The 144,179-nt window shown below is 41.9% G+C and overlaps 2 protein-coding genes across 2 annotated transcripts; one reads left to right on the forward strand and one right to left on the reverse strand.

The window, feature by feature from the left end:
* The first annotated feature begins 1,921 nt into the window (after positions 1-1,921).
* On the forward strand, positions 1,922-62,110 carry LOC132873317 (neuronal acetylcholine receptor subunit alpha-7). Its single transcript, XM_060908731.1, has 10 exons — positions 1,922-1,982; positions 6,075-6,214; positions 27,937-27,981; positions 39,437-39,546; positions 40,715-40,794; positions 46,780-46,947; positions 49,592-49,786; positions 58,701-58,787; positions 59,352-59,461; positions 61,293-62,110. Exons 1-10 carry the CDS (start codon positions 1,922-1,924, stop codon positions 61,863-61,865), a joined length of 1,569 nt encoding a protein of 522 aa, XP_060764714.1. The 3' UTR covers positions 61,866-62,110.
* A 21,137-nt stretch (positions 62,111-83,247) lies between these two features.
* Positions 83,248-106,136, reverse strand: si:ch211-284k5.2 (sperm axonemal maintenance protein CFAP97D1). The gene is made up of 5 exons (XM_060903019.1): positions 106,044-106,136; positions 105,175-105,255; positions 99,188-99,306; positions 89,061-89,244; positions 83,248-83,358 (listed from the first exon to the last, which is right to left on the reverse strand). Exons 1-5 carry the CDS (start codon positions 106,134-106,136, stop codon positions 83,248-83,250), a joined length of 588 nt encoding a protein of 195 aa, XP_060759002.1.
* Positions 106,137-144,179: the final 38,043 nt, after the last annotated feature.

Below are 144,179 nucleotides of genomic sequence, written 5' to 3' on the forward strand. Positions count from 1 at the left end.
GCCGGCCCCGGGGCTCGAACCCAGGACCTTCTTGCTGTGAGGCGACAGCGCTAACCACTACACCACCGTGCCGCCCGTGCTACAGTATTCTGACTGATAAGTAAAGCTTTGCTGATCTTCTTGTAGCCTTCACCTTTGTGGTGTAAAGAAATTATTTTCTTTGGGGAATTCTGAAGAGACAAGCATCACTCTCCATCCAGCATCCAGTCACTAAAAGAGGTCATTGTTGAAGAATGGAAAAAGATTGATGTTGCAAAATGTCGCCAACTTGTTCATTCCATGCCGAGAAGACTTGATGCTGTCATTAAAAATCATGGAGGCCATACAAAGTACGAGATGTAGGGGCTGTTTTACAATCAGGGTACAAAGTTTGTGTCACAGGGGTCCAAAATTCAAATTGATTCAGACTGGTTCTTGTACCAGTTTTTAATTGAAGGACAAGTTAAAGAACAGATAGGCATGTGTAATAGTTTGTATTATAACAAGATTAAGTGTCGCTTTAAGCAGGGCTGGGAGAAACAAATGAAGTGATTCTCGGAGAGGACGTTTTTTTTGACAATTCAGAATCCACTACTTCCATAGTGCTTTTAAATATAAGGCTGTAAGCTTTGTGTTAGTTGTCTCTAATATTTATGTCCCAATATCTTGACCACAATTTAGGATGAAAATAATCATTTTAGATATGTTATTTTATATTGAAAAATTAGCTGTCTCGGAGAGGACATTTTTTTGACACAATTACATACTAATTTGATCAAAATAGTCTGAAAACTTACTGGCATTCAACATTAAAACTTAACTATGTTTCCAATGATATGGAACCGAATGTTTGTTTTATGGTATAAAGAATGATTTAAGTGCATCCCTTTTGGAGCTACCTGTGGTCAAAAAAGCACTTTTTCTAAATGACACGAGTAATTTTGCTAAATATGACATATATTGCCATACATTCACCAAAAATAACGTTATCACCAAATATTTTTTGCATGGTAAATAGAGCTATCACAGGGCTACAATAAACAACCAAGTTTATTTAGTCAAGCCTTTTGATATTGAAGATCTCATCTCATTCATCTCATCTCATTATCTCTAGCCGCTTTATCCTGTTCTACAGGGTCGCAGGCAAGCTGGAGCCTATCCCAGCTGACTACGGGCGAAAGGCGGGCTACACCCTGGACAAGTCGCCAGGTCATCACAGGGCTGACACATAGACACAGACAACCATTCACACTCACATTCACACCTACGGTCAATTTAGAGTCACCACTTAACCTAACCTGCATGTCTTTGGACTGTGGGGGAAACCGGAGCACCCGGAGGAAACCCACGCGGACACGGGGAGAACATGCAAACTCCACACAGAAAGGCCCTTGCCGGCCCCGGGGCTCAAACCCAGGACCTTCTTGCTGTGAGGCGACAGCGCTAACACCACTGTGCCGCCGATATTGAAGATAATAAGTGTTAAATGTGATTTTTAGCTTGCGTACCCTGATTGTAGTAGTTTTTGTTGTGGGGTGTACTCATTTTTGCACCACCCTAATTTGAGTAAAACTGAAAAAATGTTACATTATTAACCTTACTTTCATGTTATAAGTTAAACAGATGTTATATTAAACTTTGTCTTGTCAACATTTTGGAAATTGTTTGTGTTCATTGAGATACTGTTTAAAATGTTACTTTTCAAAGGGGGTGCACTCATTTACGCTCAGCACTGTATCTTCATGGCCCTGTTTATCTGAGTTTTCTTCCCTCTTCTTTCGTGCTGCGAATCGTTTGGAGAGAATCGTTTAAGAGAGTCGTTCAAAAAGAACCGATTCATTCATGAATCTCCCGTCACTGTTTCCCAGCAGGGTCTGAGCTGCACGGTTTTCCTCGGAGTTTCCCTTCCTGCAGACTAACCTGTACGGTATAGTCTCTCAGTATGAGGATGGACACAAATAATTTCACAGTATATTTGGTGACTGTTGCCTTCCTGATTCACGGTAAGCTTTTAATACGCGCTCTTGTAGCCTTGGATACTCTAGAGTAGAATACAGATTTGAGAGAAATGATGTACTGTAAATGTTATTCACTTGCCCTGGGATATATTTGAAGTATTGCAGCATAGATAGTTTTCTATTATGTCATCTGTTTTTGTTTTTTAAACGCCACTTTTAAATGTATTTTTGATCACTCTGATCTTGTGCTACTCAGATTTCAAAGAGCTTGTGATGCTCAGAAGTTGTTTTTGGCAACAGTTCTGTCATTAATTCAGTCATTGTTTCTGGGAAGCAGCACCAACAGTGATTAACTCTGTCACCTCACAGCAAGAAGAAGAAACCTTTATTTGTCACATGCACACTTCAAGCACAGTGCGAAAGTGCCATCCTCTGCATTTAACCCATCTGAAGCAGTGAACACACACACACACACAGCAGTGCGCAGCCATGCTAACAGCACCCGGGAGCAGTTGGGAATTGGGCACCTTGCTCAAGGGCACCTCAGCCACCTAACCTGCATGTCTTTGGACTGTGGGGGAAACCGGAGCACCCGGAGGAAACCCACGCAGACACGGGGAGAACATGCAAACTCCACACAGAAAGGCCCTCGCCGGCCTCTGGGTTCGAACCCGGAACCTTCTTGCTGTGAGGCGACCGTGCTAACCATTCCACCACCGTGCCGCCCAAACCCTTGCCGAGGCCCTGGGCAGACACCCCCCCGAGGCCCCACCCCCGCCTGTTGTCAACTGCGCTCAGCAAATTCACCCCCTCAGACGTGCCTGTCTAACTAGACACAGAAACTTAAATAATGACAGTGGTACAATTATAAATACTATTGAACGATAAAACTTCATATCCATCAACACCTATTTAATCGAGAAAAAGCAATGGTGAAATAGGCAATTGCATGGTGAAAAAATCCATCAGACATCACGGTTAACAAGTCTGGTTAACTAAAGTTTAGCCTCAAGAAGCCTGTGAATGAGTGAGTCAATGAACAACATGTCAAGAACATAACCTAGGCCTACAACAGTTTCTTTAGTATTCAGAACAAGAACATTCATTTGGTATATAACCGTTCGTTTTCATTTTGGAATCCAGGCGACTTTTAACTTGTGAAAACAAAGAGCGATAACAAAGAAAGAAAAATATCTTGCTTCTCAGAAATAAATCTCAAAATGTTAGGCTGTGTGAAACATTTCATCCTTTCACACACGTAAAAGCTGGCGTAACGTGTGAAGACATGGTGGACAGTGATCATATTGACAATGACGGGTGATTTATGCGACGGGACAAGGTGGGCTTCCTTACGGGTGGCAAAATGCATCAAAAATGTTATCAATATGATCAAAACTTCTGAAAATATCGTTTCATATTTTCCGATCTCGCTACCTCCAAGGCCTCCTAGTGGCTGAGGCCCTGGGCAGCTGCCCATGAAGCCCATTAGGATAACGCGTCCTTGCGCCCAATGCCCGGGGAGTACCTTGCTCAAGGACGCTTCAGCCCAGGGCCGCTCCATGTTAACCTTACTGCATGTCTTTGGACTGTGGGGGAAACCGGAGCACCCGGAGGAAACCCACGCTTACACAGGGAGAACATGCAAACTGCAGACAGAAAGGCCCCCGCCCGCTGCTGGGCTCAGACCTTCTTGCTTTGAGGCGACAGTGCTAACCATTACATCACCGTGGTGAAGGTTTTGGGTTCTAACCTTGCCCCTGACTGGGGCCTTCTTGCTGTGAGGCGACAGTGCTAACCACTACGCCACCGTGGTGAAGGTTTCGGTTTCTAACCTTGCCCCTGACTGGGGCCTTTCTGTGTGGAGTTTGCATGTTCTCCTCGTGGGTTTCCTCCGGATGCTCCAGTTTCCTCCTACAGTCCAAAGACATGTGGATTAAGTCAACTGGCTACTCTACATTGCTCATGAGTGTAAATGATTGTTTGTCTCTGTATTACCCCAGGCTGAACCCTGACTCTCACCCGAAGTCAGCTGGGATTAGCTCCAGCTTCTTCTGTTATAGATAATGGATGGATGGATGTTATCTACAATTCAAGCCTGTGTTTTAAAAAATATATATTTTCTTCTTCACTTGCTACCGGGCCTGCTGGACTGAAGCAAATTACTGTAACAACCCTGAAGTACTGAGGTTTCAGCATTAAATAAGGATGTTGGCCTTTTAATCTTGTAAAAGACATCATCTCTTCGTATGTGGACATATTAGGATTTAGTTTGATGGGCCCCTGGGTCTCTAGAGATTAGTTCCTTTGGATTGTCTTGTAAGGTATTTACATCATTACATTACATTAATAGCATTTGGCAGGCGTTCTTATCCAGAGCGATGTACAACATACCCGGAGCAGCCTGGGGAGCAGTTGGGGGTTAGGTGCCTTGCTTATTAGCACTTCAGCCATTCCTGTTCGTCTAGGGAATTGAATTGGCAACCTATATAACTATACATATATAACTTATAGGGAGGAGAAGTGAGGGGTGAACCCAGTTTACACAATCTTAATAATTTTTTACCATTTGAGCTCTTTGTAGTTACAAATGCAGTTTGAAACAACGAACTGAAAGACAAAAGAGAAAGTGTACAGAGAGTGTGTGTGTACACACACTCTGTGCACTATGGTATACCTAGTATATAGTGTTAGATGAGGGTAATTGTAACGGTAAGTAATCTATATTTCTGAATGTACACCTTTCCATGCATTTATGACAATTCTGAGGTTTGAGTTATGTTGTCTGTTAGAGACAACTGTATATATTGTATATGTGGCCAAGTGTACAGATGGGAGATGCTTGATGAAATTCCCTAATCAATATGTTGCCATCTGGGCTGACTGCAGGTGATGTGCATTGTCTGATTTGTATGCACTTCGGTCCCTTGCATTCAGGAAATTTACTCGTGGTCAATACCTTGCTCATAATAATTGCTAACAGTGTTATTGGTTTGCCAGTTGAGCCATTCCACTGAATCGGTGCCATTTCCGTCCCTAGAAAATTATATGTATAAATGCACATAAAAATGTACTTTAAAATACATTTCCTTATTACGCAGAATGTCCTGCACATTATCTGATTTCAAATTTAAGATATATAATTGTAAGGATTAATAAAAACTACCTAAAACACTGAAAAATAGCATGTGTTACCTGTCCCCGTACTCTAACTTTATACTTAACTATGAAATTATGATTAAAATCCTTCAGAAACAGTATTTCTTTTGCACTGTTGTGTGACTCCATATCCTATCCATGGTTTAAATATATTTTTTTCATAAGAAATCCACAATATCTTAGTTAAAATACACATTTTAGTCATGTCCCTGGGTTTTCACTCAGTCCTGTTACCCAAACATATTACCCCATCTGACAAATTTGGAACATTCCATAAATCACATGCTCAACAGGAAGTTACATCAGTTATGTCTTCTGAAGGCCACGGGAAGACCAAAAGTTAGTTCTCTCATTTACTTTTCTGTATATTTGATGATTTTTTAACTTTGACTGATAAGGTCAATGTCAACATACTGTCCTGGTACTTAAATTATTTCTTAGATGATTTGTTTATTTTAAAAATACAGATTTTTGGTAAATCACTAGAATGTGCTAAGTGTGGTCATGCTCTTAGCGATGACGCCATGTGGCTTAATTCCATGTATTAGCTAATCCTAGGCTAAAAACTCAGTCCTGTTACTTTCAGAGTTTTGGTAACAGGACTGAAAAAAAATGCAGCCATCTTTGGCTTCCAAACCTTGTAACGTAGCCTGAGGTTGACCAATACACATTTTGAATAGTTAAATATGTGTGGTGTTATAATCAGTGTTGAAAAGATGCAACAAATTAAGTTTAATTTGGGAGTGGTACAACAAGCAAATGGCACCCATTCGGTGGAATGTCCCAGTTATAGAAATGTTGGCGCGGTGTGGGTATTGTACATGTCTATAAAGGTATTCTTGCTGTAATATTCTATAAAGGATTTAGTGGTGTGGTTTTTTTTTTGTCACTTTATTTCGAAATGTAATCTAATGCAAACCAAGAATGATGTCTGGATTTCATTCTCATCTTCCTATGTCTGCTGTGGGTGTGTGACCTCAGTGACCTTGCAAGGAGAACACCAGCGGCGTCTTTATAAGGACCTCATGCAGAACTATAACCCTTTAGAGAGACCTGTGTACAACGACTCTCAGTCGCTGACTGTCCACTTTAGTTTCAGCCTTATGCAGATCATGGATGTGGTGAGTAGCAGTACACGCATACTTAACCATTTGTTTGCGTTTCACTGCTTGATACGGATCAGAGCTGCAGCACGTAGAAAACATATATGTATAACATGATGAAGCACATACCGTCAGAGGCTGTGAAAAATGTATAACTGAACTCAGTTGAAGGCCATCAGAAATCTCAGGCATATAAAAGTGCCATTCAGATATACTGTAGTATCTGGTGGGTGAAGAGTTCTACACAGACATGAGGAGCATGTCACATGGAAACTTGTTTAATCTTTAGAAAAAAATAAAGCCATTTCTTATGAGGTACATAGACCTACAGTCAAATCATTACAAGTCTACAGTTCAAAAATACAAAAGGGAAATTCTCAACATACTGTATGAGCATAGAGGTATTTAATTTAATTAAAACTAGTCAAAATTGGGCTCCAGAGTCTCCAGTACAATTCTGAGCTCAAGTTCTTGTCTGTGTGGAGTTTTACATGTTCTCCCCATGTCTGTCTACATTTCCTCACAACTCCTGAGATATGCCGGTCGATGGATTGGCTATATGCTAAAATTGCAATAGGTGTGAATGAGTGTGCAATTATGCATGTGCATGGTATCTTGTGTTAGATGGCATATGCCATTCATGATGTATACACACCTCACACAAAGTGTTCAAGGGACAGGATTCAGATTTACTGCAAACCTAACCTGGATATAGTACCACACTTCTACCATGTAAATAAATGTTTAATATAATGTACTGAATATTAAATTTCCAATTACTAAACAAACAGGAATGACTTGTATGAAATGAGTAAATGGAGGCTTTGCACCGTCACGTGACCCCATAGCATGGTGCCATGACAGGGGGCGGGCATGCTTGTAGTGCTTCATTCAGCCGAGTTAGTTGTTATTGATTGGTATGGGAAGGTTTTGCTGCATTTTTGGATATGCAGATCATTTTGAATAAAACAAAGACATCAGATTTTTTTTTTTAATTTACCGAAAGTAATTCTTCATCATCAAGGGAAAAAAAACTAGAGAAATTTCTGAACGAAGAAGGGGAAAAAAACATTCAGTGGAACTCAGTGTCGAAAGGAGAGGTCAAAAACCCTATGGTATGCTCACTTCATTTCCATGAAGGTAAGAATAAAAACAAATTAATTTCACAACTGCAGCATGGCGCTCATTCTTGTACAATGAAGTGAACATGAGCAACAACACAGTGGCTTGCCATCGCCTCACCTTCACCAGGACTTAAAGTGCATTTACATTCAGGGATCCTTTGCAGCATGTTGTGCATGCACTTGGGAGCCAGTCATTATGGGAAACACCTGATGCTGATTTGAGCGCAATCAATATGCATATGTTTTCACAGAAACTTTGTGAAGTATTCCGTCAGGTATGTGGCGGTAGATGGGTCTAAGTGCAGGAAGAGTGTTTTATTAGCAGGCGTGATATTTACAAAAACAAAACATAAACAGTTTTATGTTGCCCAGACTTGGAGCTGCTAGCCATTAGCCTGCAGCCATATTATCTGCCGAGGGAGTTCAGTCATGCGATCACATCTGTGTTTGTTTACATCCCTCCGAGGGCAGATGCAGCCGCTGCATGTGAGAGGATTCACTCTGTCACAGCAAGGCTGCAGACACAGCACCCTGAGGCGTTTATGATCATTTCTGGGGACTTTAATCATGCTACTTTGGACTCTACTTTGTCTGCTTTTTACCAGGCTGTGGATTGTCCAACAAGGAACAACAGGACAATTGACTTGCTGTATGCTAATGTGAGGGATGCATACAGAGCCACATCCCTCCCCCCAATAGGGAAGTCTGACCACAACCTGGTTCATCTACAGCCGAAGTACACCCCCCTGGTTCAAAGGCAGCCTGCAACAACTAGCTCCATCAGGAGGTGGTCCCCTGAAATGGAAGATGCCCTCAGGGACTGTTATGACATCACGGACTGGGATGTGCTGCTTAGCCCACACTGTGAGGACATAGAGGGGCTGACACACTGTCTGATGGATTACCTTAACTTCTGTGCAGATGTGGTCTCCTCCGCTAAAACTGTACGGTGTTACCCTAATAACAAGCCGTGGGTAACACAGGAAGTCAAAGCTGTCCTCAACAGAAAGAAGGCCGCCTTCAGGAGCAGGGATAGGGAGGCGATGAAAGCAGCACAGCAGGAGGTAAAACGCTGCATGAGGGAAGCTAAGGACAGCTACAGGAGGAAGGTGGAGCAGAAGCTGAAGAACAGCATGAGGGAGGTCTGGGAAGGTGTGAAAACAATCACAGGCCACAATACAAAGACCAGAGTCATTGAGGGGACAGTGGAGAGGGCGAATGAGTTGAATGACTTTTTCAATCGGTTCAACCAGCCCACGTCCCCCCCATCCTCTCCCTCACTGCAGCCATCTCTTCTTCTTCCCTCAATGCACCTCCCCCCAGTCATCACAGCAGCCCCCTCCTCCCCCACCTCAACACAGACTCCTCCATGCATTACTGCAGACCAGGTCAGAGGTCAACTGAGGAAGCTTCACCCCAGGAAAGCAGCAGGCCCGGACAAGGTGTGTCCCCGACTACCTGTGCTGCTGAACTGGGTGAAGCACTCCAACGCATCTTCAACCTTAGCCTGCAGCTGGGGAGAGTGCCCACCCTCTGGAAGACATCATGTATCATTCCAGTTCCCAAAAAGAATCGGCCCAGCAAGCTGAACGACTTCCGACCGGTGGCACTCACTTCACATCTGATGAAGACGTTGGAGCAGCTCTTCCTCAGCCTCCTCAGACCCCAGGTGCAACATGCCCAGGACTGTCTGCAGTTTGCATACCGGGCAGGTGTCGGTGTGGAAGACGCCATCCTCTACCTGCTACACCAAGCCCACTCGCATCTGGATAAGGGAAATAGCACAGTGAGGATCCTCTTCATGGACTTCTCGAGTGTCTTCAACACCATCCAGCCCCTATTGCTTCAGGACAAACTGAACAGGATGCGAGTGGACCCCTGCCTGGTCACCTGAATGTCCAGCTACCTCACTGACAGGCCGCAGTACGTCAGGCTGCAGGACATCATGTCTGACACTGTGATTAGTGGCACAAGAGCACCCTAGTGCACAGTGATGGCCCCTCTTCTCTTCACCCTGTACACCACGGACTTCTGCTACAACTCGGAGCTGTGTCACATTCAGAAGTTTGCCGATGACACAGCCATCGTTGGGTGTATCAGTGACAACAGAGAGGAGGAGTATAAGAGCCTGGTGAGGGACTTTGCTGTGTGGTGCAACAGGAACCATCTGCAGCTCAACACCTCGAAGACCAAGGAGCTGGTCATTGACTTTGGGAGGTCCAGACCAAGGTCACGACCAGTTCTGATCGAGGGAGTCGAGGTGGAAGCTGTGGATTCCTACAAGTACCTCGGGCTGTGGCTGGACAGCAAGCTGGACTGGACTTGCAACACCAAACACTTGTACAGGAAGGGACAGAGCAGGCTATACTTCCTTAGGAGGCTGCGGTCCTTTAACATCTGCAGGAAACTCCTGTGGATGTTCTATCAGTCTGTGGTCGCCAGTGTCCTGTTTTACACCGTGGTGTGCTGGGGGGGCAGCACATCCAAGAAGGACACATCCAGGCTGGACAAACTGATCAGGCGGGCCGGCTCTGTGGTCAGCATGAAGCTGGACTCTCTGGTGACGATGGCAGAGAAGAGGTCTTTGGACAAACTATTGAACATCATGAACGATGCCAGTCACCCTCTGCACACCATCATCAGCAACCAGAGGAGCCTGTTCAGTGACACAATGCTCCTTCCCAAGTGCAGGACAAACAGACTCAAAAACTCCTTTGTCCCTCACGCCATCATCAGACTGTACAACTCCTCTCTGGGGGGGAGGAGGGGTAACAGGAGGACAGAGGACGGGAAGCAGCAGTAGCCTAGCCTAACAATAAGCAATACCGGACAATGTGCAATATAAAGTGCAATATCTCTCCTACCGCCCCCCCACCTTTTTCCCCCCTCCTAACCCCCTTCCTCTCTTCCCCATATCTTATTCTTTTTATACAACCCCGATTCCAAAAAAGTTGGGACAAAGTATAAATTGTAAATAAAAACGAAATGCAATGATGTGGAAGTTTCAAAATTCCATATTTTATTCAGAATAGAACATAGATGACATATCAAATGTTTAAACTGAGAAAATGTATCATTGAAAGAGAAAAATTAGGTGATTTTAAATTTCATGACAACAACACATCTCAAAAAAGTTGGGACAAGGCCATGTTTGCCACTGTGAGACATCCCCTTTTCTCTTTACAACAGTCTGTAAACGTCTGGGGACTGAGGAGACAAGTTGCTCAAGTTTAGGGATAGGAATGTTAACCCATTCTTGTCTAATGTAGGATTCTAGTTGCTCAACTGTCTTAGGTCTTTTTTGTCGTATCTTCCGTTTTATGATGCGCCAAATGTTTTCTATGGGTGAAAGATCTGGCCTGCAGGCTGGCCAGTTCAGTACCCGGACCCTTCTTCTACGCAGCCATGATGCTGTAATTGATGCAGTATGTGGTTTGGCATTGTCATGTTGGAAAATGCAAGGTCTTCCCTGAAAGAGACGTCGTCTGGATGGGAGCATATGTTGCTCTAGAACCTGGATATGCCTTTCAGCATTGATGGTATCTTTCCAGATGTGTAAGCTGTCCGTGCCATACGCGCTAATGCAACCCCACACCATCAGAGATGCAGGCTTCTGAACTGAGCGCTGATAACAACTCGGGTCGTCCTTCTCCTCTTTAGTCCAAATGACATGGCGTCCCTGATTTCTATAAAGAACTTCAAATTTTGATTCGTCTGACCACAGAACAGTTTTCCACTTTGCCACAGTCCATTTTAAATGAGCCTTGGCCCAGAGAAGACGTCTGCGCTTCTGGATCATTGTTTAGATACGGCTTCTTCTTTGAACTATAGAGTTTTAGCTGGCAACGGCGGATGGCACGGTGAATTGTGTTCAGAGATAACGTTCTCTGGAAATATTCCTGAGCCCATTTTGTGATTTCCAATACAGAAGCATGCCTGTATGTGATGCAGTGCCGTCTAAGAGCCCGAAGATCACAGGCACCCAGTATGGTTTTCCGGCCTTGACCCTTACGCACAGAGAGTCTTTTGATGATATTATGCACTGTAGATGATGATATGTTCAAACTCTTTGCAATTTTACACTGTCGAACTCCTTTCTGATATTGCTCCACTATTTGTCGGTGCAGAATTAAGGGGATTGGTGATCCTCTTCCCATCTTGACTTCTGAGAGCCACTGCCACTCCAAGATGCTCTTTTTATACCCAGTCATGTTAACGACCTATTGCCAATTGACCTAATGAGTTGCAATTTGGTCCTCCAGCTGTTCCTTTTTTGTACCTTTAACTTTTCCAGCCTCTTATTGCCCCTGTCCCAACTTTTTTGAGATGTGTTGCTGTCATGAAATTTCAAAATGTCTCACTTTCGACATTTGATATGTTGTCTATGTTCTATTGTGAATACAACATCAGTTTTTGAGATTTGTAAATTATTGCATTCCGTTTTTATTTACAATTTGTACTTTGTCCCAACTTTTTTGGAATCGGGGTTGTATTATGGTGCTCTGTGTTCTCATTTATGTATTTAACAACAGTATCAAAATACTCAGATCTTGAAATAAATGTACATTAGTCATGACTAATGGTAACTACTCTCTTTTGTGTTATTTTTGACAGAAGTAAAATTCATACATGAACAAATTTTGGCTAGTTGATTTTCTGTTTGGCTGGTTACTTTGGAAGGTAACTAGTCCGGCTGGCTGGTGAAAAAATATATGAATTTCTCGGCCTGCTTTATGAAGATGAAGTGAGCACCATCGGGTTTTTGACCTCTCCTTTCAACACAGAGTCCTCCTGAATAATTCCCCCCCCCCCCATTTTTCCCTTCTACGTTAAGAAATTCCTCTAGTTTTTCCCCCTGATGATGAATTACTTTTGGCTAAATTAAAAAAATCTGATGTCTTTGTTTCGTTCAAAACAATTTGCATATCCAAAACCGCAGCAAAACCTTCCCATACTGATCAATAATAACTAACTCTGCTGAATGAAGCACTGTAGCGTGCCCCCTGTCATGGCAGCGTAGTTACTGTTGCTACGAGGGGTCACGTGACTGTGCAAAGCCTCAACAGAGTGAGTGAGTCATGGTTGTATGTCTTGCTCAAAACTTGCCAATGATGCATTACACTGAAAGCATGTTCATGAAGACTGATTTTCACCCACAAGTGGTTTATGAGTTGCTGTCAGGAGAAGAACAGAACATCTGTTTTGAATGTTGGGGACACAATTGATTTCAGAAAACCCAAAGAAAATTAAAACTTGTGCACCAAATTGTAGTGTGTTTGTTTTTTATGTCTCCGCCACCTTAAGGTGCAGGAGGCATTATGTTTTTGGGTTGTCCGTTCGTCTGTCCGTCCGTGCGTGTGTCCGTCCCGAAACCTTGTGAACGCGATATCTCAAAGGCCAATGAAAGGAATTTCACCAACCTTTCACCATTTGTGCGCTTTGGGACAAACATGAACTGATTAGATTTTGAGGTTAAAAGGTCACAGGTCAAGCTTACTGTGAGGTCAAATGTCCATCCCCAAACTTTGTGAACACCATCTCTCAAAGACTAATGAAAGGAATTTCACCAAACTTTCAGCATTTGTGCACTTTGGGACAGATGAAATGATTTAGATTTTGAGATCAAAAGGTCTAAGGTCAAGGTCACTGTGAGGTCAAATGTCTGTCCGAAAACTTTGTGAACACAATATCTCCAAGGCAAATGAAAGGAATTTCACCAAACTTTCACCATTTGTGTGCTTTGGGACAAACATGAACTGATTAGATTTTGAGGTTAAAAGGTCACAGGTCAAGCTTACTGTGAGGTCAAATGTCCATCCCCAAATCACAACTTAATAAGGCGTGTAGTCTACCAGGCGGAGGCATCCCCATCGACGCCGTTGGTGTCTAGTTCTATCTAGTTTTTTTTTTTTTAAATTAAATATGTCTCATTCTCATTATCTCTAGCCGCTTTATCCTGTTCTACAGGGTCGCAGGCAAGCTGGAGCCTATTCCAGCTGACTACGGGCGAAAGGCGGGGTACACCCTGGACAAGTCACCAGGTCATCACAGGGCTGACACATAGACACAGACAACCATTCACACTCACGGTCAATTTAGAGTCACCAGTTAACCTAACCTGCATGTCTTTTGGACTGTGGGGGAAACCGGAGCACCCGGAGGAAACCCACGCGGACACGGGGAGAACATGCAAACTCCTCACAGAAAGGCCCTCGCCGGCCACGGGGCTCGAACCTGGACCTTCTTGCTGTGAAGTGACAGCGCTAACCACTACACCACCATGCCGCCCAATTAAAGATGTATGCTGTACATTCTGCCACAGAAAAAGAACAGTTCAAAGAAATTACTAAAAGCCCAAATATTGCCATGACCTTCATATCCAAGATGACATTCATGCCACTGTATGTAAACTTCTGACCACAACTGTATGAATTTTATCATAGGGGACACATTTTATAACAGATTCCAGCCTCACCTGTAAACAGGGCTACAGTGAAATTTTTGGAAAGTGGATCAGGTGTATTAGGGCCACTGCAGGGGGAAAAAGAAAAGAAAAAAGTGCGGAGCTGCAGGAGGGGGTAATATTCTGAGAAAAAAAACTCAATTTACAAGATTAAAGTTATAGATTTATGAGAATAAACTCAATTTCCAAGATTAAAAAAAGTCACAAATTTAAGGGAAAAATATTTAATTTGAACTACACTTCTCAGAATGCACTGCAGCCAGGAAGCATGTGATAATTGTCTCAGAGAATATCCGAGTTTGTTTGTTTTTTCCTTGTAAATTTGTGACTTTTTAATCTTGGAATTTCTGAGGGTTTTTTTCTGTCAAATTTATGGCTTTATAATCTCAGAGAATGTACAAACTTTTTTTTTCTAAATTTATGACTTTAATCTTGGAAATTCTAAGGTTGGGTTTTTTTGGGGGCGGGTGGGGGGGACATGGTGCTTCCCAGCATCCCCAGTGTAAGTTATGTTTACGTTTGTTTCCTTTTTTTTTTTTCAGTTTTTCTTAAACTGCTGGGCTCTTGGATTCAGTAATTAATAATTCACAAATGAGTCATAATTCATAAACATCCACTAGGAAAATGTAGCTGTGATGGTCTGCTATATTCATGTAAGAATTTAATAAATATACATGTTGTTCCTTATAAAATTGATCAAAGCATTGGTCATTGGCATAAATTTGTGCTCTCAAAGCCAAAAAAATCATGTTTGTTTCCTCAATAATCCATCACTATGTGAACTTGCTATACAGCCCATCAGTGTCAAAAATCAATTGGCTCATTATCGTAAATTATACAGCAGTTAGTTCTGGTGCACTAATTTGATGAGGCAAGTGGTGTTTCATGAGTGCTGATATTTCTCAATAACAGCACTGGGTTGTTTCAATGTGTGTATCATCCTATTCCTCCTACTGCTCATCCTACTTTGAAATGGTTACTACAGTAGTGTTAGTAGCCAGGCTTGCAGTACTCGAGTCCGACTCGTGCCCTAATTTTAAAGACTCGTGACTTGACTTGGACTCAAGCACTGATGACTCGGACTCGTGCATTAACTGCATTCGGACTCGTAAATTGGAGACGAGGACTCGGATTTCTTCTTTATTTTTTGTAACATGCCATAATAATTTGGCATAAGTTATTTATATCTGCATTAATTTTTATGCTAATTTTGTGCAAGAGAATGCACATTCACTTGTTCATGCATCATGTTCAGGAACAAACTCACAATGGCGCTGAAATACCTGGAGAGAAGCCCCTAGGATTGTCCGCTTTGCTTATACAGACCTCTTGTGCAGTGGGGAAAAAATGCACTGCTGTGTGTTCCATATGTAGAAAAACTATCGAGGAGACGATGGGGACAACCTCGAACTTCAATCGTCATGTGGCAAGACTCCACCCAGAGAAGTGAGTGACACGCTATATTCATTGCTCTGTTGATAATGGGGCTTGCTTGCTGACTGATGAACTAGCGAGTGTTAACCCTCTCTCATGTTATTTGCCCTGTTGATAGTGGGCGGGGCTTGCTGAGCAAGGAACAAGCTTTTTATCTGTAGCCTATTAACTAAAATGGGGCAGTCGAGCAGTAACATTAGTCCAACACAGTAGCAGAGACGGTATCACACAAAGGCAGTAGCAGCCACCATCAGATGGTGCAGTTGGAGTCTTGTTCTCGGACTCTGCTCGGATCAATAGTGGACTCAACTCAGACTTGACTCGAAATTTTCTTTAATGACTGACTTGACCCAGACTTGAACACTGGGGACTCGAGGTTTAGTGACTCGACTACAACACTGTTAGCAGCATAAACAGCGGACATGGCAATCAATAATTTTCAGGAATATACCTTCTGACTTAAAATATGAAAGCTTGTCAGATGAAATGGAGGAATAAGCGATGCTAATTTTCCCAGAAGGACCTTGAACAGGAATGTACAAATCAACATGAGCTAACTAGCTGACATGCTATATGGCGAGTATGACTTCTTTGGGATCTGTGTACATCCACTCATGGAGCAAAAATAAATGGAACATTTGGCCATACTGTGTCCAACATGTCACTCAATATTAATTTCTTGTTAATAGAACTGTTGTATAAAAGCAATATCACACTCAAGGTTGTGCTGCTGTACTGCGGCTGTGACCAAATCACAGTCCGGCTGATATTCAAGTACAACACTCCCTCTTTGTGTGATATGTGTAGGAAAGAACAATGTGATTTTATTGATATATTTATTTTTTAAAATATGAGGTGCAATAAAATAAAAGTACACATGAATCCTGATGAGGAAAGTGAATACAGGTATATATCTCCATCATACTTCTGAACATCTGCATTCACACATCTCTCCAGCTTATCTATGTACTTTTGCACCTCTGCACCAGGGCTTTACATTAGCACCCACCCACCCGCCAAATGGGGTAAAATTCGGCTTTGGCGGGTAATAACTTTAGTCTCACTAGCCACTTTGGCGGGTGGTTGATTCTGTGGTATGACAATATATTTTAATTGTAGTTTTCTCTGAAGGCAGCTGATATAATAAACACATTGCAATGTAATATTACGCGCCTACAACTCCCATGAGCACCTGCATAAACGTTCTGACAACATATTAGAATTGTTTAGAACGTTTGTTAACGGCTCAGATAAAATCACTGATATGGTAACCTGCGGTTAATGAACGAAGCAACAAAGTTGCTGACGACTGACAAGCGCACTATGTGGCGGCATATAGCTAGAGTTTCAAACCCTGCTGCTCAGGAAAAAAGGGGCAGAGATGAGCAGGGTCGGAGCAGCATTTTCAAATCACCGAGGTCCGTGATGCACAAAGCGCGTGCCGAAACATTTTCGACATATTTAAATGACTGCACTGCGTTCCTCCGCTGAGTCGCGCGCTCATTCGCTTTTGTGTTCTTGGTCTCAGAGCCGCGCGCACGAAACAGACACGGAAGACAGAATCAGCATTTAACATCATTAACAATGCACTTTTTACGGAGACGTTTTAATGTTATTCTTTTTTTTTGTATCCAGTTGAATACTGTATTTAGCGTACAAATGTATTTTCAGCTCTTAAAAATGACCGAGGTCCGGACCTCGGGGGCCTCATAGCTGGCTACGGCCATGGAGATGAACAAGACGCTAATAGGAAGATAAGACAGTTCAATGACAAATGGAAGTTCGGGCGAGATTGGCTAGTTCATAGCAAAATCGAAAATACCATGTACTGCGAAGACTGTAGAAAATATGGCAAAGTATGACAGGCACCAGTAATGTTAAACTCGAAACTATAAAGGACCATGAAAAGTCAAATGCACACATTGGTGCAATAACATCAAAACAGGTGAAGACGGCTGGTTCACTACAGGACAGCATTGCTTTCAAGTCCCTGGCTGTCAGGAAGTCGGCTGAGCTGGAGAGGATGGAGCTGCTGTTTAGAAACGTTCACACGATTGGAAAGAAGTTGATCCCACCCCAGCTATCAACTTATGGCCTGCTGGAAGCCTCAGGTCATGAAGACCATTTTTCATGGACCATTCAGACTCATCTGATGATGAATGTAATGAGGACATTTAATGTCTCTCTCTACACATGTTCACACACACACTTAATAGATAATACATAATATACATAATAATACTTGATAATACACAATACTTGCATATCAAAACATTGAATGTTTTTCAATCATAAATGTTTTGAATTGGACTTTTAATATTAGAATCAGTTCAGTTGTACTGAATGTTATTTTTCATATTATACGATATTTCATATTGTAAGGGGCTTGAATTTGAGTTCAATAAACAGAATACTCTGTTTATATTTTTGTCTGAATTGGTTGCATGTTTTCATATAGGGAGCTACCTTAACAGCACTGAATACTTGAGTGCTACTGTAGAGATACATTATACGCTGCCATTCATAATTAAATCTACAGTGGGGCAAAAAAGTATTTAGTCAGCCACCAATTGTGCAAGTTCTCCCACTTAAAAAGATGAGAGAGGCCTGTAATTTTCATCATAGGTACACTTCAACTATGAGAGACAGAACGGGGGGAAAGAATCCAGGATATCACATTGTAGGATTTTTAATGAATTAATTGGTAAATTCCTCGGTAAAATAAGTATTTGGTCACCTACAAACAAACAAGATTTCTGGCTCTCACAGACCTGTAACAACTTCTTTAAGAGGCTCCTCTGTCCTCCACTCGTTACCTGTATTAATGGCACCTGTTTGAACTCGTTATCAGTATAAAAGACACCTGTCCACAACCTCAAATAGTCACAATCCAAACTCCACTATGGCCAAGACCAAAGAGCTGTCAAAGGACACCAGAAACAAAATTGTAGCCCTGCACCAGGCTGGGAAGACTGAATCTGCAATAGGTAAGCAGCTTGGTGTGAAGAAATCAACTGTGGGAGCAATTATTAGAAAATGGGAGACATGCAAGACCACTGATAATCTCCCTCGATCTGGGGCTCCACGCAAGATCTCACCCCATGGGGTCAAAATGATCACAAGAACGGTGAGCAAAAATCCCAGAACCACATGGGGGGACCTAGTGAATGACCTGCAGAGAGCTGGGACCAAAGTAACAAAGGCTACCATCAGTCACACACTACGCCGCCAGGGACTCAAATCCTGCAGTGCCAGACGTGTCCCCCTGCTTAAGCCAGTACATGTCCAGGCCCGTCTGAAGTTTGCTAGAGAGCATTTGGATGATCCAGAAGAGGATTGGGAGAATGTCATATGGTCAGATGAAACCAAAGTAGAACTTTTTGGTAAAAACTCAACTTGTCGTGTTTGGAGGAGAAAGAATGCTGAGTTGCATCCAAGGAACACCATACCTACTGTGAAGCATGGGGGTGGAAACATCATGCTTTGGGGCTGTTTTTCTGCAAAGGGACAGGACGACTGATCCGTGTAAAGGAAAGAATGAATGGGGCCATGTATCATGAGATTTTGAGTGAAAACCTCCTTCCATCAGCAAGGGCATTGAAGATGAAATGTGGCTGGGTCTTTCAGCATGACAATGATCCCAAACACACCACCCAGGCAATGAAGGAGTGGCTTCGTAAGAAGCATTTCAAGATCCTGGAGTGGCCTAGCCAGTCTCCAGATCTCAACCCCATAGAAAATCTTTGGAGGGAGTTGAAAGTCTGTGTTGCCCAGCGACAGCCCCAAAACATCACTGCTCTAGAGGAGATCTGCATGGAGGAATGGGCTAAAATACCAGCAACAGTGTGTGAAAACCTTGTGAAGACTTACAGAAAACGTTTGACCTCTGTCATTGCCAACAAAGGGTATATAACAAAGTATTGAGATGAACTTTTGTTATTGACCAAATACTTATTTTCCACCATAATTTGCAAATAAATTATTTAAAAATCAGACAATGTCATTTTCTGGATTTTTTTTCTCATTTTGTCACTTATAGTTGAGGTATACCTATGATGAAAATAACAGGTCTCTCTCATCTTTTTAAGTGGGAGAACTTGCACAATTGTTGACTGACTAAATACTTTTTTGCCCCACTGTAGATCTTCTGAACTTTAACGTATCATGGTGAAGAAAAAACTGTGATTTCCTGGCAACAAAATTGTGGCTAGTGAAAAGGCTGAATGGCTAGTGACTCGGGAAAACCACTAGCCACAGTGGCCGGTGAGCAAAAAAGTTAATGTAAAGCCCTGCTCTGCACATAAGTATCTTGCTTATTCTACAAACAGTACTGATGACTGATCTCTGTGAATCTCTCATATGCCTCATTAAGATACAACCCCGATTCCAAAAAAGTTGGGACAAAGTACAAATTGCAAATAAAAACGGAATGCAATGATGTGGAAGTTTCAAAATTCCATATTTTATTCAGAATAGAACATAGATGACATACACTACCATTCAAAAGTTTGGGGTCACCAAGACAATTTATAGCTTCTCTAAAGAGCTCAACTGTTTTCAGCTGTGCTAACATGATTGTACAAGGGTTTTCTAATCATCCATTAGCCTTCTGAGGCAATGAGCAAACACATTGTACCATTAGAACACTGGAGTGAGAGTTGCTGGAAATGGGCCTCTATACACCTATGGAGATATTGCACCAAAAACCAGCAGCTAGAATAGTCATTTACCACATTAGCAATGTATAGAGTGGATTTCTGATTAGTTTAAAGTGATCTTCATTGAAAAGAACAGTGCTTTTCTTTCAAAAATAAGGACATTTCAAAGTGACCCCAAACTTTTGAACGGTAGTGTATCAAATGTTTAAACTGAGAAAATGTATCATTTAAAGAGAAAAATTAGGTGATTTTAAATTTCATGACAACAACACATCTCAAAAAAGTTGGGACAAGGCCATGTTTACCACTGTGAGACATCCCCTTTTCTCTTTACAACAGTCTGTAAACGTCTGGGGACTGAGGAGACAAATTGCTCAAGTTTAGGGATAGGAATGTTAACCCATTCTTGTCTAATGTAGGATTCTAGTTGCTCAACTGTCTTAGGTCTTTTTTGTCGTATCTTCCGTTTTATGATGCGCCAAATGTTTTCTATGGGTGAAAGATCTGGACTGCAGGCTGGCCAGTTCAGTACCTGGACCCTTCTTCTACGCAGCCGTGATGCTGTAATTGATGCAGTATGTGGTTTGGCATTGTCATGTTGGAAAATGCAAGGTCTTCCCTGAAAGAGACGTCATCTGGATGGGAGCATATGTTGCTCTAGAACCTGGATATACCTTTCAGCATTGATGGTGTCTTTCCAGATGTGTAAGCTGCCCATGCCACACGCACTAATGCAACCCCATACCATCAGAGATGCAGGCTTCTGAACTGAGCGCTGATAACAACTTGGGTCATCCTTCTCCTCTTTAGTCCGAATGACACGGCGTCCCTGATTTCCATAAAGAACTTCAAATTTTGATTCGCCTGACCACAGAACAATTTTCCACTTTGCCACAGTACATTTTAAATGAGCCTTGGCCCAGAGAAGACGTCTGTGCTTCTGGATCATGTTTAGATACGGCTTCTTCTTTGAACTATAGAGTTTTAGCTGGCAACGGCGGATGGCATGGTGAATTGTGTTCACAGATAATGTTCTCTGGAAATATTCCTGAGCCCATTTTGTGATTTCCAATACAGAAGCATGCCTGTATGTGATGCAGTGCCATCTAAAGTCCCGAAGATCATGGGCACCCAGTATGGTTTTCCGGCCTTGACCCTTACGCACAGAGATTCTTCCAGATTCTCTGAATCTTTTGATGATATTATGCACTGTAGATGATGATATGTTCAAACTCTTTGCAATTTTACACTGTCGAACTCCTTTCTGATATTGCTCCACTATTTGTCGGGGCAGAATTAGGGGGATTGGTCATCCTCTTCCCATCTTTGCTTCTGAGAGCCGCTGCCACTCCAAGATGCTCTTTTTATACCCAGTCATGTTAATGACCTATTGCCAATTGACCTAATGAGTTGCAATTTGGTCCTCCAGCTGTTCCTTTTTTGTACCTTTAACTTTTCCGGCCTCTTATTGCCCCTGTCCCAACTTTTTTGAGATGTGTTGCTGTCATGAAGTTTCAAATGAGCCAATATTTGGCATGAAATTTCAAAATGTCTCACTTTCGACATTTGATATGTTTTCTATGTTTTATTGTGAATACAACATCAGTTTTTGAGATTTGTAAATTATTGCATTCAGTTTTTATTTACAATTTGTACTTTGTCCCAACTTTTTTGGAGTCGGGTTTGTATTTTGATAATATACTGGATGACGTTCACTGGAATTTGAGAGACAGCATTTTTATTTTTTGTAAATTCGATAAATTAAAACTTTTATACACAACATTTGACAATCATTTCTGCTTAGAATGTAAAAAAAAAAAACAGCGAAATGACGGTAGCAATTTGTGAAAACTGCTATAATAATAATTCTTGAAAAATAAAAAAAGATGCGTTCTTTCCATCACATACTTTTATTCCATATTTTGTTGCTTTTTTTGTATTTTGGGGGTTTTGTCTTCAAGTGGAGTTTTTATTTCATCCTCAGTTGGTTCAGCAACACACTCCAGCATTTTGTTTTTCTCTACTCATGGTATATGAGCTGACAGCCTAGTAGTAGAGTAGCCAATCAGAGCATGCAATTGCTCATATTCAGTGAATGTGGAGAGTATATTAGCAGATATACAGGTCATTTCACTGTAGGCAGAAGTAACACAGCTCTTATGCTGCGAAAACGCACAAAAAAGCAGATCTAAAATGGGAAAGAGCTGTTGTGTGATTGACTGTACAAATAGATTTAACAAAAAATCAGAACTCTTTCTACAGACTGCTGAAAGCCATCAGAAAGATTTATTAAGAAAAAAAACATTATTAACTTTTTAATTTTTCATAAAAGAAATATTTTAGAATAAAAATGAATATAACCATACAAACAAATTAACCAGTCTCGGAATATCACATCTGATATTTGTCTTTAGATGCATGTGTACAGTGCCTTGAAAAAGTATTCATACCCCTTGAACTTTTTCACATTTTTCCACCTTACAACCACGAACTTAAAAGTTTTTTATTGAGATTTTATGTGATAGACCAACACAGAGTAGCACATAATTGTGAAGTGAAACGAAAATGATAAATGGTCTTCAAAATTTTAAACAAATAAAAATCTGAAAAATGTGGTGTGCATTAGTATTCAGCCCCTCTACGTGAATACTTTGTAGAGCCACCTTTTGCTGCAATTACAGCTGCAAGTCTTTTGTGGTATGTCTCTACCAGCTTTGCACATCTAGACACTGAAATTTTTGCCCATTCTTCTTTGCAAAATAGCTCAAGCTCAGCCAGATTGGATGGAGAGCGTCTGTGAACAGCAATTTTCAAGTCTTGCCACAGATGCTCAATGGGATTTAGGTCTGGACTTTGACTGGGCCATTCTAACACATGAATATTCTTTGATCTAAACCATTCCATTGTAGTTCTGGCTGTATATTTAGGGTCATTGTCTTGCTGGAAGGTGAATCTCCTTCCCAGTCTCAAGTCTTTTGCAGCCTCCAACAGGTTTTCTTCCAGGATTGCCCTGTATTTAGCTCCATCCATCTTCCCATCAACTCTGACCAGCTTCCCTGTCCCTGCTGAAGAAAAGCATCCCCATAGCATGATGCTGCCACCACCATGTTTCACAGTGGGGATGGTGCGTGCAGGGTGATGAGCAGTGTTAGTTTTCCGCCACGCATAGTGCTTTGCATTTAGGCCAAAAAGTTCAACTTTGGTCTCATCTGACCAAAGCACCTTCTTCCACATGTTTGCTGTGTTCCCTACATGGCTTCTTATGCCTGTCTTTCAACAATGGCTTTCTTCTTGCCACTCTTCCAAAAAGGCCAGATTTGTGGAGCGTACGACTTATAGTTGTCTTGTGCACAGATTCTCCCACCTGAGCTGTGGATTTCTGCAGCCCCTCCAGAGTGATCATGGGCCTCTTGGCTGCTTCTCTGACCCATGCTGTCCTTGCTCGCTCTGTCAGTTTAGTTGGACGGCCATGTCTTGGTAGGTTTGCAGTTGTGCCATACTTTTTCCATTTTTGAATGATGGATTGAACAGTGCTTCTTGAGATGTTCAGAGCTTGGGATATATATTTTTTTTATAACCTAACCCTGAGCGGCACGGTGGTGTAGTGGTTAGCGCTGTCGCCTCACAGCAAGAAGGTCCGGGTTCGAGCCCCGTGGCCGGCGAGGGCCTTTCTGTGCGGAGTTTGCATGTTCTCCCCGTGTCCGCGTGGGTTTCCTCCGGGTGCTCCGGTTTCCCCCACAGTCCAAAGACATGCAGGTTAGGTTAACTGGTGACTCTAAATTGAGCGTAGGTGTGAATGTGAGTGTGAATGGTTGTCTGTGTCTATGTGTCAGCCCTGTGATGACCTGGCGACTTGTCCAGGGTGTACCCCGCCTCTCGCCCGTAGCCAGCTGGGATAGGCTCCAGCTTGCCTGTGACCCTGTAGAACAGGATAAAGCGGCTAGAGATAATGAGATGAGATGAGAACCTAACCCTGCTTTAAACTTCTCCAGTACTTTATCCCTGACCTGTCTGGTGAGTTCTTTGGTCTTCATGATGCTGTTTGTTCTTCAGTGTTCTCTAACAAACCACTGAGGTCTTCACAGAACAAGTGTATTTACGCTGAGAGTAAATTACACACAGTAGGACTCTATTAACTAATTAGATGACTTCTGAAGGCAATTGATTGCACTGGATTGTATTTAGAGGAATCAGAGGACAGGGGGCTGAATACTAATGCACACCACATTTTTCAGATTTTTATTTGTTTAAAATTTTGAAGACCATTTATCATTTTCGTTTCACTTCACAATTATGTGCTACTCTGTGTTGGTCTATCACATAAAATCTCAATAAAAAACTTTTAAGTTTGTGGTTGTAAGGTGGAAAAATGTGAAAAAGTTCAAGGGGTATGCATACTTTTTCAAGGCACTGTATGTTCAGGTGTGTTGTGGTTGAAATGAGCTGCTGCTGTAGCTGTCACACGAGAACAAAACAAAGTGCAAAGTCTAACTGAATCAGATGTGATTAGACACAACTAACCCATCATAAAACACATCTCTTTCAGCTGCTCCCAGTCTTATATGATGTAAATGACGCTAACATCACTGTTTTGTTTCTATAATGGCTCATTCTGTAATATTTTCTAAATTATTCTGTAGAAAAATGCAAAAATCATGATTTTTTTTTTCACTGAAGTGAAAGAACATCACCCAGTTTCATTCACTGCCTGTGTTCACTATAACAGTTCCTTTTTGGAGGCAATTGCATGGCCATTACTGCAGTATTGTTACCTGGTAGCTTTATGAATGAAACCTCAAAAAGCACACAAGTTTCTGCCACCTTCATCTCCATGCTGATCAGACTAGACCAGTGTCATGCCATGCTGACCAAGTGATTCAAGGGAAGGTTGTATTAAGAGAAATTAATGCCAACATTACTGTCATAGGCAAACGGGCAGGTGGTCAGCCAACAAACATAAGATAGGCAAGATAGTAAGGTGGTCAGCCAACAAACATAAGATAGGCAAGATAGTATGGTGTCAAATCAAGGTAAAAAAATCATATGCATAAGTGCAAAATCACACAATTGGGGGGAAAGAAACCACCCTTGTGCACAAATCACTTTTTTGCGTGAAGTTATTTTTTTTTTTTATTGAACACAAAAGGGTGATTGGTAACATGGTGGTGCAGTGGTTACCCTTCTGTGTCTTCGATCAAGGCTTTCTGTGTGGAGTTTGCATGAGGGTTTCCTCCAGGTTCTTCAGTTTCCTCCCACAGTCCAAAGACATGTGGATTAGGTTAACTGGCTACTCTAAATTGCCCATAAGAGTGAGTGCGAGTGGCTGTCTGTCTCTCTGTGTTAGTCCCATGATAGATTGGCAACCTGTCCAAGGTGTACCCCGCCTCTCACCCAAAGTTAGCTGAATTAACGCCAGCTTACCTGTGACCCTCAGTGGATAAGTGATATATAGAAAATGAACAAATGAAAAGAGCTGTTTTAAGCAATTGTGTTTTGCTTTAATTATGGTGTAAAAAGGGCATTATAACAGTAACTACTACCAAGAAGAAGAAGAATTGTGCAAGTCAAGTTCGCCATACCTTGTGTCTGAAAGTGTGCATAGTAAGTCAAGTTTTTGTATTGCGCTTTTAACAATAGACATTGTCACAAAGAAGCTTAACAGATAATTAAAGACTTTATACATGAGCTAATTTTATCCCTAATTTATCCCCAGTGAGCAAACCTGTGGCGACGGTGGCAAGGAAAAATTCCCTCAGACGACATGAGGAAAAAACCTCGAGAGGAACCAGACTCAAAAGGGAACCCATCCTCATTTGGGTGATAACAGACAACGTGATTTATAAATAACCCATTTCAAAAACAGTGTTCTATATAGTCACAAAGTATAACTGTGAAACCAGGAAATTCATTATAGTTTTAGCATGAAGTCTGTTTTGGTGACGTTATAAACTTCATTGATGGAAACTTGAGTGCAAAACTGTTCATGACAACTGCAGTCGGAAAGTTAGCAAGTCAACTGTCATCCTCAGCCATAAAAGCATGACTGTAAGTGTCCAGAGCATCTTCCAAGTGCAACTTTCGACTGTCCATATGGGGCCGTCCTCCACAGGAGCGATGTGATGAGACTCCAGCCAGATGTAGGGCATCAGGATGGATCAGGCAGGTCTGAGGAGCAGGTCTGTACTTTTTGAAATTAATTTCTAAAAAGTACACAAAAATGCTGATGAATCAGTTTCCAACAACTACAATCATGTAAAAAAATGCAATACCCAATGTGCTAGGCTATATATGAAATGTTTGTTTTTAAATAAATACATAATGGTAAAACATTAGCACAATATGTCGTTTGATGCATGAGTGTCCTCTGCAGCCATGTTTACTGAAACAATACTTACCTCCCCTTTTTCTCATCTCATATTTAATGTTCAATATTTTCCACCTCAACCAAACATAAAGACTTTTTTGGGGGGTGATTTATACACTGTAGACTTTCAGATCTCAACTTTTATATGCATTTTTAAATTTTTCATAAAAGAGCTGGATGGAAAACATAATATGCATGAAGGTCCTGGTTATTCAAGGACGTGTGCTTATTCAGCGAAGGTATGTGCAATCAGAAATCCAGGCACTATGAATGAGAATATTTTGCTTATAAGTCTCTTGACTGGGTGTGGAGTCAATCAGCTGTCATTGTGTTGGCTAGGAATCATGGGTATTGTTCTCTCAACTGCATGTTGAGCCATGAGCAAGCATCCATACAGGTGTAAGAATCGGCAACAATATAATATTTTACATGACTATATAATGAAAAATGCAGCCGTCTAGATAAACATCACTGGTACAAAGGCTGTGGTTTCGGATTCATGTCGGATCATCAATAATCATCAACTAGCAATAATATTATTGCTGTAATGTTTGAAGTAAACTAGCCCCAGATTGTTGCTGCTAATACTCTTTTGCTATAATCAGTAACCTCACTTTGATTTATTTCATTTGGATTCACTTGGCATCATTGTTTTCCTTTAGGACTAGCAAAACTGTTTAAATGTAAGTCCAATGGCTCTTACTTGACACTGACATTTTAAATTACAGCTCTAAATCAAGTCAAGCATTTATTCCATGAATATCAGGCAGGAATATTAGCTGGGTTTTAGAATCACAGACAAGCTATATAATATGTAATAAATGTCTGAGTCAAAGCCATTTAAATTCCAATCTAAAGCTAAATCATCAGAATGTAATTCAGTGTCGCTAATATTTCCAACACTGAAAAGCATCAGGTTAGTATGAATTTATATTGTTATATGGCATTAGCTACTTCTAGTAAAAATTGTGTGCTCTGATTGGTTCCTTGGCAGGCAGAATTTTATCGTAATGCCCGTGGGCAATTATGGACTTTCTTTCCAAAGCAACAGCTTTCAATGTTGCAAAAAAGAAAAAGAAAGATTGGAAATCAAAACAGAATTTAAAAAAAAAACACCGAAAGACAAACGAGTCACTGAGTTATTCAAGAAATAAGCAACGAAGAGCTTTCAGAAACCACTAACCGCTAACAGAAATTCAGTTTTGAAACCACTAGTTGTTTATTCTGCACACGTGACTCAACTACGTTACAAATATGACGTGACCAAAAGCAGCATCATGCCTTGTTATAAAGATCATCTATTTTAATCGTAGAAATTTTAAAAAGCCATATAATAAACTCCTTATTAACCTTGCTTGCTCGGTCTTTATGGGAAAATATCAGACCGAGGTCTTGACAGTACAAAAAGACCTCGCACTCAGTTAATAAGTAGTTAGTACTGAACATCACCTTGGCGAAGCCTGGATAAACCCACTTTTGAAGTTTGTTGAAGAACGAACATGAAAGCAGCTGAAATGACAAGCATGTGTTTCAGAGAAAGAGGTTTTATTATTATTCCAGTTCTCCAGCTTCAGGCTTTTATTCACTTAACTTCACTGAAACGAGATTGTATGGCATTGAACGATTCTAAAATGACGGCACATTTTATTCAGCATGTATATTGCAGAGACCTTATTATGTATGATTGTGTTTTGCAGGATGAGAAGAATCAGGTTTTAACAACCAACATCTGGTTACAGCTGGTAAGCCTACTTACACAAACATCATGTGAAAAATGTGATTTCAGTAACTTTGACAGTGACATGGTTCTTGGTGCCAGACAGACTGTTTTGAATATTTCAGAAACTGCTGATCTCTCGGGGCTTTTCATCCAAAAACAGTCTCGAGATGAAGACTGGAAAAAGAGCAAACAATGTTTTCCCAATCTTTAATTGCCTAATTTGGGTGAGCCTGTGCCCAATGTAGCCTCATATTCCTGTGAGGCTAGAGAACACCCTGTGTTCACTACTGTATTCTGGTGTTGTAGCCCATGCACCACAAGGTGTGGCATGTTTGTGCCATCTGAGATGCTTTTCTCTTCAACATGTTAGTAAACGATTGGCTGATTGGATAACTGCATAAATAAGCAGCTGCACAGGTGTTCCTATGAAAGTTCTTGGTGAGTGAGCGTAAATAGGAATAGCAGCCTTGAACCTAAACAGTTGTAGTTTCAGTAAGTTCTATCTTTAAGGGCTGTGCAACTCAGAATCATCCATACATACATACGGAACATGCATACTAGCGAGTGGCCTAGTGGTTAGCGTGTCTGCCTCTCGATCAGGAGTTCTACTCATGGGCGGGTCATACCAAAGACCATCATAAAAATGGTGCCTACTGCCACCTGGCAAGGCACATGTACAGATGCGAGTGGGGAGTCAAACTCTGTTACCAGAGGACTAGCCCCCCACTGTAACCCTAGTTATGTAATATAGGTGAGAGGCCAAGGGCTATGAAACTGAGATTGGTGCTGCCAAATGTGCCATGAATGGTGCGGGAAGGACTTTTGATAGATATACATGTCCCCTCCTTGAATCGCCACCTTAACGTGGTGGAGGGGTTTGAGTGCCTCAGGGACTCTAGGAGTTATGTTGTCAGGGGCATTTGCCCCTGGTAGGGTCTCCCAAGGCAAACAGGTCCTAGATGAGAGGTCAGACAAAGAGCGGTTCAGAATGACCCTTATGAGAGGAAAAGCAGGTATTCAAGTGCCCTTGCCCAGACCAGGGATATTGGGGCCCCACCCTGGTACAAGTACTAGATGTAGTAGTTTTTGTTGTGGGGTATACTCATTTTTGCACCACCCTAATTTGAGTAAAACTGAAAAAAATGTGTAATCTAGGTTATATTATTAACCTTACTTTCACGTTATAAGTTAAACAGATGTTATTTTAAACTTTGTCTTGTCAACATTTTGGAAATTGTTTGTGTTCATTGAGATATTGTTTAAAATGTTACTTTTCAAAGGGGGTGTACTCATTTACGCTGAGCACTGTACGTACATCCGTACATACATGTGTGTGTGTGTGTGTGTGTTTATGAGAGAGAGATGCATGTTTTGACTTGCATGTTTTTATTTATTGTAGCATGAAATATTACGTAGTAGACTAGATAAGAAATTTATTGATTTCGACAGGTCCTCTTTGTTCAAGTCTTAACGGCCATGTATGAGTCTGAGATCATTACTGATTACTTCAGGTGGGGTTTACATTAGACCGTATCAGCGGATCATCAGATTAACGTTTTTAAAACGATTAGTGTGCACACAGCAACACCAATACACGATACGCGTGCACACAGCAACGCCAATACACGGATACGCTCGGCTCCGCAGGCATCCTGCGCTCCAAATCACTCCGCCCTGAACAGCGAGTGCCCTCTGGAGGGTGCGCACTCCGGCCCTGCGCAGCTCACAGAGCGCGCGAGTGAAGCGCACGAGCAATGATTCGGGACTGAGACGCTGTGTGTGTGATCCCAGCGCATATCACTTACCACTTGCAAGTGGAAGGATGGCAAGCCTAAAGACCATCATAACTACACAATGGGCAGTATTTGCATCAGTATTTGCAGTATTTTCATACTTTTATACTCTTTAATGAAAGGTGATACAAGGCGGAAGTCCGCGCCATTTTTCAGCAGTCGCGTCACATGACCAACGCCAGCAAATCAGGAAGGTGGATGTCACAGTGACGTTGTCCAATGACGATGCCAGCTAGAGCTCAGCACAGCGTATCCACGTATTCTCAATGTTTACACAGCACTGGACCAGACACGATCTGGATTGAATACGTGGACCCTGGCGGATTCCCGTTTCCCGGCGTTTCCAGGCGTTTTAATGTAAACGGACAGTACATCCGTGAAGAAAACGAGACAGATACGGTCTAATGTAAACTTGGCCTCAGTCTTGAGGAATTGCATGCAAAAGGCTAAATTAAATTTCCTAATAACTGAATGGCCTCTCTTTGGGGACAGTTTGGCTCGATAATGCTGCCTTCTTTGTGTTTGACCCAGATAAGGTGCCAGTTGTTTACAATTACTTAACATAGATACTTGATGTTCAACCTGAGAATTTTTTTTTTTGCAAATATACACTCACCTGGCGACTTGTCCAGGGTGTACCCCGCCTCTCGCCCGTAGTCAGCTGGGATAGGCTCCAGCTTGCCTGCGACCCTGTAGAACAGGATAAAGCAGCTAGAGATAATGAGATGAGATGAGATATACACTCATTCTGAATTTGATGCCAACAACACATTCCAAAAAAAGTTGGGATGGGGCAACAAAAAAACTGGGAAAGTTGTAGAATGCTCAAAAAACATCTTTTTGGAACATTTTTCAGGCAAGGCAAGGCAAGTTTATTTATATAGCACATTTCATACACAGTGGCAGTTCAATGTGCTTTACAGAAGTAAAAGCAAAACAGTAAACAATAGAAAATAAAATTACATAAAATAAATGGGGAAGAAAATTAATAAGAATTAAAGAATAGTAGAAATAAAATAATAAAATGAGATAAAAGTTCAATTAAAAAAAACAGCAGAATAAAATAGAATAAAAGTTAAGTAAAATTTAAAACATGGAGAGACTGTAAAAGTAAAGAGTTTAAAACATGTAGAGATGACAATATTAATTTAGCAGAAAGCATCTGAAAACAGCTACTTTAAAGAAGTTAATTGGAAAGGCTCATTTGTTCACAAGCAAGGATGGGGCAAGGTTCACTACTGTGAACAAATACAGCCTTAAATCAGGAAAAAAAAAGTCGGGATAGTATGTTGAAGTTGAAATTAAAACTGAGAACAATGAAATGTAAATCATCTTTGACCTGTATTGTTTTGCATACAACACAGTAGCACAGTACGGGGTCGTCGTTGTCATATTTTTTCTTCCAAAATTTGCCACACATTCTCTATTGGGAACAGAGGGGACAGGCACCCACTTCTTCCGCAGCCATGCCTTTGTAATGCGTTGTTGTTGTTGTAGTTTTCAGAATGTGGTTTTGCATCATCTTCTTGAAATACCCCTGGAAAAGATGTCATCTTGAAGGCAGCATATGTTGCTCCAAAATCTCAATGTACTCTTCCGCATTAATGCTGCCATCACAGAAGTGTAAGTTACCTTTGCCAAGGGCATTGACACAACCCATACCATGAAAGACTCTTGCTTTTGGACTTGTTGCTGGTAAAAGTCTGGATGGTCCTTTTTGTCTTTGGTCCACAGTACACAGCATCCATTTCTTCCAAAAAATACCTGGAATACTGATTTGTCTGACCACAATACATGTTTCCACTGTATGATAGTCCATCCTAGGCCTTTCCTGGATACTGATTTTGTACCAATTCATCATTGCAGTCACCTGCTGACATCACCTGTTTCAAATCACATCATTATTTAATTGTTTTACTAGCCCTAACTTGCCCCGTCCCAACTTTTTTGGAATTTGTTGCAGGCCTGAAATGCAGGAATGGATGTATATTTACAAATGAAATGAAGATGACCAGACAGAACATGAAAGATCTTGGGTTCATACTGTCTGCAATGAAATACAAGTCAAAGTAAATTTAGAAATCTGTGCTTTCTTTTTTTTCATTTGCATTTTCTATACCATCCCAACATTTTCTGATTTGGGGTTGTAGTTCAACAGTTTAAGAACAATGTTTCTAAGTGTACAACTGCAAGGTATTTAGGGATTGTATTGTACAGCATAATGTAAGGACATTACTAAATGGGTTCAGGAACACTTCAAAAAAAACATTGTCAGTCAACAGTTTGTCGCTGTATCTACCATGCAAAGTGAATGTCATAAATCAACAACATTCAGAAACAGTGATGCCTTCTGTGGGCCCAAGCTCATCGGAGATGGACTGATGCAAAGTGGGAAAGTGTACTGTGGTCTGACGAGTCTACATTTCAAATTGTTTTTGGAAATCATGGATATTGTGTCCTCCAGGATAAAGAGGAAAAGGACCATCCAGACTGTTACCAGCACAAAGTTCAAAAGCCAGGATTTGTGATAGTATGGGGGGGTGTATTGGTGCCCATGGCATGGGCAACTTCCACATCTGTGAAGGCCCCATTAATGCTGAAAGGTACTGTACATCCAGGTTTTGAAGCAACATATGCTGCCATTCAGACATCATCTTTTTCAAGGACATCCCTGCTTATTCCAGCAAGAAAATGCCAAGTCACATTCCGCACATTACAACAGCGTAGCTTTGTAGTAAAAGAGCGTGGGTGCTAAACTGGCCGGCCTGCCTCCCACTGAAAATGTATGGTGCGTTATGAAGCACAAAATACGTTGACGGGGACCCTGGACTGTTGAGCAACTGAAGTCATATATCAAGCAAGAACAGGAAAGAATTTCGTGTTCAAAAGTAAGCAATTAGTGTCCTCAGTTCCCAAATGCTTACTGAATGTTGTTAAAAGAAAAGGTGCTGTAACACAGAGGTAAACATCCCCCTGTCCTAATGTTTTTGGAATGTGTTGCAGGCATCAAATTCAGAATGAGTGCATATTTACAAAAAACAAGACAGTTTATTAGTTTGAACATTAAATATCTTGTCCTTGTGTTCAAATGAATATAGGTTGAAAAGGATTTGCAAATCATTACATTTTGTTTTTGAATGCATCCCAATTTTTTTGGGAATTGGGGTTGTATTAATAATAATAATAAATAAGGGCGGCACGGTCGTGTAGTGGTTAGCACGGTTGTGTAGTGGTTAGCACGGTCGCCTCACAGCAAGCGAGGCGTTCGAACCCAGCGGCCGGCGAGGGCCTTTCTGTGTGAAGTTTGCATGTTCTCCCCGTGTCTGCGTGGGTTTCCTCCGGGTGCTCCGGTTTCCCCCACAGTCCAAAGACGTGCAGTTAGGTTGACGTGGGGCAGCCTTGGGCTGAGGTGCCCTTGAGCGAGGTACCTGACCCCTGACTGCTCCCTGGGTGCTTTGGTGTGGCTGCCCACTGCTCTGTCTGTGTGTGTGTGTGTGTGTGTGTGTGTGTGTGTGTGTGTGTGTGTGTGTGTGTGTGTGTGTGTGTTTTCACTGCTTCAGATGGGTTAAATGCAGAGGATGAATTTCACTGTGCTTCTATCAAACGTATTGTTGTGCATGTGGGAGCAAATGATGTTTTCAGAGAACAGCTGTTTGTCCAAGATGATTTCAGAAAACTTTTTTCTGATCTCTATAAGATTGGAATACAATCTTTTATCAGTGGCCCACTCCCTGCAAGGGGAAGCTTTGCATTTACTCGACTCTTCAGTCTTAACACCTGGCTTGGAAAAACTTGTTTTTCATCTGGTATGAACTTCATAGACAATTTTAACCTTTTCTGGAATCGCAGAGAATTCTTCAAGCCAAATAGCACTGAACTCAGCTGGATTGGGACCAAAGTCTTAGCGGATCATTATGGACTTGCTCTACAACATGCAGTTTTCTCTCAGCCAACATTGAGGAAAACAGTTGATAAGATGTCGCAGACTGACCTAGTAAAGACAAAACAATAATCTATGCAAGTCTTCACCAAGGACACACAGCCATCTGGGGCAGACTGCCAAGAACCATCTGGGGCAGACTGCCAAGGACATCAACAATCACACGGAGAATGTGAGCATGCGATTCCATCATGCGATTCCATCCAGATTGAGGACCTGACCAAAGATAATCATGTCAAGGCTGCATCATCCACATCTCGACCCCATGCAAGTATCACAGAGACTATCAGGGAGACAGTCACCACAGAGACAGTCATAGAGACACTTACAAAGACCTCACCAAAGTCTCGCTGTTCTGATTTTATTGTACCATCTCCGTCTCCCCCCTGCATGGATTTCCCTAATAGTATGCAGAGACTGCTGCCAATGGCTACACTCTCTTTTTCCAGCCCAAATCTGTCGCGACAAGCAGTGTACCCAGTTCATCAAAAATCAACCAACAGACTGAACTGTGTTCGCCCAGGACTTTCAGCTGGCTACCAATCTTTTTCACCATCTAAAAGATACATGACATCTCCAATCCTTCCACCCTCAAACCAAATGGAACATACAGAGAGTCTTGTATGATGTGCTGTGGGTCCCTGCATTGGGTGTAGTTTTGAAAACAAGCTGGGACCCAGAATGCCTATGCCATTCTCTATTCCTGTGTTGATAAGAAATACAAAACATAGAGCATATTTAACCCAGGGGGTAAACCAGTCTAGTCTCCTTCCTGTTTCAAAACAACATCGGAGTGCCCAAGCGGATATTACTTCTAGACTTTCTGTAAAGCTAGCTCTTCTGAACGTTAGATCACTTTCAAACAAGTCATTTTTAATTAATGATCTTATTTGCAAACACAATCTTGATTTTTTGCTTCTAACTGAAACATGGCTGGATCAAGCAAATAGTGCTACCACCCTTATTGAAGCAGCTCCCCCAAATTTTAATTTTATGAATGTTACCCGACAGGGGAAAGGTGGAGGGATCGCAAATATATTCAAAGTCTCTTTTCAATGTAAACAGTCCTCACTTGGTGATTTTACATCCTTTGAACACTTATGTGCACTTGTTACATGCTCTCCTAACATATTGTTATTAACTATTTACAGGCCTCCGAGACATTCAGCCAAAGTTTTTCTGGAAGAGTTTGGTGAACTGTTGTCAGTCATTTGCTTAGAGTTTGACTGTCTTATTATATAGGGGGATTTTAACTTGCATGTAGATAATCCTGAAAACACTTATGCCAGAGAACTACTTGCACTTATTGACAACTTCAACCTAGTACAACATGTACAAGGGCCGACCCACTCTCGTGGTCATACCCTTGACCTCGTCATCACAAAGGGTCTTACTGTTTCTACTACTGTTGTTGACCTGGCCTTATCTGATCATTTTTGTGTTTTCTCTGATGTTTCTATGTCGCCTCACATTCAAAACCGCTCAACGACTATGGGTAGGAGAGTCATAAACAACAACATGTGTTCTCTTTGAGCAAGCTCTCTCTCGGATCTCAACCAAAATGTCAGACTCTGTAGATGATTTACTGGAAATTTTTAATTTAAATATGACCCAAATTATGGATGATATTGCTCCATTCAAAATCAAAAGAGTCAATGATGAGCAGAAAGCACCATGGAAGCAATACCCAGCTGTTAAACTGCTAAAGAGAGAATGTAGAAAGACTGAAAGAAAATGGCGCAAATCTAAACTTCACATCCATTATCAAATCCATAAAGAGATGCTTTGTAAATATAATTATGAAATTCGTAAAGCAAGACAGTCTTTCTTCTCAAACATCATAAACAGGAATATGAACAATGCCCGTGTGCTATTTTCAACAGTAGAGAAGCTAACTAATCCCCCACCACAATTAGCACCTGAACTTCCCTCAGTTAATAAATGCAATGAGTTTGCATCCTTCTTCAAAGGTAAAATTGATAAAATATGGCAGAATATTGCTCATAATATATCTCAGTTGCAAATAATTGAAAAACTGCAATCACCAGTGACACAGACAGATAACTTCAACACAATGTCAGAATTTTGTTTAATTGATTATGAGACTCTTGAAAAAACTGTACAAAATCTCAGTTCCTCAACATCTGAATTGGACATTCTGCCCACCAACTTTTTTAAGTCTGTTCTTCATCTTATAATTACAGATGTGCTTCAAATCATAAATACATCCCTAGAGACTGGCATTGTTCCTATGTCCCTGAAAAAAGCCGTTGTAAAGCCCCTACTTAAAAAGAATAATCTGGATGCTTCAGTATTAAACAACTACAGGCCAATATCAAATCTACCATTCATCGGGAAAATCCTTGAAAAAATTGTCTTCAATCAATTAACTGCCTTCTTGATGTCAAACAGCTGTTTTGATAACTTTCAGTCAGGATTTCGTGCCAATCATAGCACTGAAACAGCGCTGATTAAAGTTATAAATGACATACGTCTTAATACTGATGCAGGCAAAACATCGGTCCTGGTGTTACTGGACCTCAGTGCAGCTTTTGATACTGTTGATCACAACATACTGCTATATCGACTTGAACACTGGGTTAGGTTGACTGGTAAAGTTATCAATTGGTTAAAATCATACTTAAAAGATAGAAGCTTCTTTGTTACCATGGGAAATTGTACCTCAACATCAATGTCCTTGACCTGTGGTGTCCCCCAGGGGTCGATTCTTGGACCATTACTATTCAACCTTTATATGCTCCCACTTGGGCAAATTATCAAGAACAACTCAATTTTGTATCACTGCTATGCAGATGACACCCAAATTTATTTTGCTGTATCACTTAATGATTATACCCCCCTTGAATGTCTCTACCAGTGTATCGACCAAATCAACAACTGGATGTCACAAAATTTTCTTCAGCTGAACACAGATAAAACAGAAGTAATTCTATTTGGGGAAAAAAGATGAAAGACTCAGGATTACCACTATTCTTGACACAAAGGGGATTAAAACAAAAGAAATGGTTAAAAATCTTGGTGTTTTCATTGATAGCGAGCTAAATTTTGACAGTCACATGAAACAATCACTAAAACGGCATTTTATCACCTAAAAAACATTTCCAAACTAAGAGGACTTATGTCAAAAAATGATCTGGAAAAACTTATGCATGCCTTCATCTCTAGTCGGATTGATTACTGCAATGGCCTTTTCACAGGCCTGCCAAAAAAGGCCATCAAACGACTTCAGCTGGTTCAAAATGCAGCGGCTAGGGTTCTCACACGAACAAAAAGAACAGAGCACATTAATCCAATTCTAAGGTCCCTTCATTGGCTTCCAGTAAGCTACAGAATTGACTTTAAAGCATTGCTGCTGGTGTACAAATCTTTAAATGGTACAGGGCCCAATTACCTCTCTGATATGTTACAGCGGCCTAACCCAATCAGATCTACCAGATCGCAGCAGCAAAATTTACTGGTAAAACCTGTTGTTAAAACAAAGTGTGGTGAAGCAGCTTTTAGCTACTATGCAGTACAACTATGGAACCAACTGCCAGAGGACATCAAAAATGCTCCTGCTGTTGGCAGCTTCAAATCTAGATTAAAGACCAAGCTGTTTTCAGATGCTTTCTGCTAAATTATTAATATTGTCATCTCTACATGTTTTAAACTCTTAACTTTTACAGTCTCTGCATGCTTTAAATTTTACTTAACTTTTATTCTATTTTATTCTGCTGTTTTTTTTCTTTTCCTGAACTTTTACTTCATTTTATTATTTTATTTCTACTATTGTTTAATTCTTATTTTTCTTCCCCATTTATTTTATGTAATTTTATTTTCTATTGTTTACTGTTTTGCTTTTACCTCTGTAAAGCACATTGAACTGCCACTGTGTATGAAATGTGCTATATAAATAAACTTGCCTTGCCTTGTGCTTGAAGTGTGCATGTGACAAATAAAGGTTTCTTCTTCTTCTTAAAAAAATAAGCCATTTGAGCTTGACAGGATAATCCATTAATAAAAATGCAGCAACTCATTGCAAATTATAAGACTCAAAGCAAATCAGTTGAGTTTTACATTAGTTAGTCTTCTTATTTGTAAAGTTACACACTCGGGAGCAAGATTACCATACAAAAGCTTTTCAGAATTTATGGGATTTTCATGAATACCTGTTCGTATCCAGCTTGATAAATGAGGCCCGATGTTACCGGTATTTCATTCGTACAGCCTCCCTCTCCATCAGCCCTTTCAATGAATTTGTGCAGAGATTATTTCTTGAGGAAGCCAATGAATTTGATTGCCTATGAATATTTGTGGTTTGAGAAACAGCCCTTCTCCTAATTTGTGAATATGGCTTATTTAAACTTAAGGGTTTATATTTTTTCCTGAAATCCAGTTGTTGCTGCAGAGTGCTGGGTTAATTATCCTGCTACCACTGCTACTTCCTTTTCTCACACCGCTGCTCTAATATCCAGGTATAATGGCTGTGCTGGTGTGCCACAGACTGGATCCCAGTTTCAAGCAGTGTGGTACTGCAAACACTAAAACCATTTACTTAAGAGAATCATCATCATCATCTTTTGGCTGCTCCCGATTAGGGGTCACCACAGTGGATCTTTCGTCTCCATTGCTCCCTGTCTTCCGCATCCTTCTCTACCACACCTGCCACTTTCATGTCCTCTCTCATCACATCCATGTATCTCCTCTTTGGCCTTCCTTGTTTTCGTGTGCCTGGCAGCTCCATCCTCAACATTCTCCTTCCAACATGCTCTGCATCTCTTCTCAGGATGTGCCCATACCATCTCAGTCTCATCTCTCTTAGCTTAATTCCCAAGCTCTCTACATGTGCTGTCCCTCTGATGTGCTCGTTCCTTATCCTGTCCAACCTTATCACTCCTATCGCAAACCTTAACATCCTCAACTACGCCACCTCCAACTTTGCCTCCTGTCTAAATCCAGCCATTGGGGGTGCATAAGCGTACTCTTGGCACCGGTCCCAAGCCCGGATAAATCGAAGAGGGTTGCGTCAGGAAGGGCATCCGGCGTAAAACTGCGCCAAATCTAACATGCAGATTGAAAAGAGAAATACCATTTACTTATTAAGAGAATACGGTAGCAAAACATAAAACACAGATGTGAGTTCTAATGTCTATCTTTGCCTTGCATGATCAGATTTAGGCAGCTCTCTTGCTTCTAAAAAGTAAGCTGTTCCACATACTTGAACTTCTCCAGACCCTTTTTTCCCAGCAAAGCAACAGATGCACATTATGAAATTAGACACAGTATTAAAGAAATTGACTTGGACCAGAGCACTGTAAAGACTGATCCCTCAGCCTGATTGCAGTTGATGAGGGTGGAGGGAGTTCATGTTTGAGGTCATGCTGCACATGATTTGGAGGTTTAATATGAGAAACATCAGACCAGTTGCTGATGCAATGTTGCACTAACCTACACCAGCTTCAGTAAAGCTGCTCAGTCCCCCATACAGAGATTGTGATTTCTGTAAAATAAACAGCATATGTTTAACTTAGACTTTCAGAGAACCGAATGTCCCCAAATCATTTACTCCTCCTGTGAAAAAAAAAAAATCCTCACTATACAAGGTAACAAATGAAATAAGGATGTAATGTTGTATAGTGATGTCTGCAGAATTGTTCCTGTTTTATATTGATACTAATCATGAATTTACTGATTGATTGCTTTTTAAAAATTGCAATTATACCCCCCTCTGTTTGCCCTTTCAGTACTGGGTGGACTATTATCTGCGATGGAACATGAGCGAGTACCCTGGAGTGTCCAGTGTAAGGTTTCCTGCTGATCAGATCTGGACTCCTGACATTCTCCTCTATAACAGGTAGAAGTGTTTAGCATAGCATTTAAGAAAAATGAGTAAATCTGGGAAGGAAACAAAACATTTCTAAACACATAACCGAACGAATATTAATAGTGTAAAACTTTACAGAGAAATTGGCCATAGCAACAAATGAGTAATTGTGCACCTAGTGAGTAGAGTAGATAAGGCATCATGGTTGCAGTGACCATTTCATAGCTGTGTGTGAGTTTTGTGGAACTTTTTGTTCAATAATGATTTAAACCAGCAGTAGGTTAAAAAACCTTTTTGATGCTTTGTTACAGAAAATCTGAAAGTTTTTAGTACCTACCAAAAGTTTGGGCAAACCTTCTAATTCAATTGTTTTCTTTATTTCTATTAATTAAAAGATACTTTTTCATGTCTTAAAGTAATGATGGATGTCTCATCTCATCTCATTATCTCTAGCCGCTTTATCCTGTTCTACAGGGTCGCAGGCAAGCTGGAGCCTATCCCAGCTGACTATGGGCGAGAGGCGGGGTACACCCTGGACAAGTCGCCAGGTCATCACAGGGCTGACACATAGACACAGACAACCATTCACACTCACATTCACACCTACGCTCAATTTAGAGTCACCAGTTAACCTAACCTGCATGTCTTTGGACTGTGGGGGAAACCGGAGCACCCGGAGGAAACCCACGCGGACACGGGGAGAACATGCAAACTCCGCACAGAAAGGCCCTCGCCGGCCCCGGGGCTCGAACCCAGGACCTTCTTGCTGTGAGGCGACAGCGCTAACCACTACACCACCGTGCTGCCCATGATGGATGTCATTTCTCTTTACTTAGTTGAGCGGTTCTTGACATAATATGGATTACTACAGTTGTGGAATAGGGCTATTGACTTTATTTTTATTATTTAATGTTTACTGTTTGATCTCAAACGCATTAAAAAGGCAAGAAATTGCACTAATTAACTTTTGACTGGTTAAGATAATGCCAATAGTGTGTAAAGCGTCATCAAGGGAAACGGTGGCAAATTTGAACAATCTAAAATATGAAACACAGCTGTGATATCTTCAGTATTGTTCCACAATATAGGAAATAGTCAAAATACAAAAAAAAACTATGAATGAGTAGGTGTGTCCAAACTTTTGACTGGCAGTGTATGTTAAGCATTTACTAACGTGATATTTCGTGTGTGTATGTAGTGCTGATGAGAGGTTTGATGCTACTTTTCATACCAGTGTGCTGGTCAACTCATCTGGCTACTGCGGATATCTACCCCCAGGTAAGCCATAGTAGATGACTTCTCATGCACATCTCTTCAATAAGCCTTCTTTTTTCTTTTATGTTGTTTATGAGCCGCTCTGTGGATTCCATCTAGGAGAAGTTGATGGCTTTGCAGAGAGAAATGTTTTTTAGGGACTAGAATGGACAAGCGGGGTAGTCTGCCACGTCTACCCGTTTCAAGCCTAAACAAATTCCAATCTTATCTTCGGCTCTCTCAGCCAGCACTGCCTTGGTCAAGGTCGTTGCTGTAGGAACAATCTTCCCCTGAAGATCACTGCAGTTAGACTCTCTCTCTGTATTCCCTATTATTCCTGACTATTACCATTCCTTTGTTTGTTTGTTTGTTTGTTTGTTTGTTTTGTGTATACGCTTTTATCTGTGTTGTACTATGAAAGCTGTGGGTGGTAGAAATGGGCAACTGGACTTGCTTGAAGATTCTTGAAAACGTTTCACCTCTCGTCCGAAAGGCTTCCTCAGTTCTGTCTGACTAATAGGGAGTATCAGATATTTATCCTTTCCTGGCTCAGAATCAGAATCAGAATTCTGATGACCAGCTCATCTAAGGTGTCATTGAGGCATCATGTTGGTGTGGGTCACTGGAGGCTGGGTGTGAACGGCGAGTCATTAGGGTGATCAAAGGATTGCCCGTTAGGGTGATCAATGGCAAGCTGACTCTTTCTGTCCTCCTGTGAGTCACCGAAAACAGCTGGGTCCTGGCGTACACCCAGCCGTCTGGGAAGAGTGTCCAAGACCACATTGTAGATGGTTGATAAATAATGTCTTAGACCCCCACCTCTGTTCAGTGATGGCCGTTTCAGGTTGACAAAAATGGCTTCTTTAACTCCTCGCTCATACCAACGATCCTCTCTGGCTAAAATGCGTACGTTACAATCCTGAAATGAGTGTCCTTTGTTGTTAAGATGAATGTAGACAGCCGAGTCCTGGCCTGAGGAGCTGGCTCTCCTGTGTTGAGCCAAGCGCCTGTTTAGCGGTTGTTTTGTTTCCCCAATATACGAGTCCGTGCAATCCTCACTGCACTGAATTGCAATTGCATACATAGTGTATGCAATTCAGTGGAGTGAGGATTCTGATTCTGATCCAGGAGAGGATAAATATCTGATACTCCCTATTAGTCAGACAGAACTGAGGAAGCCTTTCGGACGAGAGGTGAAACATTTTCAAGAATCTTCAAGCAAGTCCAGTTGCCCATTTCTACCACCCACAGTTTACTATGACCTAGATGATTGAGAATCTTCACAGACATACTATGAAAGCTAAGTGGTACCGGAGTCAAATTCCTCGTGTGTTCGCATACCTGGCAATAAAAGTGTTTCTGATTCTGATGGATCTGTCTATCCTATAGACAATCTTCAGGGGTATCCTGCGTCCAGTTCATACTGTGAGGGGGGAAATAAGTATTCAAATACTTTTGCTTTTAGTTTTTTTTTTTTAACAGACCTCCAGTGTATATATTCTCTTCAAATTTAGATACATAAACATGAGTAGAAATATGTATTTATAGGTATACAAAAGATGCAGTGCATTTAAGGAATAAAATTGATAGATAGGTAGGTAGATGGGTAGTAAGTAGCAATCACGGTAAAGGTGAAGGGAGAGCAAACCTACAGAGCCATAGGAAAGATTTTTAACATCCCTGTCAGTAGAATTGGTTTGATAACGTGCATATGGCAAGTATGTGGAAAAGTATCTAATTATTACCAGACGTGCATCATATAATTATAAAGAAGGTAAAACTCCTCTACTAAAAAAAGAAAAAGAAGCACAGTAATGTGTGTCTAAATGCATTTAGACAAATCTAAATACCTTTTGGAGCAATATATTCCAAAAGACAATGTAAACAAACATTGTCCAAAGACAGACAAAACAAAAACAGACCTCAGCCCGTGATGTTCGGAGAAATACAGGTTGTACAGAGGATCCCAAGGACACCACACCCACAATGAAGTATGGTGGTGGGAGCATCATGATATGGGTCTGCTTCTGTTTAAATGGTACTAGGGTATTACATGCTATCAGAGGAAGCAATGCACAGAGACATACAGTATTGGAGGAGAATGTAATCTCACGGGCCAAGAAATAATATGGAGAAAAGATGGATGTTTGTACAAGACAGTGACCTCAAACATACAGTAGTGCTTGAAAGTTTGTGAATCCATTAGAGTTTTCTCTATTTCTGCATAAATATGACCCAAAACATCATCAGGTTTTCACACAAGTCCTGAAAGTAGATAAAGAGAACCCAGTTAAACAAATGAGACAAAAATATTATACTTGGTCATTTATTTATTGAGGAAAATGATCCAATATTACATATCTGTGAGTGGCAAAAGTATGTGAACCTTTGCTTTCAGTAACTGGTTTGACCTCCTTGTGCAGCAATAACTGCAACTAAACGTTTCCGGTAACTGTTGATCAGTCCTGCACACCGGCTTGGAGGAATTTTAACCCATTCCTCTGTACAGAACAGCTTCAACTCTGGGATGTTGGTGGGTTTCCTCACATGAACTGCTCGCTTCAGGTCCTTCCACAACATTTTGATTGGATTAAGATCAGGACTTTGACTTGGCCATTCCAAAACATTCACTTTATTCTTCTTTAACCATTCTTTGGTAGAACGACTTGTGTGCTTAGGGTCATTGTCTTGCTGCATAACCCACCTTCTCTTGAGATTCAGTTTATGGACAGATGTCCTGACATTTTCCTTTAGAATTCGCTGGTATCATTCAGAATTCATTGTTCCATCAATGATGGCAAGCCATCCTGGCCCAGATGCAGCAAAACAGGCCCAAACCATGATACTACCACCACCATGTTTCACAGATGGGATAAGGTTCTTGTGCTGGAATGCAGTATTTTCCTTTCTCCAAACATAACGGTTCTCATTGAAACCAAAAAGTTCTATTTTGGTCTCATCTGTCTACAAAACATTTTTCCAATAGCCTTCTGACTTGTCCACGTGACCTTTAGCAAACTGCAGATGAGCAACAATGTTCTTTTTGGAGAGCAGTGGCTTTCTCCTTGCAGCCCTGCCATGCACACCATTTGTTGTCCAGTGTTCTCCTGATGGTGGATTCATGAACATTAGCCAATGTGAGAGAGGCCTTCAGTTGCTTAGAAGTTATCCTGGGGTCCTTTGTGACCTCGCTGACTACTGTGTGCCTTGCTCTTAGAGTGATCTTTGTTGGTCGACCACTCCTGGGGAGGGTAACAATGGTCTTGAATTTCTTCCATTTGTACACAATCTGTCTGACTGTGGATTGGTGGAGTCCAAACTCTTTAGAGATGGTTTTGTAACCTTTTCCAGCCTGATGAGCATCAACAATGCTTTTTTTTTTAGGTCCTCAGAAATCTCCTTTGTTCGTGCCATGATACACTTCCACAAACGTGTGTTGTGAAGATCAGACTTTGATAGATCCCTGTTCTTTAAATAAAACAGGGTGCCCACTCACACCTGATTTCAATCAATGGGATGACAAACACCTGACTCTAATTTCACCTTCAAATGAACTGCTAATCCTAGAGGTTCACATATCTGTGAGTGGCAAAAGTATGTAATATTGGATAATTTTCCTCAATAAATAAATGACCAAGTATAATGTTTTTTCTCATTTGTTTAACTGGGTTCACTTTATCTACTTTTAGGACTTGTGTGAAAATCTGATGATGTTTTAGGTCATATTTATGCAGAAATATAGAAAACTTTCAAGCACCACTGTACAGGCAAAAATAACTAATGCTGCTTTTCCACTACCAACGCGGCTGAGTTGGGCTGAGCCGTGCCGTGCTGAGTTGGGCTGAGTCGAGCTGAGCGGGGCTGTTGGGGTTGCATTTCGACTACAACCGCGCTGAACCGTGCTGGCTGGAAGTGGGTGGACACATTGGGTGGAGTTAGCAAAAGTGGGTGGACGTCACGTGATGTCGTTAGGCGGCGCAAACAGTGACATCAGTGATCTTTTAAGCGGTAGTCTCACGACCCGGATAGTAAACAATAAACATGGAGGACATGGAATCGTTAATGTTGCTGGTCTTGGTGCTGTGGCTTGTTGTCACCAACAACGCCAACAGATGCTGGCAAGAGCGTATAGATGAGGCGAGGCGCATAAGGCTTCAGAAATTCAAGTAATTCGTAATTCTTCTTCTTCCGGGTTTACGGTGTTTACAGATCCCAGCTTGCTCGCGGGGCGTGTGTGGGCATGTGAGGACACTCCTCCTCACCAATCAGTGCACAGGGGAGTGTCTCCTCACGCCCCTAGCCCCACTCGGCTCGGTTTGGCTCGCTTCAGCCCCACTCCAAAACCGTGCGAGTTTTGGGTGCTAAGCAGGGCTGAAGCGAGCTGAGTTGTGCTGCTCTGAGGTAGTCGAAACGCGAGCCGTGTCGGGCTGAAGTGAGCTGAAGTGAGCTGAAAAAGGGTAGTGGAAAAGGGCCATAAGAAGGTCTTGCATGGCTTAGCCAGTATCATGACTTGAATCCCATTCAACATTTTATGGAGGAAGTTCATCAGAGGGACCCTCACATCCTTGGGAAATTGAAGATGATTTGGCAAGAGGAATGGGCAAAGATTGAACCACAAATTGTTGCATAAATGTAATTATTTCTTCGTATAAATCCCTCAAAGCTGTACTTCCCGACAACAGCTTTACCTACAAAGTATTAGTGCTGGTAATTTGTGGTGTCTGAAAACCTTTTTCCCTTATCAATTTCATTTTTAAAATGGACTATCTTTTTTTGTACTTATGAAAATGTACTTTTTTTTGTTCGTATTTATAAGTCAAACAACAATGTGTGTAAATTTGAAGTGGATATGTGAAATAACAAAAGCAAAAGTGTCTGAATACTTGTTTCCCTTCACCATAAGTGCAGGTTTGCCATATTGTAGCCATGTCCAAAGATGTAGTGGAGGATATGCAGTTCCCTCATGAGATCCCACAATACACTGTAACAGTTTACTGCCCAAAATAAAGTACTAAAGGATAGAGAATACGTACCATAATGCACTTAGAGGGAATAGGGAGTATAGTACCAATTTGGGATACAGCTCATCTTATCTCTCCTAATTCCTGTCTAAGAACACTACAGTCTGTAGATGTGGAATGCCCAGAGAGTTTGGAAACTGTTATGGTTTTGGGAAAGCACTGTAGAAGAGCACGAATGGCTCAGAGAATAAGGAAATGAGAAGCCCACAACACTGTGCAGCTGTTTGGTGTCTGGGAATAAATTAGATTCATAAGCATTTGTCTTCTAAAGGTGTTGATTGAGTGAGACAGTTGGATGTTGTAGTTCTTGACCGCCATAATTGTAGGCCATGGAGTTTGACGCTGATTCCGGTGTTGATGTAACATTCAAATTTGACTTGACAAACAAACAAAACTTGCGATTTGTGTTCCCTCCCCTTCATTGCCATCCTTCTCAGTGTGCATGGTAGGCAGCATGTTCATGGATCTAATTGCTGGCAAATTACCATGGTTTTAGATGATAGTTTAACTGTCTGAAAAATATTCATTAATACATAGTTTGTGTGGAAAATGAAATTATTGTATGTAATTAATTTTGGTCATGAAGGGTGCCAATCATTCTGAAGGACATTATATCGGTTTCTAACTCCTTTTATCCTGTATTTATTACCTCTCCCGCAACAGAGTAAGCAGGGAGAGGTTTTGTAATCAGTGCGGTTTGTTTGTGTGTCTGTCTGTCTGTTAACAATCTAGCGTCTAGACGGTTGCACCAATTGACTTAAAATTTTCAGGGTAGGTGGGCAATGGTCCGTAGATTACCTGATTAAATTTAGGGAGTAATCAGGTTAAGGTCAAGGTCACCGGAAAGGCCGGGCGAGGTTTGTTTTGCCTGGCAACACTTGTTTTCCTTATTTTGGTCGTGTTGTACTATCCTCCAAATAGCCAGTTTGTTCTTTGCAATATGTAAATTTGTTAAGCTGCCTTTTTTTTTTTTTTTTTTTAATTCCAGGAATTTTTAAGAGCACCTGCTACATTGATGTGCGCTGGTTCCCCTTTGATGTTCAACGGTGTGCTCTGAAGTTTGGATCTTGGACATATGGAGGCTGGTCTCTGGATCTGCAGATGCTGGAAGCCGATATCACAGGTTACATCGCCAATGGAGAGTGGGATCTAGTGGGTAGGTAGAAACAGACTGATAAAGTATATAAAGGACTGTTAGGATCCCTAGAAAATGCTTTTTATGAGGGGAAACCTGGCCAAAGCTAGAATTAGTACCCGAGGAGCTGGTCCCCTAACCAATCATTTTCCAAACATGTAATTAAGGGAAAATTCCCTGAGGCAGCCAATACATTTTCTTCTCTCTCTGAAGATCAGAGATAAAAAAAAAAATTGTGCACTGTTTGGAAATAAGCATGCGGAATGTCTTGTGATGATAACAGCAATCATCAGCTGTGGATGCTGTCTCTGGAGAGTGATTTGAAAATAATGAAACATTCTTACTAGCAGACAGAACTATCAGTGGACCTGGAGAAGAATAGGTTCTTTAGTCATTTGAATTTGGCAGCATTATTTGCAAATCATCATTTGTGCAACAGTTGCCAAAAGGGAAAAAAAATCTTGTCACTTTTATTTGTACCATGATCACTAAAATCCATCCCTTACAATAAGTAGTACTTATTGTTCAAGAAAAATCAAAGGCAAGCTATTCTTAACCACTGATTTTATAAATTAATTTTTTCACTTTCTTGTGGTCATGACCACAGTTAGGAGATTTGGAGAAAGCTAATGGCAGGGTAATGAGGATTGGAAATCTGCCTCATGGTCAGTTAAGAGATAAAGTACCCCTATTTCTTCAGGGAAATCAAGGAGCATATGAGGGAGGAAGCAAGAACAAGTGCCCTGAGTCAATGGGCCTGAGAACACCCCTATAATTGGAAATCATATCAAGAGACAAGCATCCACTGAAGGAAACTGGATAATTCCTCTTTTATATTGTTTTTGTGTTGGTTCAAGTGGTGCTTTGATGAGTTTTGCTGAGAGTATACAGTGGCGCTTGAAAGTTTGTGAACCCTTTAGAATCTTCAATATTTCTGCATAAATATGACCTAAAACATCGTCAGATTTTCACACAAGTCCTAAAAGTAGATAAAGAGAACCCGGTTAAACAAATGAGACAAAAATATTATACTTGCTCATTTATTTATTGAGGAAAATGATCCAATATTACATATCTGTGAGTGGCAAAAGTATGTGAACCTCTAGGATTAACATTTAATTTGAAGGTGAAATTAGAGTCAGGTGTTTTCAATCAGTGGGATGACAATCAGGTGTGAGTGGACACCCTGTTTTATTTCAAGAACAGGGATCTATCAAAGTCTGATCTTCACAACACCTGTTTGTGGAAGTGTATCATGGCACGAACAAAGGAGATTTCTGAGGACCTCAGAAAAAGCATTGTTGATGCTCATCAGGCTGGAAAAGGTTACAAAACCATCTCTAAAGAGTTTGGACTCCACCAATCCACAGTCAGACAGATTGTGTACAAATGGAGGAAATTCAAGACCATTGTTACCCTCCCCAGGAGTGGTCGACCAACAAAGTTCACTCTAAGAGCAAGGCGCGTAGTAGTCAGCGAGGTCACAAAGGACCCCAAGATAACTTCTAAGCAACTGAAGGCCTCTCTCACATTGGCTAATGTTCATGAATCCACCATCAGGAGAACACTGAACAACAATGGTGTGCATGGCAGGGTTGCAAGGAGAAAGCTACTGCTCTCCAAAAAGAACATTGCTTCTCATCTGCAGTTTGCTAAAGATCATGTGGACAAGCCAGAAGGCTACTGGAAAAATGTTTTGTGGATGGATGAGACCCAAATAGAACTTTTTGGTTTCAATGAGAAGCATTATGTTTGGAGAAAGGAAAACACTGCATTCCAGCACAAGAACCTTATCCCATCTGTGAAACATGGTGGTGGTAGTATCATGGTTTTGGCCTGTTTTGCTGCATCTGGGCCAGGACGCCTTGCCATCATTGATGGAACAATGAATTCTGAATAATACCAGCGAATTCTAAAGGAAAATGTCAGGACATCTGTCCATGAACTGAGAAGGTGGGTCATGCAGCAAGACAACGACCCTAAGCACACAAGCTGTTCTACCAAAGAATGGTTAAAGAAGAATAAAGTTAATGTTTTGGAATGGCCAAGTCAAAGTCCTGACCTTAATCCAATCAAAATGTTGTGGAAGGACCTGAAGCGAGCAGTTCATGTGAAGAAGCCCACCAACATCCCAGAGTTGAAGCTGTTCTGTACAGAGGAATGGGCTAAAATTCCTCCAAGCCGGTGTGCAGGACTGATCAACAGTTACCGGAGACGTTTAGTTGCAGTTACTGCTGCACAAGGGGGTCACAGCAGATACTGAAAGCAAAGGTTCACATACTTTTGCCACTTACAGATATGTAATATTGGATCATTTTCCTCAATAAATAAATGACCAATATTTTTGTCTCATTTGTTTAACTGGGTTCTCTTTATCTACTTTTAGGCCTTGTGTGAAAACCTGATGTTGTTTTAGGTCATATTTATGCAGAAATATAGAAAATTCTAAAGGGTTCACAAACTTTCAAGCACCACTGTAAGTAACTGTGGGGGCTCGAACCTTATTTTCCATTGAGTTGGTCAGTGTAAGTGGGCAATTAATTGATTTCTAATGTGTCTGCCCTTTCTTCATTATGTTACATCTTCAAAATGACATACCTACTATGTTAGTATGTGGCAGGCATAGTAATTGTGCTATTTTGCTAAGAGTCCTAACTTATCTTAGAGGTTCCTGGACGGAGGAACGAAAAGTTCTATGACTGCTGTAAAGAGCCGTACCCCGACATTACCTTTACACTGGTGATGAGGAGGAGAACACTCTACTATGTCCTGAACCTGCTCATCCCCTGTGTGCTCATCTCTATCCTCGCACTACTAGTGTTCCTGTTGCCTGCTGACTCCGGGGAAAAGATCTCTTTGGGTAAAATGCACACATACATACTATGTATAGAAATTTTTCAAAACGCATGACTATGTATAGAAATTTGTTTTATATCCAGTCCCGTCTGAAAGTATTGGAATGGCAAGGTCCATTCTATTCAATATCAAAAGATGAATGAGACAATAGATCAGAATTTTCGCTTTCAGTTCCTGATATTTACTTCTAGATGTGTTAAACAACTTTAAACTTTTTGTTAAACCCACCCGTTATTCATGTGAACAAAAATATTGGAACAAGTGACTGACCAGTATTTCTTGTTACCTACGTAGGTGTGCATGGTTTGATTGTTTAAACAAGTAATAGCTGGGAATGTGTGTTCTTGTGTTGAGCCCTGGGTTTCACCTGTGTAGACTGTATTTGTTATTAAAAAAAAAAAAGGATAAATCAATATGAAGACCAGAGAGCTGTTTATGGGGGGGGAAGCAAGCCATTTTGAAGCAGATAAAAGAATTGATCAGAGGCAATACAACAATTTAGAATGTCCTTAAAAAGAAAGAAACCACTGGTGTACTCGCAACCAGACATCAAACAGGTCGTCCAAGGAAAATAACAGCCATTGATGAACTTAATATTGTGAAGGCTGTGAAGAAAAACCCAAAAACAACAGTGACTTCACCAACAGCCTCCACAGGGTAGGGGTGAAGGTATAACAATCTAGCATTTGAAGAAGACTTCAAGAGCAGAAATAGAATACATTGCCCGGCCCAAAAAAAGTCACCATTTAGATTTAAATAAGCAAATACGTAAGAGCCTTTGATTGGATAATTACTGCAGTGATTAATGTGTTTCAGCTGGCAGCAATTCGTTTAACTCTCACTGATGCAGTGAGTAGCTTCTCATTTCTTAAACAAACGTACCAGAAGATGTCTTCCATGGTCATGGAAAAGATGTTACTGTGTTCTAGGAGGGTCAAATTATTGGCCTGCATCAAGCAAAGAAAACAACTAAGGAGATTACTGAAATTACTGGAATTGGGTTAAGAACTGTCCAACGCATTAGTAAAACCTGGAAGGATAGTGGTGAACCTTCAACTCCATGGAAAAAATGTGGTTGGAAAACAATCCTGACTGACCATGATCAGAGATCACTTAAATGCTTGGTGAAGTCGAATCGTAAAAAATAAATTAATTAACAGTAAAACTCATGGCTATGTTTAATAGTGAAACTAAGAACATTTCCACGCACACACAATGTGATGAGAACTCACAGGATTGGGACTATAAACAGCTGTGTGGCAATTGATTAGTGAGACTAATCTGGAGAAAAGGCTCCAGTTTGCTAGGGAGCAGAAAGATTGCACTCTGGAGCAAGGGAAAAAGGTTATGTGATTTGATAAGTCCAGATTTATTCTATTCCTGAGTGATGGGTGTTTCAGGGTCAGAAGAGAAGCACATGAAGCGATGCATCCATCATGCATAGTGGCCACTGTACAAGCCTCTGGAGACAGTGTTATGATCTGTGGTTGCTTCAGTTAGTCAGGTTGAGGCTCAGCAACATTATGGGGCAATATAATGAAGTCAGCTGACCATCTGAATGAATTGAATGACCAGGTTATCACAGCAATTGATTTTTTTTTCTTCTCTGATGGCACAGGCATAAAATTAGGGCCCAGATTGTGGAAGAGTGGTTTAGGAAGCATGAGTAATCATTTTCACACATGAATTGGCCACCACACAGTCCTGACCTTAACCCCATTGAGAATCTGGGATGTGCTGACCAGTTCTGGTGGTATTACCAATTGTTATGAACACCTAACATGGTCTTCAGCTCTAGTCCCAGCTCTAGTCCATTCCAGATAAAGTCTGATAAGTACTGCATTCTGAGACATTTTGCATCCAGATGTTAACTCGTATGTAAAGTTGTTCCTCAACCCCTGTGACTCAAGTTCTTTTGACCCACTGGATTGGTGATCACTAGGAGTTTGCGGGGGGGTTTGCACTGTTTTTGGTAAGCCCTTGATGCATTCATTCATCATTCATTGTCTGTACCGCTTATCCACTGCACATCACGAGTTAGATGGGGCCAATCCCAGCTGACTTTGGGCAAAAATTGGGGTACACCCTGAACAGGTCACCAGTCTGTTACAGGGCTAACACAGAGAGAAACACAGCCATTCACACTCACATTCACACAATTGGGCAATGGAGATGAGCCAGCTGACCTAATCCACATGTCTTTGAGCTGTGGAAGGAAACTGGAGCACCTGGAGGAAACCTACACAGGCACATGCAAACTCCACAAAGAAAGGCCCCATTCGGCTGTGAGTTTTTGAACCTAGAACCTTCTTGCTGTGCTAACCACTGCACCGCTGTGCCATCGTACCCTTGGAATAATTGTATATCAAATTCCCAAAATGACAGTCAGTTGGTGGCTGCTGCTAGAACTGGCACACGTAGCACTGAATATTATGACACGTCCAAAGTCACTGTTTTGCTTGTTCTAACACTCAGCTGAACGCTTACTGGGGCTATAAATGTGGTGTGTGTTGTAAACCAGACACGCAAGCAGTTATGTAAAGTGTAACTTTGAATATATATAATTTATGTGAAGCTAGAGGTTGTAACTATTAAACCAGCAGCTCAGAGTGCATGTAGTTATGCAAAAGTGACTGAAAAATCAGTCCAAATTTAATTTTGCTTCATAATTCAGTGACTATGTTACCTAAATTTCTTTTTTTTTTCTTAAAAAGTAAAACAGCTTGAACTTACAGATGGAAAAATGCCTGTGATGATGATAATCATAAGACTGAGTCATAAGTTGTTGCGACAGACTGTGTGATGTTTGATCAGACAAATTAGAAATCAGGTAGTTTGGAAAATGGCAAATAAGTTTGACCTCTGAAAATAAGTTTGAGGGCTTTTGACAAGCTTCTTTTAAACCAGAGTAATGAGTGTTAGCCTTCATAAATTACATTTTTAATATCATTTCATCTGTGTTCAAATTCCACAGCTGCTGGAGTGCCAGACCTTGAAATGTGTGTACATACCGTACATATTGTGTACACCGGTGCTTTAAGGGGGGGGGGGGCCTTCGGGGGGCTCAAGCCCCTGGGCCACAGCCAATCAGGGGCCTTGTAATATTAATAAAATAATAAACTGTCGGAATCGTGGGCCTACATTAATGTACGGATAGAAATAAGGTTAGAAATAAATGAGCGCACAGTAGCCTGCTGTAAGAGACATGGTGGATGTGGTTCGCGAAACGAACACCCACAACTGTACCAGAATAAAATGGAACAAAATGTAACGTCACACACGAAAGCGCGCCAAAGACTGCAGACTACTGAGACACAAATTTAGAGGCTTTGAAAGATGAAGCGTTCACATGTTAGCGGGGCGCATAAAAGGAAAAAAAGAGAGAGATGCAGGTAATGATAGAATCATTGCCTAAAGTCACAGACTTTTTTAAGGTAAGGATCACCAATCTGTTCAGAATATCAGCTACTTATCAGTTATCAGCCTACCAGCAGCTAGGCTATGTGCAGCTAGGCTAGATATGCTATGATCTGTCCAACAGTAAAATAAATCAGTTGTGATTTGAATACGTGTCGTGTGATTTGAATTATAATCCTGTTAGTATAATAGCATATTTCGATGGGGATAATAAAATGTCTAAAACGGCATCTACTGAAGAAATTGATGAAAAGATTGTAGCCTATAATGTTCACAGTTCGGGCAGCAGACAGAGTAAGCATACTGAGGGGAATAGCAATACAAAGCTAGCGCATATCCACATTTCTCACTAGCTGTGTTGGGTGTGTTGTTAACCCGTGTGGATTTAAGTGAAATACTTGATAAGTTCTGTGGTCAAGACAACGTTTTAAGGTAAGGACACTTGATTATTAATGTTTGCACGCCGTGGCTTGTTGTTGATGAAAGGCCCACATGATTTTGCCTTATGCAGCTACTGCTAGCATCATGCTTTGAACTAGGTTAAGCTAATTTGCGCTAAAGGATGGGTTTATTGAAGGACTTTGATGTAGCTAGTTTCTTTTTAAAAAATCGTATGCTCAAAACAGTATGCCCGTGTTCATCATGTTTAACTTTTTTCTTGATGGAGTGCGTGAAATATTGTTGCAAGTGGTATTTCGATGCAGTCATGTCAAAAAGGCAGATGAATGCACGGTCTTATTCAAGGAGAAGGAAGACTTGCATGATGCTTGAACATAGATCGGTAAAATAGACCCTAGTAGGACTTGGTTTCGTGTATTTCGGTCTGTAGAGTTATGAGTTTGGCCGCTGTCCATGGTGTTTAAGTTTCATGTGGCCACCAAGCCAAGTACCTTCATCATCATCATCATGTTCCCCTGTCAAAAGTTAAACTCTCTAGGGGTGCTTCTGCTGTAGCAGTTGCAGCAGTTGCTCAAAGTTTGATTTGTCCATCATCATACGTCTTATCTGTTGGGTGTCTATGCCCAGCAGATTTTCCCATTTCGTCCATTTGTAACCATTTTTGTCAAACAGGAGCTGCTTTTGCACTTGGTTATTGCCCATCCGGCAAACGTGAGCAATATATTTTAGTTGTTGTACGTAGCAGGATAGTTTTATATCCTGGGTTCCTGTCAGTTTCCGGAGGTCAGCATTGGACATCTTGTAGCTCCAGTCTATATCTTCATTTGTAGTGTTCTTTTGGTCAGGGGCATTCTTTCGTTTATATCCACCTTTAATCATTTTCCTTAGGAAGCCGTGCCACACTACCTCAATTTTGTGAATTTCACTGGATGATAGTTGCCATGCCTGTGTGCTGTACAGGAGACGAGATCGAACGCATGCCACTAGGAACTTTATACGGGTTTTTAGTAGTATTCGGTGGTCGGTTAGAACGTGTTTCAGTTCATTCCATTTCATGAATGCAGCACTTATCCTAGCATGCAGGAAGTGTGAGGATTCATCACAGCTGCTGACATTATAACCAAGATATTTAAAGGTGCGGACGTTTTTAATATTAGTGCCGCCAAGGGAAATGATACTTGGTTTACATTTGATATCCTCGTTGACGTTAAAAGCCATTGTTTCTGTTTTGACATATGATATTTGTAAACCAAAGCGGGTGTAGGTCTTATCATACAACAGAAGAATATTCTGAAGCTCCTCGATGGATCCAGCGAGTATGGCCTGATCATCTGCGTATAGAATTTCCGTTATGCAACCCTCTCCTGATGCTCGTGCTTTCGTACGCATTTCTCTTGTGGATACCTCATTTGGAATGCAATATCTGAACTTGAAGCCTGTATCTGGGTACAGTTTTGATATCTCATGCTGTGCAATCCTGACAACAAAGTCCATATAGATATTAAAAACTGATGGCGATTCTAGGGCACCTTGTCTTGCAGTGAATATTTGTTTTCATGCCGCTGAGCTATTTTTATGTATTTTATTTTTTAAAAGGACTTGTCTGTAGGTGTGTGTGTTTTATGTTTACAACACATAGGTCTACATTAGCGCACGCGCGCTTGTGTGGTTATCTCTGGCCATGCCCCTGCGTGAAAGTTACGCAGTATCACTGTCCTGTCCGTGGTAATAATCAGAACCGGCTCTGTAATGATAATGCGCGCGTTCTTCTCTCCCTCTGTGGTCGGATGTGTTGAGCGATGTGAGCGTGGGCCTTGCGCAGCTACGCTGAGCCAAACGTAACCTATCGTAGGCTTCTAGGCTAATTACGCGCTTACACTGTAAATGCTTGACACGTATTGCAAATAAAATAAGAGTGTTTTCCTGGCCAACGGTAAGGGTAGGGTTGACAGGTAGCCTATGAGGGGCCTGGGCCACGGGTATTGATAAAGCGCCCCTGATTGTGTATGTGTGTCTATATATATATATATATATATATATATATATATATATATATATATATATATATATATATATATATATATATGTGTGTGTGTGTGTGTGTGTGTGTGTGTGTGTATATTTGTACTGTGTATATAATTGTGACAGTTCGTATGGGTGGGTGGAGCACAGAAGGACGGCAGGCCAGAACTGAGCTCACAAAACTCTTTTTATTGTGACACTTTTCAGCGTTACACTCTCCCAGACACTCAGACAGACGCACACACATCAGTCGTCTGGTTGGGGAGAGAGCTCCCTCTGCTCTCGCTCTCTCTCCTTAAATAGGGCGCGGTCACTGGGGAAGACACACAAACACATTAATTAACATCAGGTGCAGTGATTCTGCCACTTACCTTCCCTGACTCCACCCTCCAGTCACAGACCGACGCTTGACCACGCCCCCACTGCCACATACCCCCACCGCCCGACTCAGTGTATATATATAATTTGACTTTGTACTGAATTGTACATCATGATATTGCTATTTTAAAGCATTTTTAAGGCAGGGCTGCCAGGCTGCAGTCCAGATTTGCTTTTCCCAACACCTAAAATTCAGCCCATGAAGGCAGTGGTTATTAGCTGAGTTAAAGCAGGTGTGTAAGATGACATGCAATGCAGTGTTCTCACCTTCCAATATTGCAACTTTTGATAAGTGAACTTTCATTTTATGCTGTAATTGTGTTAACGCTGGCTGAACTGCGTCATATGTAAATGCTGTGTGTTCGAGTGATTGGGAATTTAATCGGTACAGATGTGGCCAGGGCAAAGAGGAGGGGGGAGAGAAATTCAGCTCATGAAGCAGCAGCCAGGAAGTATTTCACGAGAGAGTGCATAGTCTGTGATGTATCTGTGCAGAGAGGGAAAACACCGTGTACTTTACTAAGAATAGGGTGTATACGCTGGGGAGAAGAGCACAAGATTTCTGTATAAGGATATGAATGTTTTGTGCTGGCTCAAAGAGTTACAGCTTAAAATGGTTATGCTCTGAATACAAATGGAAACACAAATCTAAGCAACAAAAAGAAAATGCTTGTTGAGAAGGAGAGTATTTGTGTCTTTGACCTTGCTGACTTGCTCTAGATTATCTTGTTAATGAGCTGAAATCACTCCATCAGTTTTATCACTTGGACTTCTAGAGGTTTATTGATCCACAGAGTTCATTAAAGATATTTTCAAGCATCTCCAAAAGAGCTGAAGTTCAGCCTTTGCACTCTGTTGGGTTAAACATGTGAGGTGTCAGTCTGACACTCTGGAAATGTCAGAATTGAAATTTTGAAATTGCTTTATATATACGTTCATGGCTACTTTAATAGGAACTTGTTCTTGATTCTAAGATTCCTGTTCTTGGCTGCAGGAGTGGAACCCAGTGTGGTCTTCTGCTCTTGCATGCTGAGATGCTTTTCTGCTCGCCATGGTTGTAAACAGTAATTATATGACTTACTATATCCTTCCTGGCAGCTCGAACCAATCTGGCCATTTTCCTCTGACCTCTCTTATCAACAAGGCGTTTGTTTCCACCCACAGAACTGTTGCTCACTCAATGTTTTTTGGTTTATCGCACCATTCTGTGTAAACTGTAGAGACTGTTGTGTGTGAAAACCCCAGGAGATCAGCAGTTTCTGAAATACTCAAACCAGTCCATTTGGCACCAACACCCATGCCACAGTGAAAGTCACAGAGATCACAATTTTTCCTGTTCTGATGTTTTAAGTGAACATTAACTAAAGCTCTTGATTTGTATCTGCATGAATTTATGCATTGTGCTGCTGTCAAGGGATTGGCTGATTAGATAACTGTATAAAACACCCGGTGTATGAGTGTTCCTGATAACGTGGCTGGGGTGTGTGTGTGTGTGTGTGTGTAATATTTATTTTTTTATTTACACAGTACCGGTCAAAAAGTTGGACACACCTACTCATTCATAGGTTAACGTAAGGAACATATATGGAATTATGTGCTAAACAAAAAAAGTGTAAAAAAACATTCATATTTTAGATTCTTCAAAGTAGCCAGCGTTTCCCTTGATGACGTTTTACACACTATAGGCATTATCTTAACCAGCTTCATGAGGTAGTCACCTGGAATGCTTTTCAGTTATCAGCTGTGCCTCGTCAAAAGTTAATTAGTGCAATTTATTGCATTATTATTGTGTTTGAGACCAAACAGTAAATAATAATAATAATAATAATAATAATACAGTCAATAGCCCTATTCCAAAACTGTAGCAATCCATATTATGTCAAGAACCGCTCAACTAAGTAAAGAGAAACGACATCCATTATTACTTTATTAATTAAAAGACACTTCACGTCTAAAAGTAAAGAAAACCATTGAATTAGAAATCGGTGTGTCCAAAAGTTTGACTGGCCCTCTGAGTCCTTATTTACTACAAATTCACAACAGGTTCTTATCGTAGACCTGCTTGCTATGATGCTGTTTTTGTCATATGAGATTCTGTTTGAAACGAAAACACATTTATGTATTTTATGTTCATATTTTTGGACGGGGGCGTCACGGTGGTGTAGTGGTTAGCGCTGTCGCCCCACAGCAAGAAGGTCCGGGTTCGAGCCCCGTGGCCGGCGAGGGCCTTTCTGTGCGGAGTTTGCATGTTCTCCCCGTGTCCGCGTGGGTTTCCTCCGGGTGCTCCGGTTTCCCCCACAGTCCAAAGACATGCAGGTTAGGTTAACTGGTGACTCTAAATTGACCGTAGGTGTGAATGTGAGTGTGAATGGTTGTCTGTGTCTATGTGTCAGCCCTGTGATGACCTGGCGACTTGTCCAGGGTGTACCCCGCCTTTCGCCCGTAGTCAGCTGGGATAGGCTCCAGCTTGCCTGCGACCCTGTAGAACAGGATAAAGCGGCTAGAGATAATGAGATGAGATGAGATTTTTGGACGGATCAGATTTATCTTATCTACCATTAACATTCAGGATTTACGTTTCCCCATTCAAATGCTTGTCAAAAGTTAATTATATAAACACATGCGCACATACATGTATGTATGTATGTATGTATGTATGTATGTATGTATGTATTTTTTTTTAAATATCTTATCTCTTTTAGGAATCACTGTATTGTTGTCACTGACTGTCTTCATGCTTCTGGTGGCTGAAATCATGCCAGCAACGTCAGATTCAGTGCCTTTGATTGGTAAGTAAAATAGTCCAATAGATGCTCAATTAAACATTTGGAAGTGTGAAAATGTAAGTGACCGCGAAAGCGGCTAAGACAGCTTTTCATCCTCTTCTGTTGAGAAGCGTGATTCCCAGTGCCCTCATTTGTCATTTGAAGCACTGAAAGTCAGCCTCTGTGGACCTCTTCTAAAGAGATTCACATTCAGTCACTCTGAGAAGGACCTGTATTCATTACTTTTTCATGAGACTTTTTGGGAGACAAAAATCTGTTTACTTTTCAAGTTCAGGTTTTTACCGAAGAACACACTGATTATTTAATTGACATTTATTTCAGTGACAAGTTTAAAATAGTCAGTAAGATATACACAGTACAGTAAGATTGAAGTTCCTGGAAATTCCTTAAAAGAATTCACCATCCAGGGTGAAGTCCTGACTTTAGAAATGCTTCATTCTTATGAATTTTATTCTTTCATTCTGTATTTGTATTATTTTAGGGGTCCTTGAATCGTGTGTGTGTGTGTGTGTGTGTGTGTGTGTGTGTGTGTGTGTGTGTGTGTGTGTGTCCGTCCATGTATTCTAGCTCAGTATTTTGTCACCACTATGGTGATTGTTGGGCTGTCAGTCATTGCTACAGTGCCTGTGTTACAGTATCATTACCATGATCCAGAGGGTGGCAAGATGCCAAAGTGGGTAAGTATTTTTCATTCCCCCCCCGCTTGCTCACTTACTCACTAAAAGTACTCTGAGTATAAAGGTGATTTTGTGCTAGGTGAATTGGTTACCCCTCCTCAAACAACTTATACTGGTTCGGAGTTACTTTGGACTGAATCACAGTTCCCTTGTAGGAGAGAACAAGGAGACTTGGGACAGTTTTAATCCCATAAATTACTTTCAACCAATCAGGTTTTAGATGGCATCAGAAGTTAGATGTCCCTGAGAGTAACCGACTTCCTTTGGAGCCATAAAGCTGGACACTTCAGTAAGGTCTGTGCAACTCAAAATTTTTGTAAACCAAAACTTGTATTTTCTACTTTGCAGTCCACCTCCATTCTCTGGTGTAATGTTTGCTAGTGAATTCGGGATTTGTTAAGAAGTAAAGTATGTAGCCTAGAGTTACCATATCTATAGTATTATTAATTCAACTTAAATTCTGGGGGAAAACATTTAAAGATTTTTTTTTTCAAAATGTCCAGATGGGGAGAGTTGGGACAGTTCATCATGTTCCAGGTGTTTTCTTCTCATCTCATCTCATTATCTCTAGCCGCTTTATCCTTCTACAGGGTCGCAGGCAAGCTGGAGCCTATCCCAGCTGACTACGGGCGAAAGGCGGGGTACACCCTGGACAAGTCGCCAGGTCATCACAGGGCCGACACATAGACACAGACAACCATTCACACTCACATTCACACCTACGCTCAATTTAGAGTCACCAGTTAACCTAACCTGCATATCTTTGGACTGTGGGGGAAACCGGAGCACCCGGAGGAAACCCATGCGGACACGGGGAGAACATGCAAACTCCGCACAGAAAGGCCCTCGCCGGCCCCGGGGCTCGAACCCAGGACCTTCTTGCTGTGAGGCGACAGCGCTAACCACTACACCACCGTGCCGCCCAGGTGTTTTCTTGTGGTTTACAAATATAAAATTGTTTAAAATGTATGTTAAAAGTGTGGGCATGTACCTGCATGAGGATTAAACTGATTTCATTCCTTCTTGAGAATAGAACTGTTTTGTCGAGTCAGGTTTTGGTAAACTGACATTTTTCTATCGCTGTACCAGCATTGTGTGTTCATACAGTTATGTTACAAGTTTTGATAATAAATAAAAATTGAACATGTAGACCTAGGTATTTTATTTTTGTTCCATGTCTCCCTGCAAAAAATAATGATAGAAAAAGTGAAGCCTGAAGATCAGTATATGTGACAAGCTGAGAAACTAATGCTGTGGTAAGAGGGTATAGTAAATGCTCTCTCATGCAATATGAATGTGACATGACCTGCAAAGAATTTCACACAATCTACGAAAGCTGAAAACTTGTCCCAAGTCTCCCTGCTCTCCCCTGCTGATTCAGGGTTACCTTGTTCTGATTCAGAGTTAGCTTGTACTGAATCACACTTAACCTTTTACTAATTCATTAGTTGTATTGATTCAGTGTTACCCTGTACTGATTTAGAATTGCCAAGTACTGATTTATATTTCATATTTATATTCATATACAGTACCTTAGATTGATTCAGATAGTCACAATGTGGCTTTTGTGAAGCTGCAAATGTTATTGTTTTAGCCCCAAACCAAATTTTTGGTTCAGCTATTCTTAGGCTTTTTATTGAATTTAACATACCACCACAATTCCTCAACTGCACATTTAAACTGTTCATACAGCATCGTTGACCTACATTAGTTTTTATTATCTTAAAATTTGAGACAATTTAGAGCACATTATTTGTTCACTAAATTAGTGTTTGTCATGCCTCATGTCCTGCCTGATTCAGTCCCTGTGTTATCTTGCTGTTGTGTGTAGATGCGTGTGGTGCTGCTAAACTGGTGTGCCTGGTTCCTGCGTATGCAACACCCAGGTAAGCATCAGGTCCGCTCAGCCTGCCACAACAAACCTCTTCACAGAGGCAGTGTGTCCAGTGTTGAGCTGTGTGTTGACCAGAGGACAATGAAGACCTCGAACACCAACACACACTACGTCGATTTCGGGGGCACAGACGAAGTTCGCTGCTCCAGCTCAGCTGAGTCGGGACTGATTTGTGGTCGCTTTACACAAGCCAATGAAGAGGAGGTATTGCTGTCAGGGGCCACATTGGCACCATTAGGAGCCAGGGTCAGAGACGGGCACACCAGAGGTATTGTAGAAGGGCATGGAGTGACTGATTTAGCAAAGATTTTAGAGGAAGTGAGGTATATCACAAGGAGATTTCAAAACCGAGATGAAGATGAAAGCATGCGCAGTGAGTGGAAGTTCGCAGCAGCAGTTATCGATCGTATGTGTCTAATGGCGTTCTCGTTCTTCACAATACTCTGCACTTTTGGCATTCTTATGTCCGCTCCTAACTTTGTGGAGGCGATCTCGAAAGACTTCAGTTAGTAGAAAGAGCCATATACACTCATACACTCAGACTTATTTTGAGTTTTTCTTATACACGCACTACTACGGTTTTGTAAAACACCGTTACTAACACAATACTAACAGGAGCAGTCAGTGAAAGTGTTTTTTTTGTGACTAGTGGGTTTATACATACAGGTGAAAAACATGCAGGTTCAAATGCAGTATTTTTCAAAATAATCTCTAGTACCACATCTGTGCATATGTACCACATGCTGCAAATGTCCGAGGACCGTTGGATGTGACTGTATAGCAGCCCTGTAATGTATTTGCATCCCATCCAGAGTGTATTCCTGCCTCACACCCAGGGTTTCTGGGATGGGCTCCATATCCATCACAAACCTGACAACAATAAAGCAGTTCCTGAAGATGAATAAATTAATTACTGTATAGCACAAATTGAAGACGATGACCACTGCACTGTAATAATTAGCCTGAGATGGACATGAGAGAAATTACAGATTACAAAACTGTACAAATTCAGAGATTAATGTGCAAACACAGAGTAATCACACACTACAGATAATAAATAATAATAATAGTAATAATAAGTTACATTTATATAGCGCCTTTCTCAAACTCAAGGTCCCGGAGGAAACCCACGCGGACACGGGGAGAATATGCAAACTCCGCACAGAAAGGCCCTCGCCGGCCACGGGGCTCGAACCCGGACCTTCTTGTTGTGAGGCGACAGCGCTAACCACTACACCACCGTGCCGCCTTTATATAGCGCCTTTCTCAAACTCAAGGTCACTTTACATAGGTCAAAGAAAACAGCACAAAAAAAAACAAAGGAGTTGCTAAAGAGTGGTGAGTTTATGCACTGGTGGAGAAATGTTCATGAAACAGAAAGGTTTTGAGATGAGATTTGAAGAAAGGAAGGGAAGAGGAGTCATGGAGGGGTTGAGGAAGGGAATTCCAGAGCTTGGGGGCCATGGAACTGAAGGACCTGCCACCCAGGGTAGAGAGTCTAGTGCGAGGAACGGCAAGGAGATTATAGCTAGAGGATCTGAGAGAGTAGGATGGAGTATAAGGGTTCAGGAGATCACAGATGTAAGAAGGAGCAAGGTTATGGAGAGCTTTGAAGGTGAGTAGTATGATTTTATATTTAATTCTGGACAGAACAGATAGCCAGTGAAGCTGAGAAAGAATGGGGGTGATATGAGCAGATGGTTTGGTATGGGTGATGAGTCTCACTGCAGAGTTCTGAATGTATTGTAATCTTTGAAGGGATTTAGTAGGGAGGCCAATGAGAAGGGAGTTACAATAATCTAAGCAGGACATAATGAAGGAGTGGACCAAAGTTTGAGCATCACTAGTGGAAAGAAAGGGGCGAAGGCAGGCAATGTTCCAGAGCTGGAAGAAAGGAGTTTTGGTGAGGAATTTAATGTGGGAATCAAAGCTGAGTGAGGGGTCAGGCAATATTCCAAGATTTCTAACAACAGGTGAAGATTTAAATGTACTGTTGATGTTCAGACTGAAACTGGAGGATTTGGACAATGAAGATTTGGGGCCGATAAGCATGATTTCTGTTTTATCTGTGTTAAGTTTTAGAAAATTATTCTGCATCCACAACTTTAGGTCTGATAGACAGTCATTGAGGGAACTTGGAGGGGGGTCAGCGGGGGAGGATGTAGTGAGATATAATTGAATGTCATCAGCGTAGCAATGGAAGTTAAGACCATGGTTACGAATAATTTGGCCAAGGGGCAGGATGTATATAAGGAAAAGGAGGGGCCCAAGAACAGACCCCTGGGGGACACCACAAGTACTAGGGGACATGGAGGACTTATGTAGACCCAGTGTGACAAACTGTTGTCTGTTGGTGAGGTACACTGCAAAAAACTGACTTTGAGGAGAAAATTCCTTACTACTAGTGAAATTCTCTTGCTGCATGGACAGATCATTTTACTTGACAAGACATCTTGGTTACAATCTAGAACTCGTCATCTTCCGCTTATCCGGGGCAGGGTTGCGGAGGCAGCAGTCTGAGCATGGAAGCCCAAACTTCCCTTTCCCCAGACACCTCGGCCAGCTCCTCGGGAAGAACACCGAGGCGTTCCCAGGCCAGCTGAGAGACAGTCCCTCCAGCATGTCCTGGGTCTTCCCCGGGGCCTCCTCCCGGGGGGACATGCCTGGAACACCTCCCCAGGGAGGCATCCAGGAGGCATCCGAAAGAGCCACCTCAGCTGAGCCTGAGCCACCTCAGCTGATTCATCTCGATGTGGAGGAGCAGCGGCTCTACTCCGAGCTCCTCCCGAGTGACTGTGCTTCTCACCCTATCTCTAAGGGAGCACCCAGCCACCCTGCGAAGGAAACTCATTTCGGCCGCTTGTATCCGCGATCTTGTTCTTTCGGTCATTACCCAAAGCTCATGACCATAGGTGAGAGTCGGAACGTAGATTGACCGGTAAATTGAGAGCTTCGCCTTTTGGCTCAGCTCCTTCACCACAACGGACCAGTAAAGCGACCGCATCACTGCGGAAGCCGCACCGATCTGCCTGTCGATCTCACGCTCTATCCTTCCCTCACTCGTGAACAAGATCCCGAGATACTTAAACTCCTCCACTTGAGGCAGGACTTCTCCACCAACCTGGAGAGGGCAAGCCACCCTTTTCCGGTCGAGAACCATGGCCTCGGACTTGGAGGTGCTGATTCTCATCCCAGCTGCTTCACACTTGACTGCAAACCGCCCCAGTGCATGCTGAAGGTCCTGGTTTGAAGACGCCAACAGGACAACATCATCTGCAAAAAGCAGAGATGAAATCCTGTGGTTCCCAAACAGGATTCCTTCCGGCCCCTGGCTGCACCTAGAAATTCTGTCCATAAAAATTATGAACAGAACCGGTGACAAAGGGCAGCCCTGCCGGAGTCCAACATGCACTGAGAACAGGTCTGACTTACTGCCGGCAATGCGAACCAGACTCCTGCTCCGTTCGTACAGGGACCGGACAGCCCTTAGCAAAAGAGCCCCGAACCCCATACTCCCAAAGCACCCCCCACAGAATACCATGAGGGACATGGTCGAATGCCTTCTCCAGATCCACAAAGCACATGTCGACTGGTTGGGCAAACTCCCATGAACCCTCGAGCACCCTATGAAGGGTATAGAGCTGGTCCAGTGTTCCGCAACCAGGACGAAAACCGCATTGTTCCTCCTGGATCCGAGGTTCGACTATTGGCCGAATTCTCCTCTCCAGTACCCTGGAGTAAACCTTCCCTGGGAGGCTGAGAAGTGTGATTCCCCTATAATTGGAGCACACTCTCCGGTCCCGTTTCTTAAAAAGAGGGACCACCACCCCAGTCTGCCACTCCAGAGGCACTGTTCCCAACTGCCACGCGATGTTGCAGAGGCATGTCAGCCAAGACAGCCCCACAACATCCAGAGACTTGAGATACTGAGGGCGGATCTCATCCACCCCTGGTGCCTTGCCACTGAGGAGCTTACTAACCACCTCAGTGACTTCAGCTTGGGTAATGGATGAGTCCACTCCTGAGTCATGAGCCTCCACTTCCTCAATGGAAGACGTGACGGTAGGATTGAGGAGATCCTCGAAGTATTCCTTCCACTGCCTGACAATGTCCCCAGTCGAGGTCAAAAGCTCCCCACCCGCACTGTAAACAGTGTTGGCAGAGTACTGTTTCCCCCTCCTGAGGCGCCGGACGGTTTGCCAGAATTTCTTCAAGGCCGACCGATAGTCCTCCTCCATGGCCTCACCGAACTCCTCCCAGTTCCGAGTTTTTACCTCCGCAACTGCCCGAGCTGTGGCATGCCTGGCCTGACGATACCCGTCAGCTGCCTCAGGAGTCCCGGAGGCCAACATGGCCCGATAGGACTCCTTCTTCAGCTTGACGGCATCCCTTACTTCCGGTGTCCACCACTGGGTTCGGGGATTGCCACCGCGACAGGCACCGGAGACCTTGAGACCATAGCTCCGAACAGCCGCATCGACAATGGAGGCAGAGAACATGGTCCACTCAGACTCAATGTCCCCCACCTCCCTCGGAAGCTGGGAGAAGCTCTCCCAGAGGTGGGAGTTAAAGACCTCCCCGACAGAGTGCTCGGCCAGACGTTCCCAGCAGACCCTCACCATACATTTGGGCCTGCCAGGTCTGTCCGGCTTCCTCCTCCGCCAGCGGATCCAACTCACCACCAGGTGGTGATCAGTTGACAGCTCAGCCCCTCTCTTCACCCGAGTGTCCAAGACATAGGGCCGGAGAGCCGGTGAAACGACAACAAAGTCGATCATCGACCTCCGACCTAAGGTGTCCTGGTGCCACGTGCACTTATGGACACCCCTATGCTCGAACATGGTGTTCGTTATGGACAAACCGTGACTAGCACAGAAGTCCAATAACAAAACACCGCTCGGGTTCAGATTGGGGAGGCCGTTCCTCCCAATCACTCCCCTCCAGGTGTCGCTGTTGTCACCCACGTGAGCGTTGAAGTCCCCCAGTAGAACAATGGAGTCCCCAGTCTGAGCACCTCTCAGTACCTCTCCCAGGGACTCCAAGAAGGCTGGATACTCTATACAGCTATTCGGCCCGTAGGCACAAACAACAGCAAGAGCCCTCTCCCTGATCCGAAGGCGCAGAGACGCGACCCTCTCGTTCACTGGGGTAAACTCCAACACATGGCGGCTGAGCTGGGGAGCTATAAGCAAGCCCACACCGGCCCTCCGCCGCTCACCATGGGCGACTCCAGAGAAGTGGAGAGTCCAGCCCCTTTCGAGGAGCTGGGTTCTGGAGCCCAAGCTGTGCCGTGGAGGTGAGCCTGACTATCTCTAGCCTGTACCTCTCAACCTCCCGCACAAGCTCAGGCTCTTTCCCCCCCAGCGAAATGACATTCCATGTCCCAACAGCTAGCCGCTGTGTTCGGGGATCAGGTCATCGAGGCCCCTGCCTTTGACTGCCGCCCAATCCACACTGCACCAGCCCCCTACTGCTACCTCTGTGGGTGGTGAACCCACAGGAGGTCAGGCCCACGTCACCGCTTCGGGCTGAGCCCGGCCGGGCCCCGTGAGCAAAGGCTCGGCCACCAGGCGCTTGCATATGAGCCCCAACCCCAGGCCTGGCTCCAGGGTGGGGCCCCGGCTGCACCATACCGGGCGACGTCACGGTCCTTGATTGAGTGTTATCCATAAGGGGTTTTGGTGAACTGCTCTTGGTCTGACCTGTCACCTAGGACCTGTCTGCCTTGGGAGACCCTAACAGGGGCGTAATGCCCCCGACAACATAGCTCCTAGGATCATTCAAGCCCACAGACCCCTCCACCACAATAAGGTGGCAGTTCTAGGAGGGGACAATCTAGAACTAGTTTTAATAATGTCAGAGTTGGTGTCTTGTATTCTTCTAATAGAAAATAGTAGATTGTTTCAACTATATTCAAGATATTCTAACTTGCTAAGATATAATTTTTGCAGTGTAGAAGAACACAAGACACCAACTCTGACATTATTAAAACTAGTTCTAGATTGTAACCAACTTATTCTAAGATGTCTTGTCAAGTAAAATGATCTGTCCATGCAGCAAGATAATTTCACTCAGGAATTTTCTCCTCAAATTCAATTTTTTGCAGTGTAGGACCGAAACCATTGGAGGGCTATGTCTGTGCTACCAATATCTGACAGATGGGAGATGAGTGTGTCATGATTGATGGTGTCAAATGCAGCAGATAAGTCAAGGAGAATGAGAATGTTAAGTGAACCACTATCAGCAGACAGGAGGAGGTCATTTACCACTCGCAGGACAGCAGTCTCTGTACTGCGATGTGCGTGGAAACCAGATTGAAAGGGCTCATACAGATTGTTTTCAATGAAAAAGGAATGAAGTTGTGAAGCAGCCACTCCAGTATTTTTGCTAAAAAGGGGAGGTTGGAGATCGGTCGATAATTGGACAGAGAGGTTGGATCTAAATCAGGCTTCTTTAAAATGGGAGTAACTGCAGCCGTTTTGAGGGCAGTGGGAAGATCACCAGAGTTGAGGCATGAATTAACCAACAATGCAATTGGTTCACAGATGATTGTGGAGCATGCCTTGAGTACAAGAGTAGGGGCAGGGGCAAGCTGACATAAGGTGGAGTTAGACTTAATGATGATATTAGAGACAGAAAGGGAGTCAACAGTTGTGAAGTGGATGAGTTTAGGGCCCGGGGAGGAGAATAGGGCGAGAGAAATGGAGCAGGAGGTTGAAAGCACTGGTAAATTTGGTTAATTTTGTCTTCAAAGAAATTTAAGAAAGCCTGACACTGTTCAGCTGTCTTGGGGCAAGCTGCCACAGGAGGTTTGAGAAGTTTATCAACGGTCCTAAAGAGCGTTTTCAGCTTAGACTTAGGACCGCTTATGATTGATGAGTAGTAGTTAGAACGGGCAGCATTTAAGGCATCCCTATACTTATGAACGTGTTCAGTGTAAAGCAACGAGTAGACAGTAAGACTGGTTTTCTTGTGCAAGCGCTCAAGATGTCAGCCAGTGGCCTTCATTACTCTGAACTCAGGGGTGAACCAGGGACAAGTGCAGCTGGCAGGAACAAACCTATTCTTTACAGGGGCTAAGTCATCCAGCAAGCTAGAAAGAGTGTCATTGTAAATGGCAACCAGATTGTCAGGGGAGGAGAGCTCATCATGTGGATCAAACAAGGATGATGCCTGTATAGAAGCAGCAAAGAGGTTGTGATTAATAGACCTAATATTCCAGTAGGTAACAGATGTTTTCTTAAAGGTGGGAGGAGAATTGATAGTATGGAAGCTGCAGACAATGAGCTTATGATCAGAGATACCAGAGACAGAGATGTCATTTAGACCAGTGGAACAAAGCAGGTCAAGAGTGTGACCTTGATTGTGAGTGGGGAAGTCACCATGCTGCATCAGGTTAAAACAATCCAAAACAGAAATGAACTCCAAAGTATAAGAACATTTTGGTATCAACATGGATGTTAAAGTCACCAAGCATAATTACAGCAGGACAAAGAGGTGAGATAACTGTGAGGAGTTCATTCAATTCAGACAAAAAAAAAAAATTGCCAGATGGTTTAGGGGGCCGATAAACTAACAGCAGCATTAGGGGAGGGGTTGAAACAATCTTTAAAACAACGTATTCAAAAGATGTCACACTGAATAGTGTTAGTTCTTTAACAGTCAGATCCGAGCAATACACAACAGATGTGGTAAATAGAGATTTTGTTGAAGAACCACAGAACTGTCATTTTATAGGAAACATAAACCTTCTACTTCTCAGTCACATAAATATTAGTGTCATAGTGTTAGTGTTCTCTCGCTGTTTAATATTGATGTCACTGTGTGTTCTTGTAGGTTTGTGAATTCTCAAGGTAGGTTTCATAATGATGGAAATGGCTAGCATAGTGTCGGTGTTTCTGTATATATGTAAATTCACGAGTTAAAGCACTCCTAAACATAGCACAAGTTCTCTTTCACTGTCTTTATACAGTATGTCTGACATTTTCATTGTTTGCAAAGCACTCCAAGAGGAATTGCCATATACACTTAGAGATAAAACCTACTGAATTCCTGGGGTCTAATTTAATCACATTTATTGCCACAATTCAAAAATGATACAGAAGAGCAATAAATAAGGAAACCTAATCTTTGTATTTAAGGATTTCTAGACTCTCAGATTGTCATGGGGTGATAAATAGCCGATGCCCTTGTTTGGTAAACCAGTTGCTAAACTGTAAGTCACTTCTTTTAGCTGTTCTCGTATGTTCGGGGTTGCCACAGTGGATCTGTTCTGCATATTTGATTTGGCATAGCTTTTACACCGGATGCCCTTCCTGACACAACCCTCCCCAATCTATCCGGGCTTAAGACCAGCACTAAGTACGCACTGGCTTGTACACCCCTAGTGGCTGGGTATTTTACCTTATCTGCATTTCTTTGAATGGTGGGGGAAACCAGAGCACCCTGAGGAAACCCAGGCAGAATACACAAACTCCTCACAGAAAGGACCCCCCATCAGCTGTGAGGTTCAAACCTGGAGCGTTCTTGCTGTGAGGCGTCAGTGCTAACCACTACACCACCGTGCCGCCCCTAAACTGTAAGTCACTGTATCCCTAAATTTGTCTCACAGTGGGTATTAGACGACTGGTATACTGTATATTAGACAAATATATGTTGTACCTAATTAGAGGGACCCACATCTGTATTTTCTACTTAGAGCTAGAATTTATTCCAATAAAATACACATTTCACATGACCCCATTTCTTACTTAGATTCCTATTTTATGCTTATGTTTTTGTAGAATATTTCTTAAATCTTCTTTTAATAGAACTTTATACAGGATGTTCAAACGTATGACACCCCCCACACACACACACAAAGTATAGTGCCTTGCAAAAGTATTCATCCCCCTTAGTATTTGTCCTGTTTTGTTGCATTACAAGCTGGAATTAAAATGGATTTTTTGAGGGTAAGCACCATTTGATTTACACAACATGCCTGCCACTTTAAAAGGTGAAAATTGTTGCTTTATTGTGACACAAACAATAATTAAGATGAAAAAACAGAAATCTGGAGTGTGCATAGGTATTCACCTCCCTCAAAGTCAATACTTTGCAGAGCCACCTTTTGCTACAATTACAGCTGCAAATCTCTTGGGGTATGTCTCTATTAGCTTAGCACATCTAGCCACTGGGATTTTTGCCCATTCCTCAAGGCAAAACTGCTTCAACTCCAAGTTAGATGGGTTGCATTGGTGTTACAGCAATCTTCAAGTTATGCCACAGATTCTCAATTGGATTGAGGTCTGGGCTTTCACTAGGCCATTCCAAGACATTTAAATGTTTCCCTTTAAACCACTCCAGTGTAGCTTTAGCAGTATGTTTAGGGTCATTGTCCTGCTGGACCGTGAACCTTCATCCCAGTCTCAAACCTCTGGCTGACTCAAACAGGTTTTCCTCCAGAATTGCCCTGCATTTAGTGCCATCCATCTTTCCTTCAGTCCTGACCAGCTTTCCTGTCCCTGCAGATGAAAAATATCCCCACAGCATGATGCTACCACCACCATGCTTCATTGTAGGGATGGTGTTCTCAGAGTGTTGGGTTTGCACCACACATGGCGTTTCCCATGATGGCCAAAAAGTTCAATTTTTGTCTCATTTGACCAGAGAACCTTCTTCCATGTGTTTGAGGAGTCTGCCACATGCTGTTAGACAAACTCCAAACGTGTTTTCTTCAGCAATGGCTTTTTTTTCTGGCCTCTCTTCCAAAGCCCTGCTCTGTAGAGTGGAGTGTCACATCATGTGACAGATCATGTGACACTTTGATTGCATACAGGTGGATCTTAATCAACTAATTATGTGACTTATGAAGTGAATTGGTTGGACCAGCTCTTATTTAGGGGTTTCACATAAAAGGGGGTGAATACCTATGCACACTCCAGATTTCTGTTTTTCATCTTATTGTTTGTGTCACAATAAAAAAAAAACAATTTTCACCTTTAAAGTGGTAGGCATGTTGTGTAAATCAAATGGTGCTAACCCCCCAAAAATCCATTTTAATTACAGCTTGTAATGCGACAAAACAGGACAAACACCAAGGGGGATGAATACTTTTGCAAGGCACTGTATATACGGTACTATATGGACACTTTTCCACTTCTTATGCTGTGTATCTAATTCTTTCTTTTTAGCACTGTCTTGAATAATAAATGAATAAAATACCTTATGACACAGTGTAAATAAACAGTCTGATTTTACTAATGATGTCTACAAATCCAATCCGGCAAAGAAGAATCCCAGCTGTCAGAGACTTACAAGAACATTCACAAGTGTATTCGGAAAGTCTCGGAGTGTTTGTATGTTAATAAAAATAAAATTTCTCTTCGAAAGATGTTATTTTTTTGTAATGTGCTTCATAATGTTCCCTTTTATACATAAAAGCTAATCATATGGAAATGTTTGTTTTAATACTCCTATAACTAAAAATGTTGCATTTTAAGAGCCCAAGTTCTCAGAAAACTTGACTTGAGTTAAAACCTCATGCATCTGGTTGTCTATTGCTGTTTTGTGTGCCCTTTACAAATAAATGTATTTTTCTAAATGTCAGATGATATGCTTCTGTGAACCTTTTGTATTCTTTGTGTTCAAAGCCCGAGCTAAAGGTCATGTGTTCTTCACTATAGCGGTAACCTTAATATTCTTGTGTGTGTATACATACTGTATTATCTGTGTCTCTGGTACTCATGTCCAATAGTGCAACAGTGTGGAGACCTGGAGAATCTGGATCAATGCATTCTTATGAAGATGAAGTATTTATCTCATCTACTGATCATCATCTTGAATAAGGTCAGAGTCCGTGAGAAGCCACCTCTTCCTGTCATTCTGTCCCTGTTAAGACACTTCAAAGTACAACAGGACATATAGACACTTAGCAAAGAAGATGTCTTTATCAGGAATAATATATCAGGGAGATTTGCAGATTTACATTCAGAAGCATAAAGTAAAGCATTCAGCCTTGTACGCTGGACTTCAGTGTGTGTGTGTGTGCGTGTATATATACACACACACAGTGGTGCTTGAAAGTTTGTGAACCCTTTAGAATTTTCTATATTTCTGCATAAATATGATCGAAAACATCATCAGATTTTCACACAAGTCCTAAAAGTAGATAAAGAGAACCCAGTTAAACAAATGAGACAAAAATATTATACTTGGTCATTTATTTATTGAGGAAAATGATCCAATATTACATATCTGTGAGTGGCAAAAGTATGTGAACCTCTAGGATTAGCAGTTCATTTGAAGGTGAAATTAGAGTCAGGTGTTTTCAATCAATGGGATGACAATCAGGTGTGAGTGGGCACCCTGTTTTATTTCAAGAACAGGGATCTATCAAAGTCTGATCTTCACAACACCTGTTTGTGGAAGTGTATCATGGCACGAACAAAGGAGATTTCTGAGGACCTCAGAATAAGCGTTGTTGATGCTCATCAGGCTGGAAAAGGTTACAAAACCATCTCTAAAGAGTTTGGACTCCACCAATCCACAGTCAGACAGACTGTGTACAAATGGAGGAAATTCAAGACCATTGTTACCCTCCCCAGGAGTGGTTGACCAACAAAGATCACTCCAAGAGCAAGGCATGTAATAGTCTGCAAGGTCTCAAAGGACCCCAGGGTAACTTCTAAACAACTGAAGGCCTCTCTCACATTGGCTAATGTTAATGTTCATGAGTCCACCATCAGGAGAACACTGATCAACAATGGTGTGCATGGCAGGGTTGCAAGGAGAAAGCCACTGCTCTCCAAAAAGAACATTGCTGCTCGTCTGCAGTTTGCTAAAGATCATGTGGACAAGCCAGAAGGCTACTGGAAAAATGTTTTGTGGATGGATGAGACCAAAATAGAACTTTTTGGTTTAAATGAGAAGTGTTATGTTTGGAGAAAGGAAAACACTGCATTCCAGCATAAGAACCTTATCCCATCTGTGAAACATGGTGGTGGTAGTATCATGGTTTGGGCCTGTTTTGCTGCATCTGAGCCAGGACGGCTTGCCATCATTGATGGAACAATGAATTCTGAATTACACCAGCGAATTCTAAAGGAAAATGTCAGAACATCTGTCCATGAACTGAATCTCAAGAGAAGGTGGGCACGGCGTATTCTCCCCGTGTCTGCGTGGGTTTCCTCCAGGTGCTCCGGTTTCCCCCACAGTCCAAACACATGCAGGTTAGGTTAACTGGTGACTCTAAATTGACTGTAGGTGTGAATGTGAGTGTGAATGGTTGTCTGTGTCTATGTGTCAGCCCTGTGATGACCTGGCGACTTGTCCAGGGTGTACCCCGCCTTTCACCCGTAGTCAGCTGGGATAGGCTCCAGCTTGCCTGCGACCCTGTAGAACAGGATAAAGCGGCTACAGATAATGAGATGAGACATTTAGAGATGACATAACAATTCCCCAGAACATGAACGCTAGAATACAGTGCTTTTCATTTTTAGTGAGTGCAGTTGTATGAATGATCATCTCCTTTCATCCATGAGAGGTCTGATACATATAGGCCATAAAGCAGAGATTAAACTATCAAATGGGGAGCCAAGATGAAGTCGGAGTTAAAAGTTTGGGCGCCAGGATGACAGATTGGCAGAAGCACTGTCTCTTCACCCAGTAAATGTTCTGCCAATTGTTGCTAATTTTTTTTTTTAGTAAATCCTGAATGGTAGATAGGATAAATATGATGCATCCAAAAATATGTCTCATCTCATTATCTGTAGCTGCTTTATCCTGTTCTACAGGGTCGCAGGCAAGCTGGAGCCTATCCCAGCTGACTACGGGCGAAAGGCGGGGTACACCCTGGACAAGTCGCCAGGTCATCACAGGGCCAAAAATATGTATTATTTGAAAAAGCTACAACCCCGATTCCAAAAAAGTTGGGACAAAGTACAAATTGTAAATAAAAACGGAATGCACAAAAACACCAGGAATGGGAGAAAATTTGTAAGACACCATCTAAATTAGAGGAAATGTTGTGGTCATTTTCAGAGGACAAGTAAAAACAAAAAAAAAAGGGGGTTATATCAAAAATCTATAAAGCACTACAACACGAATCTAATGATAATAACTTTGACATCAAAGAAAAATGGGAGCTGGAAGCCAACATTATAATATCAGAAGAAGAATGCGAGGAAACATTTAAAGAGGGACACAAACTAACAGCCTAACATGGAGGGAATTCGATTGGAAAGTAAAAATACACTACTTCAACACCCCGTTTATTACATCAAAATATAGCAATAAAACTGATTTATGCTGGAGGGAGTGTGGAGCGGTGGGTGATACCACCCATATATTCTGGGATTGCCCAAAAATAAAAGATTTCTGGGAGAATATTCAGAAGGAAATTAAACAGATTATGGGTATTAATTTCCCTATGGAACCGGCACTGTACATTTTGGGTATAATTCCTGACAGTATGACAGACAAGAGCTCTAAATATTTACTAAGAATCCTGCTGCTGATCGCAAAAAAGACAATCACAGCTTCCTGGTTGAAACCACAGCCTCCAAGTATAACACAGTGGAGAGACAGGGTAAAAAATGTGTTCATCATGGAGAAAATCACAGCAAGGCTACAGTTGAAAACAGACTTGTTTGATAAAAGATGGTCATTATTAAAACAAGCAATGCCAAAACTCTAATCTCCTCCACTTTTTTTTCTTTTCTTTTTGGAGCGTTTCTTTTTTCTCACTTGTAAAATATTCGTAGTCTGTACTGTTTTGCTCGCTTGTAAAGTGCATGTACTCTGTACTGTTGCTTTTTTTTCCCTTCACTTGTAAAGTACACGTACTCTACTGTTGAGCTTCTTTCTTGTAAATTACATGTACTTTGTACTGTTGGGGTTTTTTTCACTTGAAAAGTACTCGTACTAAAGAGAACGCTGATTAAGGCTAACGGAATGGAGGCGAGATTTGGTCGAGGGGAAATATGATGTACAAGTACGAGAATACAGACTGATATTTACAAAGATATATTCAACATGAAGGGGAAAAAAGAGACTTTCAATTTCTATAATTACAAGTGTAACTGTATATAATAGACATCTCTGTGTTTGTTAAGTTTGTGTTTGTATGTATGTAGTTGTCAAATAAAAAATAAGTTTAAAAAAATGGAATGCAATGATGTAGAAGTTTCAAAATTCCATATTTTATTCAGAATAGAACATAGATGACATATCAAATTGTGGCAGCGGGGGCGTGGTCAAGCACCGGTCTGTGACAGGAGGGCGGAGTTGGGGAAGGTAAGTGGCAGAATCGCTTCACCTGAGTGTCATTAACCTGTGTTTTGTGTGTTCTCCCCAGTAAACCGCCCTATTTAAGGAGGGAGAGCGAGAGCAGAGGGGGAACCGGACGAGACGCTGTGTGTGTGTCTCTTTCTCGCGCTAGTGAAAACTGTTTGCAACTCTGAAAAGTGTGGCAATAAAGCCGGTTAACAAACCTGATCTCTGTCCTGCCGTCCTCTGTGCTCCACCCACACGCGATTCACGCTACAGTGGTGCCGAAACCCGGGACCGTGGAGCACCTGTCCTGCAGCCCCATGGAATCCTCCCCGTTCGCGGACTTGGTCCACGCCCTCGCCACGGCCCAGCAGAGCCAGCACCAGGCGCTCGTTACACTCCGGAAGGAGCAGGAGCGCCGCTTCGAAGCCCTGGTACTGGCTCAACAGGAAGACCGCGAGGCGTTCCGGCGCCTCCTCGCGTCGGCGGGGTCCACCAGCGCCCCGGCCGCGGGCCCATCTCCCATCACTTTGACTAAGATGGGCCCGCAGGACGACCCCGAGGCGTTCATCGCATTATTCGAACAGGTCGCCGAAGCCTCGGGGTGGCCGATGGAACAGCGCGCGGCGCGCCTCCTCCCCCTCCTGACGGGAGAGGCGCAGCTAGCCGCATTACAGCTCCCCGCCGACCACCGGCTGGCCTACGCCGACCTTCGCCGGGCTGTCCTCCAGCGCGTGGGGCGCACGCCGGAGCAGCAGCGCCAGCGCTTCCGCGCGCTGCGAATGGAGGAAGTCGGCAGCCCGTTTGCGTTCGGCCAGCAGCTCCGGGACGCCTGCTGGCGGTGGCTGAGGGCCGAAGATCGCGACGCCGAGGGGATCATCGACCAGGTGGCGCTGGAGCAGTTCGTCGCCCGCCTACCCGCCGGAACCGCGGAGTGGGTCCAGTGCCACCGCCCGGCGTCGCTGGATCAGGCCGTAGGACTGGCGGAGGATCATCTGGCGGCTGTCCCGGCGGCAGGACAACGGATGTCTTCTTCTCTCTCCTCTTCTCTCTCTCTCTCTCTCTCTCTCTTCCCCCTCCTCCCGTGTCCCGTCCTCGCCCCATTCCCCCACCACGGAGGCGGGGGCCGGCCCCACCCCAGCCGGCCCGCCGCACCCGTGGTGCCCTCCCGTTTCTCCCTTCTATGTCTGTCTCTCCCCCCCCCTCAGGTGAGTGACCCCCAGTCCACAGCTGCAGAGGGGAGGCCCGGGCCGGTTTGCTGGCGCTGCGGGGAACCGGGCCACCTGCAGCAACAGTGTGCCGCGATGGAGGTGGGGGCGGTGGTGCGGATCCCCGACGCGCCAGAGGCTGCCCTCGATCAGGCCGGAGCATATCGCATACCGGTAAGTGTACAAGGGGCGACCTATCAGGCGTTGGTGGATTCGGGTTGCAACCAGATCTCGATCCGCCAAAGCCTGGTGCAAGACGAGGCATTGGGGGGAGCACAAGGGGTGAAGGTGTTGTGTGTGCACGGGGATGTCCACTGCTACCCGTTGGTGTCGGTCCACATACATTTCAGAGGGGACAAATCTATAGTGAAGGCGGCGGTTAATCCTCGCCTTACCCACTCTTTAATCTTGGGGACTGATTGGCCGGGATTCCGGGGGTTGATGGCACACCTAGTAAAGAGTGGGTCCTGCCGGTTAGCCGGGGGGGGTCCCGGTGTCGTTTTGGCTGGGGCTGCGGTCGCAGGGCCGTCTACGTCATCTCCGCGACAGAGTGAGGGGCCCCCGGCTCCTCCTCTTTCTATTGGGGAATTCCTCGCGGATTTCCCACTGGAACAATCGCGAGACGAAACTCTGCGACACGCGTTTGACCAAGTGAGAGTAATCGATGGTCAAACGCTCCAGCCGAATGCCACCCCGACCTTCCCCTATTTTTCCATTTTAAAAGATAGGTTATACCGAGTGACGCAGGACACTCAGACGAAGGAGCGTGTCACCCAGTTGTTAATTCCAAAGAGCCGTCGGGAATTGGTATTCCAGGCGGCTCACTTTAATCCCATGGCGGGACACCTCGGGCAGGATAAAACACTCGCCCGGATAATGGCCCGATTCTATTGGCCGGGGATTCGCGGCGACGTCCGTAAGTGGTGTACGGCGTGCCGCGAATGTCAGTTAGTAAACCCAGCGGCCATTCCAAAAGCGCCCTTGCGCCCCCTACCATTAATCGAGACCCCGTTTGAACGAATTGGGATGGATCTCGTCGGGCCATTAGATCGGTCAACACGAGGGTACCGCTTTATATTGGTTCTGGTGGACTATGCAACGCGATACCCGGAAGCGGTGCCTCTTCGCAATATCTCCGCACGTAGTATTGCAGAGGCTCTCTTCCACGTCATCTCCCGGGTCGGAATCCCGAAAGAGATTCTGACTGATCAAGGCACCTCGTTTATGTCACGAACACTGGCCGAACTGTATGGGCTACTGGGTATTAAGCCGATCCGCACCAGCGTGTATCACCCACAAACGGACGGTTTAGTCGAACGGTTCAACCGCACCCTCAAGAATATTATCAAAAAATTCGTAAGTGAGGACGCACGTAACTGGGATAAGTGGCTCGAACCCTTGTTGTTTGCAGTGCGAGAGGTCCCCCAAGCCTCCACGGGGTTCTCCCCATTTGAATTACTGTATGGGCGTAAGCCGCGCGGCATCTTAGATGTACTGCGGGAAAATTGGGAGGAGGGACCTTCGCAGAGCAAAAATGAAATTCAATACGTTATGGATCTGCGCGCAAAACTCCACACGCTCACCCACTTAACTCAGGAGAATTTGCGGCAGGCCCAGGAACGGCAAACCCGCCTGTACAACAAGGGCACGCGCCTTAGAGAGTTCACTCCGGGAGATAAGGTACTCGTCCTGTTGCCCACGTCGAGCTCCAAATTAATCGCCAAGTGGCAAGGGCCCTTTGAGGTCACACGGCGAGTCGGGGATGTCGACTATGAGGTTAGGCGAACGGACAGGGAGGGGGCGCTACAGATCTACCACCTCAATCTGCTGAAGCTCTGGAATGAGGAGGTCCCCGTGGCGTTGGTGTCGGTAGTTCCGGAGAAGGCGGAGCTGGGGCCGGAGATCCAAAAAGGGTCATTGGCATCTCGCACCTCTCCGGTCCCCTGTGGAGACCACCTCTCCCCGACCCAACTCACGGAGGTCGCCCAGTTGCAGGCCGAGTTTTCGGATGTGTTCTCGCCCCGGCCCGGACGCACCAACCTCATAGAACACCACATAGAGACGCCCCCGGGGGTGGTAGTGCGTAGCCGACCTTATAGATTACCCGAACACAAAAAAAAGGTGGTTCGGGAAGAACTTCAGGCCATGCTCGAAATGGGCATCGTCGAGGAGTCCCACAGTGACTGGAGCAGCCCGGTGGTCTTGGTTCCCAAGGCCGACGGCTCGGTCCGGTTCTGCGTGGACTATAGAAAAGTCAATGCGGTGTCTAAATTCGACGCGTACCCAATGCCTCGTATTGATGAGCTGCTTGATCGACTAGGCACGGCTCGCTTTTACTCGACACTGGATTTGACGAAGGGATATTGGCAGATCCCCTTGACTCCATTATCCCGGGAAAAAACGGCCTTTTCCACACCGTTCGGCTTACACCAGTTCGTCACACTTCCGTTTGGGCTGTTTGGGGCGCCCGCTACGTTTCAGCGGCTGATGGACCGGATCCTCCGGCCCCACGCCACCTATGCGGCCGCTTATTTAGACGACATCATTATTTATAGTAATGACTGGCAGCGGCACCTGCAACACCTGAGGGCCGTCCTTAGGTCGCTGAGGCGGGCGGGGCTCACTGCCAACCCGAAGAAGTGTGCGATTGGGCGGGTGGAAGTACGGTATCTGGGCTTCCACTTGGGTAACGGGCAGGTGCGTCCCCAAATTAATAAGACAGCAGCGATTGCGGCCTGCCCGAGACCCAAGACCAAAAAGGGGGTGAGACAGTTCCTGGGGCTGGCTGGCTATTATCGTAGGTTCATACCTAATTATTCGGACGTCACCAGCCCGCTGACTGACCTCACTAAAAAGGGGGTGCCAGACCCGGTCCAGTGGACGGAGCAGTGCCAGCGGGCTTTCTCTGAGGTAAAGGCTGCACTGTGTGGGGGGCCACTTTTGCACTCCCCTGACTTCTCTCTCCCCTTTTTGTTGCAGACGGATGCGTCGGACAGAGGGCTGGGGGCCGTTTTGTCCCAGCAGGTGGGGGGAGAGGACCGCCCAGTGTTGTACATCAGCCGGAAGCTGTCAGTGCGTGAGGGGCGCTACAGCACTATCGAGAAGGAGTGCCTGGCCATCAAGTGGGCGGTCCTCGCCCTCCGTTACTACCTGCTGGGGCGCTCTTTCACCCTCTGTTCGGACCACGCGCCCCTCCAGTGGCTCCACCGCATGAAGGATGCCAACGCGCGGATCACCCGTTGGTATCTGGCGCTCCAACCTTTCAACTTCAAGGTGGTCCACAGGCCGGGGGCGCAGATGGTCGTGGCGGACTTCCTCTCCCGTCAAGGGGGGGGGGAGTCGGCTGCGGGCCGGACGGGCGCCCGGCCTGAGTCGGGCGGTGGGGGTATGTGGCAGCGGGGGCGTGGTCAAGCACCGGTCTGTGACAGGAGGGCGGAGTTGGGGAAGGTAAGTGGCAGAATCGCTTCACCTGAGTGTCATTAACCTGTGTTTTGTGTGTTCTCCCCAGTAAACCGCCCTATTTAAGGAGGGAGAGCGAGAGCAGAGGGGGAACCGGACGAGACGCTGTGTGTGTGTGTGTGTGTCTCTCGCGCTAGTGAAAACTGTTTGCAACTCTGAAAAGTGTGGCAATAAAGCCGGTTAACAAACCTGATCTCTGTCCTGCCGTGCTCCACCCACACGCGATTCACGCTACACAAATGTTTAAACTGAGAAAATGTATCATTTAAAGAGAAAAATTAGGTGATTTTAAATTTCATGACAACACCACATCTCAAAAAAGTTGGGACAAGGCCATGTTTACCACTGTGAGACATCCCCTTTTCTCTTTACAACAGTCTGTAAACGTCTGGGGACTGAGGAGACAAGTTGCTCAAGTTTAGGGATAGGAATGTTAACCCATTCTTGCCTAATGTAGGATTCTAGTTGCTCAACTGTCTTAGGTCTTTTTTTGTCATATCTTCCGTTTTATGATGCACCAAATGTTTTCTATGGGTGAAAGATCTGGACTGCAGGCTGGCCAGTTCAGTACCCGGACCCTTCTTCTATGCAGCCATGATGCTGTAATTGATGCAGTATGTGGTTTGGCATTGTCATGTTGGAAAATGCAAGGTCTTCCCTGAAAGAGACGTCGTCTGGATGGGAGCATATGTTGCTCTAGAACCTGGATATACCTTTCAGCATTGATGGTGTCTTTCCAGATGTGTAAGCTGCCCATGCCACACGCACTAATGCAACCCCATACCATCAGAGATGCAGGCTTCTGAACTGAGCGCTGATAACAACTTGGGTCGTCCTTCTCCTCTTTAGTCCGAATGACATGGCGTCCCTGATTTCCATAAAGAACTTCAAATTTTGATTCGTCTGACCACAGAACAGTTTTCCATTTTGCCACAGTCCATTTTAAATGAGCCTTGGCCCAGAGAAGACGTCTGCGCTTCTGGATCATGTTTAGATACGGCATCTTCTTTGAACTATAGAGTTTTAGCTGGCAACGGCAGATGGCACGGTGAATTGTGTTCACAGATAATGTTCTCTGGAAATATTCCTGAGCCTATTTTGTGATTTCCAATACAGAAGCATGCCTGTATATGATGCAGTGCCGTCTAAGGGCCCGAAGATCACGGGCACCCAGTATGGTTTTCCGGCCTTGACCCTTACGCACAGAGATTCTTCCAGATTCTCTGAATCTTTTGATGATATTATGCACTGTAGATGATAATGTGTTCAAACTCTTTGCAATTTTACACTGTTGAACTCCTTTCTGATATTGCTCCACTATTTGTCGGCGCAGAATTAGGGGGATTGGTGATCCTCTTCCCATCTTTACTTCTGAGAGCCGCTGCCACTCCAAGATGCTCTTTTTATACCCAGTCATGTTAATGACCTATTGCCACTTGACCTAATGAGTTGCAATTTGGTCCTCCAGCTGTTCCTTTTTTGTACCTTTAACTTTTCCAGCCTCTTATTGCCCCTGTCCCAACTTTTTTGAGATGTGTTGCTGTCATGAAATTTCAAATGAGCCAATATTTGGCATGAAATTTCAAAATGTCTCACTTTCGACATTTGATATGTTGTCTATGTTCTATTGTGAATACAATATCAGTTTTTGAGATTTGTAAATTATTGCATTCCGTTTTTATTTACAATTTGTACTTTGTCCCAACTTTTTTGGAATCGGGGTTGTATTACTGTAGAAAACACATGAGCATAACATACATTAAATGTATTTTATTTCAAACAGAAACCCATATGACAAAAACAGCATCATACAAGCAGGTCTAGGATAAGAACCTATTGTGAATTTGTAGTAAATAAGGACTCACTTACAGGACCAGTCAAACTTTTGGACACACCAGTTTCTAATTCAACGTTTTTTCTTTACTTTTAGACGTGAAGTGTCTTTTAATTAATAAAGTAATGATGGATGTTGTTTCTCTTTACTTAGTTGAGCGGTTCTTGACATAATATGGATTATTACAGTTGTGGAACAGGGCTATTTACTGTATTATTATTATTATTAACTGTTTACTGTTTGATCTCAAACACATTAAGAAGGCAAGAAATTGCACTAATTAACTTTTGACGAGGCACCTGTTAATTGAAAAGCATTCCAGGTGACTCCCTCATGAAGCTGGTTAAGATAATGCCAATAAGGTAGGTGCAAAGCGTCATCAAGGGAAACACTGGCTACGCTGGAGAATCTAAAATATGAAACGTATTTTTTTTAACACTTTTTGTTTACCACATACTTCCATCTATGTTCCATATGTTATTTCATAGTTTTGATGTCCTCAGTATTGTTCTGCAATGTAGAAAATAGTCACAAAACAGAAAAACCTATGAATGAGTAGGGGTGCAAACTTTTTTGACTGGTATTGTATATGTGACAGTTGAAATTATGAAGGATATAATATTGTGAGAAATTCTAGCTGCCTTCCAAGCCATTTTAATTAACAGTTTCTTGATTGCCTGAGATTGTTCGGTTCAGTAGAAATAAAAATATAAACCAATCACTGCAGATGAATGAAGGATGTTATTCTAGAGAATCATGTTGCCACCTGGTGGTCAACAAACACTGGATATGGAAGCCTTCAAGATTTAGGAACATGGTAGAATAGTGAGAATATCTTCCGATAGGAATCTAGGTGTTTGATTTAATTATAGGCCCATGGGGGAAGCCATGGCCTAATGGTTAGAGAAGCAGCTTTAAGACCAAAAGGTTGCTGGTTTGGTTCCCTGGACCAGCAGGAATGGCTGAAGTGCCCTTGAACAAAGCACCTAACCCCCAGGCTGCTCTGGGTATGTTTTACGTCGCTCTGGATAAGAGCATCTGCTAAATGCCTGTAATGTAATCAGATACATACGGTCTTACTATACTGAAGGGTATTGTTATTGTCTATTTAGTGGTGGTAGGACACTGGAAGAATGAGTCATCATTGATGTTGGAGCTCTTCACCTGTGGTTTTGCCATCATCTGTTCTGCTGGATGAGCTCAGCGTCCACTCCGGTGCTCCTCTCAAAAAGCTGACGCTTTTTTTCACCTTCTGTGTAATGTAGAAGACAAGATCCTGTGTTTTACTGTGCATCGAAGATTTTCAAAAGCACCTTCAAATTTCTATTTCTCTGCATTGAGACATACATTTTGCAGGAGTATCCTATATCCTGCTAAACTTAAGTCAAAAATTTGGAGATTTTCCCAACTCAGCTGGAAAAAAGATAATTTCAGAGAATTTGACTTCTGCAGTCGGTCCATTTTGTGTGAAAATAACTGTTAACACAGTTGTATTTAAATTACAAGCCAACGCTAGCTGACGGGTGACAAATTAAAGTCAAAATAAATCATCTTTAGTAAGGTGCCAGGCCACCATAAGGCACCAGAACAGAATACGTCAACAGGAGAACCACTTTATCCTAAACATGTTACTTAAAAAGCAACAATGTCACTTTGTAAAGCCCTAGAGGAAGCTAATCATCAGCCATGGTCCTAATTGCTGTTGTTGGTGGGGGCGTGAACCGGTCTCGATGATCAACTTAATACATATAATCAGAGTGCTTCATCTTAACAACTGATCTAAATTACATAAGGGACCTGATGTGGTAAACACCACTGTATTTACAGTTGTGGTCAGAAGTTTACATACAATGACATGAATGTCATCTTGGATATGAATGTCATGACAATATTTTGGGCTTTCAGTAATTTCTTTGAACTGTTCTTTTTCTGTGGCAGAATGTACAGCATACATCTTTAATTAAAAAAAAACACTAGAATTTGGTGCACAAGTTTTAATTTTCTTTGGGTTTTCTGAAATCAACACAGCGTCATAATTATGCATACAGTGTCAAAAATTTACATACGCTCACTTAGATTATTAATTCAGAGGTGCTGAAACTTCCAAAATGTCTTATTTTGCCGAGGTCTCTTAACTTCCTATTAGTAATCATGATTGTCTACAGCTGGTAGCTTCTCTGTGCCTTCATAAAAAGGGTTTGTTTACAGCACTCATTGGATTGACCAACACACAGTAAAATGGGAAAGTCCAAGGAGCTCAGTGCAGATCTGAGAAAGAGGATCGCAGATATACACAACTCCGGAATGTCTCTTGGAGCAATTTCTAAACAACTGTAAATTCCAAGATCAGTTCAGACAATCGTATCCAAGTTATTGTGAGGTGTAGTCACTTTGCCAAGCGACTTTGCTTAAAGAAAACCCAAACCATCACCCTCAGCTGAAAGGAAATTGGTTTGGATGGTCAGGAACAACCTGGGAACCACCATGGCACAGCCCTGGCATGAACTGGAAGCTGATGGATCACGGCCTACAGTTCAGATCACCATGGACTAAGAGGCTGCTATCCAAGAAATAACCCCCTGCTCCAAAATTGACACCTTCAAGCTTAACTAAAGTTTGAAGCTGACCACAAGGACAAAAAAAAAAGCCTTCTGGAGGATAGCTGTATGGTCAAATGAGATAAAGATTGAGTTGTTTGGCCACAATGACCACTGTAATACTGTACAGAGGGACACTGTACCAGCTGGTGGTCATCATGCTCTGGGGCTGTTTTGCTGCCAGTGGAACTGGTTCATTGCACAAAGTAGATGGAATAATGAAGAAGGAGGACTACCTCAGAATTCTTCAGCATAAACCATCAGAAACATGAAAATGACTTGGGACGTGGGAGTTACAACAGGACAGTGAACCCAAACACACATCAGAGTTGGTTGTGGAGAATAAAGCAAGCTAATATTAAGCTTTAAAATAAGCCCTGACTTCAACCCTATTGAAAATATATGGACCGTACTTATGTCAAGTCAATGCCAAGAAAAAAAATAATAATAATTTAATTGAACTCTACCAGTTCTACGATGAAGAGTCATTAAATATCCAACCAGAATTCTGCCAGAAGCTTGTTCATGGTAAACAAAAATGTTTGGTCAAGGTGAATCTTGCGAAGAGACATTTTACCCAAATATTAGGTGTGCTGTATGTATATTTTTGACCCTGTATGTATAATTTTGACCCTGTGTTGATTTTCAGAAAACCCAAAGAAAGTTAAAACTTGTGCACCAAATTCTAATGCTTTTTTTTAATTAAAGATGTATGCTGTACAATCATTCTGCCACAGAAAAAGAACAGTTCAAAGAAATTACTGAAAGCCCAAATATTGTCATGACATTCATATCCAAGATAACATTCATGTCACTGTATGTAAACTTCTGACCACAACTGTATATGACAAAATAAAGCTTGCTGATAAGTGACTAAAGAAAAAGTCAAGATAAATTGTCTTTAGTAAGATGCCAGGCTACCACTAGCCACCAGAACAGCTTTAATGCACCTTGGTGTCGATTCTACGTCTATGGAACTGTACAGGACCGAGGAACACCAGTCTTCTTAAAGATGTTCCATTTATTGGTGTTTTGATGTTGGTGTTGCTCTAAAAATCTCCCATCAGTGTTCAGGTAAGTTGAGATCTAGTGAATGCAAACATTTTCATCATCAAACTATTCAGTGAATCCTCGTGCCATGTGGATAGAGTGGTCGTCTGGGAAGAGACCTCTCCCATGAGGATAGAAATGTTTCATTTTGGGTTAAAGGTCATCAGCCAAAGTAACTTTCATATTGATTTGCAGTGACCCTCCTCTCTAAGGGGAAAAGTGGCTTCCACAGCATAAGAGAACTACTAGTTAGAACTACCTGTAATTTTATCACCCATATGTAGGGTTTATTTAAATACATGTGGCTTTCTCCTCACAGTGAATAAATATGTAATGAGGTCCAGCTTATTTGAAATTGTACTTCATCTTCCTTTCAACTCAAATGGAGAAACATTTTAGTATCTATATTAAATATGTTTCAAACTTGTACTGAAACAAATATTGTGAACCAAAGTAAAACTGATTTTTAAAGATGAGACAAAAAAGGGTCCTCTCACTCTGTGTTGTTTACTTCGGTGTTTCTCAACCACTGGGCCGTGGCCAGACGTGCCCACGCGAAGTGGGACGCAATTTTTTTTTTTCCAAGTTGAAGCTAATTTTTACTCCTAGTAGGATACAATTGCTGGGTTGCATCCGACATCACATCCACCCCACTAAGCTACGGTCACACTACAGCTCACGATGCTTTGCGATGGAAGCATTTTGGTGGTGATGCATGGAGATATACATGCGAGCTAAAAGTTGTGGTCACACAGCAGGTGAACACTTGACTGTCGTGCCTTTGCGCACTTGAGTATGGCGCAGCTCGATCACCTACGTGCTTTCACGGAGATCGTTTTGCGCATTCTTGGGACCTAATCGTTATGGGAAATGCCTAATACTGATTTGAGCGCAATCAGTACACACAGATATGGACACTTTTCACGGAGGCTTTGCGAAGTGTCATCATTATCACGGTCAACGTTTGTTTCTAGTCATGTTTATAATGCTCTTTAAAGACTCTGTTTTATGATTCTGTTTTGCTTTTGTAAATATTACGCCTGCTATTATGCCTGCACTTAGATCCGTCTACCGCCGTCTATCTTGTAGTGTCCTGATCCCCAGATCTTTAACCCAGCCACATATAAAAAGTTGCGCACACCCATGCTCTTCAAGGTTTTCATCTGTTTGTCCGTGTAGAACGATGTCTGCAGCACCAGGTAGTCTGACATGTAGGGGAACTCAACGGATGGGTCATTTTCCAACTCATAGGAAAAATCTTCCTCTGTTAGCATGTAAGGATCTAATCCTATTGAGTGGTTTCTATATCCACTTCTTTTGAGTGTACTTCTTGGTTTTAATAATTTACTTGTTTGCTGAACACAAACATGGCAATAAATTCTTTTGTTAATGGACCAGACTCCACTTTTGGATCATTAATCCCTTTTGACTGGGAATGTCCTGCATGCATGGTTTTGCTTCTGGCACATTCATACAGTTTTAAATGCAATACCTACAATTAAAAACAGTTGGTTTTTATTGTATTTATTTAATTCCTGGGCTCCCATCTGTAACAGGGAGTGATGTTGTATCCCATTAATACACGTTACAATAGATTATTACAACCCCGATTCCAAAAAAGTTGGGACAAAGTACAAATTGTAAATAAAAATGGAATGCAATGATGTGGAAGTTTCAAAATCCCATATTTTATTCAGAATAGAACATAGATGACATATCAAATGTTTAAACTGAGAAAATGTATCATTTAAAGAGAAAAATTAGGTGATTTTAAATTTCATGACAACAACACATCTCAAAAAAGTTGGGACAAGGCCATGTTTACCACTGTGAGACATCCCCTTTTCTCTTTACAGCAGTCTGTAAACGTCTGGGGACTGAGGAGACAAGTTGCTCAAGTTTAGGGATAGGAATGTTAACCCATTCTTGTCTAATGTAGGATTCTAGTTGCTCAACTGTCTTAGGCCTTTTTTGTCGTACCTTCCGTTTTATGATGCGCCAAATGTTTTCTATGGGTGAAAGATCTGGACTGCAGGCTGGCCAGTTCAGTACCCGGACCCTTCTTCTACGCAGCCATGATGCTGTAATTGATGCAGTATGTGGTTTGGCATTGTCATGTTGGAAAATGCAAGGTCTTCCCTGAAAGAGATGTCGTCTGGATGGGAGCATATGTTGCTCTAGAACCTGGATATACCTTTCAGCATTGATGGTGTCTTTCCAGATGTGTAAGCTACCCATGCCACATGCACTAATGCAACCCCATATCATCAGAGATGCAGGCTTCTGAACTGAGCGCTGATAACAACTTGGGTCGTCCTTCTCCTCTTTAGTCCGAATGACATGGCGTCCCTGATTTCCATAAAGAACTTCAAATTTTGATTTGGCTGACCACAGAACAGTTTTCCACTTTGCCACAGTCCATTTTAAATGAGCCTTGGCCCAGAGAAGACGTCTGCGCTTCTGGATCATGTTTAGATACGGCTTCTTCTTTGAACTATAGAGTTTTAGCTGGCAACGGCGGATGGCACGGTGAATTGTATTCACAGATAATGTTCTCTGGAAATATTCCTGAGCCCATTTTGTGATTTCCAATACAGAAGCATGCCTGTATGTGATGCAGTGCCGCCTAAGGGCCCGAAGACCATGGGCACCCAGTATGGTTTTCCGGCCTTGACCCTTACGCACAGAGATTCTTCCAGATTCTCTGAATCTTTTGATGATATTATGCACTGCAGATGATATGTTCAAACTCTTTGCAATTTTACACTGTCGAACTCCTTTCTGATATTGCTCCACTATTTGTCGGCGCAGAATTAGGGGGATTGGTGATCCTCTTCCCATCTTTACTTCTGAGAGCCGCTGCTTTTTATACCCAGTCATGTTAATGACCTATTGCCAGTTGACCTAATGAGTTGCAATTTGGTCCTCCAGCTGTTCCTTTTTTGTACCTTTAACTTTTCCAGCCTCTTATTGCCCCTGTCCCAACTTTTTTGAGATGTGTTGCTGTCATGAAATTTCAAATGAGCCAATATTTGGCATGAAATTTCAAAATGTCTCACTTTCGACATTTGATATGTTGTCTATGTTCTATTGTGAATACAATATCAGTTTTTGAGATTTGTAAATTATTGCATTCCATTTTTATTTACAATTTGTACTTTGTCCCAACTTTTTTGGAATCGGGGTTGTAGATTCTAATAGAATAGATGAGCCAAAATAACTGGGGATCTTTTTAATGGGCCACAACTAGTTACAAGTATGAATAGGTGGGCCTTAAAGCAGAAAAGGTTGAGAACCCCTGGTTTACCTGCTTATCAACCACTCCCCGTGGATAGCGTGTAATACTGTCTCGCCTTTGCTCGGTCCTTGCCCAGTCTTCCTCCCACAGCTCCCGTCTGTATTTAGATTCCTGCGCGGTGATCCGTTTATAGATCATCTGATTCTCATGAGTCACCTGCAGTAGCTCAGCCCTCCTCCTCTCAGAGTTCAGACTGAAGGAACACGAACAAACTGAGGAAACTTTATTACAAATGCTCAAAAGTACTTTCAGTACTCTTCCTCAACAGTCTTCCTCAAAATTCTTTACATAGTACAACAAGGCTCTATTTGAAACAAACAATAAGCAGTTTTTCCTTGTTTGAAAACAATAAGCATTTAATGAACACTATATCCAAAATGTGTTCATTCAGTTCTCACTCAGTGTCAGTGATTTAGCAAAATTGTGTATTTCTACAGCTCAAATTGTAAATGCTTATATTTAACAGTTATTTGCCGAAGGTGACGTGAATATCGGTGAATAATAACTCAGACGACATCAAGGTTATTATTCACGGAGTCTGAGGCGGATAGTTGATTTTAGTATAAATACACGGGTGATCATTTAAAAAATGTTTTTAAAAAACGTATTTCAAACTTCAAAAGCAGCATGCAAACGTAATAAAAGCGTGTGCAGACTTGTCACTTATCTATGCCGACTCGCATAAAATACTTTGTTTTGAAATTGATAAAATAAATCACAATCCCACCTTACCTTTGAATAGTTTTAGACCAAACTTCGTAGCATCTTTAGTGCTTTTAGGAATAGCACTTTCTTTCATCATTTGTAATTCTTCCTCACTTACGGTGATGAAGCGAATGGTCACCATTTTGCTGAGTCACTGGAGGTGATTATCGAGAAATGGTTCAAATTTCTTGACCAGTCAGCACACGTGATTTTCTGTAAACACCTGCGTATTTATACTAAACACTATTATAAAATGGTTACACCTATTTCCAAAACTTAACATGAAAATAAACTGGAAATCAGTTTACTAAGTCACAGATCCTACACTGGACAACAATCAATACCAGCAGAATACAGAGCAAACAACTGAAGGGCTTATTTCCAAAACCTGTGAAGTCCAGTTTTTTGTTGTTTATTTTAAATGCACTAAAATATTAAATGAACCAAAATCTTCTTGCCCATCTGAATAAATAAGGCTTATGAACCGTTTGAGCAAAACAAGACAAAACCATTTAAGTCCAACATTAGAAGCCTATATAAAATTTATTTTGTTTCTAAAATCTGTTAAGTCTCAGCAGCTGTCAGGTTCAAAACTTGCTAAATCTTTCAGCCAATAAATTCTCATAGGGTCCTATGCCTTTTCAGCAGTTCTTTATGTAATATTGTGTATAGCAATTAAAATATTTATTCATTGTGTCATTAATGTGTCTTACAGTACAACACATCATTTTTGCAGCTTTACTATTTTTAGCATTTAAATAAGTCAAGTTTATCATAAATGTCAAAGTAGCATTGACTAACAGACCACATGTCATCTTACACTGCTTGTATCTGGCACCTGTGACACTGAGATAGACCGATTCAATGATATTGACCGTCGTTGCACACATTCCCATTATTAGGGTGACTTTAAAAGAAATTATGCATGGGCTTTATTTTGAGTCAAGATATTTTAGCACTGTATAGCATTTTCTCACTCACCATTTTGAAAATATCTCTGAAATATCTCATCTCATTATCTCTAGCCGCTTTATCCTGTTCTACAGGGTCGCAGGCAAGCTGGAGCCTATCCCAGCTGACTACGGGCGAAAGGCGGGGTACACCCTGGACAAGTCGCCAGGTCATCACAGGGCTGACACATAGACACAGACAACCATTCACACTCACATTCACACCTACGGTCAATTTAGAGTCACCAGTTAACCTAACCTGCATGTCTTTGGACTGTGGGGGAAACCGGAGCACCCGGAGGAAACCCACGCGGACACAGGGAGAACATGCAAACTCCACACAGAAAGGCCCTCGCCGGCCACGGGGCTCGAACCCGGACCTTCTTGCTGTGAGGCGACAGCGCTAACCACTACACCACCGTGCCGCCAATGCTGAAACTGTAAATGATTAAATTTATATTTTTATCTGATTGTACTAAAATAGACTTAGCAGGTTTTGGAAATAAGCCCTTCAACTGTTTAGTCCTGGCTTTACATAGATTGACAACTCCAAATCAGAAAGTGTTGGGATGGTATGTTGAAATTGAAATTAAAACTGAAAACAATGATTATTTACAAATCTTTGACATATATTGTACTGAAAACAATATAACAGCATATTATTTAATGTTTTACCTCATGAATTTTCTTGTTTTTTTCAAAATAAACACATTTCCAAAAAAAAGTTGAGATGGTTAAACATTTACCACTTTTGCCATTCTTTCTCACAACACTTAAACGATGTTTAGGGACTGAAGACACCAAGTGATGAAATGTTTCAGGTGTTATTTTGTCCCATTCTTCCTGGAAACAAGTCTTGAAGTGTGCAACAGTACAGGGTCATTGATGTCATATGTTTTGTTTCAGGCACCCTCTCCTTCCACAGCCATGCCTTTGTAATGTGTGCAAGAATGTGGTTTTGCATTGTCTTGTTGAAATATCCCTGGAAAAGATGTCATTTTGAAGGCAGCATATGTTTTTCCAACATCTCTGTGTACTTTTCTGCATTAATGCTGCCATCACAGAAGTGTAAGTTACCTTTGCCAAGGGCACTGACACAACCCCATACCATCACAGACCCTGACTTTTGGACTTGTTACTGGTAACAGTCTGGATGGTCCTTTTTGTCTTTGGTCTGGAGAACACAGCATCCATTTCTTACAAAAAAAAAGGCTTGGAGGAGTGATTCATTGGACCACAATACACGTTTCCACTGTGTGATGGTCCATTCCAGATGCCTCCGAGCCCAGAGAAGTCAACGGTGCTTCTGGACACCGTTAACAAAACATTTCTTTTGTGCACAGTAAAGTTTTAACTGTCATTTGTGGATGTCACTCTGTATTGTAGTGCTTGACAAAGGTTTGCCAAAGTAAGCTTGAGCCCATGTGGTTATCAGCTATAGATGAATGATTGCAGTGCTGGCTGAAGGATCAGAGATCACAGGTGTTCAGCTTAGGCCCTGTCCACACGGCAACGGATTCAGGTGAATCCGATAAAATTGTTTATCGTTTCGGCCTGGCGTCCACACGGCACCGGCGTTTTGGGTGCCCCAAAACGAAATCTTTTGAGAACGGGTTCCAGAGTGGAAAGGTCTGGCAACGGCGCCGTTGCGAAGTTGTCTGGATGAGTAGAACGGATTTGTTTACGATGACGTCACAACCACATGTGCTTCACGCCGGGTAGAAGTGTAACAAACTTGATGCGAGTTGTCAACAAATCCTATAACTTGGTTCATGAAACGCGCTTACAAAATATTTTCACTGTGAATATTTATTGTGTAATGGTGCAAAGTGAGAGAGAGAGAGAGAGAGAGAGAGAGAGTCAATCCTGCCAGCAAAAATAGGGGGAAAAAAAAGGAGCAATCTCACCTCTTCAGATGTTGGTTTAAGTCCTACAATACATTCCTCAAAAAGGGCGTAGAAGAACAAATTATAATCCATCAACGTGTAGCATTCAATTTATTCCGGACCATTAAAGACGCCGCCTTCCGCGTAGAATCATACGTCATCCTCGCCGCCATATTGGATGGGTCAAAGCGGAGAATAAAGATGCCTCATTCATGTGCTGCGTTTAACTGTACCAACAGGTTTGCCGTCCAAACGAGATCACATGGGATTACCTTTCACAGGTGAGACTGGAAAAATACTTTTCATTGTATTTGGTCATTATAATGTAATTTTACGAACAGATTTTTCTGACTTTGTGGCTAATATGAAGTCTCGCGCATAATAGTTTATGTGCATGCGTCCTTACTTCTTCTGTTGTTCTGGTGTCTCCGATGGGACCGTCTTACAGCGCACCTAGAGGTGTGGCATGTGTATTGCATCGTTTTCAGCAAGCGTTGCGTTGCCATATGTACCTGATATTTTACTGATCCGTTGCCCATGTGGACGCGATATTTTTTTTTAATAACATCTCGTTGCCGTTGTCGTGTGGATGTAGCCTTAGGCTTGTGCCCTTGCCCTTTATGCACTAAAATTCCTCCAGATTCCTTGAATCATTTATTGATATTATGCACCGTAGAGGGTGAAATATCCAAATCCCTTCCTAACTTTCTTTAATGAACACTGTTTTTAAACATTTCAATAATTTCCTCACATATTTGTTGACTAACTGGAGATCCTTGGCCCATCTTTGCTCCTCAAAGACCAGGCCTTTCCTGGATACTGATTTTGTACCAAATCATGATTACAGTCACCTGTTGACATCACCTGTTTCAAATCACATCATTATTTAATAGTTTTACCTCATTAATAGCCCTAAATTGGCCCCATTCTAACTGTTTTTGGAATGTGTTGCAGGCATGAAATGCAGGAATGGAGGTACAGTATATTAATAAAATGGAATGAAGTTGACCAGACAGAATATGAAATATCTTGGGTTCATACCGTCTGCAATGAAATACAAGTCGAAATAAATTTAGAAATCACTGCTTTCTTTTTTTAATTACATTTTCCATACTGCCCTAACTTTTTTTTTCTGATTTGGGGTTGCGGATAAAATGGTGGATCTGCATTAATGCCAACAGTTGTTAGTGCTTCTGAGTTAATTGTGACAAAGCATTTTTGTTACAGAAACACTAATGTTGAAGTTTTGATAGAATGAGGTGTAGCAATTGTAAATACCTCTAAATGGATTTTTAAAAAATTCTCCCAGCTCAGATAGCTGTGTGAATGAATTTTATTAAACCAACTTACATATTAACACCTTGTGTGATACTGCAGTAACACCTTTGTTGTCTCCAAAGTTTCGAAGGTTATAATTCTACAGGTTTAACTAGACACTGAGTAATGTGCTTTTCAGTAATTCCTGAGCACACTGCCAAAGAAACATTAACAATTTACACCTACAGCTCAGGGGTGAAATGAACCCACATCAAACATGATGTAAACAAAGCTTTAACCAAGGCACCCTTTCGCTCCAAAGTTGTAGGCCAAAGATCTACACCTACACGTTAAATATTAGATTGTTTAAGCTCATAATGACCAAGCAGCCAAACAGTTGTTTAAAAAATCCTTTCATATGCACAAAAATGAAATGATAATACTATAGTTGTTCAGCAAAGACTTTCAAATGATGCAGTCAGGAGTCATTGGCTTAAATGATGATGTTAGGGGGGCGGCACAGTGGTGTAGTGGTTAGCGCTGTCGCCTCACAGCAAGAAGGTCCTGGGTTCGAGCCCTGGGGCCGGCGAGGGCCTTTCTGTGTGAAGTTTGCATGTTCTCCCCGTGTCTGTGTGGGTTTCCTCCGGGTGCTCCGGTTTCCCCCACAGTCCAAAGACATGCAGGTTAGGTTAACTGGTGACTCTAAATTGAGCGTAGGTGTGAATGTGAGTGTGAATGGTTGTCTGTGTCTATGTGTCAGCCCTGTGATGACCTGGCGACTTGTCCAGGGTGTACCCCGCCTTTCGCCCGTAGTCAGCTGGGATAGGCTCCAGCTTGCCTGCGACCCTGTAGAAGGATAAAGTGGCTACAGATAATGAGATGATGTTAGGGAAGAATGTGGACAAGTCTCGCTGAACCAACCAAAGAAATGTAAATAATGTATTAATTATACAATGATATTAGGAAGAAAATTCATAATAGCTCTTAGTAATATGAATAATATAAATTTCTGTAATATTTGCTAGCAGGGCGTTTTACCATGATAGAGATAGCTGGCTAGCAACCTAATGGGTAGTTCACAGCAACAAAAATAAACCAGTTAATGTTATAGTTTAGCTAGTGTCACATACGAAAGCAATTCTTCAAACAACTAATTAGTATCATAAATCAATGTATATAGCAAGCAATGTAGCTAAGCTAGCTAGGTTTTACTCATGATCTGGGGAATTCAAATACATTTTAGTTCATGATTGTCAGGGTCATCATCAGAGAGAGAAAAAACAGCTAGTGTTAGTCTGTAGGTGCTAAAGAAGGCAACTGGGCTTGCTTGAAATCCTTGCAGACATTTTACCTCTCATCCAAAAGGCTTCTTCAGTTCTGTCTGACTAGTGGGGAGTTTCAGGTATTGAGGTATTTCACCTGACGTCACAGGGTCACGTGACGCCCCGGTGTCCGCCATTTTGAACGTCAAGCTACATACTAACGCTGCAGACAGAGAGGGAGAACCGGCTTGAAAAAAAACGTGTTACAGACACCTAGAATAGATTAATTTGTCAGTAAGCACTCTATAAATAACCATGGTGTTTGCTTGTTGTGCTGTGGGCTGCCACAACAGACAGGGACAGCGTGCAGGACGCTCCTTTTACCGGTTTCTAGTGATGGGAATTTCGGCTCTTTTTCAGGAGCCGGCTCTTTTGGCTCTTCTTACTATAAGGAGCCGGCTCTTTCAGCTCCCAAACGGCTCCTGAGATTTTATTTTTGATTTAATTGCTGCAATTAACTAGTTAATTAATTACATTATTATTTATATTTTATCAACAGGATGTTTTCCATTTTATTTTTTAGTTTTTGTAGCCATTGTAAAGCTTTGTAAAGTATAGCAGTGTAACAATGTTCTAGCAATGTTTTCCCCTCCTCAGGTGCCTCACAGACTCCTCTCCCCTGCGCTCCACAGCTTTAAGCATTACACCAATTTTCGTATTTTCGCAGCTGTGAATGACATCAACCCCCCCAACCAAAAAAAGTAGGTGTACACCATGCTACTTTTTTTCCTTTGAATGGTAATAGACAACACAAAGACGCAATCGGACAGCAACTTTTTTTGTGAAAGTCTCTCTCTCTCTGAGGCACCTAAGGACAAAAAACTAATTCGGCTCCCCAACTCGGCTCCCACCGAAGAGCCGGCTCCCGTCGTTCACTTCAAAGAGCCGGCTCTTTGAACCGGATCGTTCGCGACCGACACATCACTACCGGTTTCCTACTGACCCAGACAAGAGGGATTACAGCTGTGAAGAGACAGGATTGGGAGCCAACAGAGTACTCCAGACTTTGCAGTGATCGTTTCATTTCAGGTTAGTTTATTAGTTAACGCAATTTTGATAAAATATATAGCAAAAAGTAAATGGGTCAGTGTTTGTTAACCCATCTGAGCAGTGAAACAAGGCAGTGTTAATTTGTCTAGGGTTGCATGTAGCAGACATCAGACATAAAACGCAATAACAGAGGCTAGAAAGAAACGGGACACAGAAATAAATAAACAGGGCTCCATACCAAGGCTGGGTACAGTGTTTGTGATAAAAGACAGATCCAATTTAACACGAATCACAGCTTACTTTCTTGTTAAAATGTGCAAAGGTCTCCACCATCTCATACCGCCTTGCACTGAAGGACTTGAGCGTGCCGTCCAAAATGGCTGCGTCACGTGACTTGGTCACGTGGGTGAAATACCTCAATTTATTCTCTCATAGACCAAAAGCAACTTTAAGGAGAGTCATTGAGGTCACATGGGTCGTCAGCCATCCTGTAGGTTGTTAGGGTCACTGGAGACTGGGGCCCTGTCCACACGGCAACGGATTCAGGTGAATCCGATAAAATTGTTTATCATTTCGGCCTGGCGTCCACACGGCACCGGCGTTTTGGGTGCCCCAAAACGCAATCTTTTGAGAACGGGTTCCAGAGTGGAAAGATCTGGCAACGTTGCCGTTGCGAAGTCGTCTGGATGAGTAGAATGGATTTGTTTATGATGATGTCACAACCACATGACTGTGAGTGCTTCACGCTGGGTAGAAGTGTAACGAACTTGATGCGAGTTGTCAACAAATCCTATAACTTGGTTCATGAAACGCGCTTACAAAATATTTTCACTGTGAATATTTATTGTGTAATGGTGCAAAGTGAGAGAGAGAGAGAATAGCCCTTAGGGCAGAGTCAATCCCGCCAGCAAAAATAGGGAAAAAAAGGAGTGATCTCACCTCTTCAGATGTTGGTTTAAGTCCTACAATACATTCCTCAAAAAGGGCGTAGAAGAACAAATTAATCCATCAACATGTAGCATTCAATTTATTCCGGACCATTAAAGACGCCGCCTTTTAAACGGCTAATATGAAGTCTCGCGCATAATAGTTTATGCGCATGCGTCCTTACTTCTTCTATTGTTCTGGTGTCTCCGAAGGGACCGTCTTACAGCGCCCCTAGAGGTGTGGCATGTGTATTGCATCGTTTTCAGCAAGCGTTGCGTTGTCATATGGACCTGATATTTTACTGATCGTTGCCCATTTGGACGCGATATTTTTTTAAATAACATCTCGTTGCCATTATCGTGTGGATGTAGCCTGGGTGTGAACATTGTTAGCAGCCTAGAGAGTCATTAGGGTGATCTGTGGGTCGTTGCCTCTCTCTGCCATCATGTGAGTCGTTGAAGTCAGTTGAGTTTGGGTGTGGATGTGTATTCAGTTTTCTGGGAAGTGTGCCAAGGACTGCATTGTAGGTGGCTGATAAGTGGTGTCTCAGACCACCTCCTCTGTTCAGTGATTGTTGTTCCAGGTTGACGAAGATGGCTTCTTTTACTCCTCTTTCAAACTACCAGTCTTCTCTGGCTAGAATGTGTACATTGCAGTCCTGAAATGATTGTCCTTTGTTATTAAGATGAAGATAGACTGCAGAGGCCTGGCCTGAGGAACTGGCTCTCCTGCATTGAGCCATGCACTTGTGAAGCGGTTGTTTCATTTCCCCAATTTACAGGTCTGTGCATTCCTCACTGCATTGAATTGCGGACACTACATTGTCCTGTTGACCCATGTGACCTAAACAACTGCCCTTAGGGTTGCTTTTAGGCTACATCCACACTACAATGGCAACGAGATGTTATTAAAAAAAATATCGCGTCCACATGGGCAACGGATCAGTAAAATATCAGGTACATATGGCAACGCAACGCTTGCTGAAAACGATGCAATACACATGCCACACCTCTAGGGGCGCTGTAAGACGGTCCCTTCGGAGACACCAGAACAATAGAAGAAGTAAGGACACATGCGCATAAACTATTATGCGCGAGACTTCATATTAGCCACAAAGTCAGGAAAATCTGTTCGTAAAATTACATTATAATGACCAAATACAATGAAAAGTATTTTTCCAGTCTCACCTGTGAAAGGTAATCCCATGTGATCTCGTTTGGACGGCAAACCTGTTGGTACAGTTAAATGCAGCACATGAATGAGGCATCTTTATTCTCCACTTTGACCCATCCAATATGGCGGTGAGGATGACGTATGATTCTACGCGGAAGGCGGCGTCTTTAATGGTCCGGAATAAATTGAATGCTACACGTTGATGGATTAATTTGTTCTTCTACGCCCTTTTTGAGGAATGTATTGTAGGACTTAAACCAACATCTGAAGAGGTGAGATCGCTCCTTTTTTTCCCTATTTTTGTTGGCGGGATTGACTCTGCCCTAAGGGCTATTCTCTCTCTCTCTCTCTCTCTCTCTCTCTCTCTCTCTCTCTCTCTCTCTCTCTCACTTTGCACCATTACACAATAAATATTCACAGTGAAAATATTTTGTAAGCGCGTTTCATGAACCAAGTTATAGGATTTGTTGACAACTCGCATCGAGTTCGTTACACTTCTACCCGGCGTGAAGCACATGTGGTTGTGACGTCATCGTAAACAAATCCGTTCTACTCATCCAGACGACTTCGCAACGGCGCCGTTGCCAGATCTTTCCACTCTGGAACCCGTTCTCAAAAGATTGCGTTTTGGGGCACCCAAAACGCCGGTGCTGTGTGGACGCCAGGCCGAAACGATAAACAATTTTATCGGATTCACCTGAATCCGTTGCTGTGTGGACAGGGCCTTAGTCCACTAGAGGATAAAAACCTGAAACTCCCCACGAGTCAGACAGAATTGAAGAAGCCTTTCAGATGAGAGATGAAACGTCTTCAAGGATTTCAAGCAAGTCCAGCTGCCTTCTTTAGCACCTACGGATTACCATGGCTAATATTAATCTTTACAAAATGGCAAGAACGTTCATTGCATAAACAAAAATGCTACTTACCTACATTCTGGATAGAAGTTCCTGTGGTCTATGCACCCTTTAGAATGCTGAATATCAGCTAGTTTGGATGCTAGCAGTTGGTTATCTCTGTCAATAATGGCTTGCCTCTCTTCTTGAACCTTATACAAATGTGATGTTATATTGGAATAATGAGTAACAACATTAGGGCATGATTTTGTGTGGATGATAAAAACATGTTAAATTTTAGGGCTATTTTTGTAAATGGTGTTTGTTCATGTTATACTTAACTCATCATTACCGACCACACCCTGATTGCTTTTTTAAAGTAAAATGTCCAAGTCTGAATCATCTTATGCTAGGTTTAAATGTACACTGCATAAAATGACATAATCTCAAGTGAAAATATCTTGAATATAGTTACATTTATCTAGTATTTCCTATTATTATTATTATGAATTTTCAGATTTTATCTCAGATCTGGTTATTTCCTTAGACAAAGCTTTAGTTGTCTGAGATTTTAATATTCACTTCGATAACCCAGAAGACCCTTTAAAAACAGCGTTTATGTCCATTTTAGATTCAGTAGGGATTAATCAGAATGTCATAGGACCGACCCATAGTGGTGGTCACATCCTCGATCTAATACTAACATTCAGGTTAAACGTAGAAAATATAATCATACTTCCACAGTCTGAAGTTATCTCAGATCATTATCTCATCTCATTCAAACTATGTCTGAGTAATAATATATGCACCTCACCACGCTACTGTATTAAACGTACATTCACGTCAACTACTGCACAGAGCTTTATAAATGATCTCCCGGAGTTATCAACTTTGATTGGGTCACTGTCAGCCCCTGCAGAACTTGATCAGGCAACTGAATGCTTAGAGTCAACGTTCTGCCATACTTTAGATAATGTAGCTCCTCTAAAAAGGAAAATGGTCAGAGACAAAAAAAATTAGCACCCTGGTATAATGATGACATTCGCACATTAAAACAGACCACTCGAAAATTGGAACGTAAATGGCGTCAAACAAAATTGGTAGTGTTCAAATTAGCGTGGAAGGAGAGCTTCCTGAAGTATAGAAAAGCTCTTAGTGCTGCGAGATCAACATATTTCTCCTCCCTAATAGAAGATAACAAAATAATCCTAGATTCCTATTTAATACTGTAGCAAAATTAACCAGGAATAAGTCCACTGAGTAATAACACATGCACACCTGCAGTATGTAGTAGCAACGATTTCATGAATTTTTTTAATGATAAAATTGAGAATATCCGACAAAAAATTCAAACTACTAATTTAAGGTCAGACAATGTAAGTGACCCTGTAGTTAACAATATAACTATCAGATCAGCAATTAGAATGTTTTACTCCCCTAAAAGAAACTGAATTACTTTCATTAATCTCGGCATCAAAAGCCTCAGCTTGCGTACTAGATCCCTTACCGACACATCTATTCAAACAGATAATGCCTGGAGTAATTGAACCGCTTCTAAAAATAATAAATTCTTCTCTTACGATTGGCTATGTACCCAAATCCTTTAAACTAGCAGTTATCAAATCCCTGATTAAAAAACCTGATCTTGATCCCTGTCAGCTGTCCAATTATCGGCCAATATCAAACCTCCCCTTTATCTCCAAGATCCTTGAAAAAGCTGTGGCACAGCAGTTATGCTCATATTTACATAGGAATAACATCCATGAAATGTATCAGTCAGGATTCAGACCTCATCATAGCACAGAGACAGCTTTGGTTAAAGTAGTAAACAACCTACTGTTGGCGTCTGATCAGGGCTGTGTCTCATTGCTTGACCTTAGTGCAGCATTTGATACCATTGATCATTCCATTCTTCTGGATAGACTAGAAAATGTTGTGGGAGTTAAGGGAACAGCCCTCTCCTGGCTCAGCTCTTATTTAACTGATCGCTATCAGTATGTTGATATAAATGGTGATATTTCTAGACGTACTGAGGTAAAGTTTGGTGTTCCACAAGGTTCTGTCTTGGGTCCACTGCTTTTTTTCTTTATATATGTTACCTCTGGGTGATATTATTTGTAAACATTGTATTAGTTTCCACTGTTATGCTGATGACACACAGTTGTATGTTTCTGCAAAACCTGATGAGAGACACCAGCTTAATAGAATTGAGGAATGTGTAAAGGACATTAGACACTCATCTCATTATCTGTAGCCGCTTTATCCTGTTCTACAGGGTCGCAGGCAAGCTGGAGCCTATCCCAGCTGACTACGGGTGAGAGGCGGGGCACACCCTGGACAAGTCGCCAGGTCATCACAGGGCTGACACATAGACACAAACAACCATTCACACTCACATTCACACCTACAGTCAATTTAGAGTCACCAGTTAACCTAACCTGCATGTCTTTGGACTGTGGGGGAAACTGGAGCACCCAGAGGAAACCCACGCGGACACCATGCAAACTCCACACAGAAAGGCCCTCGCCGGCCACGGGGCTCGAACCTGGACCTTCTTGCTGTGAGGCGACAGCGCTAACCACTACACCACTGTGCCGCCTGACATTAGACACTGAATGCTTATTAATTTCCTTCTGCTTAACTCTGACAAAACTGAAGTACTTGTACTAGGACCACATGCAACTAGAAGGAAGTTTTCTGATTACACAGTAACTCTGGATGGCCTTTCTGTTTCTTCACATGCAGCAGTAAAAGACTTCGGAGTGATTATTGACCCCAGTCTTTCATTCAAAACTCACATTGATAACATCACCCAGATAGCTTTCTTTCATCTCAGAAATATTGCTAAGATAAGAAATTTAATGTCACTATGTGACGCGGAAAAACTAGTTCATGCTTTTGTTACCTCCAGGTTGGATTATTGTAATGCCTTACTGTCTGGATGTTCCAATAAGTGCATAAACAAGCTCCACTTAGTTCAAAATGCAGCAACAAGGGTCCTTAGAACTAGAAAATATGACCACATCACCCCTGTCTTATCCACACTGCATTAGCTCCCAGTCAAATTTTGTATTGATTATAAAGTTCTACTCTAGACCTTTTAAAGCACTGAATGGTCTCACACCACAGTACCTGAGTGAACTTCTGCTCCTCTATGACCTGCCACGCCTACTTAGATCAAAAGGTGCAGGCTATCTGCTGGTACCTCGTATAGCGAAGGCTACATCAGGGGGCAGAGCCTTTTCTTACAAAGCCCCACAGTTATGGAACAGCCTTCCAAGTAACGTTCGGGAATCAGACACAGTCTCAGTGGTTAAGTCTCGGCTGAAAACATATCTGTTTAGTCAAGCCTTTTGTTAATGGTGTTTATGAGGTAAAGGTGTAGATCTGGAGGGTCCTCAGACATAGTGTTTTGGTAAACTGGGCTGTATGGATGCTGTCAGTCCCCCACTTGCTTGCTCACTCGAGTTTGTTGACGGTGTAGTGGCTGCTGCTTTATGTCCCGGGGCTCCCTCATGCCTGTGTTACCTTCTGGCTCTCTCCTTTTAGTTATGCTGTCATAGTTAGTTGCCGGAGTCCCTGCTTGTACTCTGTGCAATATGTATACTGTTCCTACTTATTCAGGTGACATAGGGCATACCTAACAACTTGTGTTTTCTCTCTCTCTCTCTCTCTCTCTCTCTCTCTCTCTCTCTCTCTCTCTCTCCCTCCCCCCCCCAAATCTGTCCCTCTGAGTTACATGTTGGTCCTGGGATCGAGATGCTGACCTCTTCTGCTCCTCAGACCTGCCTAATCCATCCTGGTGCCCTGTGTCTGGTTGGAGTCTCATCGCATCGCTCCTGTGGAGGACGGCCCCATGTGGACAGTTGAAAGTCACACTTGGAGGATGCTCTGGACTCTTACAGTAATGCTTTTATGGCTGAGGACTACAGTTGACTTGCTAACTTTAGGACTGCAGTTGTCATGAACAGTTTTGCACTCAAGTTTCCATCATTGAAGAGTTTATAAAATCAACGAAACTGGCTTCATGTTAAAACTGTTAATATTATAGTCAGGCTGTCTGTTGTTGCCCAAATGAGGACAGGTTCCCTTTTGAGTCTGGTTCCTCTCGAGGTTTCTTCCTCATGTCGTCTGAGGGAGTTTTTCCTTGCCATCGTCGCCACAGGCTTGCTCATTGGGGATAGATTAGGGATAAAATTAGCTCATGTTTTAAGTCGTTCAAATTCTGTAAAGCTGCTTTACGACAATGTTTATTGTTAAAAGCACTATACAAATAAACTTGACTTGACTATTATAAAATTGCCAGAAATGATCCATCCATTATCTATGTTGCTTATCCATCAGGATCACAGGGAAAGCTGGAGCCAATCCCAGCTTATTCAGGTGAGAGGCCGGGTACACCCTGGGCAGGTCACCCATCTATCACAGGACCAACACAGAGACGAACAACATATTCACACTCACATTCATGTCTACGGGCAATTTACAGTAGCCAGTTGACCAAATTCACATGGACTCTGGAAGGAAACCAGAGCACCCAGAGGAGACCCACACAGGTACGGGGAGAATATGCAAACTCCACACAGAAAGGCCCCAGTCAGCCACAAGGTTCAAACCTAGAATGTTATTCTATTAGCAGATAATTTTGCTTATTTCTAAACATACATGCTTAAAATTAGCAAAATTATCTGTCAACAAGGGCGGCATGGTGGTGTAGTGGTTAGTGCTGTCACCTCACAGCAAGAAGGTCCGGGTTCGAGCCCCGTGGCCGGCGAGGGCCTTTCTGTGCGGAGTTTGCATGTTCTCCCCGTGTCCGCGTGGGTTTCCTCCAGGTGCTCCGGTTTCCCCCACAGTCCAAAGACATGCAGGTTAGGTTAACTGGTGACTCTAAATTGAGCGTAGGTGTGAATGTGAGTGTGAATGGTTGTCTGTGTCTATGTGTCAGCCCTGTGATGACCTGGCGACTTGTCCAGGGTGTAGCCCGCCTTTCGCCCGTAGTCAGCTGGGATAGGCTCCAGCTTGCCTGCGACCCTGTAGAACAGGATAAAGCGGCTACAGATAATGAGATGAGAATGCCTAGCAATTGGTTTAGTAATCTTATATTTGGTGTATTGTAATGTTACAGTAGGAAATACAAGAGAAATCTGACTATATTCAATATATTTTCACTTTTTTGTCGTATACCCAAGGAGTACCTGACTGGAGATTTTGTTCATCAAACCACAGTGGAGCGATATTCAGACTTCTAAAATGCTACTGTTATCAAACTACACCCTGAAAGAAAAGGATATCTTAGCAATAAAAAATCTCTTGAATATGGGCAAATCTATCTAATTTTTATCACAAGATTATTATAAATTAAATTTATGATTATTCAGCCTGTTTTTAGATAGTAACTGCTGAACCCAATCTGGGCTTGAGGTGAACCACGTTTGGTTGACTTGGCCAGAATTGCAGCAGTAGGGTGGCCAGTTCCTTTCTGTGCCCTCACACACACTTTCACACCTACGGTCAATTTAGAGTCACCAGTTAACCTAACCTGCATGTCTTTGGACTGTGGGGGAAACCAGAGCACCCGGAGGAAACCCACGCGGACACGGGGAGAACATGCAAACTCCACACAGAAAGAACCTTCTTGCTGTGAGGCAACAGTGCTAACCACTACACCACCGTGCCACCATGTTTTTCGATATGTTTACTCAATTCAATTCAGTTCATTCATTCATTCACTTTCATCTAATTACAAGCCTGAAATAGCATCTTATCCAATTGGCAGATAATTCTGCTTCTAAATTTCTTAACTATCTTACAATTGGAAAAATCTTATGCTATCTGCCAATAGAAGACTATTTCAAGCTTGTAATTTGTAGAACATGCCTCAAAATAGGTTTAATAATCATAATAATGTTCTGTTTGTTGTAATCATATAATACTAGCTAAATATGACAATATTCAAGATGTATTTATTTTTATCAATATTTTCACTTGGTAAGATTTCTCTCTTTTTTTGCAGTTTTTAGTACGAATAGTAGATAAGCTAAAAAAGAAGTAATTTTTCTCATAATGTGTAGATACTGTACCTGTGCCGCCTTCAGCTTTGCTTGAATGTGAGTTGGTGTTCGGATGCCTTTGGTGTCAACTGTAGGCTTGGCTTCCCTCACCTCATGGGCAAACAAAACTATTTTATTTAGAGCAAAACAACCAATGTTAAAGACTTTTTTTACAGATTACATATTGCAATTTGCTTCTTCCACTTCAATCCTCGTTGCATTTTAGTGAACAGTTTTTATTAGTTTTGAATGAACATCAAAATCCTCTTAAATTTGGAATTTAACAATCATTCACAACTGACAGGAAAACAAAAACGCAAACTGTGACACAACTTTAAAAATACCTAAGCACATTTCGACTTAGTGGATTGCTTCGGTCATTTGTTGTTAGGATAATCAATTAATAATGAATTCAACTCATTAATAAGTCATTTGGAGGCAATGCAATTTCAGACCATGATAATAATGTTGTTGGTTTAGTTTTATTAATCATAGCAGTAGTTAGCTTCAAAGAAATTATAGAATAGTAGTCAGTGTCTTAACTGTTGTGACATTGTGTAGCCAGCAAAAATGAAATGTTGATGAGCTAGTGTGAAATTGAAAGTACTGTCATCATTTAATAAACACTAGGAGTTTCAGCCAATCAGATAATACTGTACATATTCCCATTATACATGATAATACATACTCACACCTTATTCACACCACAATTACGAATCCTATTTAAATACTGTAGGTAGGATGTCCCACTGCATTTTGTTTGAAAGTCAAGGATGGCAGAAATGTGATTTTGTTTGTTGAATGCACTTAACAATCACTGCTCTTCAGGTCCGCACTGAAAATTATTAAACTCAAACATGAATATTTGCTCTCTGGATTGTATAAACACAGCTACATACCTTCTTTCGATGCTCGTTATAGTGCTCCTGGTCCCATTTCTTCTGCAGGTATTTATTAGCAGCAGGTTTGAATGGCTGGTAAGCTTTATGCATGCCTGTTACAGGTGTAAAGGAAAAAAAAAGTCCTGTAATTTAGCAGTTGTTTTAATCCTATATGCTTTTCCTTTGGTTTTATTTTTTTTTGTTTTTTTTTTGGGGGGGGGTGCTTTTCTGATAATTCTAAATATTGGTGTAATTTTGGGTTAAAAAAGATTTCAGAATTTGAATGCTCTTCAGTCGAAGTATTCAGATGTGATGTGGACTTTGGGAGACTGTAATGGCTCTGCTGTGTTGTGGGTTTATTGATGGATATCCGTTAGAGCACAGGCCAATCGACCTGTAACAGACTCGGCGTGTGACTGAGAGAGGATCAGATGTCAATAAATTATTAGTGTTCACTCACAGGACCTCAGGCTTAATACAAGGACGAGAGGAACTGTCGAGGTCTCGTTATGTTGCTAAATAGTGACATTTTTAATGTCCGTGAATTTTAGACTCCACATACAGTACTGTGTTAAAGTCTTAGGCCCATGCAAAGAAATGTTGTAGATCAAAGATTTCTTCAAATATAATGAAATTAAATGTTTCTACATTTAAAAAAAAAAAATACTATAAAGAGCAGCAGTAATAGATGAAACAAAGTCAATATTTGATGGAGACTGAATCAATCTCTTCTGGAGATTTTGACTGTCACAGTTGCTTCTTATTTTTGTAGCAAAACCCAGCAGTTTTCATTACGTTTTCTGTCTGAAAAGTGGTTCAATTCAAATTACGGATTTATATTAATGTGCTTGTTCTTAATACATTCTTATTTCTATTAACAGCTCATTCAAAGGGACTTGTATTGCACTGTACATAATCTGAGATGAATAACTAGAAGGGCACTCAGTAGAGTGCATACCTCCGCCAAGCCACGTATTATCAACATCAAAATCAAATCACTTGAAGCTAGGATAATATGAAAGCTGTACACCAAATTTCATCAAAGTCCGTTCACTACTTTTTTGAGTTACGTTGGGAAAAGACAAAAAATAGCCTGGATCCACATACATATCTGAATTTGTATCAAAATCTAATCAATTGTTCCTTGGCCCATGGCCCACCTTTCCTCCAAATTTCATCAAAAGCCGTTCAGTACTTTTAATTTATGTTGGGAACAAACAAATGGAGGCGAAAACAACCTCCTCCAACACAGTTGGCAGAGGTAATAAATAGATTTTAAATACGTTCTTATTTAACCTTCATCCTACCAAGTGGGGTCCATCTGGACCCCGCACCTATATGTTTGTTTGCCATTTTAAAAATATGTGACATACTGCCTCACCGTTTTATGAATTTGTCGGAATTTATGTCTTAATTAAAACACTAAAGCACCGGAAGATCAGCTTTTTGCATTGTGAAGGTATAATTAATTTGTTACTGGGGTCCAACCGGACCCCAGAGTAAAGTTTATCTGTCTTTCATTTTATAATTGAATAGCACACTGAAAGTTAACTTCTTTTATTTCTTTTATGTTCCATAATGAAACTACCAAGGCATTCCTTCTTGGGGTCCGTGTGGACCCCACTGCTGCAATAAGCACAGGCTGCAAAACAAAAGCCTTAAATTATTTTACAATTACTTTTTTGTTTTAAATTCTGTAAGAAAAGCCCTAAGTTGTAATCCAGAATGTTTTACAGCTGCATGAGCTGCAAAAATCATGTATATAATGCCAATTTTTTTTGTGGCGCTATAATTTGCTACATGTATGCTAGTTATTGCAATATTATTGCAATGTTATTGCATTTATAATACATCATTGATATTCAGCCATAGTGGATTTTGTTCTTCAATAAAGTTATGTCTATTTGCTGCATTGAATTGGTTCTTACTGCATTGATTTCAAGGTATTCCCTCCTGGGGTCCATACGGACCCCACCTGGTAGTTTGTGTATGTAAAATTGGCTGGTAGGATGAAGGTTAAGTGTGTTCTTTATGCCTTGGGCCCTTTAGTGTATTGCTGTTATTAATACAACATGTTCTGAACAAAACTTATCTGGTGATTTTGTCTTTATAAGCTTTAATTTTAAAGAAAAATATTGGGGTCCAAACGGACCCCACATAGTAAGATTAAGGTGTAAAATAGCATGGTAGGTTGAGGGTTAACAAGTAAAACACCTAATCTATGAAGAATGAGATGTTTATTCATCATTTATGGAAGGACTGTCCAGTGTTAGCACTTTGTAACAGTACATTTTTCTCAAAGTCACAGTCTTCAGGACAACTAACAAGAACTAACTTGTGCCACTACATTAAATGTAGCTAAAACTGTTTAAAAAGTTAACACACAAACATTGTAACTTGAGGTATAAGAGGAATAAGACACTTCAGGTCATGCGTTTATGGGAAAATAATAATAATCACTTCCACTGTATGCCTTGGAGTGAAGGGTCTGATGAGTAAGCAGCCTCTGTAGTGCTCAGGCCAAACTCATGGAGTCACACTTATAGTGCCAGTCAAAAGTTTGGATACAAGTTCTAATTCAATGGTTTTTCTTTATTTTTATTAATTAAAGGATACTGCATATCTTAAAGTAATGATGTCGTTACTTATTTGAGCGGTTCTTGACATAATATGGATTACCACAGTTGTGGAATAGGGATATTTACTGTATTTTTATAAGTTACTGTTTACTGTTTTATCTCAGACACATTAAGAAGGCAATAAATTGCACTAATTAACTTTTGACGAGGCACCTGTTAATTGAAAAGCATTCCAGGTGACTCCCTCATGAAGCTGGTTAAAATAATGCCAATAGTGTGCAAAGCGTCATCAAGGGAAACGCTGGCTACGGCAAAGAATCTAAAATATGAAATGTATTTTGATTTTTAACACTTTTTTTGTTTACCATGTAATTCCATATATGTTCCATATCTTATTTACTAGTTTTGATGTCTTCAGTATTGTTCTACAATGTAGAAAACAGTCCAAATACAGAAAAACCTATGAGTGAGTAGGGGTGTCCAAACTTTTAACTGCTACTGTATATTTAGACTTGTGCTAGCCTCAGACTACATGATATTTTTGTCTTTCACGATGGTCACTGTGTCAGATTAGAGAATCATAGTGCCATAAATTCTTTCTATGTCTTGGTCAGTAGATTGACAACACTACAAATTTGACCCCAACCAGTCATCATTCATGTCCTTGCATGTTGTCGGGGAAGAGGGTCAAGAAATTGTCATGGTGACAGGAGGAACATCAAGGAACACATCGTAGGAGTTCTGACATGCTCAACTTTTCATCAGGGTGTCATGGGGCATCCCAGACACCACATTGCTGTTCTTCAATTATATCACACTACAAGGCCTGTGTGTTGTTCCTAGCATTCATACTGGTGCCTGACACTGGAAATTTGTCAGCCATGACAAAATCAGGCTGAATTTGTGTAGTCTGATCCTGGAATTAAGCATTAGCTTAATATATTTTAAAAGAATGCTTTAGGAATAAAGCTAAACACTCAGAATTGCTCGTTTGCATTTTTGTACAGGTTTCACCAGGCCAGTTACCTCCTGTATAAAGTATTCATCTTTTCATCATCATTTTGGACCAAGGAACCCATTAAACAGTGGATTAGTCATCAGATAGCATGAGTTAATACCAGGCAGTGCATCCGACAGATCCCAAATTATTTCTTGCCAGCAGATGGCACATTTGCTCCTTTCTTCACTGGGTGACTGGCAGCCATGTTTTGCAGTGCAGATAAGCTCTTTTTAAGATATGAAGACATGGTGGAAACACATTTTACACAAGTGGGTCTTTTTCTCCGAATATAATTATTGCCTAGTATCACAACCACTGCGATAAAACACACGTCCTCCAAGACACACGCCAGCCAAAGAAGGTTTACGACCTGATGCTCATGCAGTGTGACAGGGCAGTGGTCAGTGACAGTGGTGAGTGTAATGTCATCCCTCTCAACCAGAAAGCAAGGACGTGTATCAGCTCTGTTACTGTCTTGGCCACGTGATGGATGGATTTGCTTTAAAGATTTGTGTATCTTTTTTTAATGATAGGGCGCTCGTGCCTCGTAGGACATCTTCTATCTATCTGGTATGGTGAGATTCTGACCATGCCAGATAGAAGATGGCCTATGAGGCCATCGAGAGTTTCAGCTTTATATAAATAAATCCTAGATTGCCTTCATTTAACATGTACAAAGAAGCCACACACACACGTACAGATATGTATGGAATCTGAGTGACTCATTCTTATATGTATTTGCCGGAGAGATTTGGTAGTTGGTAGGAACAGAGCAGAGCACAGTGCTAATTTTGTGCTTGAGAGAAAATCTTTTAATTCTGTTCATCTTTTTTGCTCTCTCTAAAGTCCCCCCTCTCTTACTTTCAGCTGCTCACCCAATTGGAAAATGTGGCTATGACAGCTTTAACATCTGCTCCCGTCACACAGTACACACAACCCCTCCCCAGCATTCTCCTCCTTTCCTCTCTCTACTATGTGTGTGTGTGTGTGTGTGTGCTGCTTCACATTAGATTCAATAACAAATTGACCCGGAGGGATGTGTTTAAAGGCTGCACACTGATTTTCTGCTGGCAGGGTGAAGAACTCCTGTTTAAACATGATTACTCCTCTTTGCATTGTAGCCAGATAATTCTGGGGGTGTGAAGGCTGATGACAGCTGTAACAGATCTTGTTCAGCCATGAAGGTGCTTTAGCAAACACTCCAATCCTGTGCTCTTTAGGTAAAGACCTGTATTGCGTTCTTTTGAAGCCCTTGAGTAGATGAGATTAAAGAGAGGTGCAAATCATGGGGTAATTACCGCTGGCTCATCATTATTATTATTTGAACCAGATTACGAAGGATGTTCGGCACATTCTCTCTGTCTGTCTCCATCTTGTCTCCCTGACACAGCATCCCTCTTTTCTTTCTGATTCTCATACAATAGAATTAATGATTGGTCTGGTAGGTCTCTTTGTAGGGTGTGTGTGTGTGGTTGGGGTGTGTATTTTATATTTTGGTGGGGATTCCATAAAGAGAGAAATATGTGACAGGATTGACCTTGGTCCCTAGTTTGAACAAAACTGCAGATTTTATTTAAATAAATATATTTGGCTATTAAAATTTAACAGCCAAAAGGTTTCCTTTTGTTTACTGAGGTTAAGGTTAGGGTTAGGCGGCACGGTGGTGTAGTGGTTAGCGCTGTCGCCTCACAGCAAGAAGGTCCGGGTTCGAGCCCCGTGGCCGGCGAGGGCCTTTCTGTGCGGAATTTGCATGTTCTCCCCGTGTCTGCGTGGGTTTCCTCCGGGTGCTCCGGTTTCCCCCACAGTCCAAAGACATGCAGGTTAGGTTAACTGGTGACTCTAAATTGAGCGTAGGTGTGAATGTGAGTGTGAATGGTTGTCTGTGTCTATGTGTCAGCCCTGTGATGACCTGGCGACTTGTCCAGGGTGTACCCCGCCTTTTGCCCGTAGTCAGCTGGGATAGGCTCCAGCTTGCCTGCAACCCTGTAGAACAGGATAAAGCGGCTAGAGATAATGAGATGAGATGAGTTGAGGTTAGGGTTAGCCTTACATGTAGCATAGCATTAATTAGCGGCATTAATAATTATAAGGTTCTCAAAAGGATTTTAAGGCAAATGTATGTGTGTGTGTGTGTGTGTGTGTGTGGTGTGTGTGTACGTGCATGTACGCTCTCAAGGATAAACTAATAAGGCGGGTGAGATCTGAGCACAAATCTCACCCGCCTACACTTGTCTCCTAGCAGCCATCCTTGTCTGTAGTTATCTGTGTCTGAGTCTCAGTGAGTGGAGTGTGTGTGCCTGGTCCTTAAGTGCCTTTTGTTGCTGCATCTGTCAGGCTTGTTGTGGGCAGAACAACACAAGCGAATGAGAGAAAAACGAATAAGCAGGCATTTATCCAGCCTTCCAACAGCACTGAAAAAAGGTCAGCTGAAAAGTACTGATAAATGAGATGTTGATATGTAAACAAGAACACCACTTCCTTGCTGCCTTGTTGTACTGCATAAATCGCTTCATTCTTACGGAAACATGGAGCTGGTTGATGATTTCTGTTTGCCTGTGTTCAAAGCTCGGTGTGTGTTTGTGTGTAAATCAGCTCCACTTTCTCGTAAGCACAGTCTTCACTTCCAAGTCTTATCACAGCTTCTGAGTTTCATTAATAATTAGTCTTTTCCAGATGAAGAGGAAAAATTCAATTATAACCCACAGCTGAGTCACACTGGGTGGCCATTTCAAGATAAATGTCAATAATTACGTGCTGAAAGTAAACACTGTGATTTGTGTCATCTTGTTTTTTCCTATGTAGCTCTTGATAGCTTTGAGGGTCACATGTACACACACACACAGAGTACCAGTCAAAAGTTTGGACTTATTCGCTTACTCACTTAGAGTTTTTTCTGTATTTTGACTAGAGGGCAGCACAGTGGTGTAGTGGTTAGCACCATCACCTCACAGCAAAAAGGTTCTGGGTTCGAGCCCAGCAGCTGACGGTGGCCTTTCTGTGTGGAGTTTGCATGTTCTCCCCGTGTCCGCGTGGGTTTCCTCCGGGTGCTCCGGTTTCCCCCACAGTCCAAAGACATGCAGGTTAGGTTAACTGGTGACTCTAAATTGAGCGTAGGTGTGAATGTGAGTGTGAATGGTTGTCTGTGTCTATGTATCAGCCCTGTGATGATCTGGCGACTTGTCCAGGGTGTACCCCGCCTTTCGCCCGTAGTCAGCTGGGATAGGCTCCAGCTTGCCTGCAAACCTGCACAGGATAAGCGGTTATGGATAATGGATGGATGGATGGATGTATTGTGACCATTTTCTACATTGTAGACCAATACTGAAGACATCAAAGCTATGAAATAACATATGGAACATACAGATACTTCAAAAAGTTCTCGGCCTCACCCAGAAACTAGGACCGTAACTCCCATTTTGGGGCATAACTGTATACTATATAAAGCCTTATATCACTGTGCAGCAAAACTCAACTGAAAGAAACAATCAAAGAAAAAAAGAAGAGGAAAGCTTCAAGCTGGTGTGCTGTTGCTCCAGGACAATGTGTCTATCCATACAGCACAGGTGGCAGTGGCAGAAGCAGTCAAATGTAGCTTTGAACTGTTGCCCCATGCACCTACCTCACCCGACCTGGCACCGTCTGACTTCTATCTGTTCCCTAAACAAATCCCACTTGTGTGGTCGACATTTTCAGAGTGATGATGAAGTCATCCATGTTGTATCAGGAGGCTCAACATGTGACCTTCCGTGAAGGGATAGGAAAGCTTGAACATTGGTGGTCCAAGTGCATTGAAGTTAAAGGAGACTATGTTGAAAAATAATACAAGAACAATCTTTCTCCTGTGATGTTTTCTGGGTGAGGCCAAGAACTTTTTGAAGTACCCTCAAATATGGAATTATATGGTAAACAAAAAAGTGTGAAGAAAGGTCTCATATTTTAGATTCTTCAAACTAGCCCCCATTTCCCTTGATGATGCTTTGCACACTATTGGCATTATCTTAACCAGCTTCATGAGGGAGTCACCTGGAATGCTTTTCAATTAACAGGTGCCTCGTCAAAAGTTAATTAGTGCAATTTCTTACCTTCTTAATGTGTTTGAGATCAAATAGTAACTAATAACAATACAGTAAATATCCCTATTCCACAACTGTAGTAATCCATATTATGTCAAGAACCGCTCAACTAAGTAAAGAGAAACGACATCCATCATTACTTTAAGACATGAAGTGTCTTTTAATTAATTAAAATAAAGAAAAGCCATTGAGTTAGAAGGTGGTTCCAACCTTTTGATTGGTACTGTATACACACACACACACACACACACACACCTGAGACCTGAGCTCAGCAGACTGTCTTAAAGCATCTCTCTCCACTCCACTCCCATGTCATGCTTTATTGTACTGCTCAATGATAATAAATGACAGGCTATTCTGCTCTATAATCTACATCCTCAAATCAACCCCAAACTACTCCAATCTTCTTTTAACAACATAAAGTCAAAGGTCAGGGCTGATATTGAAAACCAATCCTCAAGGCAAATTGCTTTGTGTTCAGAGGCTGTGCAGATGCTCCATCTGTCCTTTAGGGCTCTCAGGGGAGCAATTATTTGTTCATTCATTCATTCATTCATTCATTCATTCATTCATTCATTCATTTTTATTAATTCATTTTTCATTTAAAAATAATAATAAATTATTGATCAAACCTTTACAGCTTTACAATTTTGCTGTGTTATGCATAATTCATTCCTCATAGTAAATGTTTGAATTGGCTACGGAACAGATTTCTGCTTGTATCCACCCATCATAAAAGCAGTAACATTTCCACTGTTGAATTGATTTGACCTTTGGGACAAAGGTCGCAGAAATCTCGTTTGGACGAGTAATTTCGGTGAAGTCTGATAGTAACTGATTTATGTTTCAGTGTTCTTCATGCCTCATCAGATCCTGTTTTCTCTCTGCTTGGAGATGTGAGCTGTGGAGATCATCTTGTGATCCCTCACTCACCAGTGGTTGAAGTTGTATGGTGGCCTTAGAAAACCCTTCACATAGTCAAATTTTCGGCTAAAAGTAGTTATGAAAATCACTGAATTTCTTGAACTATGTTTCTCGTTTGCATGTATTTGCTTTACAAAGAAAACAATCCACAGCAGAGGTGTGTGACCTGGCCCAATGCAAATCGGAGTCTGTAGATTATTTTCTTATAACATCATGGCCCAAAGTGTTTTATTCTGCTTATAAAACAGTGATTTGCCAACAATTGCAATTGTTATTTATTCATGAACAACACCTCAAGCTTTTTACTCTGGAAATCTCTTCCTCAGTCTCTCTGTGACTACTCTTCTTCCTCGACTTTCAAATCTCAGTTGAAGACTTTTCTCTTCCTCTCTTACTGCTTGGTCTTTTTTTCCACTTGTAAAGCGAACTTAGGATATTGAAAGGTGCTATAAAAGTTTATTATTATTATTATTATTATTCATCTCATCTCATTATCTCTAGCCGCTTTATCCTGTTCTACAGGGTCGCAGGCAAGCTGGAGCCTATCCCAGCTGACTACGGGCGAAAGGCGGGGTACACCCTGGACAAGTCGCCAGGTCATCACAGGGATTATTATTATTATTATTATTACATTTAATGTTATGGAACATCAGACTAGATAGTTCCAGTTTTCACTTATGCTATAAAGGATTTACACAGCTGTTCCTCTACTTGCCTCTCTTTTTTTTTCTTGCTGGATATTAATAAGGCATAAAGTGCAGTTTGTCGTGTTAAAGAGAAGCACAAAGTCTTCTTTCCTAAAGAATGTCCCATGGTGGAAAGTTTACTGACTTTTTTACAAATGACAAGGGACAATAAATTTATGGTATTTGTCAAACTCCTTTATCCTGAGCAACTTGTACTCAAAGGAGCAGCTGAGGGTTAAGGCTTAAGCTCAAGGGCCCAGCCATGGCAGCGTGGCAGTACTGGGATTTGAACTCACGACCTTCAATTTCCATTTAATTAAATATGTAAAAAATAAAATAGCTATACAAATAATAAATGGCAATTTATGATGGAAAATGATCAATCATTTTGATCACAAGATTTATCCACATCACTCTGTGTCTTTTCTTGAGATAAATATCCATCATGGTATTTGATGAACTTATTCAGGATGTTACATTAATGCTGAAATGACTGTTGATTAAATCGGTGAGTTTTGTTCGACTAAATTTTCTATTTTTAATTTGGTGTCAACTGCCAACTCGACAGTGTAAATGTGGCCAAGAAGGCAAACAAAAAAGGAGAATTTTAAATTAAAAAAAGAAGTGAACTTAAAAAAAAACTTTTTTGGAAAAAAAACTTTAAAAAGAAGTCAACTTTAAAGAAAGAGACAACTTAAAAAAATAAGTCACCTTTAAAGAAAATGAGAAGATTTTTTTGAAAGAAAAATCAACTTCAAGAAAAAGAGGCAACTTTAAAAAATAAGTCAACTTTTAAGAAAAAGTAAATTTTAAAAAGAAGTCAATGCTAAAGAAAGAGAGGCAACTTTTAAAAAATAAGTCAACTTTAAAGAAAAAGTGGCAAGTTAAAAAAATTAATAAATTTTTAAGAAAGCAAATTTTTAAAAAGAAGTCAATGTTAAGGAGGCAACTTTTAAAAAAATCAACTTTTGAGAAAAAGAGCAATTAAAAAAAAGAAGACAGTGTTAAAGAAAAAGAGGCAACTTCTTTTAAAAAATCAGCTTTAAAGAAAAAGAGGCAACTTTTAAAAAATCAACTTTAAAGAAAAGCAATTTTTTTAAAAAGAAGTCAGTGTTAAAGAAAAAGATGCAACTTAAAAAAAATCAACTTTTAAAAATGAAGTCAGTGTTTAAGAAAGGCAATTTTTTTTTAAAAAAAAGTCAACTTTAAAGAAAGAGAACGTTTTAAAAAATAAACTTTTAAGAAAACGAGGCAATTTTTTAAAATGAAGTCAGTATTCAAGAAAATGTGGCAACTTAAAAAAATAAGTCAACTTTAAATAAAATAAGTAAACTTTTAAGAAAAAGTAATCTTTAAAATGAGTTTACTTTTAAAAAACATCGTAAATAAAAGAGGAACGACTTTAAATACAGTAAATGCTGCCAGCAAAAAAAGTACCCTCTTCCTGGGAAACGTTGCAAGCTAAATGCTAAAGCTACCTCACAAGGCACTGTGGGAGTGAGGACAAACATGGCTGCCATTAGCTGCAGACCTACAGTGAATAATTTCCATTAAATTTGCAACTGGATACAGTTTTCAGTTAAATATTTCAATATAGTAAAAGCACACTGTGTGAATAAACGCTAATGCTATAACGGCAACTAATGTACTTAACTCCATAGATATCCCATAATAACTAGACAGAACACAAGCTGATTACTTCCGGCACAATTAGACGCCATGTTGGTTTGCTGATTCTCACAGACATCCCATTGTGTATATTGTGTTGTCAACTGCATCAATGAAAATAGTGAATAATAGTGTCTTAACACTCAAATAATGCTTCGCAATAATAAAAATATGTGACAAAGAGGGTTTGTGATCACTCTGAACATGTCATACAGGAGTGTCAGCATTTGGGGAGTTTTTTGTTTGTTTGTTTTTTTTAATGTTTATAGCCAATGTGAAAGAAATCAGTGTTTGCTCAACTAAATGAAACTGGATATTATGATAAGTCAGATTATCATGTGAGTTCCTAATCTCTTAATAGTTGTCTTTTATCATTTGTCTATTTTATTTTTCAAAATATTGTACTTGATTTATATTTTTAAATGTCACTAAGTATTGCTTAATTTAAAACTACTGTCAATAAATGACGTTTGCTTGTCATTTTGGTGACTTGTGTCAGTTGTCATACCCATCGTGACATTGAGACATAATCATCATAGATAAGAATATTTAAATACATTTTTGAGGGCAATGAAAACAGTGGAACTGTCTTACTTAGCAAACTGTTTGTTCATGATTAAACCCCTCCCTATCCAATCAATCCTCTGATCCACCCATCCATCCAACCAGTGTCATCTAATCCTTGAAAGAAATCTTTCCTACACCCTTCCTTCCAAATCATTATAATGGCAACCATGTAAGAACATATCATGTTATATAGATAGCCCTTTTGACTAATTACCTGAAAGTGAAAAGGAAAATATGTTATAAATAAAGAGATGCGAGCAAGAATGTAAGTCTAGCTCAGGGGTTCTCAACTTTTTCTACTTTAAGGCCCACCTATTCATACTTTTAACGAGTCAAGGCCCATTAAAAAAGATCCCCAATTATTTTGGCTCATCTATTCTATTATAATCTAATAACCTATGGTAACATGTAGTAATTGGATGCAACATCACTCCCAGTTACAGATGGGAGTCCAGGAATTAAATAAATGCAATAAAAAAATTAAATGTAGGTATTGTATTTAAAACTGTATGGATGTGCCAGAAGCCAAACCTTGTATGCAGGGCATTCTCAGTCAAAAGGGCTGAAAGATAAAAAAAAAAAAAAAAATTTGTTTGTTGTTGAGGTTTTTTTTTTTTTTTTAAGATTGTGTATGATTTTAGTCTTTTGTATTTGTAATTATTTGTATCTGTACACGACCCCACCAGCTCGGCTGATCAACTTATCGTGTTTAAATTAATTAATTAATTAATTCATTCATTCATTCATTCATTCATTATGAGTTGGAAAATTATCCATCCATTGAGTTCCCCAACATCTCAGACTACCTGGTGCTGCAGACATTGTTCAACATGGACACAGAGATGAAAACCTGAAAGAGCATGGAGGAGAACAACTTTACATATGTGGCTGGGTTAAAGATCTGGGGATCAGGACACTACAAGACAAATCCTGTATCATTTTTGCCCAGGGAAGGAGACATTTCTGGGCTTTTTGTCTGCGTCTTTGAGATGGTTTGGGACACTACGACATCCTGAACTATTTAGTATTTGGCTTCAAACTTGAAAAAAATATGCGGCCCATTAGATGGCGCTTTGCGGCCCACTAATGGGCCGCAGCCTAGTGGTTGAGAAACACTGGTCTAGATGATTTTACATCATAATAATAATGCAGTAAAATAACCTGTGAGAGATCATTAAAGGCAGACTGTCTTTCAGATTTTTCAAGTTTAGGTCATAAGAAGAATTTTCCCTGACACCCAATTATTTTTGTTTAGTGGACCGAAAGCTTTTCAAATCACAGACTTCCAATTTTATTCATTTTTTTAATATAACAATTAATGAATTTAGGGCTATGTGGCCTAATAAATAATAACTTTAATAAAATATATCATCATGCAATGGTGAATCAAACATGTTTTATTTTCAACAGACATTTGAGCAATAGTTCTAATTGATGAACTGTATGAAAATCAGTGCACCTACCTGGCAAAATACCATAAATACTACAAGACTATGTTTTGATCTTGAATTCTTACTTGTGGAAGATGATTCCTCTTGATTTCCAATATTTGCTGTCATAACAGGTGTAGTTAATGTATTTTGTCTGCTTGCTTGTCGGTCATCTTAAAAAACCGAAGTCCTTCCCGTGCCACAAGGTGCCTTGGGCAGCACCGATATCCATTTTGGTAGCCCTCGGCCTCTCACCTGTTACGCAACTGGGGATTCAGTGGGAGGCTCGTTCTCTAGTACATCATCTGTATTGCAGCATGCCTCACCAGATGGCAATAGATACCATTTTTGTGATGGTATTTGATATGACCCAACCGTGAGTAGAACTCAGGGTCTCCCGGTCAAGACACGGACACACTAACCACTAGGCCAACTTGCAGATGTCAGCTTAAAGGATGGCTAAAAATCAGCTATCTAAGATGGTGTTGAGACAAGCCCATGACTGCGTTTGAAGGCAAGCGTCCATTTTAGTCTTTTATGGGATTTCTATGGTTGACTCCACTGAATGTTGGCGAGAGTTATCCCTTTGATAATCGTGATCCTGGCATTGGTACATACACATAGAGGGATAAAAACTGCATTTAGTTTTATTAATTTATTGTGGTTTATTAATGGTAATATAGTGTCACTAGTTTTATCATAATAGCTTTTTGTCTAAATTCAGAATAATTACCTGTATGCTTAAACACTGTATTTTAATAGTACATAATAGGGGTTTCATGTGGATTATATAAACCCGATTCCAAAAAAGTTGGGACAAAGTACAAATTGTAAATAAAAATGGAATGCAATGATGTGGAAGTTTCAAAATCCCATATTTTATTCAGGATAGAACATAGATGACATATCAAATGTTTAAACTGAGAAAATGTATCATTTAAAGAGAAAAATTAGGTGATTTTAAATTTCATGACAACAATAATTCTCAAAAAAGTTGGGACAAGGCCACGTTTACCACTGTGAGACATCCCCTTTTCTCTTTACAACAGTCTGTAAACGTCTGGGGACTGAGGAGACAAGTTGCTCAAGTTTAGGGATAGGAATGTTAACCCATTCTTGTCTAATGTAGGATTCTAGTTGCTCAACTGTCTTAGGTCTTTTTTGTCGTATCTTCCGTTTTATGATGCGCCAAATGTTTTCTATGGGTGAAAGATCTGGACTGCAGGCTGGCCAGTTCAGTACCCGGACCCTTCTTCTACACAGCCATGATGCTGTAATTGATGCAGTATGTGGTTGGGCATTGTCATGTTGGAAAATGCAAGGTCTTCCCTGAAAGAGACGTCGTCTGGATGGGAGCATATGTTGCTCTAGAACCTGGATATGGACCCTTTTCACGTGACATCACGACAAACGCGGCCGCCATTTTGGACATGTACTACCAGTAGTTTACCACAGCCAACATTGAGGAACGGCAGCAAAGAAAGTGTTTATTTTCAGCAAGACTTCCATCATGCCACTATATTGTTATGCACCTGGATGTAGTAACCATCAACAAACAAGGCAAGGTTTATCATTTTATCGGATCCCGACAGAGAAGATGGATAGCGGCCATTAACAGATTGGCAGCCCTCGGCATACCAACGCTTGTGTAGTGACCACTTTGTTGGAGGTAAGACGAATAAAATTAGCCAGAAAAGGCATTACATTGCTGTTAACATTCTGTGGCGGCGAGTGTGTAACCAAATAGGTTAAAATAACCCATTGTAACCTCTTTGTTCTTCTGTAGTAGCTATTGTTGACTAGCTAATGTCAACAACATCATAGCTGGTATGTTACTGTAGCAATGTTTACGTTCAGTCATTTGGATGACTGTTAAAACCTTTCAGTCTCAAGTTTTTCCTTTACTGTATTTACTAGTTTACTGTAATTATGATCCGGCAGCTATTTACACCGGATCCAGTGTAAATAGCTGCCGGAGCCAACGTCTGAGAATTAAGCAGCGCGCTCTGGCTTGCTCGCCCTCAAATTAAGCAGCGCGCTCTGGCTTGCTCGCCCTCAAATTAAGCAGCGCGCTCTGGCTTGCTCGCCCTCAAATTAAGCAGCGCGCTCCGGCTTGCTCCTGGAGTGTTCCGGCCGAGGTTCTGGAGCGTGCTCCGGCTTGCTCCCCATCAAATTAAGCCGCGCACTCCGGCTTGCTCCCGGAGTGTTCCGGCCGAGGTTCCGGAGCGCGCTCCGGCTTGCTCCCCATCAAATTAAGCAGCGCGTGCCGGCTTGCTCCCGGAGTGTTCCGGCCGAGGTTCTGGAGCGCGCTCCGGCTTGCTCCCCATCAAATTAAGCAGCGCGCGCCGGCTTGCTCCAGAGCAAGCCGGAGCGCGCTGCTTAATTTGAGGGCGAGCAAGCCAGAGCGCGCTGCTTAATTTGAGGGGGAGCAAGCCGGAGCGCGCTCCGGAACCTCGGCCGGAGCACTCCTGGAGCAAGCCGGAGCGCGCTCCGGAACCTCGGATGTTGGTGTGTATGGCATGGCAATGGGTTTTTAACGACATAGGTATACAGATCATGTGGGCCGAAGTCAGGTAAAGACGAGGGCTTCGTGTACTTCCGTACGTCAGTGAACAATCCTGGTGGAAGCAGGTAAATGTCGTTCTCTAAGCCTGCTAACCTCAATTTTTGCAAATACCTCTCCCTCTGCTCGCCCTGTAAATGCCCTACGTCGCTGGATAGTGAAGGTGTTTTCTGCATCTCGCTCCTTTTTCTTTTGTTTTTCGTTTGTCGCCTTCCTCGCATTCAAACTGATTCGAGCCGAAGTCCACTACATGTCCAAAATGGCGGTCGCGTTTACGAAGGTCACGTGACTGAAAAGGGTCTATACCTTTCAGCATTGATGGTGTCTTTCCAGATGTGTAAGCTGCCCATGCCACACGCACTAATGCAACCCCATACCATCAGAGATGCAGGCTTCTGAACTAAGTGCTGATAATAACTCGGGTCGTCCTTCTCCTCTTTAGTCCGAATGACATGGCGTCCCTGATTTCCATAAAGAACTTCAAATTTTGATTCGTCTGACCACAGAACAGTTTTCCACTTTGCCACAGTCCATTTTAAATGAGCCTTGGCCCAGAGAAAACATCTGCACTTCTGGATCATGTTTAGATACGGCTTCTTCTTTGAACTATAGAGTTTTAGCTGGCAACGGTGGATGGCACGGTGAATTGTGTTCACAGATAATGTTCTCTGGAAATATTCCTGAGCCCATTTTGTGATTTCCAATACAGAAGCATGCCTGTATGTGATGCAGTGCCGTCTAAGGGCCCGAAGATCACGGGCACCCAGTATGGTTTTCTGGCCTTGACCCTTACACACAGAGATTCTTCCAGATTCTCTGAATCTTTTGATGATATTATGCACTGGAGATGATGATATGTTCAAACTCTTTGCAATTTTACACTGTCGAACTCCTTTCTGATATTGCTCCACTATTTGTCGGCGCAGAATTAGGGGGATTGGTGATCCTCTTCCCATCTTTACTTCTGAGAGCCGCTGCCACTCCAAGATGCTCTTTTTATACCCAGTCATGTTAATGACCTATTGCCAATTGACCTAATGAGTTGCAATTTGGTCCTACAGCTGTTCCTTTTTTGTACCTTTAACTTTTCCAGCCTCTTATTGCCTCAGTGGTGTAGTGGTTAGCGCTGTCACCTCACAGCAAGAAGGTCCTGGGTTCGAGCCCCGGGGCCGGCGAGGGCCATTCTGTGTGGAGTTTGCATGTTCTCCCCGTGTCCGCGTGGGTTTCCTCCGGGTGCTCCGGTTTCCCCCACAGTCCAAAGACATGCAGGTTAGGTTAACTGGTGACTCTAAATTGAGCGTAGGTGTGAATGTGAGTGTGAATGGTTGTCTGTGTCTATGTGTCAGCCCTGTGATGACCTGGCGACTTGTCCAGGGTGTACCCCGCCTTTCGCCCGTAGTCAGCTGGGATAGGCTCCAGCTTGACTGCGACCCTGTAGAACAGGATAAAGCAGCTAGAGATAATGAGATGAGCCTCTTATTGCCCCGTCCCAACTTTTTTGAGATGTGTTGCTGTCATGAAATTTCAAATCAGCCAATATTTGGCATGGAATTTCAAAATGTCTCACTTTCAACATTTGATATGTTGTCTATGTTCTATTGTGAATACAATATCAGTTTTTGAGATTTGTAAATTATTGCATTCCATTTTTATTTACAATTTGTACTTTGTCCCAACTTTTTTGGAATCGGGGTTGTATCTATTACAGTATGGGGTATTGGGAAATGTGTTCATAATGTGTACATATTCATGTGTTTTCCCCCCTCACAGTAAGCTAGACATAACCAGGTTTCTGTGCATCACCTGATCGTGTATCACAACAGGTTTTACATCTTGATTGGAAGGTGAGTGATAACTTCAGGTATCACATCTCATCAGGACCACTACTGAGCAGATCTTAGGTGAGTGATAACAGTGATAACAGGGACAGTGCTTGAAAGTTTGTGAACCCTTTAGAATTTTCTATATTTCTGCATAAATATGATCTAAAACATCATCAGATTTTCACACAAGTCCTAAAAGTAGATAAAGAGAGCCCAGTTAAACAAATGAGACAAAAATATTATACTTGGTCATTTATTTATTGAGGAAAATGATCCAATATTACATATCTGTGAGTGGCAAAATTATATGAACCTTTGCTTTCAGTATCTGGTGTGACCCCGTTGTGCAGTAATAACTGCAACTAAACATTTCTTTAGCAAACTGCAGATGAGCAACAATGTTCTTTTTGGAGAACAGTGGCTTTCTCCTTGCAACCCTGCCATGCACACCATGATGCACTTCCACAAATCTCTGGCATCTAACTGCATCATAATATTATAATGGAATCTGTATACAGTGGTGCTTGAAAATTTGTGAACCCTTTAGAATTTTCTACATTTCTGCATAAATATGACCTAAAACATAATCAGATTTTCACACAAGTCCTAAAAGTAAATAAAGAGAACCCAGTTAAACAAATGAGACAAAAATATTATGCTTGGTCATTTATTTATTGAGGAAAATGATCCAATATTACATATGTGAGTGGCAAAAGTATGTGAACCTATAACTGCAACTAAACATTTCCGGTAACTGTTGATCAGTCCTGCACACCGGCTTGGAGGAATTTTAGCCCATTCCTCCGTACAGAACAGCTTCAACTCTGGGATGTTGATGGGTTTCCTCACATGAACTGCTCCCTTCAGGTCCTTCCATAACATTTCGTTTGGATTAAGGTCAGGACTTTGACTTGGCCATTCCAAAATATTAACTTTATTCTTGAAACATTCTTTGGTAGAATGACTTGTGTGCTTAGGGTCGTTGTCTTGCTGCATGGCCCACCTTCTCTTGAGATTCAGTTCATGGACAGATGTCCTGACATTTTCCTTTAGAATTCGCTGGTATAATTCAGAATTCATTGTTCCATCAATGATGGCAAGCCGTCCTGGCCCAGATGCAGCAAAACAGGCCCAAACCATGATACTACCACCACCATGTTTCACAGATGGGATAAGGTTCTTATGCTGGAATGCAGTATTTTCCTTTCTCCGAACATAACGCTTCTCACTTAAACCAAAAAGTTCTATTTTGGTCTCATCTGTCCACAAAACCTTCCATAACATTTCGTTTGGATTAAGGTCAGGACTTTGACTTGGCCATTCCAAAATATTAACTTCATTCTTGAAACATTCTTTGGTAGAATGACTTGTGTGCTTAGGGTCGTTGTCTTGCTGCATGGCCCACCTTCTCTTGAGATTCAGTTCATGGACAGATGTCCTGACATTTTCCTTTAGAATTCGCTGGTATAATTCAGAATTCATTGTTCCATCAATGATGGCAAGCCGTCCTGGCCCAGATGCAGCAAAACAGGCCCAAACCATGATACTACCACCACCATGTTTCACAGATGGGATAAGGTTCTTATGCTGGAATGCAGTATTTTCCTTTCTCCGAACATAACGCTTCTCACTTAAACCAAAAAGTTCTATTTTGGTCTCATCTGTCCACAAAACATTTTTCCAAAAGCCTTCTGGCTTGTGCATGGGATCTTTAGCAAACTACAGATAAGCAGCAATGTTCTTTTTGGAGAGCAGTGGCTTTCTCCTTGCAACCCTGCCATGCACACCATTGTTGTTCAGTGTTCTCCTGATGGTGGACTCATGAACATTAACATTAGCCAATGTGAGAGAGGCCTTCAGTTGCTTAGAAGTTACCCTGGGGTCCTTTGTGACCTCACCGATTATTACATGCCTTGCTCTTGGAGTGATCTTTGTTGGTCGACCACTCCTGGGGAGGGTAACAATGGTCTTGAATTTCCTCCATTTGTCTGACTGTGGATTGGTGGAGTCCAAACTCTTTAGAGATGGTTTTGTAACCTTTTCCAGCCTGATGAGCATCAACAACGCTTTTTCTGAGGTCCTCAGAAATCTCCTTTGTTCGTGCCATGATACACTTCCACAAACATGTGTTGTGAAGATCAGACTTTGATAGATCCCTGTTCTTTAAATAAAACAGGGTGCCCACTCACACCTGATTGTCATCCCATTGATTGAAAACACCTGACTCTAATTTCACCTTCAAATGAACTGCTAATCCTAGAGGTTCACATACTTTTGCCACTCACAGATATGTAATATTGGATCATTTTCCTCAATAAATAAATGACCAAGTATAATATTTTTGTCTCATTTGTTTAACTGGTTTCTCTTTATCTACTTATAGGACTTGTGTGAAAATCTGATGATGTTTTAGGTCATATTTATGCAGAAATATAGAAAATTCTATAAGGGTTCACAAACTTTCAAGCACCACTGTAAAACTTCATCTATATAATAAGCAGCAAAGTTTATTTGTTTGTTTTGAGCTAACGTCGCCATTTCTCGATTGATTTTCACCAAAATTTGGCAAGTGGGTCCGGGGATGACCTGGAATTTTGCAGATTTTAACAAAATTCATGTACGGGACCCAGGGGGTCCCCAGTGGGCCCCTGGGTGGTGGATGTTTGGATTTTTTTTTGTCTTGGGTTAACATCGCCATTTCTCAACGGATCTTTACCAAATTTGACATGGAAGTCTGGGGGCAACCCAGAATTTTGCAAAATCCGGGCAACGCCCCGGGTAACCTGCTAGTCCTGTATATTCTTGAAAAAAATTCTTTATGTAAGACACTTATCCATAGTCCCTGGACCCTTTACATTTCTTACACCAATAAACTACAGATTTTAACATGTATTTTTATTAAATTTGTCATAAACTGATGAATGGAATGTGCATGTTTTGTGTTTAGTTCCATTTGGTTTATGAAAATAATCACAAAGCATGTGAAAATAACTGAAAACTACTGCACATTGTCTAAAGGTAAAGGTTTCTCCAGTAAAGGCTTTTACAAGATTGCACACTGAATAAGGGTATAGGCTGATATCACTACTGTTTCTCCCATTACTGAAGGTGATCTTCGTGTCATTCTGTATAACATATTGCAAAACATTTATTCCTAATAGCTTAAATACCAAGCCTTTCTGTGTGGAGTTTGCATGTTCTCCCTGTGTCCCTGTGCGGAGTTTGCATGTTCTCCCCGTGTCCGCGTGGGTTTCCTCCGGGTGCTCCGGTTTCCCCCACAGTCCAAAGACCTTGTCTGCCTTTTTCCACCCTTACTGCATTGGTCTACCATTCTCCGTCTTTTTCTGCAACTTTCCACCCTTATCCACCTTTGTCTTTTTCCACCTTTGCTTTTGTCTGATTACATAGCTTTACTGCTCTATTGTATGCCTTTGTCCCCTTTTGTCCACCCTGACCATCTTTGTCCACCCTTGTCCTCTTTTTGTCCATTTTTGTCTGCCTTTGTCCTTGTTTGTCCACCCTCCTCCCCCTTTATCAAATCAAATCAAATCAAGTTTATTTGTATAGCGCTTTTAACAATAAACATTGTCACAAAGCAGCTTTACAGAATTTGAATGACTTAAAACATGAGCTAATTTTATCCCTAATCTATCCCCAATGAGCAAGCCTGTGGTGACGGTGGCAAGGAAAAACTCCCTCAGACGACATGAGGAAGAAACCTCGAGAGGAACCAGACTCAAAAGGGAACCCATCCTCATTTGGGCAACAACAGACAGCCTGACTATAATATTAACAGTTTTAACAGGTATAACCCTCAACTGTCCTCATGGGGCCATCCTTCACAGGAGCGGTGCGATAAAACTCCGACCAGACACAGGGCACCAGGATGGATCAAGCAGGTCCAAGGGGCAGAAGAGGCCAGCATCTCAATCCCAGGATCAACATGTAACTCAGAGGGACAGATTGGGGGGGGGAGAGAAAGAAAACACAGGTTGTTAGGTATGCCCTAAAAATGACAAGTATTAAATCTGTGTGGTAGGCTCGCAGAGACGAGAGTCTTTACATCAGGCATAACACACAACAATGGCATGTTAATATGGTAAAAAATATCATGACCTGCTCTGGCTGGATGCTTGATTGGGTGATGGGAGCACACTCCTCAGCAATGATGAGATGCAGATGGGACCCTTAGGGCTGGCCAAGACAATTCAGTTACATTTCACCGGGTCTGGGACATGCGACAGAATGTCTGACGGCCGATTCCCTGCAGGCTACGATAGCCAGTCGAGGTCTCCACCCTCTCCACCAAAAGATTTCCTGTTGACTCCATGTAACTCAGAGGGACAGATTTGGGGTGGGGGGGAGGGAAAGGGCTTTATCAGCCCTTGTACTCCTTACACAATTTTTGTCCACCCTTGACCACTTTTGTCCACTTTTGTCTACCTTAGGCAGCTTTAGTCTGTCATTGTCTCCCCTTGTCCACCCATGTTGCCCTTAGAAGAAAGAAGAAACCTTTATTTGTCACATGCACACTCGAGCACAGTGAGATTCATCCTCTACATTTAACCCATTTGAAGCAGTGAACACACGCGCGTGTGCACACACACCCAGAGCAGTGAGCAGCCACACTACAGTGCCCGGGGAGGAGTTGGGGGTTAGGTACTTTGCTCAAGGACACTTCAGCCCAAGGCTGCCCCATGTTAACCTAACCACATGTCTTTGAACTGGGGAAACCGGAGCACCGGGAGGAAACCCACACAGACACGGGGAGAACATACAAACTCCACACAGAAAGGCCCCCCATCGGCCACTGGGCTCAAACCCAGAACCTTCTTACTGTGAGGCGACAGTGACTACACCACCTTTGTCCACCCTTGCCCATATTAGGCAGTTTTAATTTGTCCTTGCCCTCTTTTCCTCTTTTTGTCCATCCTTGTCTGCCTTTGTCCTCGTTTGTCCACCCTCCTCCCCTTTTATCAGCCCTTGTACTCCTTACATAATTTTTGTCCACCCTTGACCACTTTTGTCCACCCTTGTCTACCTTAGGCAGCTTTAGTCTGTCATCGTCTCCCCTTGTCCACCCATGTTGGCCTTTGTCCACCCTTGCCCACATTAGCCAGTTTTAATTTGCCCTTGTCTGCCTTTTGTCCACCCTTGTCTACCTTTTGGCAGTTTTGTCCACCCTTGTCCACCATAGGCAGCTTTAGTCAGCCCTTGTCCACCTTTGTATGCCCTTGTCTACATCATGCAGCTTTAGTCTACCCTTGTCCATCCTCTCCCACCTTTGTCCACCTGTTTCTACCTTATGCAGCTTTTGTCTGCCCTTGTCCACCCTTCTCCACCTTTATCAGGCCTTATCCTCCTTATTCATGTCTTGTCTGCTCTAGTCCATCTTTGTCCACCATTGTCAACGCTCGTCTGCCTTGGGCAGCTTTCGTTCACTCTTGTCCACCCTTGTCCACCTGTTTTTTTTTAAGTTGTCTCTTTTAAATTAAAGTTCTTAACTTCTTTTTTAACCATTCAGGCCCACCATATGTTGTGGATAATTTGACAGATGGCATTTATACTATTAACAGAGTGAATCTATTAGATTTACTCTATGCCCTTTTGCTATGGCAAATATCCAAAAACTTGAGCAAAGCATGATTTTCACTGCATTAGAAAAACACACTTGGCTGTGTGGAAAGTTAAGCCATTAATTCTTTAGGCAGACTGATATTTGCAAACTTTTGGCCATATAGTGTATGCCATCATATTAGTTTTTTTAAAGTGTTTTTTGAATTGGTATTGTGAAGGTTTCTTTTTTTAAAAAAAAAAGTCTTTTAAACCATAAACCATAAAGTTGGTGTGTTGCTGGAAAAAAAATATTGTTATAAAGGACTATAAGGTTTGCATTGATTATTGGAATGATATGGTTGTTTAACCAACCATAACTTTAGTTAGGGCTTCTTAAAAATCACTTCACATAAAGTATGCCAAGCAACGGATTTGGATGGATTAAAAATCCATTTACTTTTAACCCTTTAAAGTTCTGGCTTACTGTTCTGTTATTCACCTTAAAGCATATTATTCGGTAACTTCTATAATGTATTCAGTAGATGCAATAAAACTACTGGTTATGTGGGTATAACTGGACCCGCTGATGGATTGTGCAGTTTCAGGGGCTGACAACTTAGACATACTGCACATGGATTCAGCGATTGTGACTAATTTTAACAAAGAGCCATGTACCGTATTTCTATCAGGCGATTAAGAAGCACAGCCCTGATTCAAGCAAGAGCATGTACTGATCACCGGTCTGTTCACTCTACTGTCAGGTTTCATGGAGCATTCAGAGGCTCTCTCTCTCTCTCTCTCTCTCTCTCTCTCTCTCTCTCTCTCTCTCTCTCTCATTCAGTCTCTCCTCTGATTTTCTCTGCAGTTGGCTTCATTATCTGCTGTGTGCAGCAGCAAAGTACGGCCACCCCCTCCCCCTGTCTCTATCTTTTTCCTCCTTCCTTTTTCCTAGGCATTTTGCCATGAGGAGGTCACTCAGCATGTTATTTTGCAGCACAGTAGAGGAGAGAATTGGGCGAGGGCTGAAGTCTGCAGGCTGTCTGACAGAACGAGCCTGCCACAAACTCACAGGAGCGTGAAATACAACCAAACGGAGACTATCTGCCTCAGCCAGTGACTCAATTACGGTGAATCATTCAAAAAGAAGGCCTTGTCTTTCCCTTCAGTCTCCTCCACTTCATGTAGTCAAGTTTCATATCTTCTGGAGAACACCCTTAAATGTGCTTTTTTTTCTTCAGTGAAGTCTCAAATGTTGAATCCTTCAGTGTCTTACAAGACTCTCTCTATCTTTTTTTCTCTATCTCTCTGTCTCTCTTTCTTTCTCTCCCCGACTCTGTCTCCTCTGCAGGGATGGAATTAATGGAATGTCTGTGTCTGCCAAGCATTTTACAATAAACCTGCGCTGAAATGAGGTCATGCAGATACTCAAGTCAGAAAACTAGCACCACACTATTAACTTCATTTTTTCCAAAAGCCAAAACACAATCACCTGCTGAGGCCAAGCAGACAGTAATGGAGAAAACTAATGTACATTTCTATATATAAAGAGCACAAATTTGCAGAAATGATATTCACAAAATTCATTTTCAACGCCATAAAATGATGACATGGTGAAGGCCAGGAGCACATGCTTTGAGCTGAGCGCTGGTGCTCCTGCTGTCATTCCAACACAAGCCCCTGTGGCAGCTAAGTAAAAAAAAAGTGACAGAGAAATTTGAAAGCACAGCAAGCTTATGTGGACAGAGCAAGTGATTCAGTGCATTTAACCGTTAGCTACGAATAGGTTTGTCATCTGTATTTCATATATATTATACACATTAGTTTCTGAGAATTTTCATTTTGAATTACTTGGCCTTTATGAAGCATCAGATAATTTAGAAGTCATTAAAGCATCTCATTTGTTTCTGTAAATACAAGTAATTATAATGGGAATATACAAGTATACAGTTGATATAATGGTTTTTTTAATGAAACTAACATAAATCATGTCAGATATTTCTCCACCTTTAATGTGTTTACATCCATCCATAATCCATAACCGCTTATCCTGTGTAGGGTCGCAGGCAAGCTGGAGCCTATCCCAGTTGACTATGGGTGAGAGGCGGGGTACACCCTGGACAAGTCGCCAGATCATCACAGGGCTGACACATAGAGACACAACCATTCACACTCACATTCACACCTACGGTCAATTTACCTCACCTACATGTCTTTGGACTGTGGGGGAAACCAGAGCACCTGGAGGAAACCCACGCAGACACGGGGAGAACATGCAAATTCCACACAGAAAGGCCCTCATCAGCCACTGGACTCGAACCCAGAACCTTCTTGCTGTGAGGTAACAGTGCTAACCACTACACCACCGTGCTGCCCCAATGTGATTACAGCAACCAACAAAATTCAAGTGAAAAACAAATAGAAACTTTTTAGGAGGAAAAGAAAAAATGACAATAACCTGGATGCACAAATGTTACCTCCTTTTATAATTTTTATACTGGGGCATGTGACTCTACTCAGAACCACATTCAAAGTCATCCAACCATCCATCCATTATTTATATCCCTTTTCTGTCAGAGTGACGGGGAATCTGGAGCCAATCCCAGCTGACTTTGGGTGAGAGGCGAGGCATTCAAAATCATGTTCAAAATAATCACCATACACCTATCATCAATGACGTGATTTTGACTGATCCCAAATAAAGATCAGCTGTTTTAATAGGATTCTCTTGACATCTCATCTGACTGCTGAAATTATGATCCACAAATGCTTAAAAAGTATGTACAGGATCTAATTGCCAAAAGGTATCGATCAGGAGAGGAGAACAAATGAATGTTGAAAGCATTACATGTATCATACCATGAAGGCCATCATTACCAAGTGGAGAAGCTGGGACACCACAGCGACATTACCAAGAACAAAACATCCCTATAAAATTGACAAAATGACACAAAGAATAAAAGCTGCCAAGAGATCTGCATGTGACAATAGTGTCTCATATTCTTCACATGTCTATGGTGCAGGGTGGCTAGATAGAACATCCAAGCCCTCCTAAATCACCCCAGACCCTGCAGCAAAATGTGTTATCGTCTGATGAGATCAAGGTAGAGCATTTTGGTCATAATTCTAAAAAAATATGTTTGGTGCTATGGGCAGCACGGTGGTGCAGTGGTTAGCGCTGTCGCCTCACAGCAAGAAGGTCCGGGTTCGAGCTCCGTGACCAGCGAGGCCCTTTCTGTGCGGAGTTTGCATGTTCTCCCCGTGTCCGCGTGGGTTTCCTCCGGGTGCTCCGGTTTCCCCCACAGTCCAAAGACATGCAGGTTAGGTTAATTGGTGACTCTAAATTGACTGTAGGTGTGAATGTGAGTGTGAATGGTTGTCTGTGTCTATGTGTCAGCCCTGTGATGACCTGGCGACTTGTCCAGGGTGTACCCCGCCTTTCGCCCGTAGTCAGCTGGGATAGGCTCCAGCTTGCCTGCGACCCTGTAGAACAGGATAAAGCAGCTAGAGATAATGAGATGAGATGACATGTTTGGTGCTAAAACAAGACAGCTTATTACCCAAAGAACACCAAACCTACAGTGAAGCATGGTGTGGTGGCAGCATCATGCCATCGGGCTGTTTCTATTCAGCTGGGACAGAGGTTCTAATCAATATTGAGGGAATCAAGGATGCTCCAAAGTTAAAAATCAGCAAGCCACAGTAGAAGATTAAGCAAATTTCACCTTCCAGCATGATAATGACCCAAAGCACAAAGTCAACAAAGGAAAGGTTTCAAAAGAAAAAGATTAACAGAATGGCCCAGTCAGAGCCCAGGTCTAAATCTGATCAAAAACCTGTGAAATGATTTGAAGAGTGCTGGGGACAGGAGATTTCCTCACAGTTTGATAGATGTGGAACATCTATTTTTGTAAAGAAGAGTGGAATGAAATTGCCTAATCAAGATGTGCTATAATTGTATTACAAACAAAAGGTGCTTTCACAAATTATTAGTGAGAGTTGTACACACTTGTGCAATCAGACTATTTAAAGTTATTCTCTCTTTTCATTTTTTCCCCCCTTAACATGTTTCTAATTGTTTTTCACTTGAATTTTTTTGGTTGCTATATCACCTTAAAGATGGAAAAAGATTATTTAGCTTGGCTTAGTTTTATTTTATTTTTTACATCACAAAAACCTGTAATTTTAACAGGGGTGTGTAGAATTTTTATCTCATCTCATTATCTCTAGCCGCTTTATCCTTCTACAGGGTCGCAGGCGAGCTGGAGCCTATCCCAGCTGACTACGGGCGAAAGGTGGGGTACACCCTGGACAAGTCGCCAGGTCATCACAGGGCTGACACATAGACACAGACAACCATTCACACTCACATTCACACCTACGCTCAATTTAGAGTCACCAGTTAACCTAACCTGCATGTCTTTGGACTGTGGGGGAAACCGGAGCACCCGGAGGAAACCCACGCGGACACGGGGAGAACATGCAAACTCCACACAGAAAGGCCCTCGCCGGCCCCGGGGCTCGAACCCAGGACCTTCTTGCTGTGAGGCGACAGCGCTAACCACTACACCACCGTGCCGCCCTAGAATTTTTATATCCACTGTAATATATGTATATAATACAATGTTATAAAAGGGAAGTTCAGAAATCATTAATTGTTATCCTATACCAGTATAGATAATATCATAAAATGTGCATTGAAATATGTTTCTTCCTAAATCAGATACATGCCGGGTTAAACAGCATTTCTACATAATAACTGCAGTAGTAGTACAAAGGAAACAGTAGCAGTCAAAAGTTTGTACACACCTACTCGCGCATAGGTTTTTCTGTATTGTGACTATTTTCCACATTGTAGAACAATACTGAAGACATCAAAACTATGAAATAACATCTGGAACATGTATGGAATTGTGTAGAAAACAAAAAAAGTGTTTAAAAAAAACAAAATATGTTTCATATTTTCGATTCTTCAGTGTAGCCAGCGTTTCCCTTGATGGCGCTTTATACGCTATTGGCGTTAACTTAACCAACTTCATGTGGTAGTCACCTGGAATGCTTTTCAATTAACTGGTGTGTTTCGTCAAAAGTTAATTAGTGCAATGTCTTGCCTTCTTAATATGTTTGAGATCAAATAGTAAATAATAACAATACAGTAAATAGCCCTATTCCACAACTGTAGTAATCCATATTATGTCCAGAACCGCTCAACGAAGTAAAGAGTAACGACATCCATCCATCATTACTTTAAGACATGAAGTGTCTTTTAATTAATAAAAATAAAAATAAAGAAAAACCATTGAATTAGAAGGTGTCTGTAAACTTTTGACTGGTAGGTATTCTGTGTGTGTGTGTGTGTGTGTGTGTGTGTGTGTGTGTGTGTGTGTGTGTGTGTGTGTAGCTGTTTATAATAATATAGCATAACAGTCTTTTTTCATTTGTTGTGCTACATCGATTAGTATGTACACATGTCAGTTGTCCTGCAGTGTTGCGCTTGTACAACCTAGAGTGATCATGGCTGACCGGGGCCACATGCATATCCTCAAACTGTCTACAGTTCTGGATTCCTGTCTTTTGTGTTAAACACTGTTTTACTCAACGGATGACATAGCTGCCTTAACAAATGATTTGGACACACAGAAAAAGCAAATAAATGAGCAAGTGATCTGGAACAACAGCAGGAAAAGAAACAATTTGACAGTCTTTTATGGGAAAAGAAAGAAAACACAAATTCCACTGTTAAACAAAAACCCTCATGTCTCCACGAAAAACATTAATACTTAACTTAATGTTCCTAACAAAGACACAAGCATATGTACAAGCACAGAGACTGTCAGGCTTTGTTCAATTATTTACAAGCTTCTGCGCAGAAACTGTACCCTGTTGTATAATTGATATGCAGTATGCAGTTTTAACTGAATGAATTTGATACATAAAGGAAATATTTTGGTTTTTGGTAGGGGATTGGCATGTGGGGAGTTTGACATTGTGGGAGGATTTATATTTTGGACACAATTTTTAAAAGAATGCTTATACGCGTGTGTTTGTGTGTTGTGTGTATTGACCTCTGAGTTAATGTACGTTAAATTGAAGTTATTAAGAGGCTTCTTTCCCCAGTGACCAGTGACCTCTGAGTCTTTCTGTGTTTCTTCCAGATTAGTGGGGAATCAACGGCCCTCGCCTCCTTCCTCTCACTAACCCTTTTTTGCTGTCGCTTTCATTCTCTTTCTCTCTATCCACTCTCTACAGGGGTTCATTTGCACATCTGCATGTTTGCCATTCAGTCCCAGTCTCCATGCTGACAGAGGCCCCTTTTCCACACTCGGGCTTTTTCTGCTCTTTTTTCTTCCCTGTTATTTCTAGAAGAGGGCCTCCTCCTTCACAGTCTCTCCCTTGAACCATGAAGGCCAGTTGCCAGAGGCGCTTTTATTTGCCTGAGATTGAGTGCAGCCAGGCAGGCTGGCTGGCCACACGGCTTCATAACAGCAGCCCCACACTGGGGAGATTGCCTGTCTCTGGCCCATAATTGCAGGGGGCTTGTGGAGCTGCTGTGCTATAGTGTGTATTAGGTGGGGATCACTGGCTCTGTTCTCTTAACATGGAGCTGAATACATTCTTTAGACCCATTGCTATCAAGCTAGTACATATTCATTCCGCATTACTTTAACCTGCTTTCTTTCTTGTGTGTATCCCTGAAAATCCCTGTGTGTGTGGTTACTGCCTGTATGACCTCTACCATATGGATTTTTATGTTGCTTTGCGTTTGCTGCTGCTTTGTCTTCACTTCTCCTTCAATAGAGCTGATGGAAACATGAGAGTAAGTACTGCTGTGGAAAACAAAATCACAGCAGAGTTTAATATTTCATAAGAGGCACCATGTGGAAAACTACTCAAACAACTCAGCCTTTCAAAAGTGATCTTAAGTTAAGCTTTAAAAAAGCAAAACTGATCCAAAAATGGCAGGCTTATTCTCAGGCACACTGCGAGTGTGAGAGGGCTCTTTGCCATTTGGTTACCTGAGCTTCAGTCCAACCACATCATGATCTAACTAAGTGCTGTATGTGTTTTAATTTACAGAGATGTTTGTTTACTCTGGGGCCAAGGCAAGTAAGGTGTAATGTAAGTGGAGAAAGATCTCCCCTCTCTCTTTCTCTCTCTCTCACACACACACACACACACACACACACACACACACACACACACACACACACACACACACACACACACACACAGCTCTACGAGGAAGCGTGATATATTATATTATTGATTAACACAAGTGTGGCAAGTAACAAATGGACAGGAGTAAGCAGGGGTGATCATCGAAACAAGATTGCTCATTTTGGTTTGTTTAGTTGATTTATGATAGAAGGTATCTTCTGCTTTTACACTATTTTGATATGTGGGAACTTTCAGTGGTAAAAATACTATGCTGGAAATTCAAACATGAGAAGACTTTAGATGGAGCACTGTATTTAGCTATAGAAGCTAAGAAACCACTTCTGCTTCTTTCTGTTTCCTCCTCCTGCCTCCCACGTTAATGCAAGTGTGTAGTTGTGTGTTTGTGTGTGCTTGTGTGTAACATTACTCTTGCCTAAAGTCTGTATAAATGTTTTATTTTTATTTAAATGCAATCTTAAAATGTATTGCAGATTTTATTTTAAAACTCAAAATGTACTTCAGTGTCTGGTATTGCACTCCAACACTTTTCAGCAGTGTAGTTATGTAAGTACTGTAACTGCAGTTCTTTGAAGAGTGGATAAGCACTAGGGGCAGTGAATATTAGCTGTGTACTTTTTTGTGTGCATATGCACATATGTTGAAACCTTAACACAAAGTGTCAGTATTACATAGGATTTTATATAAATATTATTGTCATACAACCATCATTGGGGCGGCACGGTGGTGTAGTGGTTAGCGCTGTCGCCTCACAGCAAGAAGGTCCTGGGTTCGAGCCCCGGGGCCGGCGAGGGCCTTTCTGTGCGGAGTTTGCATGTTCTCCCCGTGTCCGTGTGGGTTTCCTCTGGGTGCTCCGGTTTCCCCCACAGTCCAAAGACATGCAGGTTAGGTTAACTGGTGACTCTAAATTGACTGTAGGTGTGAATATGAGTGTGAATGGTCGTCTGTGTCTCTGTGTCAGCCCTGTGATGACCTGGCGACTTGTCCAGGGTGTACCCCGCCTTTCGCCTGTAGTCAGCTGGGATAGGCTCCAGCTTGCCTGCGACCCTGTAGAACAAGATAAAGCAGCTAGAGATAATGAGATAAGACAACCATCATTTCTCTAGAACCCAGGCAGTCATCCACTGTTCACAGAACCATTGATATGTAACTAGCATTCTATTTCACCACACATGCTACAATGTCATCAGCAATAGACCCAACATGACCGACTGGAAAAAAGGTATTTGCACATGGCTGCCACACTCACACTACTGGGAGGGGTGATTTTAGCTTTGTAGAAGTTACATGGTGCCACCAAGGTAGCAAGAGTGCAGACCTGCTGGAGTGGTAAGCAATGACCATGAGGAGGATGCATTCCTCATAGAGTGGCATGCCATAGTACAGGCCAGGAGTCTGGCTTGCCTGTAGGGCAAGGTGATGACATCTATTACCAAGTGGGCCATTCTCTGTTTAGAGAGGGGAGTTCCTTGGGACTTAGCAGAAACCTTGGGTTCAACCAAAGTCAGCTGGCCACCAAAGCTTGCACATGTCTTGACAGTGAGTCTGTTGCACTATTGTGCTCTCAAGTGAAGTTCCTCTCATTGAGGCTAACTTTGCCTGTGCCCACCTGCTGAACTTTTGTGTAAGGCACAGTGTAGCATCTGACCTCATCCTGCCCTGGTGATTGACGTATCCAACTGTCACAATGTGGTCTGAATGAACCAGCTTATAGCAGTCCTCAGAACTAGTAAGAACAATTTGCTGGCTAGATAGACTTCCCTCAGTTCCACCTGGTTGATGAGTTCTGCTCCCACACTGGGGCTCCACTTGCCTCTTATGCCTCTATGGCACCACCCTGCACCCTGACTGTGAGGGAGGCATTTATAGTGACTATCTCTGTCCAGTGAGGCACTGCTTTAGGTTGACCCCTTTTGTGAGAAAAACCTCATGCCTCAAGTGAGCTGGAACTCTTGGCCCTCTGGCTGAGATGTGGACATTTTGCTATCTGTGGGATTTGAGATTTAGCCACAAGCTGATAACCTGCTTAAGACATTTCTTTAATTCCTACTGACCCAAGGGAACTACTGTTGTTGTTGTTGTTGTTGTTGCAGGCAGCATCTTCAGCAGGATCTCATACCATACATAGCAGCCTGAGATGGGTTGACAGGGTGGCTACCATTCTCAATGAATCTAGATTCACACCAGTAAATTGTGTGGCCTTCTCTAGGATTAGGGTGTTCCCTGTGAGATCAAGTGCTGTAATCTGTGCTCAGAGGGTGGATGTGCCCTGAATGACCTGCTCCATGGTGGGGGAATATAGGAACCAATCGTCCAAATATGGCAGTATCCTTATGCTTCAGGCTTTTAAAGACAACAGGGCCTTCTTTATACATCTCAAGAACACCCATGGTGCTAGAGAAAGGGCAAAGTCCAGGACTTTGAATTGGAATGCATGTCTATGGAAGGCAAACCACAAAAAGTCACAATGCCCTGGAGCACTGAGAGCATGAAAATATGCATTGTACAGATCCACTGACATGAACCAGTCTTGTTCAGCATAATTAACTTTCAAGACAGGAGGGCTTTCAGGAATCAGTTGAGCCTTCTCCAATCTAGAATCCAGGCTGTGGTGGTTTGAGGGTGCCTATGGCTCTTCTATCTAGCTCTGCTGGTTTCTAGTTTTTGAAACCTGTGCCCTTCTCTCCAGGACTTCTTTGGCCACAGGCCCAAAGAGTGAACCTGGCAGACAGGGTAGGTTTCACAGGGTTGATTTACACATGTCTAGCAGCATGAAATGTGCCAACCATAAACCAGACTGGCACCCTCCATCTTGCTCTAGGTGTCACTCTGCCAGGAGTGAGTTGCTTTTTTTGCTTTGTTTTTTTAAATCAGCTCCGGCACAGAGAGGCCAATAGCTGTAGATTAGAACGTTCATTCCAATGCAACCATCAAAATGGCCAATGAATAGCTTTATGTGCCATGCATAAATCACGACAAACTACACTGATTTATAGTTCTGTGACTGGATATTCATGAGCATGTCAGAGCATTGTACATGGATGCTGGCATAAATGTCTGTCTTCATAATTGCATATGGGTGTTTACACAAAGGGCAGTGCCACATGTATCAAACATTTTTATCGTTTACATTTTATGGTTTATAATTTTATATTGTGCACTTGAAATACCATCCATCCCTTATCTGTAGCTGTTTGTCCTGTGCAAGGTTGTGGGCAAGCTGGAGCCTGTCCCAGCTGACTATGGGCGAGAGGCAGGGTACATCCTGGACAAGTCGCCAAATCATTGTAGGGCTGACACATAGAGACAAACAACCATTCACATTCACACCTACGGTCAATTTAGAGTCACCAGTTAACCTAACCTGCATGTCTTTGGACTGTGGGGGAAACCGGAGCACCCGGAGGAAACCCACGCGGACACGGGGAGAACATGCAAACTCCGCACAGAAAGGCCCTCGCCGGCCACGGGGCTCAAACCCTGCTGTGAGGCGACAGCGCTAACCACTACACCACCGTGCCACCCCAGGTAAAACTTTACTGTGCAAAAAGGAAGCCTTATGTTAACTGTGTTCAGAAGCACCATCAACTTCTCTGGGCTCGAAGGCATCTGGGATGGACCATCACACAGTGGAAACATGTATTGTGGTCAGATGAATCAGTCCTCCAGGTCTTTTCTGGAAGAAATGACAACCTGTGCTCCAGACCAAAGACAAAAAGGACCATCCAGACTGTTACCAGTAACAAGTCCAAAAGCCAGGGTCTGTCATGGTATGGGGTTGTCAGTGACCTTGGCAAAGGTAACTTACACTTCTGTGATGCTAGGATTAATGCAGAAAAGTACACTGAGATTTTGGAGCAACATATGCTGCCTTTAAGACGACATCTTTTCCAGGGATATTTCAACAAGACAATGCAAAACCACATTCTGCACACATTACAAAGGCATGGCTGTGGAAGAAGAGGGTGCCTGTCCCCTCTGTTCCCAATAGAGAATGTGTGGTGAATTTTGAAACAAAACATATGACAACAATGACGATCCTGTACTGTTGCACATCTTAAGACCTGTTTGCAGGAAGAATGGGACAAAATAACACCTGAAACACTTCATCACTTGGTGTCTTCAGTCCCTAAACATCTTTTAAGTGTTGTGAGAAGAAATGGGAACATTACAAAGTGGTAACTGCTTTACCATCCCAACTTTTTTGAAATGTGTTGCAGAATCAAAATTGATATGTTTATTTTGAAAAAACAAGAAAATTCATGGGGTAAAACATCAAATAATGTGCTGTTGTATTGTTTTGTGCTCGATACAAGCCAAAGATTATTTACAAATCATTGTTTTCAATTTTAATTACAATTTCTACATACCGTCCCAACTTTTTCTGATTTGAAACTGTATTTATGGTTATATTATTCTGAAAATGGATAAAACCCCTGGAATAAGGGTTATAGTATCACATCACATTTCTGGGTATGCAACCAGACACACGTTGGACACACAACCAATCAGCATTTGCCAGAATGCTAGGTGATACACAGTGCTTTAGATATGCTGTTAGCTTTTAAGATCATTACACATACAGTGCAACATGAGTAAAGGCTGCGAATGTACAAAAAAAATTGCTGATGCATTTAATGCAACATTAATTGCGACGCAATTATGCAAGCATCCCACAAAAACAATCGCATGATGATGGCATCAACAAGTGATGATGAGCTGGTGCTTATTCTTTTACCAAAAAAAACTAGGGGGAAAAATGAAAAATTTGGGTACGTCCTATCCTAAGAAGAAGGTGAGAACATGGGGAGTGTCAGGGCTTGGTTCAGAAGTTGCTGAGACTGATAGTAAGCTTCACCACCACACAAAGTCGGCTATGGACCATGGATTGCGCACCCACCATTTTCATTGCCAAGCTCCTCTCTCATTTTTTTCCAGATATTGTCTTTAAAGTTATGTTTATAATTTCTGTTGCCCTTCTCAGACAGCACCAGGTTTTGATACGCAAACTGAATGAGAGACTCCGCCAAGCCTGCAGCAGCCTGCTTACGCATTGTGGCAATGGCAGCATGGTTACAAGGGCCAGTTGAGAATGGTAGCAGGCAGGGCAGGAATTTCACGAGGGCCATGGCCCTCGTGCCCTCTTAATTTGGCCTTGTGCCCTTGGAAAAAAATATCTGCCGTAAGACCACAGTGGCCTTGATGCCCTGCGGTTTTGCGGTTTTGTAGTCTGTCTCATGATTGCCAATAGGCTTTAACATCACCTGCGTCTATTGAGAAAAACATACGTCTTTTGATGACATTCTGGATTTTTATTGGGCAACTCATCAGTGGTGGATCGGACTCGAACCTGGCATGAACCGCTCCGACGTGCTATAATGACACCAATCTATCACCAGCCAACCAGGAGACTTAATCAAACGCATCCCCCGCCCACTTGTGTCCGTGTCTGACACGTTGAATTTTCACAGAAGGAGGGAAGAAGCTGACTGAGGTAAGACTGTGTGATAAATTAACGAACGAATAAGATAGGAATTTCAACATATAGGGCTTAAGTTTGTTACCGTTAAATAAGCATTGCTTGTACAGTAACGTTATGTTGTTACAACGTTGACCCACTATTAACGTGCCGAGTACCGACTGTAGCCAGTAACAAATGCTAATTAGCTTGCTGTCAAGTTTTTCCTTTGTCGAGCTTTAAGCGTAAGGCCATGGATGTTACTACTGCTTGTTCCTGCCGTAATATGATACGTGATATGTGCTGTTGTCTGTTCATAGCCACTTTTTTAATCTATGCAGTTAGCATTGTTTTGTTACTAGTATTGTATGTTTCTTTTTGCTGTTTAACCAAAGTGTAACTGCTGCCATCTTGATGAGATCACCATCGCAAGAGATTTTATCTCAATTGTTTTTGGCATCATTACAACATTAACATTTACTTTTATTCATGTTCATATACATTCTAGTAAATGTTCCATTTACAGTCAAACATTTTGATGTACTCCAGGCTCAATTTTGATTAATCAAAAATCTGCGTAGTAGTACAGTCTGAAGATGCTCTTGCACATTCGGTGTCAATTGAACAAAAATTATGGGAGGATATAGGTTAATAAGTTTTACAATTTTTGAAGTGAGTGATGGATTGATAAGTTTAGATGTGTTCAATATTTTCTCATCTTCAGATATAATAGTGTAGGAGATGTTTCTTTACCTGCTTGATAGTTTCGACTGAGACGCCAATCTTCCTCAGAAGAGTCATTAGTCCTTAAATTAAATTCATTATAGACGTGAACTTAAAATCATTGTTTTATTTTATGGCCTTGGTGCCCTGGCTTTTGGCCTTTGTGCCCTCAAAAAATTGACAGCACAAAAGGCCAAGTGGCCTCGCCCCTAAAATGGCGAAATTCCAGGCCTGGTAGCAGGATTTGAGGGTAAAGAATGAGTCTTGCTACACAAAGTAGCATATATGTTTATGAAGTTACAAGTCATGTTTTCAAGTGTTTGGTGAAATAATTTGACCAGTCTGTCCATTGTTGCCTGGTAAATACTGGTGGTAATCAATATAATAATCCTTAATAATTCATAGAGCATTATAGTGCAGAGCCACATAGCCCTATTAGGTCATCTGGACATAGAACAGATGTTGACAGACTGAGATTGTGGCATGTTGGAGACGCAGATCAAAGTCCTCACCTCCTTAATGGGTGTGCCAAGGTTTCCCAGAGTGACAACATACCTGCCTGGGCCTATCCCTGCTTCTGGTAACCTGTGAGGTCTGACATGTTGAAAGAAAGTGGTGGAGGAAGAATTAGAAAGGGAAGAAGGTGACTGACAACAAGGGACTGTTTAAATAAATGAATTCTCAGAATATGAAAAGCACACCTATATGCCTCCAGATAGTCTTTCAACCTTTGGAAGTTGCCAGCCAGTGGCACTGAACACACTAATACTGCTAGATCCACTAACTCTCCGGTGTTCCATTTATCAACCAGTAACTTCCATGGACAGGTGTCTAATAACTGCTATACAAACACAAACAAGAGGCCAGATTCACTGAGGGTCAAGGATCCTTTGCAAGATGGCTTTTTTGGGATCTTCATAGCTCAACTGCTTTGTGACAGGCAGCTGTTGTGCCAAGAGATAACAGGGGAAGCAGACAACTGTCACACTGTGACTCAGGGCATCCCCATGCCATGTCTACACATGCAAAGAACCCACTAATACATCAGGGTCACTCTGTAGAGTCATCTTTGTCAGATGCTCAACTATCTCCGCTATTGGTTCTGCTTGAGGAAACACCAGTTCACCAGAATGTCATCAGTGCATCTACATTGCTGGACAGCATATGTCTGAACATAACACTTCTCTTGTGAAACCATCAGTGACACAATGAAAGTGTCAACAGCAGAGGTGTGGTCGAGGTTAGCTGTGGTGTATGCCACAGAAGCAGATGGTCCAAAGCCTCCATTAATATTCTCAGTATAGCCTTTACACTGTAGCACAGTGAAATCCATGCAGATGAGAACATTCAGTGATATGAACTGCATGTCAGCATCTAGTCCAATTCAGGCTGCCACAATTTTAATGGTAGCTGTCACAGTCTGTTTGAAGTCTGCCAGCAGTGTATGCAAACTGTTTCATCCAATTCAGATTCATTTATGGACACTGCCAAAGCCAGAGTTAAACATCATGGCTCAACTGTTGGATCACTGTCAGTCTCAGAGACACATCCATAGACATAGCATGCTCATGCTTGTTCTATAAGGAGCACAAGACAGATTCAGCTCTCGGGCCATAAGGACAGGCTTGTAGTATTTGAGTCCAGGACTCGGACTCGAGTCCGACTCATGCCCTAATTTTAAGGACTTGTGACTTGACTTGGACTTGAGCACTGATGACTCGGACTTGGACTCGGACTCAGACTCCTGCATTAACTGCATTCGGACTCATAAATTGGAGACAAGGACTCTGATTTTTTCTTTATTTTTTTGTAACATGCCATAATAATTTGGCATAAGTTATTTATATCTCCATTAACTTTATACTAATTTTGTGCAAGAGAATGCACATTCACCTGTTCATACGTCATGTTCAGGAATAAACTAATGTTAA

The sequence above is a fragment of the Neoarius graeffei genome, chromosome 2 (genome assembly GCF_027579695.1).
Source record: "Neoarius graeffei isolate fNeoGra1 chromosome 2, fNeoGra1.pri, whole genome shotgun sequence".
NCBI classification, from domain to species: Eukaryota; Metazoa; Chordata; class Actinopteri; order Siluriformes; family Ariidae; genus Neoarius; species Neoarius graeffei.

What these genes read in the sequence shown, in the direction of transcription:
- LOC132873317 (XM_060908731.1), top strand. Translation starts at nt 1,922, where the DNA reads ATGAGGATGGACACAAATAATTTCACAGTATATTTGGTGACTGTTGCC. An exon ending in TGTTGCCTTCCTGATTCACG is followed by an intron (nt 1,983 to 6,074) that starts GTAAGCTTTTAA and finishes GTGTGACCTCAG; the next exon opens with TGACCTTGCAAGGAGAACAC. An exon ending in GACATTCTCCTCTATAACAG is followed by an intron (nt 39,547 to 40,714) that starts GTAGAAGTGTTT and finishes GTGTGTATGTAG; the next exon opens with TGCTGATGAGAGGTTTGATG.
- si:ch211-284k5.2 (XM_060903019.1), bottom strand. Translation starts at nt 106,136, where the DNA reads ATGCATAAAGCTTACCAGCCATTCAAACCTGCTGCTAATAAATACCTG. An exon ending in AACTTCTATCCAGAATGTAG is followed by an intron (nt 89,245 to 99,187) that starts GTAAGTAGCATT and finishes GTGTTCCTTCAG; the next exon opens with TCTGAACTCTGAGAGGAGGA. An exon ending in GGGGAGTGGTTGATAAGCAG is followed by an intron (nt 83,359 to 89,060) that starts GTAAACCAGGGG and finishes TACATTACACAG; the next exon opens with AAGGTGAAAAAAAGCGTCAG.